A 133,574-nucleotide genomic window follows, 5' to 3' on the forward strand; every position below is an offset into this window, starting at 1 on the left:
GCAGCAGGCAGCCTGAAGCGATGCGGCGCCTCGCTGCAGCCGGAGGAGCTGACTTCCTCAGGCCAGATACAGAGCAGCGATGGCGGCAGGCGGAGCATCTCAATCTCCATCTTTATTTGTAAAAGCACGTCTCATATTCATAAAAGTGCTGAACAGTAAAAACAGTCATAAAAACAAAAAAAGAACAAAACCCGCACCATCGATCAGCATGCGCGCTCGCACACACACATACACACAGACAGCCGGGTGCACACAGGACTGTGGGACAGACATCAGAAGAATCCTGCCCACTGAGCAGGAGACGGTGTTGCATATTTGTTCCAGCGTGACGCGTCCCGCGAATGAATTCACACACCAGCGATAAAACTTGTGCATCTAGCGCCGCGCGGTGTCATTTGTCGCGCAAATGCAGTCGCGTCTCCAGTCCGCGGATGGACGCGCGCGCCAGCCGGAGACCCCTTGGCCCGCGATTGATGTGCCCTCCAAAAAAGTGGCCCGCCGCCAAATCTAATTGCCGACCCCTGCCCTAACCCTAACCCAGGCCACAACAGAGCCTAACCCGAAAGAAATGTTTTTGCACTTTTACTTTTTTCAGTAACAACAACATGGTCAAGAAAACACTGTTTCTCCTCATTAGGACCTAAAAAAGGTCCCACAAGGCACGTCGTGCCAGGTTTTTCTATCCTTGTGGGGACCAGAATAGAAATATGAGTACACACACCCACACACACACACACAGAGCGAGAGACAGAGAATCTAAACAAGCATACCCAGAGCAGCCTGGCGTTCCCAAAATTGAGACATTGACAAACTGACTGACAGTAAACCACTGTCATCTCTGTTACTGTGTTTGAAGGAGTGCTTTATACAAGTGACTGTGAAATCATTAAATGAACGTTCACCAACCTTTGAGGACATATATTGAATAAAAAGTTAAATCAACATTTTATGAAGTCATAAATGAGAAAAACAGCAAATATATATTCGCAATATCCTTTCTTTCTCTCTTTCTGATACAGTTCCACAATGTCCATATAGACCCAGCAGTTCACCCCTACACGGTCTGGATAATGGACTGCTCCGTGTGACGTCAGACAGGTTAAACCATAGACTAAACATGGCCACTCTGGCCCCGCCCCCGCCCTAAGGAGCAGACCGGAAGCAGGACGTGTGTGAGGTGAGTTGATCCAGTTGGGAATCAGGTTACTGTCGACTAGGCCTGGGCGATTATATGATTGTGATTGGTGATCACGATTAATTTCCCGTCGATCACGGTGATCAGCTGTGGGCACATTTACTCGATCAGACATGGCAGAAATGTGCGTGACCACAGCCAATCACAGTCGACTTTTTCCTGCTGAACATCCGCCTGTAAGTTGTCTGAGAAGTAAACAGAGATGGAGCTGAACGTGGAGCCGAGGGCAGCGAAGCAGATGAAGTCAGTAATGCGTCGGAGTTATCCTCTGAAGATGAGGCTGCTGGTGACAGGAAAGGCTGCTCCACCCGCACCGCTGCTAGCTCACCGCTGCTAGCACACCGCTGCTAACACAGCGATCCGCAAGGAATCTGGTCTTTTGAGTCCAGGAACTACTGGTGATACAGTTTAACTAACGATCGTTCAGTTCTTCTCTTTTACTGAAAAAACGATGCATCGCATCATTGAACAGATCACCACGTCTTGCCGCTAACACTCTTCTTCTAACAACATGCAGAGAGAGCCTGCAGCGCCTGCATCGAACTTCTTCTTCTGTGGTGTCTGTGTAAAATAAGGTTGAACATGCAAACAGCACACCTAGTGGCAGGAAGTGCAAATGCAGTCATGGCGTCGTCTGTGGCCGTGGTCTGAATGAGGATCTCCCTGAGTTTATTCCAAATGTTTCAGAAACCAGAATATTTATCTTAACACGAATATTGACTGCACGTAAATGTAGCCAGTGTCGTCTTTTCAGACCACTGCACCATACGAGCAACATTGTAAGAGGAGAAAAACGATTAATTTGGTCTATTTTTTTTTTATTATTGTAGTTTTGTACTGTTACATTTTAAATCTAATCTGTCAAGTCTAGATTATTTAAATGTTGTACATTTGACTCAAGCATTAATAATGGCAGCAGCATATTTAGCATCAGAACTTCAAAATAATGTTTACATTCTAAATCACCTTCGTTATCCCCAGAGGGTTTCTGTAGTTTTTTCATCTTTCATAGCAACAAAAATCCTCAGGGCTGTAAACTGTCACACTTTAACTAACGATCGTTCAGTTCTTCTCTTTTACTGAAAAAGCGGTGCATCGCAAGATTTTATTATCTTGGTCCTTGATTTTTTTTTTTCCATTTACTGCACTGTTAAGTGAGATTGTTCTTATATTTTTCTATGTTTATATTATTTAATTTGCATTGCTATTTACTTGGTTTGTTAATAAAATGTTAAACTGTTCTATAGTTCTAGTTTTCAGTGCAGATGCTTTAAAACTGGTTTAAAAACAATATAACATATCGTGATTATAATCGAGATTGAATGATATGAAACAAAAAATCCTGATCATTTTTTTTTGCCATATCGCCCAGCCCTAATATATATATATATATGTATATGTATATATATATATATATATATATATATATATATATATACATATATATATATTTGTTTATCACATTTTTGTGAAACACAGCAATTTCTGAGGAACTAAAAGAAATCTATTACAACAAGTGGTGTCCAGTCCTCTGAACATTTATTCAGCTTTCAAAACAATGAAATATTTTGTCTGGGTAAACACACAATGTAACAAGCAGTCGTAAACATTCACACTCTTCTTAAAGTGTCAAAAAAGAAATTTAAACTTTAATATAATTTTAACAAAAGTAGTCAGAAACAAGGCTGTAAAAAAAGTCATACATACAAATAAAAACATAACTCCAGTCATGCATTATGTGGAGGAATTTGCGGGTGGCTAATACATGTTTGAGAAAAAGCCCCATGATTGATTATTTACTGCTTTACTCTCGCCATTTCCTCCTATTTACTTTGTTCTGTCGTTAACTACAGTAGTGATGTGTTTTCACCAACACGGTTGAACACGCACAAGTAAAGTCAGCTTATACCACGCTAATCTCTTACTGATAAAACTTATCACAATGTAGCATTTGAAGTTAACAATATGCAGGGTTTCCGCCAGACCTTTTCAGTCTGGGCGCCCTGCCCGCGCTAAATGGTGCAGCACCAGAACAACGTAGAAGAAAAAAAACTCTCCGACGCTGGAACACGGCAGCATTAGCAGCGTTAGCAACGCGGCACCACGCGGCCAAACTTTTTTTCTGCAGTAAACACTGATATGCTGCAGACTGGAGAGCCATAGAGCCACAAAAACATTGAAACGTTCAACAAATCCATTATTCATTGCAGATGCAACAGGTGCAGGCTATTTCCACAGCCTGGATTACTCCGAGCACACCCCACTCTGACGGAAATGAATGCAGCAGCGTGCCACAGGGGTCCTTTCTTGAGCGGCAGCTTTAGCTGCCCGCACATGTGCCTGATCAAAAATTGCGTCATTTTATAGAACGGATCAAAAATCGGCTTTTTAAAAGAAAATACGGTCGATGGCCGATACATCCGGCCGATACATCGGTCGAACTCTCGAACAAGTGAATGAAAATATATCTCACAGAAACACACACACACGTACTGTCTTGTGGTTTATCATCTGGATTCCGTAGCTTTAGGTGAAATGGGACGGGCTGCTATGCTTCATGCAGGTTTTGCAGGTGATGCAGTTGAGGGATTTTACCAGTCACATGTGTATTTCCTCCAAAATGCCAATTTTTTTCACCAGATCTCATGAGTGTGCCATGTTTGGTAACATATCGAGTATGTTTGGGGCCTCAAAAACATGTTTGCTGTGCTCAGATTCTAATAGAGAGGTTTGAAAGGCAGGTGGGGTCATTCTGATTTTAGAATTCCATCAATCGAAACACTAAACAGGCCTGAACGGAGGAAAGAAGTGATCCAAATGAAAACTGGCTATGTAAATTAACACTGGCATTAAAGATGAATACATTTTTTTGTAAACATGTAAAATTTATCCACACTGCTGTGGGATAAAAAAAAAACACAGTATTTTGAATTTACGAGTATTTTGTATTTCGTATTCATTGCAACACGCATAAAGTATCCCAGATTAGTTTGAAAAAACAAACATTCTTGGTGTTCATGCTGCAACAGAGGATCTATGAGGTGTTTGAGGCCTCATTCAGGCCTTTGAACCCGTGTCTCATTTAGAACAGGGTGAAACACATTCCCAAGTTTAACAGTACATTGAGTCAAAGGATGAGTCCAAATGTTAGTTAATGTAGAAGTAATAAGTAATATCTGACTAGAATAAAAAATAAGACATATGAGAATAGATCAGCAAAACGTGTGTGTCTCATACAGCAAAAGAGAGAAAGATAAAAAACAATGTGCAGACTTGGTGTGGTTTATTAATCTTTTAAAGTTCACAACTGTTTGAGGGGGAGTCCCATTACAGGTGAATTTAATCATTTCTCACACAAGCACACCTAAAAAACAATGGAAACTCTGAGGACGTTTGGAGCACTCGTGTCACTAATTCCTGAGTAACCACGATCACTGGACCAGTTCTCGGTTCGAATTGAGTGGGGAAAAGTTAATAGCACACCAGGAATCACTGATGACAAAAGCCGGCAACTTTACTTAAACTTTTCACAAAAAAAACAAATGAACAATCATACAATCATGAAATAAACACCCCTTTTTTTCTTTTAAGAATGAGCAAAGTTTTAACTCAGTATTATTTGAAAAGATTCTTGAATTCTAATTTGGTTTCTAATAGAAATTATGTTCATTCCTATTTTTTTTCTATTTGGACCGGTCAAAATAAATTATTCTATTTTGTCTCAAGTGAAATGAGTAACATCTCCTTAATTCAGCTTCCTTTGAGTTAACTCTTATTTTCGATCTTTGTATTGCAAGTAAATGGAATCTTATAAATCACCTCCTTTTCAAGTTAATTTAGTTGTCCCCTTTTTCACTTCTGCTTCCTTTACAGAACACAAAATATGTCACCAATTGACATCACAATACAAAAAGAAAAATCAAATTGATCAGTGTCAAATTCACAGTTCAAGTTTATCCTGAGTCCAAATGCTGTCTCAGATCCTACCGCAGAAGTGATGCAGAAGCTCAGCTCAACCGAGCTTGAAAGAAATGGCGCTGCAGCATCTCTGCTCAGCACGTATGCATGCATCCACAATCATGAGGACTTTAACACAACAGAAAACATCATGAACTCACCAAAACCGGTGTTTCCAAAAGCATATGAAACGATCCCCGTTTCACAAAGTGTGTTTTTATCCCTTTCAACGCTTTTTTCTCCTTTTCTCGCTGCACAATCCTGCAGCTCTCCTCGCTCGTTAAGCAGCATGGAGTTTCACCGTCTTTTTTTCAGAGGGAAGTTGCATCATAACCCCAAAAAATATATTAAATCATTTAAATTCTTCAAATTGCAAAAATAAAAAATGAATTGTTTTTTAAGGTTCAAGCCAAATGAATTAAATAAAATATTTATTCAAATTAATAGCTGTTTCTTTTTTTCTTCAATTTTAAAACTTTATTTAAACCGGGGGTTACACGTTGTCATGGCAACAGTGGCTGAGGACGTTGTCATGAGAAAAGAGGCAGATGACATCACCAGAATCCATCTCACATCAAAGCACCTCAGACCACTTGAAAGCAGCCTCATTCACACACAGCAGCAGTCAGATGAACAGCAGCTTCTTACAGAGCAGAGATCTTCTTGTATCACTGAACATTACGGAACACGGGCTTATTGGTAGAACACAGTCAGAAAACACAATGGTATCGCAGACTGAAATGAACCGTCGGAGGCTGGAGGACTTAGAGAGACTGTACGTTCAGACAGAACGTGACAGGGAGAAGAAAGAAATGGAGGTTGAGCTTTACAACAATATCATTGTGAGCAACAAAGTCACAATGACGGAAGAAAGTATGTCAGCCATAATAACTGACGTACAAGAGAGACTGAGAAAGCAGATGGAGTTAAAGTCTGCGTACGAGATGGCCGAGAGAGACGTGAACACACTGAAAAGGAAGGTGGCTGAAGAGAGCAAGAAGCTGGACATGAAACTGAAAGAGCAGGCGGAGCAGATGAAACAGATAATGACACTCCTGAGTCCAGACATATGGACCCCTGAAGTCGACTCTTCTGATGTGCAAAGTCCTGCAGACAGTGGAAACAGCGAAGTCAGTCACGGGGAAGTTAAATACTTTGCGGAAAAACTGCAGCACGAATGCACAAAAATCAGCTTGCTTCAGAAACAGATAGACATGTTTCACAGCATGCTGAAGGCTTTTCCCAAATATTCAGTGTGGGCCATGGTCAATGAAGGTCTGACCAAACTATTGGCCACATTTGGTGAGAATTACGACCAGCACCAACAAATCACAATGCTGCGGAACAAGGTGGAGGAGGACTTGCACAAAAATTATGAAAAAGCAGCAGAGGTGGAGGAGAACCAGGCCACCTTGAGAAGCTTCATATGTGTATTGAAGCCAAAGGTCAAGGCGATCAAACCTAAATATTTAACAGACACACCTGCTGACACACCTTTAACGGACACACAGAGACTGTACGTCAAGACAGAACGTGACAGGGAGAAGAAAGAAATGGAGGTTGAGCTTTACAACAATATCATTGTGAGCAACAAAGTCACAATGATGGAAGAAAGTATGTCAGCCATAATAACTGACGTACAAGAGAGACTGAGAAAGCAGATGGAGTTAAAGCCTGCGTACGAGATGGCCGAGAGAGACGCGAACACACTGAAAAGGAAGGTGGCTGAAGAGAGCAAGAAGCTGGACATGAAACTGAAAGAGCAGGCGGAGCAGATGAAACAGATGATGAGAATCCTGAGTCCAGACACATGGACACCTGGAGTAGACTCTTCTGAGGTGCAAACTCCTGCAGACAATGGAAACAGCGAAGTCAGTCACGGGGAAGTTAAATACTTTGCGGAAAAACTGCAGCATGAATGCACAAAAATCAGCTTGCTTCAGAAACAGATAGACATGTTTCACAGCATGCTGAAGGCTTTTCCCAAATATTCAGTGTGGGCCATGGTCAATGAAGGTCTGACCAAACTATTGGCCACATTTGGTGAGAATTACGACCAGCACCAACAAATCACAATGCTGCGGAACAAGGTGGAGGAGGACTTGCACGAAAATTATGAAAAAGCAGCAGAGGTGGAGGAGAACCAGGCCATCTTTAGAAACTTCATATGTGTATTGAAGCCAATGGTCAAGGCGATCAAACCTCAATACGTAACAGACACACCTGCTGACACACCTTTAACACAGGCACCTGCTGACAAACCTTTAATGGACACACCTTCAGACACACCTGTACTGACTGGGGGGGAGGGGGTTGCGCGTACGGTCGGAGGCTCGACAGGGGTGCGTGTGTCCGGTCGTGGGCCTGGGGAGTGCGTGCGTGGGTGGTGCGTGGGTGCATGCGTGTGTGCGTTGCGATCCAGTCACGGGCCGGATTGGACGTTTTGGTGGGCCGAACCTGCTAACACACCTTTAAAAGACACACCTGCTGACACACCATTAACGGACACACCTTCTGACACACCTTTAACACAGGCACCTGCTGACAAACCTTTAATGGACACACCTTCAGACACACCTGTACTGACTGGGGGGGAGGGGGTTGCGCGTACGGTCGGAGGCTCGACAGGGGTGCAAGCGTCCGGTCGTGGGACTGGGGAATGTGTGCGTGGGTGGTGCGTGGGTGCATGCGTGTGTGCGTTGCGATCCAGTCACGGGCCGGATTGGACGTTTTGGTGGGCCGAACCTGCTAACACACCTTTAAAAGACGCACCTGTTGACACACCTTTAAGGGACACTCCTGCTAACACACCTTTAACAGACTCATCTGCTGACACACCTTTAAGGGACACACCTGCTGACACACCTGTACTGACTGGGGGGGAGGGGGTTGCGCATTCAGTCGCAGGCTCGACAGGGGTGCAAGCGTCCGGTCGTGGGCCTGGGGAGTGCGTGCGCGGGTGGTGCGTGGGTGCATGCGTGTGTGCGTTGCGATCCAGTCACGGGCCGGATTGGACGTTTTGGTGGGCCAAACCTGCTAACACACCTTTAAAAGACACACCTGCTGACACACCTTTAATGGACACACCTGCTGACACACCATTAACGGACACACCTGCTGACACACCATTAACGGACACACCTTCTGACACACCTTTAACACAGGCACCTGCTGACAAACCTTTAATGGACACACCTTCAGACACACCTGTACTGACTGGGGGGGAGGGGGTTGCGCGTACGGTCGGAGGCTCGACAGGGGTGCAAGCGTCCGGTCGTGGGACGGGGGAGTGCGTGCGTGGGTGGTGCGTGGGTGCATGCGTGTGTGCGTTGCGATCCAGTCACGGGCCGGATTGGACGTTTTGGTGGGCCGAACCTGTTAACACACCTTTAACGGACACACCTTCTGACACACCTTTAACGGACACACCTGCTGACACACCTTTAATGTACACACCTGCTGATACACCTTTGATGGACACACCTGCTGAAACACCTTCAACGGACACACCTGCTGACTCACCTTTAACGGACACACCTGCTGACAGACCTTTAATGGACACACCTGCTGACACACCTTTAATGGACACACCTGCTGACACACCTTTGATGGACACACCTGCTGAAACACCTTCAACGGACACACCTGCTGACACACCTTTAATGGACACACCTGCTGACACACCTTTGACAGACACACCTGCTGACACACCTTTAATGGACACACCTGCTGAAACACCTTCAACGGACACACCTGCTGACAGACCTTTAATGGACACACCTGCTGACACACCTTTAATGGACACACCTGCTGACACACCTTTGATGGACACACCTGCTGAAACACCTTCAACGGACACACCTGCTGACACACCTTTAATGGACACACCTGCTGACACACCTTTGACAGACACACCTGCTGACACACCTAAATCTGACACACCTGCCACAAGTGATCCTGTAACATACACAGATGCTGCATACACAGTTATAACAGACACACTTAGTGGACTCTCATGGTGGTGGTACTGATGGCTGTGGTGGTGAGGGGTGGGCTAGATGGTGGGGAGGCTTCCAGGGAATCTCTATTGCTTGAGGGTCTGGCATAGACCTTCAAACGGGGTCAAAGACAAGGAGCAGGAGTCCCCTCTAGTTTTGGAAGTAATTTTAATTTCTTAATGTTTGCCTATTGTCTTCAGGGGCCACTTTCTCAGTGAGACATATTCACACGTTGCCTGAATGCTGAAGAACACTTTGAAAATAGCTTCTCTAAAAATGTTACTGGCCTGGCCAGTCCACCTAAAAGAAAGAGAGTTTGGCAGAAATTTAAAAAAAGTCAGTTCACCATGGAGTTTGGACCACATGTGGCTTTTCCACAGGAGACGTGCATGTCAAAGCATGACAGTGCTCAATTCAAGAACTTCGGGTATTCAAGCTCCTTTTACAGCTCCCATAACAATAGTAGAAATAGGAAGGCAAAACGATTTTAAATAATATCATTAGTTCCAGATTGGACATAAGCAGAAGCAATAATATAACCAAAAAATAAAAAATATATATAAATAATAAAAATAAATAAATAACATAACATATAAATAATATAACCAAAAATAAAAAAAGTTACAATAACAAAAGAAACACAGGGTCTTTGTTGTCAATCCTGTACAGTGAAATAATTATGTATGATGTTAATGTTGTGTTGGGTCAAGACGAGGTCGACCGATATGGGTTTTTTGGGGGCTGACACCGATGCCAATGTTTTCCAAATTTGGGCAGCTGATGCCAAAAATGCATAGCCCGATTTTTCCAATTTGATATTTTGGCCAATTTATATATATATATATATATATATATATATATATATATATATATATATATATATATATATATATGTATATGTATATATATTAGGCCTGGGCGATTATATGATCGTGATTGGTGATCACGATTAATTTCCCGTCGATCACGGTGATCAGCTGTGGGCACATTTACTCGATCAGACATGGCAGAAATGTGCGTGACCACAGCCAATCACAGTCGACTTTTTCCTGCTGAACATCCGCCTGTAAGTTGTCTGAGAAGTAAACAGAGATGGAGCTGAACGTGGAGCCGAGGGCAGCGAAGCAGATGAAGTCAGTAATGCGTCGGAGTTATCCTCTGAAGATGAGGCTGCTGGTGACAGGAAAGGCTGCTCCACCCGCACCGCTGCTAGCTCACCGCTGCTAGCACACCGCTGCTAACACAGCGATCCGCAAGGAATCTGGTCTTTTGAGTCCAGGAACTACTGGTGATACATGTTGTGGAATTTTTGGTGAATCAGAGCCAAAGATGACGAGTCAAGGTGTTGACGCTGCACAAGGAGGATTTATTGAGGATTGCAGAGGAAGCACACACAAATCAGCTGATTGAGAGCAAGGCTGTTGCTCCGGGGAGAATCCAACCCGACTCTGGCATGACTTCCGGCCATGCCAACTCATATAGCTAGATCTCACGAGACTAGCAGACGCTGTTTCCAAGTGACTTCAGACAAAACAGAGCGGCCTTCACACTGTGTTCCCGAGAACTTTGAAAACAAAGCATTATTCCACATCAATCCCTCCTGTTGTTAAATTTCAATTTAAACAAAACCAGACACAAAATAAATTCGAATTTTAACAATAATCTAACTCACTATCGGAAACAGTAAAGCCAGACAAAGTAAAACCACTTTTCATTTGCATCACATGTCAATATTAATGTTCTCCATAAACATCAATAAGATCAGTTCCTCCAAGTGCATTGTCATTTTTATTTTATATGTCCTAAGTTACCTATGTTTCAACGACCATTTCCAACTGATCCACTGTCACAAAAACACCAAGCAGCTCTCAGTCACGGATGCACAATTTAAACAAACCAGCAACCCATGGGACAGTGACAGCTGCAAATACCTTCATGCCAAACAATCAATCCTGGTCCAGGCCGATCAACCAGGAAGGCAAAAGACAATCAGTGGCCGCGATGTGTCCAATCAAGCTAAACTAAGAAAAGAAAGAAAAACCCTTAAAATCAGCAAAAACATGGAACACAAAAATAAAACACTGAACAACTGGTCGTTCTCAAAGTCAGTCATCAATGTCAATGTTAGTTTGTTAGTAAGTTAGTTTGTCAGCCGTAACACAGTCATAGTCACATTCACCCATATTCAATTGAGCAGATATTTCAAAGGTAAAAGTAAAACCACAGAACATGGCTTCACACCCCGACCCCCCTGCTGACAGGCACTCTGTGCTTTATTCACCAGCAGCAGAATGTGACGCATGTACTACGCATCTGTCGCCCCGAACCAAAACCTGCTGCAGTGATAATCTCTGCTGGAGCATCAGCTGCTCACAGACTATTTAGGAGCCCAGGAACCCAGTCAGGAGTCTGCAAGAGAAATTAGCATCAGGGTGAAACCGTGATCCATGTGTCCAAACCAGAATACCTGTAGAGAACCGTCCCTTCTCTTGGAATAGAGATGACAGGGCGGTCCGTAGCCAGGTAATCCCAGACCAGAGGCTGATGTTTAGTCTTCTTCCAGATGTTGACCCTCCTGTGACCTGGTCTCTGTTCACTCCAGTCCTGCAGAAACTCTCCTTGTGTGGTTGTTTCGAACACAGAGTCTACAGCTGCAAACCAAAAATCCAGTGACGACAGCATTCTGCCAGACCCAGAAAAGACAACGTCTCTTCCTTTAGTCTGTAGCGGCAGATTAGACCACAGTGCAGGTCTTCCCGAAGACCAGGACCTGTTCTTCCCCTCCAGATCCTCTCCTCCGGAACGTGTCCAAGGAACGTCACTTTCAGCTGCAGCTGGGCTCAGGATGCTCGGCGGCCTCCCTCAGGAAGACGGTTCAGGAGTAGAACAGTGTCAGGCTCTTCAAGCTTCCTTCAACCTTTTGGTGCGAAAACATCAACCTCATACTGTATCAGAGTTCCACCTGACAGGTCCAGATCCAGATCCCCTCACAGATGCACAAACTCCCAGACCAGAGACAAAGTCCTGGGCCAAATGTGAAGCATTATTTACCTTTTTAGGTGAATGCAGGCAAATATTGCCTTTCAGGATCCAATCTGAGTGAAAATAATGCAGCAGACAGGTCAGACAGGTCAACGACTGGATAGCAGCATGAGTCAGAGGTCCAAAAGACAAAATGATTTTAAAATCAGTAGATTTTGAAGTAGCAGATAGTACAGTTCAGTTGATTTCTATAAAATCTTGGAAAAATGTCCACCCATCAGGTCCTCTTCATCTTGGTGTAAAAAGACTTGGTACTAAACATCACTGAATCATTCAATGACTTCATAAAACATTCAATACCTCCCATGACTTCTGGACAAACATTCTATTGTCTATCTGTAGCAGTTAGACATTTAGCTCCAGTGTGATTCTGTGAGGTTTAGTCGATGCTAAATCTGAGTAATCTCTTTATAGTTAGTCCACAAATTCTCCAACTAAATCAAATAAAGGTGCAAATGTAATTCATTTCAGTAGATTTCAAAGTTAGGAATGTAGATTCATAGACAGTAACAAATTCTTGTAGCACAGTCATGTAAAAACATTGTCATGCTAGTTTTGTTATGTCGAAGGGGAAGGTCGAGATAAACCTGTTGCTTCTGTCTCCCCCTTCCCTCAGTTTGAAAACCCGGAATGTGACCTCCAAGTTATTTCATTGAAACTGTATTGAAACAAATTCATTTAATTAATTCACTTTAATTCTTCACCCATCTGAGCAATTGGTCGATAATTAAAACCATTTCACTAAAGCCCCACACCCTGTGTTCAGGTTACAGTGATGTGGGGGAGAAGTGACCATCATGGAGGCTTCCTGCTGCCTCTGGTTCAGTCTGATCAGGACGGTTCAGCCCGTCGACCCACTGATATCTTCCTAGTGACTTATAAAACAAACAAAACACATAATTCATTCAAAGGCTAAAAAAGTAAGGAATTTAAAACTCTTTAAAGTCTAATCTCTCTTCCCCCCAGTGTGTGTGTTCATGGCCTGACCTTGTCGCGGTCATGCTGCCTCATATTTTCCATCACGTTGCAGTACGCCGTTATCACGTCCGATGTTTTCACATCGTAATCAAACCCACCGCCTCCACAGCCTCCTCCCACCCAGCCACCAGGAGCAGCCGTCTCCAAGAATGTGTCCACTGCTTTCGCAGTCACAACATCTCCCCTCCTGTATGGAAAGTCTCAGCAGAACAGAAGAACAGAGAATCACCACGCATGTCATCATCATAGAAAAACCAATTGTCTCGCTAAAATCTGAGTTTCATCACTCCTGTGTGTGTGCGTGTGTGTGTGTGTGTGTGTGTGTGTGTGTGTGTGTGTGTATGTCTGCACTTCCCGCTGCTGACCGAGCTTCTCCCTCCCGGTTGGCTGGTGCAGTGCAGCTGGCCGTGAGGATCGGGGCTGTGGATCGGAGCGGCGAGTGCCTGTACAGGACTTTATAACAAAACAAACACTCAAGAGAGAAAAACATATTAGTATATTATCATATTTGTCTATCAAACAGTGTGACTGGTGGACCTTCGTCTCCATTCTCTCACTAGTGCTGATATTTTCTCTGGATTGTTTTCTGTTCAGGGTCCTCGGCTCCTCAGCAGTCTGATAAGGAGGAACCACTGAAAGAACTGCTTCTTGTCAGTTCACTTTGGAGGGTTTAAAATAGTGTGGAAATTTTGTCAAAGAAAATAGACTGCCTCTCAAATTCAGCAAATTCAGGTTGTCTTTTCTCTTTAACACAATCATGAATAATCATCCTGAGAGTTTGTCCTCAGGGAACCATCCTCAAACCTGTCAATGGCTCAAGCAGTGACCTCTGACCCTGCATGCAGCTGGCAGTCTTGGAGAAATCAGTTTTCTCTCAAACAGGCCTGAATCACATGCTCTACAGCATTATCCAGGAAACGGTTCACAGGTGGCTCTCCTGGCCTCTGCCCACCTACTGAAGATGGAAAAGAAAAGAAACTTATTTTGACAAACTTCCAGAGGCAGAGGTTTCTGAAAATTTAGCACTGAAGTACAAATACTGCTACACTGATTAATGCTCAATGACCCATAAAAGTACCAGTGTCAGAAAATACTTATGAGTGCAAAGCATGTCTCTAGACAAACTGCTCAAAGTATTGTTACTTTTAACCAATGGATGTTTTGTGTTGTCAGTAGCAGACATTTTATTTGATTCTTCTGATAAAATACTGCATTCAAAGTTTGTTCCTCAGAGGAATAATGAAAAACTATGTCAAGACAGCTTGTCTTGTGACCAAATGTAGATATAAGCAGGAATCTATTTCTATTGTATTCCCTCTCTTTAGGAAAAGGTTACTGTTTTTCCTTTATTTTGGTTTAATCTGCAGTTGAATTCGATTTTTAGATAAATCAATTTTTAAGATTGCAGAGTGAATCTCTCTCAGAGAACCAATCATCAATCACATCATAGATTAATCAACCCCGTCGTGATCAGACAGGCTATTAGATTGAAAAATTTGAATATAAATTCAAATCTTGGGTGTCCACGGTAGACTTGAGGTTAAAAATAGTGGAGTAGATTACATGTTCAACAAGCAAATTTGTTGACTCATTGATGGATTCCTTGTTTTAAACATGTAAAAAACAGGAAACAAAACAAACAGGTTGAAAACCTTCCCTTTGGTTAAACCCTGCTTATTTTTCTTAACTTCCTGTTCTTCCTCCCTGTTCATCAAACCCTTCATCTCTTCACTTCACTCCGCCTCTCTCTCTCTCTCTCTCTCTCTCTCTGTCTCTCTCTCTCTCTCTCTTCTGTCTCTCTCTCTCTGTCTCTCTCTCTCTCTGTCTCCCTGCTCTCTCTATCTCTCTGTCTCTCTCTCACTCTCTCTCTTCTGTCTGTCTCTCTCTCTCTCTGTCTCTCTCTCTCTCTCTCTCTTCTGTCTCTCTCTGTCTCCCTGCTCTCTCTCTCTCTCTGTTCTGTCTCTCTCTTTCTCTCTCTCTTCTGCAACCGGTTTTGTGGCACAAGTGAGGAGTCGCAATCCGTGTTTTACACAGAACCAGCAAATCAAAACCACCATGCATTAAAGTAAACTTTAATTCTCTCGGTGTTCTCAGATCACTCGGTTGTCTGTGTAACCAGCCAGAAATCATCGCTCGGGCCGTAGATTGTGACTCTTCTAAACATTCCAATATCTTGATCCTGCCGACCACCCCGACCGGTGTGAACTTATCGAATAGTTGCTGAAAACTTTCAACGGGATCAGACCACGCCGTGCTGTTCTACTTCCTGTCTCTTCTGTTCCTATGTTTAACACTTTGGTGTTTACCAAACGTTTAGCACAAACAATAACTGCACACAAAACAGCAACACAAACAGCAACACATGTCCTCTACAAACCTAAACAACCTCCCAGCATCATGACCTTCTTCTTTATTTACCCCCTTTTCTTTTAACGTGAAAGAGAGAGTCAGAGTCGTGAGGTGTGACCTGCAGAATCACACTCACCCAGTTTTCAAAAAGTTTCACCAGTAGAAACTTCCACACGCGACGCCACCCACAGTTGCAACAGTGCAGGTCAGCCCGTTAGGGAAATCATCAACCCTTCTGTTACATGCACCAGGCCCGCCCTGGTGAAGAGGCTATATTAAGATACCCCCCAAGCTCTGCGGTGCGTCAATCTCGGATCGGATCCAATCCGAGTGAAAACAAAGTCGCTTCAGGGACTCAGCCCTTCCACGCCAGTGGCCCCCAGGGCCGTCCAGACTCCAAGTCTAGAAACTCTTCCTAAGCTCTCTCAGCCACAGTTCCAAGTTAGAATTAAATTATTATTACAACCCAATTGTTACTAATCATTAGCAATTGATTGATAAGAATCAATCAAAAATTTAGGGACATCTTTGGCTCTTTATGTTTAGAAATTTACTTTTACAATTCCAATCAACTATGAAATAGTTCTTTTATCTAGTCAAACATCCCCACAGGTAAGGCATTACTTCCTGAGTTAAATATTTAACAGAGGAAACATTTGCACTTACCTCGTTTATGTTGTATTTAGATCCCGGACGAGCCCCCAAACTGTTGTGGAATTTTTGGAGAATCAGAGCCAAAGATGACGAGTCAAGGTGTTGACGCTGCACAAGGAGGATTTATTGAGGATTGCAGAGGAAGCACACACAAATCAGCTGATTGAGAGCAAGGCTGTTGCTCCGGGGAGAATCCAACCCGACTCTGCAGGACTTCCGGCCATGCCAACTCATATAGCTAGATCTCACGAGACTAGCAGACGCTGTTTCCAAGTGACTTCAGACAAAACAGAGCGGCCTTCACACTGTGTTCCTGAGAACTTTGAAAACAAAGCATTATTCCACATCAATCCCTCCTGTTGTTAAATTTCAATTTAAACAAAACCAGACACAAAATAAATTCGAATTTTAACAATAATCTAACTCACTATCGGAAACAGTAAAGCCAGACAAAGTAAAACCACTTTTCATTTGCATCACATGTCAATATTAATGTTCTCCATAAACATCAATAAGATCAGTTCCTCCAAGTGCATTGTCATTTTTATTTTATATGTCCTAAGTTACCTATGTTTCAACGACCATTTCCAACTGATCCACTGTCACAAAAACACCAAGCAGCTCTCAGTCACGGATGCACGGACTTGCACGAAAATTATGAAAAAGCAGCAGAGGTGGAGGAGAACCAGGCCATCTTTAGAAACTTCATATGTGTATTGAAGCCAATGGTCAAGGCGATCAAACCTCAATACGTAACAGACACACCTGCTGACACACCTTTAACACAGGCACCTGCTGACAAACCTTTAATGGACACACCTTCAGACACACCTGTACTGACTGGGGGGGAGGGGGTTGCGCGTACGGTCGGAGGCTCGATAGGGGTGCGTGTGTCCGGTCGTGGGCCTGGGGAATGTGTGCGTGGGTGGTGCGTGGGTGCATGCGTGTGTGCGTTGCGATTCAGTCATGGGCCGGATTGGACGTTTTGGTGCGCCGAACCTGCTAACACACTTTTGACGGAAACACCTGCTGACACACCTTTAACACAGGCAACTGCTGACAAACCTTTAACGGACACACCTGCTGACACACCTTCAGACACACCTGTACTGACTGGGGGGGAGGGGGTTGCGCGTACGGTCGCAGGCTCGACAGGGGTGCAAGCGTCCGGTCGTGGTCCCGGGGAGTGCGTGCGTGGGTGGTGCGTGGGTGGTGCGTGGGTGCATGCGTGTGTGCGTTGCGATCCAGTCACGGGCCGGATTGGACGTTTTGGTGGGCCGAACCTGCTAACACACCTTTAAAAGACGCACCTGTTGACACACCTTTAAGGGACACTCCTGCTAACACACCTTTAACAGACTCATCTGCTGACACACCTTTAAGGGACACACCTGCTGACACACCTGTACTGACTGGGGGGGAGGGGGTTGCCCATTCAGTCGCAGGCTCGACAGGGGTGCAAGCGTCCGGTCGTGGGCCTGGGGAGTGCGTGCGTGGGTGGTGCGTGGGTGCATGCGTGTGTGCGTTGCGATCCAGTCACGGGCCGGATTGGACGTTTTGGTGGGCCAAACCTGCTAACACACCTTTAATGGACACACCTGCTGACACACCATTAATGGACACACCATTAACGGACACACCTTCTGACACACCTTTAACACAGGCACCTGCTGACAAACCTTTAATGGACACACCTTCAGACACACCTGTAGTGACTGGGGGGGAGGGGGTTGCGCGTACGGTCGGAGGCTCGACAGGGGTGCAAGCGTCCGGTCGTGGGCCTGGGGAGTGCGTGCGTGGGTGGTGCGTGGGTGCATGCGTGTGTGCGTTGCGATCCAGTCATGGGCCGGATTGGACGTTTTGGTGGGCCGAACCTGCTAACACACCTTTAAAAGACGCACCTGTTGACACACCTTTAACAGACACACCTGCTGACACACCTTTAAGGGACACACCTGCTGACACACCTTCAGACACACCTGTACTGACTGGGGGGGAGGGGGTTGCGCATTCAGTCGCAGGCTCGACAGGGGTGCAAGCGTCCGGTCGTGGGCCTGGGGAGTGCGTGCGTGGGTGGTGCGTGGGTGCATGCGTGTGTGCATTGCGATCCAGTCACGGGCCGGATTGGACGTTTTGGTGGGCCAAACCTGCTAACACACCTTTAACGGACACACCTTCTGACACACCTTTAATGGACACACCTGCTGACACACCTTTAAAAGACACACCTGCTGACACACCTTTAATGGACACACCTGCTGACACACCATTAACGGACACACCTTCTGACACACCTTTAACACAGGCACCTGCTGACAAACCTTTAATGGACACACCTTCAGACACACCTGTACTGACTGGGGGGGAGGGGGTTGCGCGTACGGTCGGAGGCTCGATAGGGGTGCGTGTGTCCGGTCGTGGGCCTGGGGAATGTGTGCGTGGGTGGTGCGTGGGTGCATGCGTGTGTGCGTTGCGATTCAGTCATGGGCCGGATTGGACGTTTTGGTGCGCCGAACCTGCTAACACACTTTTGACGGAAACACCTGCTGACACACCTTTAACACAGGCAACTGCTGACAAACCTTTAACGGACACACCTGCTGACACACCTTCAGACACACCTGTACTGACTGGGGGGGAGGGGGTTGCGCGTACGGTCGGAGGCTCGACAGGGGTGCAAGCGTCCGGTCGTGGGACTGGGGAGTGCGTGCGTGGGTGGTGCGTGGGTGCATGCGTGTGTGCGTTGCGATCCAGTCACGGGCCGGATTGGACGTTTTGGTGGGCCGAACCTGTTAACACACCTTTAACGGACACACCTTCTGACACACCTTTAACGGACACACCTGCTGACACACCTTTAACGGACACACCTGCTGACTCACCTTTAACGGACACACCTGCTGACACACCTTTGATGGACACACCTGCTGAAACACCTTCAACGGACACACCTGCTGACTCACCTTTAACGGACACACCTGCTGACACACCTTTAATGGACACACCTGCTGACACACCTTTGACAGACACACCTGCTGACACACCTAAATCTGACACACCTGCCACAAGTGATCCTGTAACATACACAGATGCTGCATACACAGTTATAACAGACACACTTAGTGGACTCTCATGGTGGTGGTACTGATGGCTGTGGTGGTGAGGGGTGGGCTAGATGGTGGGGAGGCTTCCAGGGAATCTCTATTGCTTGAGGGTCTGGCATAGACCTTCAAACGGGGTCAAAGACAAGGAGCAGGAGTCCCCTCTAGTTTTGGAAGTAATTTTAATTTCTTAATGTTTGCCTATTGTCTTCAGGGGCCACTTTCTCAGTGAGACATATTCACACGTTGCCTGAATGCTGAAGAACACTTTGAAAATAGCTTCTCTAAAAATGTTACTGGCCTGGCCAGTCCACCTAAAAGAAAGAGAGTTTGGCAGAAATTTAAAAAAAGTCAGTTCACCATGGAGTTTGGACCACATGTGGCTTTTCCACAGGAGACGTGCATGTCAAAGCATGACAGTGCTCAATTCAAGAACTTCGGGTATTCAAGCTCCTTTTACAGCTCCCATAACAATAGTAGAAATAGGAAGGCAAAACGATTTTAAATAATATCATTAGTTCCAGATTGGACATAAGCAGAAGCAATAATATAACCAAAAAATAAAAAATATATATAAATAATAAAAATAAATAAATAACATAACATATAAATAATATAACCAAAAAATAAAAAAAAGTTACAATAACAAAAGAAACACAGGGTCTTTGTTGTCAATCCTGTACAGTGAAATAATTATGTATGATGTTAATGTTGTGTTGGGTCAAGACGAGGTCGACCGATATGGGTTTTTTGGGGGCTGACACCGATGCCAATGTTTTCCAAATTTGGGCAGCTGATGCCAAAAATGCATAGCCCGATTTTTCCAATTTGATATTTTGGCCAATTTATATATATATATATATATATATATATATATATATATATATATATATATGTATATGTATATATATTAGGCCTGGGCGATTATATGATCGTGATTGGTGATCACGATTAATTTCCCGTCGATCACGGTGATCAGCTGTGGGCACATTTACTCGATCAGACATGGCAGAAATGTGCGTGACCACAGCCAATCACAGTCGACTTTTTCCTGCTGAACATCCGCCTGTAAGTTGTCTGAGAAGTAAACAGAGATGGAGCTGAACGTGGAGCCGAGGGCAGCGAAGCAGATGAAGTCAGTAATGCGTCGGAGTTATCCTCTGAAGATGAGGCTGCTGGTGACAGGAAAGGCTGCTCCACCCGCACCGCTGCTAGCTCACCGCTGCTAGCTCACCGCTGCTAGCACACCGCTGCTAACACAGCGATCCGCAAGGAATCTGGTCTTTTGAGTCCAGGAACTACTGGTGATACAGTTTAACTAACGATCGTTCAGTTCTTCTCTTTTACTGAAAAAACGATGCATCGCATCATTGAACAGATCACCACGTCTTGCCGCTAACACTCTTCTTCTAACAACATGCAGAGAGAGCCTGCAGCGCCTGCATCGAACTTCTTCTTCTGTGGTGTCTGTGTAAAATAAGGTTGAACATGCAAACAGCACACCTAGTGGCAGGAAGTGCAAATGCAGTCATGGCGTCGTCTGTGGCCGTGGTCTGAATGAGGATCTCCCTGAGTTTATTCCAAATGTTTCAGAAACCAGAATATTTATCTTAACACGAATATTGACTGCACGTAAATGTAGCCAGTGTCGTCTTTTCAGACCACTGCACCATACGAGCAACATTGTAAGAGGAGAAAAACGATTAATTTGGTCTATTTTTTTTTTATTATTGTAGTTTTGTACTGTTACATTTTAAATCTAATCTGTCAAGTCTAGATTATTTAAATGTTGTACATTTGACTCAAGCATTAATAATGGCAGCAGCATATTTAGCATCAGAACTTCAAAATAATGTTTACATTCTAAATCATCTTCGTTATCCCCAGAGGGTTTCTGTAGTTTTTTCATCTTTCATAGCAACAAAAATCCTCAGGGCTGTAAACTGTCACACTTTAACTAACGATCGTTCAGTTCTTCTCTTTTACTGAAAAAGCGGTGCATCGCAAGATTTTATTATCTTGGTCCTTGATTTTTTTTTTCCATTTACTGCACTGTTAAGTGAGATTGTTCTTATATTTTTCTATGTTTATATTATTTAATTTGCATTGCTATTTACTTGGTTTGTTAATAAAATGTTAAACTGTTCTATAGTTCTAGTTTTCAATGCAGATGCTTTAAAACTGGTTTAAAAACAATATAACATATCGTGATTATAATCGAGATTGAATGATATGAAACAAAAAATCGTGATCATTTTTTTTGCCATATCGCCCAGCCCTACTGTCGACACATTGGAGTTTGATTTCTGTAGTATCAAACACAGCAGAGTCATTTCTCCAGAGGAAAACCAACAGAACCATCAGGATGTTCTGATCAGTGGCGTCAGACGGGACAGTTTTCCCTCTTCAGTGTGAAAAACATCTCCTCGTACAGTTTGAGCCTTTTCTCTGCTCGACTCTTCAGTCTGTTGACTTTTCATCAACGGTGCAGCCAGAGTGGAAGCTGCTGGATGTGCTCCGGAGTTTTCAGCGTCAAGTTGATCAGAACTGTGGGAGCTGTTGGTGCAGTGTGTTGTGGCAGGCGGTGAACAGTAGGGGGAGCTGGTGGTGGAGGTGAAAGGTCAGCAGCCTCCAGCTCACTGATTGGTCAGACGGTCATGAAACACTGAGCAGAGGCTCCAGCAGGCGACGGAGCTGAAAACCTGGACGTCCAGCCGGAGTCTCTGACGGAGGTGGTGAGACCAGACCAGGTCCAGATGTCTCTCCGGAGGACTGAAGAAGCAGTGAGGAATGTTCTGGAAGATCAGAGTTCTCTGCTGGTCTGGTTTCCTCTGGTTGGTCTTGGAGGGTGTTCTGGGTCAGGACTGGGTTCAGGACTGGGTTCAGGACTGTGGTCCTTGGGTGGGACTCGGTGTGGTCGGAGACTGAAACGTGGAACTTGGAGTCAGTTGGATGTTTTGTGGATCTGCTGTTTCGGCCAGATGCTGGTCGTATTCTCTCTGTTCTCAGGGTTGAGGACAGACGGAGGCTGGCAGCTTGTCCAGGGAGCCGAGAGACGGCAGTGGACTCAGACATGGACAGTGAGGACGGACGGAGGACCCTGAAGGAGGACCCTGAACCACATGTTGAATGAGAGCAGCGTGGAGAGGACAGGACAGGAGAGACTCTGGTCTGTCAGGAAGCTTTCCCTCAGGTTTTAACAGGACTGAATGATGTTTTCCTGCAGTCTGGGATCTAAACAGTGTTTCTTCTTCTACACTCCTGTGTGGGAAATGAAAGGATGAGATGACACTGGTCAGTCCTGGAAACTGAACAGCTTGGTTTGTTCCTTCACCTCTCTGTAACGACATGAGTAAAATGAATCGTGGGAGGTTTTCCCAGGGTTCTTTGTTTGGATCCGTCGCTGTAGATCCACTGGGACCTTCTCTGTTGTCCAGCTTGTTCCTCGGTGCTTCCAGACTGTGTCCCTCAGGAGAAGGTCCACTGGAAGGTCTGATGCTCGGTGCTGGACCGGGTGCTTCCTGGTGTCTCTGGGTTTGTTGCAGCATGACGTGGTTGTCTCAGACGTTTCCTGTCCAGACCGCTTCATGGATATTACAGGAAGAATTGCTGTCTCTCTCTCTCTCTCTCTCTCTCTCTCTCTCTCTCTCTCTCTCTCTCTCTCTCTCTCTCTCTCTCTCTCTCTCTCTGTTTTTTCCTGCCAGCATTCTCCAAATGGACCATGTTGCTCAGGTGATGCTGTCCTGTGTGAGACATGTCAGTCTTTCAAAGGAGGAATGAGGTTTTATGTTGTGGCTCTGAAGGAAACGGTGGCGTCTGATTGGTCAGATCCAGGGCCTTGCTGTACCTGGACATGTATAAATAAAGCTGAGTTGAACTGAAGTTCATTGTAATCGTTTGAAAATAAAAGCACAGTGACTGGACTGAGGCTCAGTTCCTTCACTGAGGGGGTCCAGGGCAGCTGGGGGGTCTGCAGGGCCTGAAGGTCTCTGATCCTGGTTCACACCAGCCTTTAAATGATGTCGCTGCTAAACTTACAAGAAGTGGTTGTGACGAATGAAATAATTCACATCTTGACCTTCAGCTTTTTTTTAAGTTATTCTTAAAAAGAAAATCTGACTTGGTGTTTTCAACCCTGACTTTAACTTCCACTCTATGTTCTCTGTTCAGTGTTGTTGGAAACTTACCTTTCCAGCAGCGCCACAGTGACGTTTCCACTCAGACAGAAGGAACAGGCAGAACTCAGACTGAGAGGTTTTCTTCATGGAGTTCAGAGTTTTCAGGTCAGTCTGACTGACGGCCGTCAGAGAAACCTGCTTTCTTCAAACGGTTTCAATGAGTGGAGCTGATGTTTCCTGGTCTGGACCGGTGCTGGTTTTATATTTTCAGTGCAGCGGGCGTCAGCGCTCACCAGGAAGTAGAAGTCAGTTATTCAGTATAATTTACATTCTGTCACAATCGGTATATACTTGTATCCTGTTTGAGGCGTTGATGGAATGTAGTTTTTTTTTAACTCTGAGGTCTACAACCACAGAAAGCCGCAGCGGAACGCGTTTCCAGGGAACAGTATTTTCTGACGGACTCTTTAGAATGAGGGAGTTTAATGAAATAGAACTGAAACGTTGCTGATCGATGATTGTGTCAAATGTGTTTATCAGCAACGGTACAAATATTACAAATCAATAATACTGCTCTTCAGGCAGAAACAGTCAGAACGTTCTGTCTGCGCTCTGCTGTCAGTCGTTCAGGTCCGTCAGTAAATATCGTCCCCGCTCAGGAACCAAAGCCCAAAACCGAATTTAATGAATCCTGAGTAAATTGAATTGAATTCAATATAAAAACAAAATATTGTCGCTGCTCCAAACAGAATAAAAGGATATTATTTACTCTTTTTGTTTTTCTGACTGTTTTTACTGTTCAGCACTTTGCGTTTTTTTTATTAATATGAAAAGTGCTGTATAAATAAAATCTGATGATGATGATAAACTGTTACATTCAACAATGACAAATTAAAGAATTACTCAGGAGCAATGTTCCTTCACTTTACATGTGAACCATTCATGGTTTGTGTCCCTGTGGAAGCCTCGTCCTCTGGACAGAGTCAGCTTTAACTCAGGAGAAAGACTTCAGCAGGACGGCAACAAGACGAAAACCAGATAGTTTTTTTAAACTGAACTCAGACGTCTGGTGTTGATGTTCAGCACAGGCGGTGCTGGACGCTCCGTTCCTCAGTCTTTATTTCATGATCAACACTGAGTGTTCTGTCAGCTGAGGTCCTGAAACCAGGAGACGCAGCAGACATTAGTAAAATCAGCCGTCCTGCAGAAATATGAGGACGATCCGTCTGAGTGATGGAGACAAGCTGACAGCTCTGAAGTTCAGCCTCTTCCTCCTCTCAGATATCAGCTCCATAGAAACTCTCTCTGGTCTGTTCAGCTCATTGAGAGTCATGTGACCTCTGCTGCATCATGGGGGCAGCAGCCTCTGAGCTCCACCAGCCTCCTTTTCTCTTCACCTTTCATTGACTTCTGTTGACTGGAAAGTGTTTTTCTTTCTTTCAGAGCGCCGCCGGACCACACTCACCACTCTGGCTGCTGCCAGCGCCCCCCAGACCTGCAGGCCTTCCTCTACTTGCTCATGGAGAAGCAGTTCACCCCTACAGGGTCTGGATAATGGACTGCTCCGTGTGACGTCAGACAGGTGAAACATGGCCGCTGTGGCCCCGCCCCCGCCCTGAGGAGGAGACCGGAAGCAGGACGTGTGTGAGGTGAGTTGATCCAGTTTCACCAGAAGATGAAACATGGAGTGTGTGAATGAGACAGGGAGTAGTGGTGTAATCACTGCATGCCCCGGGTGTTCCAGTTAAATGAAGTGGTGACCTTTGACCTGTGGATGTTAACAGGTGGAGCAGCTCTTTCCAGCTCCACCCACGTTCACCTGGGAAACCAGCTGTCTACACTAACTCACGATATCACAGCTGGATTTTAGACTAAAGGTTTTATTTTGCACTCGCCCCAGTTTGGGTTCAGACTGCTGTCGTTTGTGATTTTAAACTGGTTTCAGATCAGTTTCATTGTCGCACAAGCTTGGTTTTGTCTTGTGGCAGCGCTCCAGACTGACCCAGGATCAGTTTAGTCTCCCAACCAGCTGCGAATCTTGTCCCTGAATCTTCAGGGGAGGTTTAGTCTTCCAGCGTCGCCAGACACGATCAGAAGGAATCTTGTTTTGGTGAAAGGAGCCTTTTGACCTTCCTTTGCTCGGTTTCTCCACTTTCCAGACAGAAGCTGGGTTTAACCCTCTCAGTGCTGGTGACATCCAACTTGTGTCTCAATCGTCTATAACCCAAACTGTCCACCTTTCGAAAGAGTTCGCACCAACGGTCAGCCTCAGCTTTTGGCCGTTGATTTGAAACGACCGTCCTCCCTTGGGCGTCTTTTTGTCGTGGCGGTCTTCTTAATCCTCCAGAGGATCAGGTCGCAGCACCGGCCAATCAGCAGCAGGCCGATCATCATGAATCTGAAAATGTAATCATCCACAATGACCTTGACGGACAGGGGTGCCAGGCATGCGACACTCCTCCACTTCTCCCGGCCGTCCATCACATACCCAGCATGCCGAGGCCCGTCCGGACAGGAAGGATCCCCGCTCCTGTGCTCTTCGTTGAAAAAAATGTATCAATTCTCAACCTCAACTGATACTTTTTTTTTTTTTTTTTTTAAATATAGGTTTATATATAGGTTGAGGATGGTATCAGGAAGTCAAGTGTTTATCACAAGGGGGTGGGGGTTCACACAGAGTACTTGTATATTCCATTTCATATCAGGATCACAGTGCACTTTGATTAGAGGTTACCAGGACGACTAACTATACTATACTGTCCCTCAGTGTTAGAGGGTTAAACTCACCATTCAAGAGAACAAAAGTCCTGGATCTCCTTAGAAGGAAACATGTTGACGTGGCTCTCCTATCTGAAACACATTTACAGCCGGCTGATGTTCGTCGTGTGCAGAACAAATATTACAAGGTGGTGGCATCTTCGGGGGATGGCTCTCAGACTAAAGGGGTCATGGTCTTAATGAAATGCAAGCTTCATTTGGTGACTGAGAAAATTCGCTCTAACAATTCCGGGAGGCCAGCTTGCTGTGGGGTCTCTATTCAGGGTTAAAAAAAATAGCCTTTGTAAGTATTTACGCCCCCACAATTTTTGATTCATCCTTCTTTCCCTGGTTGACCAAAGAGTTGCTGCGTCTCTCTAATTATTCACTTAATATAGGATCTGATATGAATACATTCTTTGACTGCAATCTGGAGAGGTCTCGTCCATCCATTACACGGACGCAAGCTTTATCCTCCGAGGCCTTAAGGAACTTTGCTAAGGATGGAAACATAGTTGATATTTGGAGGGTTCAGAGTGCTACAGCCAGGGATTACACTGACCTTTCCCCTCATCATGAAATGTTCTCCAGAATAGATTATATTTTCTCTACGACAGACTTGATTCCAACCCGAGATAAGATGGTGTTCTTACCGCGTAATATTTCCGACCACAACGCAAAGTGCAATTTTGCATACCAAAACAAAAATAATTATTATATTATTATATTATAATAATAATTATTATTATTATTACATTATTATTAATAATAATAATAATAATAATAATAATAATAATAATAATACAAATAAACTTAGTACATATGCACACAGTAGTGACACCTGAACCGTCTCTCAGCACTCACATACTTCTTCTTGCAGTTCTTGTTGCTGGTGGTACGAGTTTACCACTTCCCCTCAGATTGTAGCCATCGCCTTCCCTCTCCATAAATAAGGCTTGAATATTGGCTTCAATATTGATATTTTTCACGTTTGTTGTTTATTTTATGTTTTTGGACAGGGCAATGTTTATTATATAAGTTACAAAATGTGTCCAAGAATAAGTTATAAGCACTGTCCACATCCTTTTCTCTCATCACAGTGTTCCAGTCTTGGATTTCTAGGTCCTGTTTAAAGGCTTCAGTACTTCTCACTGATAATATTCTTCTGAAAATATGATTCAGTATTTCCCCTCTCTTCCTGTAGCCATCATCACAAACAGTAAAAACCGGTAGATGGTCCGTTAAGTCACAAATCATGAATCCACTTAATTTGATTATTTCAATGTCATTTGTGAAAATATTGTCGATAAGAGTTGCACTCTGCACTGTTATTCTGCTACGCGTAGTAATTGCAGGAAATAATCCCATACTGTACATGTGATTGATAAAATCGTCAGTTATTTTATGTCTATTGTGATTAATTAAATCTATACTGAAATCACCAGTGATATATAATATTTTTTGTGTGCTCGAAAACAGTTTTCCTGTCCAATCCATAAATAATTCAGTACTTGACCCTGGTTTTCTGTATAAGCAAGTAACTATAGTGTTTTTTTTCTTTTCACAGTTTATATCAATTGAAATGCATTCCAGTAGTCTCTCAATAGCATCCGTCATTTTGCCAACGATTTTACAATTTGTTTCCTTGTTTACATAAATCGCTTCTCCTCCTCCAATTTTATTATCTCTGTGTCTGTAGCTGAGCTCATATCCATCCAGTATAAAATCTAACCTTTGTCTTGATTAAACCATGTTTCTGAAATTGTAACAATACTAAAAGGGAACTTAAATTTTTGCAGGTATTCTTTAATGCTGTCAAAATTGTTGTACATGCTCCTACTATTGAAGTGTATAATTGAAAAATTACTTTCAGTATTCATAGAGTTATAACCGTCAACTGAACAATATTTACAGTTGATATTTATATTCGAGTAAAAAGTGTTGTCTGGATCAAAGTCATTTTCTGGATCGTGGTCTTTGTGCTCTGTAACCTCAAAAGGATTCAACTTAAAGAAGTTATTGTCCAATATTCGATCTCTCCAGTGTTGACAGTCAGTTGTTGAGTTCATATGAGCCATGGCTTGAGAAGAAGTTCTTTACCTTGCTGGGTCAGCCAGCTGCATCATACTTGTCCAGCTCCTCCAGACTCCTGATAATCAGAACTCTGGCATTCTCTGGTGACCCATTCAGTTTGACGTATATTTTGCAGTTACTCACCCATGTGTGTTGTATTTTGTTTTGTTTTTTCAAGAACCTTGCTTTGCGGGCTATTTCACCATTCCTTCTTGTCAGATGATCATTCATAAATACGTTGGATCCTTTTAGTTTTTTTCCTTGCTTTAACAGCTCTGTCTTTTTCTTTCTATTCACAAATCTCGTGATCACTGCTGGCATCACGTTGTCCTTCCTGCTGGGGAGAGGGTGGCAGGCCTCGATGTCATCTAAATCCAGGGAGACCCCCCCTGGACTCTAGAAAAGCAGCAACCTGCTTTTCCGCAGAGTCCGCCTCCAGCTCCTCAGACCCGACGCTGGCAGTCACAGCTCTTGCATATGATCTGTTTTTGATTTTGAGTCCCGAAATGACAACGTCATTCATTCTTGAATACTGTTCCAAGTCCTCAATTCTCCGTTCCAAGTCCAAGATTTTATTGTGTTTTTCAGTGTTTAAAATCCTTAGCTGTCTCACCTCCTCCATCAGCTGAAGAATTTTGTTTTGCCGTTCTTTAATCACTGTGGTGTCCTCCTTCAAAGTGACGAGCGTCTTTCTGATTTCTCCAGCGTCCACGTCAGCTTTTGATTGTTTTTGCCAGTCTGTTATTGTCGCCACTGCCTCCGTAAGTGAATCGATCGCTTTTCTCAGGTCTTCTATGTCCTCCGCAGCCGGGTTTTTTTCCGGCGGCATTGTGTTTGCGAGTCACTTCACAAGCACAGATCATAAAGTTCACAACAAAGTTAGCGTTTAGGCTAACCGGCACCGCTCCGCTCGTGCAGAAATGAGCCTTTCCCGATCCGGTATCCGTATTCCAATCCGCGTCCGTGAATATCCTCTGCTTAACTGTGAGGATGCTGTCGCAGGTTAGACGTTTATTTGCTTTGATTTCGAGTTAAATTCAAGTTTTTCCTCGAGTTGCAGCACAGTGAAAACAACAGCGCGCAACCACCACCGGAAACAGGAAGCAGACTTTGCTGAGAGATGAAAAATATCTTGCACAAGTTAAAAATAAATCAGGGGAATATTATCAATATTAATAAAGACTCAGTTTCAGACAAAGCAGTTGTATGGCTAGCGATCAAAGGCTTCCTGCGCCACAATGCAATCGGCTTCTCATCCTATCTTAATCGTAGCAGAACACAAAAGATTACCCAATTACAGGCTTGCTGGAAGTTAGAAAGGGAACTTAAGGACAACTATAGTGATGAGGCAGCAGCAAAGCTTAGGTCGGTGAAGACAGAACTAGACAACATACTGAGACAACGGGTTGAATTTCTGATGCATATCACCAAACACAGATATTACACTGACGGCAGTAAACCAAGTCGTCTCCTTGTGCTAACATTAAAGGAGTCATATTATGCAAAATTCACTTTAAAAAGGGGTCTTTACAGTCATATTGCCTCCCAGAGCCTCTGTATGATCCCCCAGAAGTGAAAAATTCAGTCAATTCCCTCAATTGTGCGCTCCACTTTTAAGAAAATATACACTCAAACACGCTGTTCTGAAATCTCCCTCTTTCTGACGTCATGAAGAGGAACGCCACTCCCCCCCCCGGAAAAGAATCCAGCCTTTGGCCGGCCCCCGGTCCCGGACAGGTCGCTCATTTCGGCTGTATTTTCTCCTCCATCGTCAGTGTTTTCATAAAGTCAGCTCCTCCACCGTCTTCAGGAGGGTCAGCTGACGAGCTGACAGCTTTTGCTAACTTAGCCACAGTTAGCTCGGATGGGAACGTAGCGGAGCTCCTCTCCCCAGCAGAGAGGCACTTTGAGTCGGCCGCGGCTGTGACGGCGCCCGGGCGTCTGACTTCCAGGGCCGAGTTGGGGCCGATTGGGTAAACGGCCCGGAGCTGCTCCACGGAAGCTGGTCCCGAAGCTGGCAGAAACGCACAGCTCGTGCGCGGCTGCTGGGCCGCTCCTCTCCTCGCCGGGACGCTGCGAAGCTCCGGAGCCCAGTGGAGGCGCACTGCGCCCGGGGCGCAAAGTCAACACACACCGGCAGCACCGTCCGGTGAAGAGGGCTGCTCCTCGGAGAGGCTCTCTGCTCTCGATATCACACGAACAACACATGATATAAACAGAAAATAAAATAAAAAAAACACACCTCATTTCGCTTCTGAAAGGTCGCTCTGCTCGTCCAGCCACATTGATCTGTGATTTATAGACTTCCAGCAAGGATGAGTACATGGTTTTTGTTTTGATCTCAAATGAGAGCTTTTCTTTATCCAATAGTTACTTTTGTATGGTTTATTCTATACAAAAACGGTAATTTCCGCGTTTGCTACTGTCTGGGACCCTGTTGAGCTGATTCTCGAGGCGGCATAATAACAACATATAGAAAAAATTTTACGTCCGTGAGGTCGTGCATTGTGTTTTATTTTGAAACTTCCGGTGTAACTTCCTGTAAGGTGCTTTCTCAACGACAGTGAATTTACGAGGTGGGCGTGGCCAGATGCGTTCAAGTTCATCACGGAAAATAGGCTGTCAAAAACAGGCTGTTCTGAAGAAGGCTCCTCAGAGCCACTTTTTAGAACGCTGAAACTCCGAAAATAGGACGAATTTGGGGCAAACAAACTTATATACTATGTTTTTAGGTGTCTGTGACCTATATGACGTGACTGAAAAATAGCATAATAGGTCCACTTTAAAACAACAAGAAAACCAATTTAGCATTCCTTCTATAAACTGCCCAGTGAAAGGCCTGGTGACCACAACAGTTGATATTAATAATGCGTTCAAGTCATTTTTTGAAAACCTTTACTCGTCAGAAGATCGATTCTCACAGGATTCATTTGATTCATTCTTCAGCAACCTAAACCTGCCTGTGTTATCAGACGATGAAACTAAGGACCTAGATAATCCCTTGACATTAGATGAATTACATACAGCAGTTAAATTAACCAACAGGGGGCGTTTGCCTGGAATTGATGGGATTCCAGCTGAGCTGTACCTAGAACTTTGGAATATTATTGGACCTATTTGGCTAGACACTATTAATTCAGCTATAGACAGGGGCTTTTTCCATCGGGATCTCAATACAGCACTTATCTCAGTACTCCATAAGCCAGGGAAGGACCCCCAAAACTGTTCAAGCTATCGCCCAATCTCCCTAATTAATGCTGATATAAAAATTTATTCCAAAGTTATTGCCATGCACCTGGATAACGTTAGCGAGACGTTAATCAATCCTGATCAGACTGGTTTCCTGAAAGGACAGTTGGCATCAGATAATGTCCGCCGGCTTTTGCATATTATCTCTGAAACCAAAAAGACAGATCTTCCCTGTGGACTCCTTTTTCTCAACGCGGAAAAGGCGTTTGATCACCTGGAATGGAGATATTTGTGGAATGTCCTGAAAAAATTTAAATTTGGCCCAAATTTGATCAAAATGATTCAAGTATTATACTTCAATCCCTCTGCAAGGATTGTTACAGCTGGGCACCTTTCCGATCTTTTCAGTATATGTCGCGGTTCCAGACAAGGATGCCCAGCATCCCCTTCTATTTTTAATCTGTCACTCGAACCGTTAGCCCAGTACATACGGCAAAGCACATTAATAGCTCCAATCAAAATAGGATCCACACTACATTCAGTTTCTCTATATGCTGACGATACACTTGTTTACCTCTTGGATTTACAACGATCTCTTCCAAATGTTCTAAAAATCATCGATCAATATGGTACACTGTCTGGCTATAAAATCAACCACTCTAAGGGCCAATCCCAATTCTACCCCTTACCCCTACCCCTCAGCCCTTGGCCCTACCCCTATCACTCTCCTACCCCTTTTAGAATAGGGCTGAGGGCTAGGGCTATCTTTGCAGCACTATGAATTGGGATACCCCTTGGCCCTTTAAGCCCCGCTGCGCTCCTATAACAACAAAAAATTATGGATATTAGAAATGATAGAAATTACATTAGAAATTACTTTTATTTTTTAATAATGGTATTATTATTTACCTTATTTCTTTTTGAGGTTCTCCCACTTTTTTGAAGCTTGCTGGGCTGTAACTTCCCCTTCCAAGCCATTTTCTTTTATGAATTTCCTAAAGTAATACAGATATATTTATATAAACACGTTTTATTACGGACATATTATAGCTTAGACGAATAATATAATTTACTCCCAATGTGTTTTGGTGCTGTATTTTGATTTCAAAAACTTTTCTTCCTTTTTAACCTCTAAACCCGGGGTCCTCAAATACAAATCTTGAAGGTCCACATTTGCTTTTTATATACAAGCATGGGTCCGGACTTCAGCGCCCTGTGGGAGCCGGGGGGTGTGGGTGGGTGGGGGGCAGCGATACCGAGGACTGCTGAGCAGTGCGGTGCGACGGAGCGCGCTGCAGAGCGGCGATTACACCACGCGCAGAGCGGCGCGGTGCAGAACGGTGCTCACACGGAACATGGATCGTTTAAAGAAAGATTTTTTTTTCTTTTTTTCCCCATACATTTGCCCTGGGTCCGCAGCGAGGTGTGCCGCGGTCCGGTTGTGGACCGCGGTCCGCTAATTGAGGAACCCGGCTCTAAACTGAATCAGCAGTCGGGTTTCATCGGGGGTCCCTGTGTCTAACATATTACGTTAAAAACATGATAAAAGATGACGTTAATACAGCAATTAGTGCTCTTCATAAGTTACAAATTTACAATCGGAAACGGTGCTGCGCAGCGCTAAAACATTAATCCATGACTGGGACACTGTCATGCTAGTATATCTACACATTTCAGTAAAGCAAATGCACTTTTTATAGCTTTTTAAATAGTATACAGAAAGCAATCTTACATTTGTGCGACTCCGTGGTGGGCGCCATGTTGTTTTTTTCTGGCCAATGTGAAACTCCGCCTACCCCTATAGAGAATAGGGAGCATCGATGCAGACTTCGCTGAAAGGGGTGAAATAGCCCTTCCCCTTTCCCCTACCCCTATTCAAAAAGGAGAATTGGGATAGCCCTTAAGCCTCGTGAACGTGCATATCATAGGGGTAGGGGTAAGGGGTAGAATTGGGATTGGCTCTTAATCTATATTAATGCTGTTGAATACGAAGTTGACAAAGTTAAACATCCAATCCTGCATACCGGTGGCGCAAAAGGCAACATATTTAGGCATTAAAATCAGTCCGTGTGTCCTGGCAATAGCTAAAAACAATTATGTCTGTTCTAAAGAAAACTGAGGACGACCTTGTGAGGTGGGCAGCACTCCCCTCATCCATGCCAGCCTGCATGGCTATAATAAAAATGAACATCCTCCCATGTATGAACTTTATTAGCTCTGTGCTCCCATTGTCACCCCCAACAAAATACTGGCAAAAACCTGAAACTAAACTTTTCTGGTCTCCATCATAAGAAGTGTCTCTCAAAATTTGGGCCAATAGTTTCATATACAGTACAAATTATGAGAAATATATAGAAGTATGTCGACTTCAGATGGATATGGCACAAACACTCTCCTATCTGGCACAATACTAATTTACTGACAGGCGGCAAGCCTTTAATTTCACGACTGTGGGCCCAGCATGGGCTTTGGACATTGGGAGATATATCAGGGCAAAACTCAATTTTAGAGTTTTTTGAGCTAATGTCCCACTTTGGTATCCCATAAAACTCATAATTTCTCTACTTTCGGGTAAGGTCAGCTCTTAATTCACTCAAGGTTCCCTGGGGGCCTGAATTAATGACTCATCCTATAGTGTCTGTCATGGAAAGATCGCCCTGAAAGAAAACTGTCTCTGTCATTTATAATAATCTTATGTCATACACCTCTAAAGAATTACCCAGGTGTCGTTCATGGGAGGTAGATATTCCTTTAGGAATAGAGACCATTACTTGGGAGTAATATGGAATAATGTATTTGGGTCCTCTAAAAACCCAAATCATCAATTAATCCATTACAAAGTTTGCCATAGGACTTATTTAACACCACGGAAAAGACATTTATTAGGTTTGGCACCCAACCCCTACTGTACATTCTGCAGTCAGAACATCATGGGTACATTAATACATGTCTTATGGGAGTGTCCAGATGTTCAACGATTTTGGGCTAAAGTTGTGGGTAAGATGTCTAATCTGGTGGGGAGGAAGCTCCCGTTGGAACCTGCTTTTCTTCTTGCTATGCAGATGACACACAGTTGTATTTATCTATGAAACCTGATCAAACTAATCAAATAGACAGATTCAGTGACTGTACCAGAGAAATTAAAACCTGGATGACTACGAATGATCTCCGTCCTAATCCTGGCAAAACAGAGGTCATTATACTAGGCCCCCATAAACAGAGAGAGTGTCTATCTGAACAGATTATCACCTTAGATAACGTCAGTGTATCCTCCTCCTCTACTGTGAGGAACCTCGGGGTCTTATTTGATCAGGATATCTCATTTAAAGCACACATCAACCTGGCTTGTAAAACAGCATATTTCCACTTGCGCAACATAGCTAAAATAAGAAACATTCTACCTAGAAGCGATGCAGGAAAAACTCATCCATGCATTTGTTTCTACTAGACTGGACTACTGCAACTCCCTTCTTGCAGCCTGCCCAAAAAGTGCATTAAAAAACTTTCAGTTGGTTCAAAATGCGGCCGCCAGATTATTAACCGGAACGAGAAGACGTGAATACATTACTCCCGTTCTAAAATCTCTTCACTGGCTTCCTGTCGAGTTTAGAGTTAGATTTAAAATCCTTCTCCTCACTTACAAAATCCTAAATGGGATGGCTCCAACCTATCTCCAAGATGCTTTAACGCCTTATCAACCAATCAGAGCACTTCGCTCTCAAAATGCAGGGTTACTGGTGACTCCTGGAGTCTCTAAATGGACACGAGGTGGAAGAGCCTTTAGCTATCAGGCACCGTTTTTATGGAAGTGGTGTCAAAGAGGCAGACACAGTCTCCACATTTAAAGCGATACTTCAACATTTTGGCAAATTGGCCCATCTAGGGTAATTCGGTAGTCATTTAGAACAGCATACTTACTTTTTTTGTGAGGGTGAGCTGTTGTTTATTCAGCGGTGGGTCTGAGGAGAGCTTCACGGCGGACATAATGGAAGTGGACGGTACAGTTGCTTCCCTCGTCAAACTCATCAATCCAACACAATCCAACAACCCCAAAACACACTTTGGTGGACACGTTATAATCCCCACATTCACTACGCTGTGAAACACCAACAAATAATATTGTAGCATTAAGACATTGAAGCAAATACTGGGAACTACTTTTTCTTTGAGATCACTACGCCCAGACGCCATGTTTAGTAAGTAGTTCCGTCTTAGCAATTTTCGCAAAAAAACGCTCAATCTCGTAATTTTGCATTAATATTTCACAGCGTAGTGAATGTGGGGATTATAACGTGTCCGCCAAAGTGTGTTTTGGGGTTGTTGGATTGTGTTGGATTGATGAGTTTGACGAGGGAAGCTACTGTACCATCCACTTCCATTATGTCCGCCGTGAAGCTCTCCTCAGACTCACCGCTGAATAAACAACAGCTTGCCCTCACAAAAAAAGTAAGTATGCTGTTCTAAATGACTACCAAATTGCCCTAGATGGGCCAATTTGCCAAAATGTTGAAGTATCGCTTTAAGGTTAGGCTCAAGACGTTTCTCTTTGATGCAGCCTATGATCAGGTCAGCTAGGGACTCTAAACTAAACTAAACTATCTAAACTATACTAACTAAATACTAGTTTAAATACTAAACTATTCACAAAGCTGCCCTAGGAGCCAGAATGCTGTGGGAAGTACGGTGCACTGAGCCCTGTCCTCTAATGTCTGAATGTTCTTCCCTTTAGTCCGTTCATTGCTTTTCACCTGCTGTCCCCCCCTTCGAGGGGGAGTCTTCTCCAGTTTCAGTTGCTGACTCCACTATCACGAGGGCCTACGAACAAGCTCCGTCTGGATCGGGAGGACACTCCTGTCGGTGCTGCCCGCGGACTGGCTTCGGTTCTACCTCTGGGATCCGTGGTTCTTGTCCTCAACATAGTCCTAGGCTTTACTTCTTATTGTCTCATGCTAGCTGTTGCCAAAGCTGTCCGTCCCTGGGAGAGGGATCCCTCCATACTGTGGTTCTCCCCAAGATTTCTTCTTTTCCCACTGGGTTTCTGGAGTTTTTTCTTCCCGGATGTGAGGGTCTAAGGCGGTGGTTGCTTTGTTTTGTCTCGTTACTGTGAATTTGACGTATTAACATTATGCTTATTCACTGTTTTTATTTTTACCAACCAATGTAACATCTTGAAGCCCTCTGAGGCAACTGTTGTTGTGATATTGGGCTATACAAAAATAAATTGATTGATTGATTGATTGATTGATGAAATGACGACTCCCGGTTCAAGATCTCTGAGATAGAGCGTAGACTCTGGCTGGCTGGCATGACTGCTGCAAAAAAAATCATTGCTCTGAGGTGGCTTCCGCCACATCAATTATCAATAAAACATTGACTACAACCTCTTCTTTAAGTGATCTACCTGGAGTGGTCATCAGCTCGTATTAATAATGCCAAGCCAAGAACATTGGTGATGTGGGAAAAGGCTGCTGAAGATGTAAGAAAACTATTGTTGTGACTTTTGTATCTTTCATCTGTGGTAATCCAATATGTCCATTTTGTAATCCTGATTATGACTGTGTCTTAATCTGTGTGCTCCATAAGGAAGATGGAGGGGGGAGGGAGGAAGGGAAGGGGTGGGGGGGGTCTTGGTTAAAAATGTATAGTGTTTGTGTTTAAATTTCTGGAATTAATGCATCCTTTGAAGTTGATGTTGTATTGTTACAAACTGAAATAATAAATAGTTGATTGCAAAAAAAAAAAAAAAATGTATCAATGGCGTAGAGAGACCAGCTGATCAGTTCCATGGTTGATATTTGGTTTGTTCGAAAAATCAAGTCAAGCGATTAGTCCAGTCAAACAGACGAGACAAGAGTGCAGCAAGCAGAGACAATAGCGAGGGAGAAGCAAGTAGGGAGCGATAGAAAAAGCGCCCGCCTCCTCCGACAGCCAGGAAAAGAAAGCGGTCGTTGTGTTGTGACTTTTTGATACCATAAAACTTTTACCTTGGAGCGGAAGTTGCTGATTTCTTTGATAGTATCCATGGTTCCTAATATGTGGCGTTGCTCAGCGTATTGTGAGTTGTGTGTGATGTACCCATCGTTCTACAGCATCGTTATTTCAGTCTATATAATACTGTTACTGATGCATCAGTTTGGGTGAAAGACAACTCAGCCTCATCATTTGTGTCCCTGTGGAAGCCTCGTCCTCTGAACAGAGTCAGCTTTGACTCAGTAGAAAGACTTCAGGACTTCAGGTCATTGAAAGTAAAGTGACTTCTGCTGCATCATTGGGGGGCAGCAGCCTTTGAGCGCCACCAGCCCTCCTTTTCTCTTCACCTTCATCGAGAGGCAGCTGGAGCTGCTTTGGGAGGAGATGAAGCACCACCACACAGGCCAGGTGGGGGGAGGACTCGCCCACCGCTCGCCATCTCACTGAGTCTGAACCCAGAAACATGAACCCTCCCATCTGTCTGTCTGCAGCCTTTCTTTAGAGACCACAGCTGCTGGACCTCCACCTCCACAGACCCCCGGCTGCTTCTCCAGAGCTGCTGGCCCTCCTCCATCACCTCACCCCCCCAGCGCCAAGACATTGAGCCAGCGGGTGAGAGTACACACACACGATTGTATTCCACATCTCCTAGTTTTATTATGGAGGCTGATGTCACACTTTGCTCATGGAAACAAAGTGATTTGATAAGAGTCAAACTCTCCCAGAGTCCCGGAGCCAGCAGTCAGCTGTGTCTCCTTTTTGCAGCAGTTTCTCTGTTGAGGAATCTCAGCTGGTTCTTCTTGGTGAACCTGTCCAGCTCCTCCAGACTTGATGCTCTTCAGTCCTCCCGACAGTGTCAGAAAAGTTCCCACAGGGAGAACTGGCTTGTGGCGGCCAAGCGTTCATAGCGACGTCGCTTTTTGATCCTTCGATGTCGGCTCTTCCTGTCACTGTGAATCAGAATTCAGCAAGCGTTGGATTGTTCACCCACTAATAGGGAACGTGAGCTGGGGTTAGACCGTCATGAGACAGGTTAGTTTTACCCTGCTGATGATGTGTTGTTGCAACAGTGCTGCAATTGTTGCAGTAAGATTCCAGCCAGAGCTCTGTGCAGCCATTTTTTGGACACTTTGAAATGGTCTTTCTTTCCAGTGATGATGAGAAATTTTCCTCAGATAGTTTTTGCATTTCCCTGTGCATTAAACTTTAAAGCATGAATCCAAACTGAGAGGAGTTTCATTTCAAACCAGTTTGATTTATGTTGGAGGTTCATCAAACCGGTGGAAATCTGGACTGTTGTTGTAATGCCTGCATCTGTCCACAAGAGGGCGACAAAAAAGGAGGAGCTCTCTCTCTCTCTCTCTCTCTCTCTCTCTCTCTCTCTCTCTCTCTCTCTTGACCCCGCCCACTCCTGCAGCACAGAGAGAGAAAACAAACGCCACATCATCAGTAATTGACATTGAGAAGGAGGGAATCAAACCTGAAACACTGACATATAAACTACACCATGAAAACTCCACATTTGACCTTTTTAAAGTTTTTCAATCAGTTTTTATTCCTCTCAGACTGAAAGACAGAGGACTCTGCATCTTGTGTCAGAATTATATCACAAAAAAACTGATCATTAAAAATAAGAAAACTAATCAATAAAGTGATTTCTCTGCTCCACGTGGTCGTTAATGATGAATTGGAAGTCATTCAGAGTCAAAATCAGAGACTTGGAGCTGAATCTTTACACACTGTTAGGAGTGGAAATCTAATGAGAAACCAAGTCTGAAACTAGTGTGGAATCCAACATGAAACTACTCTAAAATCTGCTTGAAACTAGTTTAAATTCCAGGTTAAAACCTGTCTAATATTTAGAATGATACGAGTTTAAAATCCAACCTGAATCCAGTGTCAAATCCAGTCTGAAACCAGTTTAATATCAAGTGTGAATCCAGTGGAAAATCTACCAGATAGCGTTGAGGCCGACCAGGAGAAGAAACTCCCCCCCACACCTGGCCTGACCCCCCTGACCTCAGCCTGGGCTCTCAACCCCTCCAGTGAGCTGAACCGCTGTGAAGAGGACTTGAACCTCTGCCGCTCTGCCAGCACCACAGTGTGTGTGACAGACTGAACCACTGCTCCACCGTGTCTTCGTCTCTCAGGCTTCAGGCTTCAACATTTCAGCCGCTGCTCTTTGGCTTTTTTCTTTTTCCAGTAGTTTCTACCAGATGTCAGTCTGAATGGACCCTGAGCAGATCCTCCAGTGTGGCTGCTTGGCTCAGTGTGGTAGAGCACTGCCTGCCAAGAGTGAGACCCGGGTTCAATTCCCAGGCAGGGTGTGTGTGAAACAGGAAGTGTTCTTCACAGAATCAACCACTGAAATAAAGACTTATATTCAAATTTTATGTCAAAAAAATGACATAAAATTTGAATATAAGTCTTTATTTCAGTGGTTGATTCTGTGAAGAACACTTCCTGTTTCACACACACCCTGCCTGGGAATTGAACCCGGGTCTCACTCTTGGCAGGCGGTGCTCTACCACACTGAGCCAAGCAGCCACACTGGAGGATCTGCTCAGGGTCCATTCAGACTGACATCTGGTAGAAACTACTGGAAAAAGAAAAAAGCCAAAGAGCAGCGGCTGAAATGTTGAAGCCTGAAGCCTGAGAGACGAAGACGCGGTGGAGCAGTGGTTCAGTCTGTCACACACACTGTGGTGCTGGCAGAGGGCACAGGTTCAAGTCCTCTTCACAGCGGTGAACGTTCATTTAATGATTTCACAGTCACTTGTATAAAGCACTCCTTCAAACAGTCACAGAGATGACAGTGGTTTACTGTCAGTCAGTTTGTCAATGTCTCAATTTTGGGAACGCCAGGCTGTGTGTGTGTGTGTCTTTCATGTAATGAAGCAACTGTAAGTTGCCTTCAGCACCATGGACAGCGACATGGCTACTCCATGTATTTTTTTGTGTCACGCAATGTGAAAAAAAGACCTAGTTGTTTTGTTGAAAAAAAGACTTCATTAGCATTTCCCCACAGTCGGCAGCACTGTGACTAGTCTATGTATTTGTGTTTGAGAGTGAATAGAGTCCCTGGACCGTCTTCTGTCTCCACTCCTCCTCCTCTTCCACCTGCTGCTCTGGAGGAAAGAAAAGAAACTATTAGAAGATTTTTGGTGAGCCGGGTCTGGTGCTGTGCCGGACTGCAGCTTCTCCTGGAGGCTTCCCTCTCAGGGGTCAAGAAACGTCTCTCAGACCTGATTCCAAGTTCCTTCTTTGGTCTCATTCAGAAAAATAATGCCACTCCACCGGAGATTGGAAATGTTCACCAGATTTTTATTCACTTAAAGGATTACAGGTTATAATTCATCCATCCATTTTCTACCGCTTATCCGGGGCCGGGTCGCGGGGGCAGCAGTCTCAGCAGGGATGCCCAGACTTCCCTGTCCCCAGACACTTCCTCCAGCTCCTCTGGGAGGATCCCAAGGCGTTCCCAGGCCAGCCGAGAGACATAGTCTCTCCAGCGTGTCCTGGGTCTTCCCCGGGGTCTCCTCCCAGTGGGACATGCCCGGAACACCTCCCCAGGGAGGCGTCCAGGAGGCATCCTAAACAGATGTCCGAGCCACCTCAGCTGGTTCCTCTCGATGTGGAGGAGTAGAGGCTCTACTCCGAGCTCCTCCCTGGTGACTGAGCTCCTCACCCTATCTCTAAGGGAGCGCCCAGCCACCCTACGGAGGAAGCTCATTTCGGCCGCTTGTATCCGGGATCTTGTCCTTTCGGTCATGACCCAAAGCTCATGACCATAAGTGAGGGTGGGAACGTAGATTGACCGGTAAATTGAGAGCTTCGCCTTTCGGCTCAGCTCCTTCTTCACCACGACGGACCGATACAACGACTGCATCACTGCAGCCGCTGCACCGATCCGCCTGTCAATCTCACGCTCCATCCGTCCCCCACTCGTGAACAAGACCCCAAGATACTTAAACTCCTCCACTTGGGCTAGGGTCTCTCCACCAACCTGGAGGGGGCAAGCCACCTTCCTCCGGTCGAGGACCATGGCCTCGGATTTGGAGGTGCTGATCCTCATCCCTGCCGCTTCACACTCGGCTGCGAACCGCCCCAGTGCATGCTGTTATAATGCGGTTATGATTCAAAATTAATTAAAAAAAAAAAAAAGTAGAACACCAAAAAATGAAGAGATCAAAGAGAACTGATTCTGCATCGGTTCTGTTCCGACTCAAATATTAGAAACGCATTATTTTAATATGGTCACTTTAGGCGAGCAGCTTTTAGATTTTGCCAATCATAAAAATTTGTTTTTTGTCTAAATTTGGTATCTGGCTGACATCAACCTCAGAGGTGAACTCTCTCCAGATTTCAGGTCAGGGTTCCATCTTTTCTCTGATAATTCAGAAAGGGAAAGCGAGAGCGCCACCCACTGGAAAACAGGGTCTACTTATACGCTCTGGTCCCATGGACATGTCCTCTGATGCCGTTTTGTTACCAAGGAAACCAACCACAGTCTCAGTTCTCAAAAAGAAAAAAAAAAAAGAAATTAGAAAGAAGAAAAACAAAATATGCAGGCAGTGAGATCCACACGAGTTCTTCAGGCCCAGATGGAACCACTCAGGATGAAATACAAACTGGTCCGGTTCCATACGGTTCAACACCTGCTGCAAACCACATCCTGCCTCACCTCGGTGCAGAACAAGCTAATAAGTTGGATTACAGTCACAAAAATATCCCCATTGTATGTATATATATATATATATATATATACATATATATATATATATATATATATATATATATATATATATATATATATATATAGTGTCATAGGAATCTCTACTGGAAGATGTGAACACAGCACTGCTAACAATCCCTACCAGCACCATCACTGAGACCAATCAGCTGATATATGCAACAGCGGCAGTCATCCTAGAGATGCTTGGCTACAAGATGAACAGCATGAGTAGCCGGAGTGACCAAGAACCTCCATGGAAAAGAAGGCTCGAGGCAAAAATCATGGCAACACGGAGAGAAGTCAGCTTCCTCGCAGAACTAAGCAGAGGGGTGAATCTCAAGAAAGAACTGCCCAAGAAATACAGAAAGCTGTCAATAACTGAGGCACTGGAGACTGCTAAGCAAAGACTCACAGCCCTAGCTACCTGCCTAAAGAGATACACGAGAGAAGTGGAGACCAGGAGAATAAACAGGGTGTTCTCCAACAATCCAGCTAAGGTCTACTCTCAGTGGCAGGGTAGTAAGACCACAGCAGACCCACCCAGGGCTCAAACTGAGCAATACTGGAAGAGTATCTGGGAGAAAGATGTGTCACACAACATCAATGCCCAATGGCTGGCAGGCTTGCAGGCAGAGCACAGCAACCTCCCAGAACAAGAGCCAGTAGTAATTACAACAGCAGATGTACAGGCAAGAGTGGCCAAAATGAAGAGCTGGACAGCTCCAGGGCCCGACAAGATTCACACCTACTGGCTTAAGAAGCTAACTGCACTCCATGAACGCCTTGCAGCACAAATGAACCAGCTGCTAATATCAGGGACCCACCCAGAGTGGCTAACCCAAGGTCGGACAGTCCTCATTATGAAGGACACCCAGAAGGGAACAATACCATCAAACTACCGGCCTATAACCTGCCTCAGCATCACATGGAAACTCCTATCAGGCATCATAGCGGCCAAGATAAGTAGGCACATGGATCAGTACATGAGTAAAGCACAAAAAGGGATTGGCAATAACACCAAGGGGGCCAAACACCAGCTACTGATTGACAGGGCAATCACCCAAGACTGCAAGTCCCGCAGCACCAACTTGTGCACTGCCTGGATTGATTACAAGAAAGCCTATGACCCAATGCCACACACGTGGATACTGGAGTGTTTAAAACTGTACAACATCAACAGGACTCTAAGGAGCTTCATTCATAACTCAGTGGGGCTGTGGAAGACAAGTCTAGAGGCCAACTCAAAGCCAGTGACCCAGGTGAGCATCAAATGCGGCATATACCAAGGTGAGGCCCTGTCCCCCCTGCTGATCTGCATAGGCCTGAACCCCCTCAGCCAGATCATTACCAAGAGCGGCTTTGGATACCGGTTCAAGAGCGGAACAACTGTCAGCCACCTCCTCTACATGGACGACATCAAACTGTATGCCAAGAATGAGCGTGACATGGACTCCCTGATTCACCTCACCAGGATATACAGCAATGACATCGGGATGTCATTCGGACCAGATAAGTGTGGACGAATGGTATCTAGAAGAGGGAAGGTGATCACAACTGAAGGGCTTGAATTGCCTGAAGGGAACAGAACAGATGTGCAGGACAGCTACAAGTACCTGGGGATCCCACAGGTAAATGGTAACCATGAGGAGGCAACTCGAAAGTCAGCCACAGTCAAATACCTACAGAGAGGAAGACTGGTCCTGAAGAGTCAGCTGAATGGCAAAAATAAGATCCAGGCCATGAACACCTACGCCCTACCAGTAATCAGATACCCTGCTGGCATAATATCCTGGCCACTGGAAGAAATGCAAGCCACTGATATCAAGACAAGAAAGCTCCTTACAATGCACGGAGGGTTCCACCCTAAGTCCAGCATACTGAGGCTGTACACCAAGAGAAAGGAGGGAGGCCAAGGACTAGTGAGTGTCAGAGCCACTATTCAGGAGGAAACCAAGAGCCTCCATGAGTATACCAAGAAGATGGCCCCCGGTGATGATCTGCTAAGTGAATGCCTCAGACATCAAAAGCCCAGTAAGGAGGAACAAGAGGAGCTATCATGGACAGACAAAGCCCTGCATGGCATGTACCACCGAAAAATTGAAGAAGTGGCTGACATTGGAAAAACATACCAGAGGCTGGAAAAGGCTGGACTGAAGGACAGCACAGAGGCACTAATCATGGCGGCACAAGAACAGGCCCTTAACACAAGATCAGCAGAGGCCAGGATATACCACCTCACCTCACACACGTCCTGCTTCCAATCTGCTCCTTAGGGCGGGGGCGGGGCCAGAGTGGCCATGTTTCACCTGTCTTACGTCACACGGAGCAGTCCATTATCCAGACCCTGGAGGGGTGAACTGCTTGTTCTACATGGATATTGTGGACCTGCATCAGCGAGAGAGAAAAAAGGACATAGCAAATATATTTGATGTTTTTCTCATTTCATTACATAAAATATTTATTTAACTTTTTATTCAATTATGTCCTCAATGGTTGGTGAAGGTTCATTTAATGACTTAACAGTCACTTGTATAAATACTGTCAGCACTCCGATAAACACAGTTATAGAGATGACTGGTTTATTATCAGTCAGGACGCTAATGTCCTAATTTTGGGAACGCCAGGCCGCTCTGGGTATTTGGTTTGTTTGGATTCTCTCCCTCTGTGTGTGTGTGTGTGTGTGTGTGTGTGTGTGTGTGTGTGTGTCTTTCATGCAATGCAGCAACTGTATAAAGTTGACTTCAGCACCACGGACAGCGACATGATTACTCTATATGTCATTGTTTGTGTGCGTGTGTTTGTTTCACGCAATGTGTAAAAAAGACCTAGTCGTTTTTTAAAAGACTTTTCATTAGCATTTCACCACAATCGGTAGCACTATGACTAATCTATGTATTTCTGTTTGAGAGTGAAAAGAGTCTCTGAACCGTCTCCTGTCTCCACTCCTCCTCCTCTTCCACCTGCTGCTCTGGAGGAAAGAAAAGAAACTATTAGAACATTTTGACCATCAGGATGTTTTTGTCTTCATTGATGAACCTCTATATTTGTTTGTTGCTTTATTTTCACTTCGATTGATCAATATGTCAAAGTAGTGGTACAGATTACTTGTGTTTTTCATCAAATAGTTTACCATTTACACATTTTTCTTACATTAAAACAAAAGTTAGATTTGAAACGTTAAAGGATAAGTTCGGTTTAAACAGTTTTGACATTGTTCATATAAAGATGTATAACAATATACTCACTCAGAAGGGTTTTCTGATCCGAAAAGTGGTCCGGGAGAAAGTTAGATCCATAGTCGAGCTGCAGACCTCCATATACAGTTAGCCAATTGGGCATGTGTGGCGCCGGCTCCCAAAATGGCTTTAATCATCCAAAAACTCATTAATTTCACCAATAGTTCCTCATGGTCCGCTCAGCCTCTCCTCCACCACAGCCTGGTGTCGCAAGATACATGCTGTTGCGGTTTTACAGATCTCTGAAATGAATACGGTGATCAGGATGTAAACTGAAGTACATTCACCAAGAGACACAGTAGGTGGCGCTGTGCACCAAAGTTGTTGGTCGCCACCCGCTCCAAAGAAGAGGAAGCACATCTCTGAACTGCAAACATCTGCTTCTTCTGTGTGTGTACACTCAGCTACTGGCACAGCATCTGGCAGCTGCGTGATGTGCCGGCATGCAGGTTCTCCTGGAGGCTTCCCTCTCAGGGGCCAAGAAACGTCTCTCAAACATGATTCCAAGAACCTTCTTTGGTCTCACTCAGAGAAATAACGCCACTCCACCAGAGATTTGAAATGTTCACCAGATTTTTATTCACTCACAGGATTACAGGTTACCATAAAAAATTGATAAAGTAAAATCCCAAAAAATGAAGAGATCAAAGAGAACTGATTTTGTGTTGCTTCTTACATCTCTCACATTTCAGGCATGTATTATTTTAATATGGTCAATTTAGGTGAGCAGCTCTTAGATTTTGCCAATCATAAAAATTTGTTTTTTGTCTAAATTTGGTATCTGGCTGACATCAGCCTCGGAGGTCACCTCTCTCCAGATTTCAGGTCAGGGTTCCATCTTTTCTCTGATAATTCAGAAAGGGAAAGCGAGAGCGCCACCCACTGGAAAACAGGGTCTACTTATATGCTCCGGTCCCATGGACATGTCCTCTGATGCTGTTTCGTTACCAAGGAAACCAACCACAGCCTCAGTTCTCAAAAAGAAAAAAAAAAAAAAAAAAAGTGAAAGACGAGAGAAAACAAAAAACAAAACATGCAGGCAGTGAGATCCACACGAGTTCTTCAGGCCCAGATCGAACCACTCAGGACGTAATACAAACTGGTCCGGTTCCATACAGTTCAACACCTGCTGCAAACCACATCCTGCCTCATCTTGGTGCAGAACAAGCTAATAAGTTGGATTACAATCACAAAAATATCTCCTCAGTTCAACACAGTCAGCCTGAGCGGAGCAGATGGTAGTATATGATGAAATGAGCATCCATGAAATGACTGAAAAACATCAATGAAAAAGGAGTAAAAAGGGTAAAAAGGAGATTAAAAAAGGACATCCACCGTGGTCCAATATACAGCAAAACAAGGCTCTTTTTCCACCAGGGTCCACAAAAGGAAAAGGAACCTTGTTCCACTGTCTGTGGGAACCTGTTGAGATTCATCATTGCTGTAAGAAGCTCATAAAAACCATCTGGTCTTCACAGCAGGAAGGTTCAGAGGACCGACTTCATCCCTCCACTGCACTCCGCTCAGCGTCCGCCCGGTCTGCCGGTCTGCCCCCTGCTGGCCTGCAGAGACATGATGACACACAAGAGTGAGGAGAGTCTGGCTCCACCCAGAGCTCCAGAGCATCAGCAGAGAGGTGAACAGTACCTTAAAGTACAGCCACAGCGCCCCCTGCACCAGCAGCAGAGACAGCGGCACCACCACCCATCTGACCACCACAGCTGTTGGATCTGAACACACAGAGAACAATCAGCGTCTGTCTGAGGACTGCTGGGAGTGAGACCATCAGAGTCCTCCATCTGGGCTCCATCTGGGCTCCCAAGGTCTGGATCAGGTCTGGGTGGCGCTACAGAGACCAAACCCCTCCAGACATGTCTGTCCCTTCCATCTTCCTCCAGCTCTGATGGCTGGACTCCAAGTCTCTCCCAGACCAAAGCAGAGAGTCCTGGACCCCCTCGGGGCCTCCTCCCAGTGGGACCTGCCTGCTGGACCTCTAAAGGGGGGAAAACCCACACATGTTCTCTGGAAGGGTGGAGTAAAGGAGGAGTCAGCTTCTTCTTACCGGACACAGACAGAGACAGCAGGCGGCTCTCTGACCAGAAGTTGTGTCCAAAAACATGGAGGTGATAAACACAGCTGTAGTTTCCCCGGTGGGCGGGCTCTGCGGCAGGAAACAGGAAGTGTGCAGAGTGATTGACGGCCGGCTGGGTGGAGTTGTAGGAGGTGTTGGAGGAGGTGAAGGTGAGCTGGAAAGAGCCTCCTGGGTACTGTGGCTGGATGGAGCAGCTGATGGTGAAGGTGGAGCCCCAGATCACCTGGAGCCCCTGCTGCTGGGCCTCAGAGACCCCGAGGATGGAGGAGGACACAGAGATGACTGGATGGAGCAGTAAGTCTGGAAAACACACACACACACACACACACACACACACACACACACACACACACACACACACACACACACACACACACACACACAAGTCATTCACAGAATTTTAACTCTGACTGTGCCGAGTGAGGAACACACCATTGATGAACTTACCTGAGCAGGTGAGATTATTGCTGGAGTCATCTTCATTGAGAAATTTACACTTCATGAAATCAGTTCCAGACTGAAAGCAGTCGTCCAAGATCACCACTGTAAGTGTCGAGTTGACTGAACGTGTCCAATCTGCAGACACAGCAGAGCCGCACTGAAGATGTGAACAAAAAACAGCTGCTTTCTCCAGAGACCACCGGGAGATGTCTGTTGGTCTCCAAACTCCAGAACTTCTGATCTGCAGAGAACCTGCACAGCGACTGTTTTCTCCCACCAGCCTGATTTCAGGAAACCCTGAACGAAGAGAAGAGTGAGAGGATGGAGTGAGAGTGAAGAGAAGAGGAGTGGAAGCTGCAGCTCCTCTTCTACCTGAGCAGGTGAGTCCAGCAGCTTTATCAGGTGAGCAGCTGCTTCTAGCTGAGCCTGAGCTTCTACAGTCCAGCAGAGCAGACTCATGGCCTCCACACTGGAACTCTGGGCTCCACCTGGGAGTCTGCACGTCTCCATAGAGCGCCCCCTGCAGGACTGAAGGAGGCCCACAGCCCAGCTCCCGACACACCACCTGTGCATCCTGCAGGTCCAGGTCTGCTTCACACACTGAGGACCAGGTCTGGTCAGACGGGTTAGTCTTCACCTGCAGTCTGCCTGAACAGCGACTGGATCCATTCAGCAGCCGCACCCCGTCTGAACACCAGGGTTGGGGAGGAACGGATCACATGTGACAGAGTTACATAAATAGGATACAAAAGAAGTGTAACTGTAATCCTTTACAGCACATAAAACATTTGTAATATCATTACAGGTATATCTGATAAAAACATGGATTACTCATGAGGATTACACTTGAAAATTAGATTGAATATTCCAGACATATGAGCTGTCCAGGCTTTACTGCAGAAACCATGACACTACCATAGAGCAGTGATGGCAGTCGCTGCATTAAAATAAACCTCATTACTATTTTTAGTCACAAGTAAGCCAGGGGCGTCACTAGGTGTTGAGTTCAGGGGGGTTCAGCCCCCAGGAGATGCACAGGATGTGAGCAAACAGAGCAAATCTCCACAAACAGCTGACAAAGACTGAGAAATTATTCATTATTTCAGTCTTTTTTTTTGATACAACAAAATATGTGTTCGCAGAGTCGATTTAGATTTAGATTTAGATACTCCTTTATTGATCCCCAAAGGGGAAATTCAGGTGTTACAGTCGCACCAGCAGATACGATAAAAATGAGAATAAAAAGACAATACAACAATAATACAATATGACTATATACAAATAAAGTGACCAGATGAGTGACCAGATAAAAAGACAATAAACATATAAAAAATAAAAATGAAGAATCGGTGTTAAGAATTCTTCAAGCTGCAATTGACTTTGTGTGTGCTCTTATTTTGAAGTGAGCGCTCTTATTGTTGAAACCGCCTGCACTTCCTTCCTCCTCCTCTGTTCAGCTACTGCAGCATTTATGATGATGTAGCAGTCATTGATGATGTGAGTTACTTTAAAAGTGATGAGAAATGAATGTGTATGTTTCATATGCATCGTCTGCTGGCGTTGTGGGACTTCTGAGCTGTGTTTATGCCGCCTAAAATGTTCGTTTTTATGCGTTAGCATAACCGCGAGTTAGCATCTTGAGCTAACTCTTTAGTGTGTATTGGCTGTTAGTCTGAGGTTGTATCTGATCTGTATGTTGATGATTTCAGGTTGGGTCCAGTTTGTTTTCATTCCTTGCTCTGTGTTTGTTTGCTCCATTGAATGCATAGTCGTGCATATGTTAATTCAATCTTTATTTCTGTTATTCCAGAAACTGCTTGCTTCCTTGATTTGCTTGCTCTGCTCTGCCATGCTTGGATTTGTTTCCTTCATCATCCAATAAATTCAGAACTGCAGTAAAAGCTCCATCTCGTTCTGATGACTCATGTGCTCTCTGACTGGAGCCCTACAGTGGTCAGTTACTCCTCAAAATCAGCATTCAGAGGTCAGCATCCTGAACAATCGGCATGAGGTGCAGTGTGAATAACAGACAAGAATGTGAATGTGTTCAGCATGATGACAGTCCATGGCTTCCACTGTTATTAAAGAGTCTGTTGGCAGTGGGCACAAAGGAGTGCCTGAACCGCTCTGTTCTGCACCTGGGTGCGACGAGGTGATGGCTGAATGAGCTGCCCATCTGTCACAGTTCTCCGTGAGAGGGATTATCTAAGATGGTATCAATTATATCCCTCATATCTCTCCATGCTCTATTAGTTCATCAGTCCATTGTATGTGTGTGTGTGGTTGGCCCGTCCTCTCCGCGCTCCAGCTGGTGACCGCCGTTGCCATGGGGATGTCCTCCAAAGAAGCAGTCCAGAAAGGGAGGAGGAGGAGTCATCACAGAATTTTTGGAGGTAGCAGGAACCAGAGTTTAAGCGGAAGTCACAGGTATAGAGAGCGAATAGGAAAGGGGCCAAAACAGTACCTTGGGGTACTCCGGTGCTGCATGTCACCACCTCAGAAGCACAGCCGTTCACTCTGACATACTGCGGCCGGACTGTGAGACCGTCAGTAATCCAGGCGGGATGTTAGGGTGCAGCTGCATCGCCAGCAGCTTGTCCCTCAGGAGGCAGGGCTGGATGGTATTAAACGCACTGGAGAAGTCAAAAAACATGATTCTCACAGTGCTACTCTGCTTTTCCAGATGTGAGAGGGACTTGTGGGTCAGGAAGATGATAGCATCCTCCACACCAATGCATGACTTGTATGCAAACTGCAATGGATCCAGGAAAGCAGTTAGCAGTGACCTCAGGTGCTGAAGAACTCGCCTCTCAAATGTCTTTATGACATGTGACGTGAAAGCCACAGGTCTGTAGTCATTGAGTTTGCTGGGACGTCCTTTCTTAGGTACTGGAACGATGCAGGTCTTGCACAGGTTGGGCACCAACATCAACCTCAAAGAGAGGTTGAAGAGGCACTGAAATACTCTTGCTAGCTGCCAAGCACACAGCCTGAGAACCCTGGGGCTGTTTTTGTCTGGCCCACTGGCTTTGCCAGGGCAGAGTCTGGAGAACTCCTTTCTCACCTTGCCGGGAGTAATCTCTGGACAGGGTGAGGAGGATGAGTACAGGGGAGCGTCCATTATCCTCAGGCTGTTCAGAAGAAGAGAGCTGGGAGGAGGGGGGATGGAGGTAGTCAAGGGCTGGATGGGCGTTAGGACAAAGTCTCCAGCAGACGTGAGAATAGGTGCAGAGATGGTGGGTGGCAGCCCAGGTACACTGACCAAGCTCACCTGGCGGGGGGGGGGGGGGGGGGGGGGGGGGGTTCGTCAAACCTATTGAAAAATAGGTTCAGCTCAGAAGCGAAGTGCGGGTCTCCTCCCACTCCAGGTACAGGCTTACAGCAGCCTATCACCAGTTTCATTCCATTCCACACTTCTTTTGTAGTTTTTCTCACCCATCTTGGCCTCAATTCTGTCCCTGTAGTTGTTTTTGGCCTCTCTCAGCTTCCTCTTTAGCTCCCACTGGGCAGCCCTGAGCTCCTCTCAATCCTTAGCCATGAAGGCCCTCTTTTTTCTGTTGAGGAGGGTGTTGATCTCTTTGTTAATCCAAGGTTTATTGTTTGGGAAGCAACAAACTTTTTTCAATGGGACAATGGTGTCCTCACAGAAGCGTATGTAGTCTTTAATGCAATGAGAGAGACCCTCTATGTTGTCACCGTGGTCCTCCTGAAACAACTCCCAGTCTGTCACATTAAAGCCCTCCTGGAGGGCCAACTCTGTGTCTTTAGACCAAACTTTGATAGTCCTTGAGCTGGCTGCCTGCTGTTTTACCAGTGGCCTGTAGGTGTTGTCAAGGTGTATCAGGTTGTGATCCGATTCTTCAAGAGGTGGGAGAGGAGAAGAGCTGTATGCCTCCTTCACGTTGGCATAGAGCAAGTCCAGGATTTTATTTCCTCTCGTTACACAGTCCACATACTGCTTAAAGGGCAACTCCGGTTTTTTGACACCTGGACCTTATTTCTAGGTGTGTGCATGCTCATATACTCACTCAGACAAACATCGTGCAGCTCGGAGTCCTCCAGAAGTTATTTAGATCCAACCGATTTAGGGGGGGCCACAGCAAGGGGGCTTCAGCGCGGGACATAATCTCTGCAAAATCACTCATTTCGGCTATATTTTTTCATCCATCGCCAGTGTTATCATAAAGTCAGCTCATTCACTGTCTTCAGGTGGGTCAGCTGACCCACCTGAAGATGGTAGATGAGCTGACAGTTTTCGGTAACTTAGCCACAATTAGCTCGGATGCGAACGTTGCGGAGCTCCTCTCCCCAGCAGAGAGGCACTTTGAGTCGGCCTCGAGTGTGACGGCGTCCGGGCGTCTGACTTCCAGGGGATCTAAATAACTTCTGAAGGACTCCGAGCTGCATGATGTTTGTCTGAGTATATGAGCATGCACACACCTAGAAATAAGGTTTAGGTGTGAAAAAAAAAAAAACGGAGTTTCCCTTTAAAGGTCGTCTGTTTACCTTCGAAAAAAAAAAAAAAAAAAAAAAAAAAAACTTATGTTACAACCAGGGCTCTTAAAGGAGGAAGGAAGTAACATAAAACCCAGATGTGGAAGGTAAACAGAGGTGTTTAATAAATAAAAAGGGTAACAGAAACTAAGGGACACCAAAAGCCGAACTCAACAAGATGAGGGGAAACAAAACTACTACAAAAGGTGATCCCTACTGATAAACAAAGCAAACGCTAACTAAACGGCCACACAACTGCACAGGCAGTTCAACAAAACTCAAGGCTGAACACAGAGATCAGTTTTCTACAGCCGAGCCAGACGAACAAGGAGAGACAGGTCACTGATCAGACACAGCCTCTCTCAGACTGATCCTCCCGCGAAGCTTTTGAGGATGAGGCTCCTCCCATGGCCATCCATGATTGGAGGCCACCGTATCCTCCCTGATGGTCTGGTGCCTCAGCCAATTATTCAATTATCACCTCCATTCCTGGAGGTGAAGCAGAGGCAGAGAAACAGCCACACCTGCACGTACACACAAAACACAATACGGCAGCAGCCGTAACACCCCTCCCCTTAAAAGAACAACCCCTGGTTGTTACACAAAACAAATGCACAAATCACAGCAGAGGTGTACTTTTTCAAAGTCTGGACCGGGCATACGCCAAGATGTTTTTACCTCTTGTGTCGTGTTACCAGGTTGACCCTACACAATCAGGGCTCGGCGCATCAGCCGTTGGTTATACATTCGAGCACGGGACCTGAGCAGGTCGTGGTTGGCGAACACGGCAACCGGCCAGGGATTTGCTCCAACCCACACCTCAGAAATGCTGGAGTGCACTGGTAGAGCAGGAGCGGGTGGTTAACATCAGATTTTAGAGCATGACATTGAGCGGGCCCGACGCTGAACAAAAACGGGAAACTGTCTATGAGGCCACCGACGTCACGCTGCTGGTCAGGTGACAGGTGATTTAGTGCCGAGGGAAACTTCTGCAGGGTTTCAGAATTTGGGAGGCGAGCGCCCTGAAAAGCAGAATGGCGCACAACTAAGTCCTCTAGAGGACATCGGGAGTCTGCCACCATCGGAACACACGCGCCCGGGGAAAAAGGTCCTGTACTAACGGAGCGCGTCGGGATGACAGCAGGAGTCTCATCCTCCAACTTGATGGAGGAGTCTGGCTTCTTCTCATTCTTGACCGAAACTGTAAATTCTGATTTCAGAAAAGTGTCAAACAGGGGCACAATGTCGTCTTCTTTGTCTTTCTTTGCCTGAGCTCTGGTGCTCACACAGGCCGGGGACAACTCGGAATCTGGTTTGTCAATGGTACTGGACTTGCGGTACATGGGCACAACCAGCATCTCTAAGGTGGGAGTCACCTTGCCCCCAGCAATGTCATTTCCCAGCAGAAACGCAACGCCTTTAATCGGGAGGGCAGGGCAGACAGCCACCGGGAACACTCCAGACACCAACTCGGACTCGACATGCACGTAATGCACTGGTCGAGGAACATAACCCAGCTCGATTCCATGCAGCACCACACCATAACCGCAGGCAGACTTTACAGAAAATGGCAGCACACTTGCGAGAATCACTGACTGTGAGCAGGCAGTGTCTCGCAGAATGGGCACCGGGCGCTGATCAGCAGGTTCACCTGGCAACGACACAGTCCCTTCGAAAATAAAGGGTTCGAAACATGAATCAGGCTTGTCACTATGACTGTCAGTGTCCAAAGGGTTAATTTCAGAATTAATCAAGCCGACACCTTTTGACTGTGGCACACTTTTGGACATCTGCTCCTTGCGTTTTAGGGCAAGGCAATCAGCGATGACATGTCCAGCTTTGTGACAATAGAAACACTCACGTTCTTCTTTGCGCAAGCCTTGGGATTTTAACACCCCACCAGCACTAATTGGGGAACCGAGAGGTTTTTCTACAGGAAAAGAACTCTTATGCGTGAGCACGTATTCATCTGCTACCACAGCAGCAGCAGTGAGCGAACTGGACTTTTGCTCATTCAGGTGCATAACAACACGATCCGGAATACAATTTTTAAAGTCCTCTAACAAAATGAGCTCTCGCAGGGATTCAAAATCAGATACTTTAGATGATGCAATCCACTTATCAAACAAAACCCCTTTATCTCTAGCAAACTCACAGAAGGTCTGGCTCGGTGATTTTTCGCTGTTCCTAAACTTCTGCCGGTAAGCTTCAGGAACTAGCTCATAAGCACGGAGGATGGTGGCTTTAACACTGTCATATTTCAGGCTTTCCTCTACAGGAAGTGCCGAAATTGCTTCCTGGGCTTTACCGTGAATTTTGCACTGCACCAGCAGAGACCAAAACTCTGGCGGCCAGTGAAGAGCGGAGGCGATGCGCTCAAATGCGCTGAAATAGCTATCAACTTCCGACTCTCGGAAGGTGGGAACTAAGATGACATTTTTACTCACATCAAACGGGCCGTGATCTGAGCTGGTGGGAGCAGGATACATACCAGCCGATGAGCGGAGCACGTGCGTCTCCCTCTGAGACTCGAGCTCCAGCTGGCGCATGCGTACCGCCGTCTCCGCCTCAATCTCAAGCCTCCGAATCTCCAGCTGTTGCTTGAGCCGTGCGTCTCTCCTCTCCACCTTTTCCTGGGCTTCCAGCTTCAGCCGGGCGAGCCTGACCTTGAGCCGGGCCTCGCTCGCTGACCCAGAGCTGGCTGAGGAAGATGAGGAGGAGCCGGAGCCTGCGCGGACATGCCTGTCCAGGCCTGTCGGCAGTGCAGCACTCTCAGCTTCACTCCTTGGAGACGTCTTTGTGTGAGGCTCAGCGTGCATGGTGGCACTGGCGGCGTCGCCTGAGGTACCATCCTGCGGTCCAGCAGGTGCCTGCATCAACTCCCGCTCCACCAGAGTGCCAATGATTAAAGATTTTAGATCTTTTTTCAGAATTTGTCGAGGGTAATCAATCTGAAAACTAGTGGCAATTTTAATCAAGTCATCTTTTCTACGTTTATCAATTAACTCGAGGGAAGGTCCAGCGAGAAACTTATCAATGTTAAAGTGCTCCATTCTCCGCGCTGTACAATGACACAAAAGAAGAGAATCCCCACACAACAAAACCCTAATTAATTACACCACACCTCCTCAGGAACTTTAAGGCATTCCCGGACGAGCCCCCACTTATGTTACTTCCTTCCTCCTTTAAGAGCCCTGGTCGTAACAACAGGAGCAAGAAAGACATGATTTAAATCCCCACTAATCAGTATAAGGGCGCTGGGATGCTGGGTTTGTAGTCCCACGATCACAGAATGTATGACGTCACTCGCGCTGGTCGCTGCAGACGATGGTAGAATGTAGACAGCAATAACAATGGCAATGTTGGTGGCGATTTCAACCAGTGCAACTTACGGACTGTACTCACTGGATACCACCGGCATGTGGATATCCCCACCCGTGGCAAGAACATTCTGGACCATGTCTACAGTAATATACGTAATGCATACAAGGCAGGACCCTGCCCCCCCCCCCCCCCCCCCCCCCCCCCCCCTTCGGAGATTCAGACCATATCTCTCTGTTCATGTACCCGGCCTACAGACAAAAACTCAAATGTACCCAGCCTACAGACAAAAACTCAAATGTACCCAGCCTACAGACAAAAACTCAAACAGTCAAATCCTGTTATCAGACAGGTTCAACTTTGGACGCCAGAGGCTGTGAGCACTTTGCAGGACTGTTTTGCCACCACAGACTGGGATGTGTTTCGAGCTGCAGCTACTCGGGAGGACTTTTCTGTCAGTATAGATGACTATGCTGACCATGTGAGTGGGTACATTAGCACTTGTATTTCGAACATTATACCAACTACACAAGTCAGGAAGTTCCCCAAACAGAAGCCCTGGATAAACACAGAAGTACTGCTCCTGCTGCGCGCTCGCTCTGCTGCATTTAGATCTGGCGAGGAGACGGAGTACAAGGCTGCGCAGTACCGACTGCAAAAGGCCATAAGAGCGGCCAAGAGGCAATACAGAGTGAAGACGGAGGGCTTCTACTCTACTAACGACTCCAGGAGGATGTGGCAATGTCTGGATCACATCACTGACTTCAGGACCAGCTCCAGCTCCACCGCCATCAGACAATCTTCCAGATGACCTCAATGCATTTTACACTTGCTTTGAGGACACCACTAACTTCACTTCTACAGAGCATATGCAGATCTCAAACACTCAACTCTCTTCTCCCCCGCCAATCATCTCTTCAGCCCAGGTGCTGAAAACCCTGAGGAGGATCAACCCCCGCAAAGCCCCAGGTCCAGAGAGTATTCCCGGGCGGGCCCTCAGAACATGCGCTGATCAGTTGGCAGATGTCTTCACTTCCATCTTCAACCTCTCCCTCAGCCAATGCACTGTCCCGACCTGCTACAAAACCACCACCATCGTTCCCCTCCCCAAGAAGAATCCTTCCTGCCTGAATGACTACAGGCCAGTAGCACTCACTTCAATCATTATGAAGTGTTTTGAGAGAGTGGTACTGCCTCACATTCAGAGCAGCATTCCAGACACCACAGATCCTCTTCAGTATGCCTACAGGCCCAACAGGTCCACCTCTGACACTATCGCCGCCGCACGCCATCTTTCCCTCTCCCACCTGGAAAATAAAGACTCCTACGTCAGGATACTCTTTATTGACTATAGCTCCGCCTTCAACACAGTTATGCCCCTCAAACTCACTCACAAACTGTTATCTCTCGGGCTACACCCAGCTCTCTGAAACTGGCTCCTGGATTTCCTGACTGGCAGGCCCCAGACTGTCAGGATAGGAAACAGAACTTCAGCCAGCATTAGCACCAACATCGGGACCCCGCAGGGCTGTGTTCTCAGCCCCATCCTCTACACTCTGTTCACCCACGACTGCGTCGCATCCCACCCAGAGAACATCATCCTGAAGTTCGCAGACGACTCTGTGATTGGTCGTATCACAGGCAGTGATGAGGCGGCCTACAGGAGGGAGGTGGACAATCTGGTGACATGCTGTGGAGACAACAACCTCACTCTCAACACAGACAAGACTAAGGAGATGATAGTGGACATGAGGAAGAAGAGGAGACCCCACCAGCCACTGTTGATCCGGGACCTTGAGGTGGAGAGAGTGAGCAGCTTTAAATACCTGGGGTTCACATCAGTGACGCCCTCACATGGACTCTTAACACAACACAGGTGGTTAAGGAGGCTCAACAGTGGCTGTATTTCTTGAGGAGACTGAGGAAATTTGGTATGTCAGCCAAAATCCTCAGCAACTTCTACAGCTGCATCATTGAGTCCATCCTGACTAACTGCATCACTGTGTGGTACGGAAGCACCGCTGTGAAGGACTGCAAATGCCTGCAGAGAGTGGTAAAGACTGCCACAAAGATTACCAAGACTCTTCAACCCTCTCTGCAGAGCATCTATCATTGCAGAGTCCACAGGAGAGCTGCCGTAAAAATGTGTTTACAGTGTGTTTACAGCTGCAGTTCTCAAACTGTGGCCCCCGGACCCCCAGGAGTGAAAAATTGTCAAATAAGCTGATAATAAATTAATAACCATGCTGAATCAGTTACAAAAAGAAAGTGTATATCTACATGTAGGCAGCAATGCACCAATTAAAGTAATTCCTCCCACAGCTATGGACCAATAAAAACTCTGACCTGATTGATCCAGATCACTAACCAGAATTCTGATTCTGATTCTGGAAAGACCAAGATGAAGCCATGAAGACACCGACATAAAGCAGAACCTGATCACCAAGAACCAGAGTTCAGAGACTGAACAGAGGAGAGAGTGGGGAGCACATCAGCCTGGAAACAGTAAGTAAATATTCATTTTTTAAAGTCAGCAGAACATACCTGAGCAGGTGAGTTTCAGGGTGAAAGAGAAGCTCCATGATACCACACAGTTCAACAGATCAGATCCAGATTGAAAACATTCTGAGTCGATTCTCCACATAGATTGATCTGACATATGACTTGCTTCAAAAGAAACAGCAGAGCCACAGTTCAGATGTTCACAGATGAGAGCTGCTGTCTTCAGGGTGTAGCCATCGTTCATCACAGGTCTCTGTTCACCAAGATATTTCAGCTCCAGACTTCCTGCACAGCGACTGGCTCCTCCCACCAACCTGAACTCATCGGCCCCTGAACCCAGAGCAGAGAGAGAGGATGGAGTGAGTGTGAAGAGAAGAGCAGTGGAAGCTGCAGCTCCTCTTCTACCTGAGCAGGTGAGTCCAGCAGCTTTACCAGGTGAGCAGCTGCTTCTAGCTGAGCCTGAGCTTCTACAGTCCAGCAGAGCAGACTCATGGCCTCCACACTGGAACTCTGGGCTCCACCTGGGAGTCTGCACGTCTCCATAGAGCGCCCCCTGCAGGACTGAAGGAGCCCCGCAGCTCAGCTCCCGACACACCACCTGTGCATCCTGCAGGTCCAGGTCTGCTTCACACACTGAGGACCAGGTCTGGTCAGACGGGTTAGTCTTCACCTGCAGTCTGCCTGAACAGCGACTGGATCCATTCAGCAGCCGCACCCCGTCTGGACACCAGGGTTGGGAAGGAATGGATTACACAGAACAGAGTTACGTAAATAGGATACAAAAGAAGTGTAACTGTAATCCTTTACCGTACATAAAACATTTGTAATCTTATAACTGGTATATCTGATAAAAACATGGATTACTGATCAGGATTACACTTGAAAATCTGATTTAATATTCCAGACATATGAGCTGTAAACAGATGCATGCAACGTGACACTGTGGTGCCGAAGAACATCAGTCGGAGGCGGAGTGAACTGATCCAACAGAACTTCTTTATTCTCCATGAGAATCAGGAAGGACCACACAGCACACTTGGTGCAGCGCGTTATATGTGCAGTTGAATGAAGTCTCCCAGCAGTATGAGTTTATTCCTCTGAGAGACTTGCGAGAGAAGAACATTGAGGTCTGAGTAAAATACTTCCTTGTCATGCTGGTCAACAGGGAGGGTAGGAGCATGTGCACAGATGAGAGTCGCTTTCCTGTTGTCACTTAAGTTTAGCTGCAAAGTCATGAAGCGCTCATTTACACCAACAGGCAGATGGTCTTGGTTCCTCATTATCTCGGTCTTGATGGCAGATTCCACACCATAGATCCTTTTCGATGCAGTAGGCAGACCTTTCCAGAAAAAGGTATATCCTCCTCCATCTTCTGTGAGTTGTCGTTCATCCAGGAATCATGTTTCTTGAAGCGCCACTATATCAAAGTCGAGTCTTCAGAGTTTGCGGGCTATGAAGACTGTGCGTCTCTCCGGTCCATCAGATTTATCATTATCCATCATCGTCCTTACATTCCAGGTTGTCATTTTTAATGGTGTTTTCCGCCCACTTGTTAGGTGAACCCGCTGGACACGGTCTTGCAGCCAGGTTGGATTGGAGACAGACTATGTTTGGAGCACCTTTTCTAGCCCCTTCCTCAATAGAGGTAAGCAGAGTGGATCCTAAATAGGCCTCTGCTTCGTCATGGAGGCAACTACTACTTTACTTTCTCCAGTCCTGAGTTGAATGACTGACAAATCCTCCACCGACTATGGTATGCATTTATTTGTCAGGGACAGTGCACAACAAAACATTAACCAAAAGAGGAGAGATGCTTGGTGCCCGGTTATAGCCGAATGCTAATTTCCACCAGTAGTCCCTGGGCAGGTTGATGTTTAAAGCAGTACTATGCAAGATTTGCTTTAGCGCTCCCCCTACAGGTCTCCTGTGAAAGCTCACTGTCGTAAACGTCCTCCGACCCCCCTCCCCCACCCCCACCCCCCCGCCCCCACATGCAGAGGGCGTCCCACTCCCGTTTCCTTTTTTTCCACTCGTTAGACAAAGTTTTTTTTCTGTCTTTTTGGTTCTGCCATATGTGAGCACCCAAGGGTGGCGTTGCTAACGCTAGCGATGGTTTCATGTTTGTTTTACACGCTTTTGTTAAATCTTCTGCAGCGGCAGTTCCTTGCACTGCCCGGGAACTTCCTCTGGTTGCTCCCTCTGTCATAGACATGCCTGCCTCGCACACTCAAACACAACAAAAAAACAAACGCACTTCGAACTCACTCGCACTCCAACAGCTTTTATACTTGTAATCCCGTTTGAGAGCCGTAAAGCAGGTTTGTTCTCGCGAGATGTAGTCGGTCTGCTCCTCTGAAATTGCAAGCGCTGTTTTCAGAACACAGACCCCAGGGGGAGTGAAGGGACAGGGGAATCACCATGACAAGTCTTTGTTTACCCCCACAGGGATTGTGAAACACATTTATTGAGGTAAAAAAGTTGCAAAGTTCTGCTTTAACAGAGAGACATTTAGAGTTAGATTACAATGACCAAAAGAAAAAAAAAATAAACTGTTAAATAAAAACATGTTTTTGAGCAGTCTTTCTGCACACCCATATACCCAATCACTCCCTCATTCACTCTCTTTCAGATCACCAGTCTCTGTCACTCACAACACTACAGCGCTAATGTAGACATATTTGTTTTGAGAGCAGCCATTTCTTTGTCAGACGTACGAAAGTGGGAAATTCTGTGCAAGTCAAGATCTCTATTGGTAGTTTATTCCAATGTTTTATGGCCACATATGAGAAGACTGTTCTGGCTAAATCCGTATTATTGTTAGAGACACGACATTCTCCTCTAGAAGAGGAGCGCGTCACTCTTTCTGATATTTCTGATGTTAAAGAGATGAAACTTCTCAGAGGTGGAGCCAAACCATAAAGTAACTTAAACAGTAAACAGAGATTTGTAAAGATAATTAAGTTTTCAAAACTTAAGATCTTGTATTTAGTAAGAATAGAGCAATGGTGGAATCGTCGAGGTTTCTTATCATGAATCTTGACCGCTTGTTTATATAATGATTCAAGGGGTTCCAACACTGTTTTGCATGCCTGAGACCAGGATGTCATACAATACATAAAACGTGACATAATCATAGAATTTAGATACATGAAAGAAGCCTCATTACTCAGTGACCCTCTGATGTACTTATAGTTTCAGAGAATAAATTTGAGGGAGTTGCAGAGCTTCTTTGTATGACTTTTAAATGTTAGTTTTGAGTCCAGAGTAATTCCTAAATATTTAAAATCATTAGCCATTTTTATTTTGCTTTCATTAATAAAAATATTTGGAGGATCTTTTAAATTACGCTCATTTGTAAAATACATGGCAACGGTCTTGTCAACGTTAAGCGTTAGACAAGAACTCTGAAGCCAAGTCGCAACTCTTTGCATCTCTGCAGTCAATCTCGTGGCAACCTCAGTTTCATTTTCCCTATGAGTGAACTACGTGCTGGTTTGTGACTAGGAACTTCCAGGCTTCACTTCCCTGTTCCCAAAATCATCTCCAGTCGTCACAAGGCTTTTCCTGAGTGATGCAAGCAGTAGCTGTGCGTGGTGAAGAGCAGAGTTGCACAAACAGAGCTCCATAGTCTTCATCAGGTGTGTCTTGGTCCGATGGCAAGGGAACCTCAAAGACCGGAGGCATTCCTTTTTTTTTTTTTTTATTCATTCATTTCAGGCGATTTATAACTATGCAAAAACAGAAAAATTCCAATATGATAACATAAACAAAGAATGCCTGAAAAAGGGAGTAGGAGGAAGAAAACTTATTTAATCTTACCCCCAAGCTCATCTATGGAAACACTACGAGCAGCATAGTTATATTACAAGACAAAATGTAATAAACAGTAGACAATAACAATTAAAGCCGCAAGTGGCATTGGTCGGGACCGAGCCGCCGCGCCGGCCCGCGACTGAGATGTCCACCCACTAACATGGGAGTTGTTAGCATCTCCCATCCACTAACATGTAGGTTTTAGCATCTGTAATCCACTAACATGGAGTTGTTAGCATGTCCCATCCACTGACATGGAGTTGTTAGCATGTCCAGTCCACTAACATGGAGCTCTTAGCCTCTGTCATCCACTAACATGGAGTTGTTAGCATGCCCCATTCACTAACATGTAGCTGTTAGCATCTGTCATCCACTAACATGGAGTTATTATCATTTCCCACCCACTAACATGGAGCTGCTAGCATCAGTCATCCACTAACATGGAGTTGTTAGCATGTCCAATCCACTAACATGTAGCTGTTAGCATCTCTCATCCACTAACATGGAGTTGTTAGCATAACCCATCCACTAACATGTAGCTCTGAGCATCTCCCATCCACTAACATGGAGTTTTTAGCATTTCCCTGTCCACTAACATGGAGTTGTTAGCATCTCCCATACTCTAACATGGAGCTGTTAGCATCTCCCATCCACTAACATGGAGTTGTTAGCATGTCCCATCCACTAACATGGAGCTGTTAGCATCTGTCACTCACTAACATGGAGTTGTTAGCATGTCCCATCCACTAACATGGAGTTGTTAGCATGTCCCATTCACTGACATGGAGCTGTTAGCATCTCCCATCCACTAACATGTAGCTTTTAGCATCTCTCATCCACTAACATGGAGTTGTTAGCAGCTCCCATCCACTAACATGGAGCTGTTAGCATCTCTCATCCACTAACATGGAGTTTTTAGCATGTCCCATCCACTAACATGGAGCTGTTAGCATCTGTCACTCACTAACATGGAGTTGTTAGCATGTCCCATCCACTAACATGGAGTTGTTAGCATGTCCCATTCACTGACATGGAGCTGTTAGCATCTCCCATCCACTAACATGTAGCTTTTAGCATCTCTCATCCACTAACATGGAAATGTTAGCATCTCCCATCCACTAACATGTAGCTGTTAGCATCTCTCCTCCACTAACATGGAGCTGTTAGCATCTGTCATCCACTATCATGGAGTTGTTAGCATCTTCCATCCGCTAACATGAAGCTGTTAGCATCTCTCATCAACTAACATGGAGATGTTAGCATGTCCCATCCACTAACATGTAGCTGTTAGCTTCTCCCATCCACTAACATGGAGTTGTTAGTAGCTCCCATCCACTAACATGGAGCTGTTAGCATCTCTCATCCACTAACATGGAGTTTTTAGCATGTCCCATCCACTAACATGGAGTAGTTAGCATCTCCCATCCACTAACATGGAGTAGTTAGCATCAAATCTGCCTTTTATTTCAAAAGTCCTGGAAAAAGTCGTGGTTAAACAGCTTTACCGCCACCTACAGGACAATAGTTTATTTGAGAAATTTCAGTCAGGATATAGAGCTTATCACAGCACTGAGACTGCGTTAGTTAAAGTCACTAATGACTTGCTATTGGCGGCTGACGCAGGTCTAGTCTCAATCCTGGTTCTCCTAGACCTCAGTGCAGCTTTTGATACAATTGACCACAATATTCTCCTGCAGAGGTTAGAATGTGAGGTTGGCATCAGAGGAAAAGCCCTCTGCTGGTTCAAATCCTATTTATCTAATAGGTACCAATTTGTTCACGTTAACCAACAGTCCTCACCGTGCTCCCAGGTCAGTTATGGGGTTCCTCAAGGGTCGGTGCTCGGGCCAATTTTATTTCTGTTATATATGCTTCCTTTAGGGAACATAATTAGAAGTCACGATATCAATTTTCATTGCTATGCAGATGACACACAACTGTATTTATCTATGAAACCTGATCAAACTAATCAAATAGACAGACTCAGTGACTGTATCAGAGAAATTAAAACCTGGATGACTACGAACTATCCCCATAAACTGAGAGTGTCTATCCAAACAGATTATCACCTTAGATAACGTCAGTATATCCTCCTCCTCTACTGTCAGAAACCTCGGGGTCTTATTTGATCAGGATATCTCATTTAAAGCACACATCAACCTGGCTTGTAAAACAGCATATTTCCACTTGCGCAACATAGCTAAAATAAGAAACATTCTACCTAGAAGCGATGCAGAAAAACTCATCCATGCATTTGTTTCCACTAGACTGGACTACTGCAACTCCCTTCTCGCAGCCTGCCCAAAAAGTGTATTAAAAAACTTTCAGTTGGTTCAAAATGCGGCCGCCAGATTATTAACTGGAACTAGAAGACGTGAACACATTACTCCCGTTCTAAAATCTCTTCACTGGCTTCCAGTCGAGTTTAGAGTTAGATTTAAAATCCTTCTCCTCACTTACAAAATCCTAAATGGGATGGCTCCGACCTATCTCCAAGATGCTTTAACGCCTTATCAACCAATCAGAGCACTTCACTCTCAAAATGCAGGGTTACTGGTGACTCCTAGAGTCTCTAAATGGACACTAGGTGGAAGAGCCTTTAGCTATCAGGCACCGTTTTTATGGAACCAGCTTCCAAGTGGTGTCAAAGAGGCAGACACAGTCTCCACATTTAAGGTTAGGCTCAAGACGTTTCTCTTCGATGCAGCCTATGATCAGGTCAGCTAGGGATTCTAAACTAAACTAAACTAAACTAAACTAAAACAAACCAAACCAAACTAAAGTAAACCAAACCAAACCAAATTACAGTAAACCAAACTAAACTAAACTAAACTAAACTGTCTCATGCTAGCTGTTGCCAAAGCTGTCCGTCCCTGGGAGAGGGATCCCTCCATACTGTGGTTCTCCCCAAGATTTCTTCTTTTCCCACTGGGTTTTTGGAGTTTTTTCTTGCCGGATGTGAGGGTCGAAGGCGGTGGTTGCTTCATTCTGTCTCGTTACTGTAAATATTGACATATTACCATTATGCTTATTCACTGTTTTTACTTTTACCGACCAATGTAACATCTTGAAGCCCTCTGAGGCAACTGTTGTTGTGATACTGGGCTATACAAAAATAAATTGAATTGAAATTGAATCTCCCATCCACTAACATGGAGTAGTTAGCATCTCCCATCCACTAACATGGAGCTGTTAGCATCTCCCATCCACTAACATGGAGTAGTAAGCATCTCCCATCCACTAAAATGGAGTTGTTATCATCTCCCATCCACTAACATGGAGATGTTAGCATCTTCCATCCCCTAACATGGAGTAGTTAGCATCTCCCATCCATTAACATGGAGTTGTTAGGATTTGTCATCCATTAACATGGAGTTGTTAGCATTCCTCATCTCGAAACATGTAGCTGTTAGCATCTGTCATCCACTAACATGGAGTAATTAGCATTTCCCATCCACTAACATGTAGGTGTTAGCATCTGTCATCCACTAACATGTAGCTGTTAGCATCTGTCACCCACTAATATGGAGTTGGTAGCATCTCACATCCACTAACATGGAGTTGTTAGCATCTCCCATCCACTAACATGTAGCTGTTAGCATCTCTCATCCACTAACATGGAGATGTTAGCATCTCCCATCCACTATCATGGAGTTGTTAGCATCTGTCATCCACTAACATGTAGCTGTTAGCATCTCTCCTCCACTAACATGGAGCTGTTAGCATCTGTGATCCACTATAATGGAGTTGTTAGCATCTTCCATCCACTAACATGAAGCTGTTAGCATCTCCCATCTGCTTTTGAGAGTCACTGAGTGTCAGAGTTTGATTGACAGCTGCTGTCAGCTGTGTAACTGCACCGTATGCCCATATATGGTCATGTCCGTGTGGAGAGAGGAGAAAATCAAAGCTTCTGTTTGGGAAACAACTGCTCCTTGTTCTATTCCTGTTTGGCAAAACTGAACAAAAAATATCACGTTTGACAGGAAAATTAGTTGTCTTTCAGTTGGTGAGGCTTTCAGAGCAGTCAGACTTTTGGTTTGGAACGTAGAGGCCTCAGTTTGTGAGAAACGCGAGATTTTTCCCCATCCGGCTCCATTATAACTGAGAGCAAAAAAAATGCAGAGTGCACACCATTTCATTAATTCCAAACAGTTCCAGATTTTCACCCCACACACAGACACACAAAAACTTTTACGAGTAGTTCGAATTCTGGGTAATGTAAAATTAGCATAACCTCTCAAATCATGTGTTTGCTCTCGAATTATAAAGAAGCGTTGAAGATTGGTTGGTAATAATTTATTGAAAGCTTTAAAAAGAATGATTGATGTTATGTTTTACGAGATCATTGAATTTAAACAACTTTGATTGAGTAAACAAATTATGTGTATGGTCTAAGAAACCCACCTCACGAATGATCCGCACAGGTCGTTTTTGTAGCAGAACTGGAGGATTAATTGTGCTCTGGTAGGTGTTTCCCCACACTTCAACACAGTATGTCAGGTAAGGGAGGATTAAAGAGCAGTAAAGTGTGCGAAGTGCATTCACATCCAGGTAAGGTTTTGCTTTGTTTATAATTGAGAGACTTTTGGAAACTTTAGTTTTAATGTGTTTGATGTGTGGTTTCCATGACAACTTGTTGACAATTACAACACCCAAAAATGTAGTTTCACGAACAAATTCAATAGGTACACTATCAACCAAAGGTTGCATCTCTGAGTTCATTTGTAGATTACCAAATGTCATTGCCTTGGTTTTTTTCAATATTTAAAGATAACTTATTTATATCCATCCATTTCTTTATCACTTTGAGTTCTTTATTTACTACAGTTATTAATTCATTATAATTGTCATTACTATAGAATATATTTGTATCATCGGCAAAAAGGATTAGTTTCAAAGTCTGGGATACATTAAAGATATCATTTATATAAATGTTGAACAGTTTGGGTCCCAAGACAGACCCATGGGGCACACCACAAGCAATCCCAAGCACATCTGATCCAAACTGTCCCATTTGGACATACTGAGCTCTTCCAGTCAGGTAACTTTTAATCCAGTCTCCTGCCACACCTCTGATTCCATATTTATATAATTTATGAAGTAATAGAGTATGGTTAATGGTGTCAAATGCTTTTTTTAGATCGATAAAAATGCCAATTGCATGCAGTTTCTGGTCGAGTGCAGATGTGATTTCTTCAAGTGCTTCAATTATTGCCATTGATGTTGTCCTTTTAGATCTAAATCCATACTGCCTTTCATTTAATATTTGATGTTTTCCAAGAAATGTTTGTAAGCAAGAATTGAAAAGTTTTTCCAGGATTTTTGAAAACTGTGGCAACAGTGGGATTGGTCTGTAGTTTGTGAAGTGGTGTTTCTTTCCCTGTTTATATAGCGGGATTACTTTTGCAATTTTCATTTTTTCTGGAAAACAATCAGTTTGAAATGACAAGTTAAAGATGTAGGTCAAGGGTTTGACAATATTCAAAATAACTTGTTTTATTATTATCATACTAATGTTGTGACAATCAACAGATGACTTACTTTTACACTTTTGAACAGTTTTCATAACTTCTTGCTCATTTGTAGCAGACAGAAAAAAGGGCATGGAATTATGTTTAATATATGCACAATAGTCATTGCTTCCTTGGTCGGGAATTTGTGCTGACAATTCAGGGCCAAAATTTACAAAGAACTGATTGAATTTATTGACAACATCCCTCATATTATAATTTTCACCATTTCCATTGTTAAAATATTCCGGATAAGATGACTTAAATGATCCTTGTTTAATTAAACGATTGAGTGTATCCCAGGTCCCTTTCATATTATTTTTGTTTTCATACAGTTTATTTCTATAATACAATTGTTTGCTACTTCTTATGTCGGTTAATTTATTTTTGTACTGTTTATACTGTTGCTCAGCTTCATTAGTTTTCAGTTGAATAAAATTTCTGTAAAGTTTATTCTTTTTCTGACATGCCTAGATTATACCTTATGTGAGCCAAGGACTTTTCAACTTTTTTTTTTCATGGAATAATTGATCAGCGGACAGTGTTTATCATACAAGGAGGTAAATAAATCCAGAAATGTATTATATGCAATGTCCACATTTGGTTCACTGAGGACTGTGGTCCAATCTTGACATGCAAGTCTATAATTAAAGGAGTGTATAGATTCTTGAGTTATCAGTCTTTTGGAGAAAGTTGTATCTTGGATTTCAGTTTTTTTTAAAATGGTATTCATATACAGTGAACACAGGTAGATGGTCAGTGATATCACACACAACCAGGCCACTAGTGATTGTTTTCTATAATGTTAGTAAAGATATTGTCAATAATTGTCGCACTGAGTGCGGTTATTCTACTCGGTTTTGTTATAGTTGGATAAAGGCTTAGAGCAGGGGTCGGCAATTAGCGGCCCGCGGGCCAAATGTGGCCCGCCGAACCGTCCAATCCTGCCCGCGAGAGGATTACAACACGCGCGCGCACAAACGCATTAACGCACGCATTACCTCGGGCCCTCGAGCGGACGCACGCACCCCTGTTAGAGTGCGATATCTCTCATTGTGTTGCAATAGACAATCTTCGAGAGATGTGTTGTTTAGTTGTGGTTGCCAGTTTGTCACTGAAAAATAAAGAGGAGTGGCACCTCGTCTGGTGAACAGAGAGCGCAAGTGAGTGCGCTGCACCGAGCTCACCGTGTGTTTATTCTCCAGTAAGGTTGAGTGTGTGTTTCACAAAGTCACTGTAATGACGCGATTGTCGCTCAGCCTTGAGCGGCGGACGGTGAGCGATGACTCGGCGAGCGTTTCCAGGGAAAAATCCGTGCGCCCGTCGACTTGCACTGCCACTCGCTGCCGCCCGCCACCCGCCGCTCCATCGCTCGTCGCTCGAGTTGAATTAATTGAACCTTTCAAGCGAATTGGCGCCAGGACAGCCTATCAGCGTGGAGGTCTTCACAGACGTGGTGACGGAGGGCAGCAGGGCTCTGGCCACGCAGACCAGTTGGCATGATGCCAAGGCGAGCGGCGTGCGCGATCTCACTTGTTCACCGCTTCTGGTGGAAACACAGCGTCAGCCTGAAGCAGCGTTGGAACCGGCCGTCCAGGCGCAGCTCCTGCAGAAGACAGTGGAAGTCACCGAGCTCAGACCGCCTCCGGAGGGCAGCAGGCAGCCAGAAGCGATGCTGACGCCTCGGCTGCAGCCGGAGCCGCGACGGTGGCAGACGGAACATCTCAATCTCAATCTTTATTTGTAAAAACACTTCTCATATTCATAAAAGTGCTGAACAGTAAAAACAGTCATAAAAACAAAAAAGAACAAAACCCGCACCATGATGAGTATGCGCACGCACGCGCGCACACACATACACACAGATAGCCGGGTGCACACCGGGGGACAAACATCAGAAGAATCCTGCCCACTGCTGCTGTGCAGGAGACGTGATGAGGAGGCTGTGATGTTTCTGCAGGATGTTCTGTGTTGCACATTTGTACCAACGTGACGCGTTCCGCGAATGAATTGCCATTTGTTGCAAAATTCAGTCGCGTTAAATACGTCCGGTGCCCCGGTGGCCCCCCCCCCCCCTCCAGTCCGCGGATGGAAGCCCGCGCGAGCCGGAGACCCCTTGGCCCGCGATTGAAGTGCCCCCCAAAAAAGTGGCCCGCCGCCAAATCTAATTGCCGACCCCTGGCTTAGAGTGTACATAGTATCAATGAAATCATCAATAGTTTTAAAGCGATACTTCAACATTTTGGCAAATTGGCCCATCTAGGGCAATTCGGTAGTCATTTAGAACAGCCTACTTACTTTTTTTGTGAGGGCGAGCTGTTGTTTGTTCAGTGGTGGGTCTGAGGAGAGCTTCACGGCGGACATAATGGAAGTGGATGGTACAGTTGCTTCCCTCGTCAAACTCATCAAATACACAATCTAACAGTGGCGGACCGTGCATTTCACATTAAGGCCTTCAGAACAGATCCGCCTGAACCAATCCACCTCTCAATAACTATTTTGTCTACAAAAAAAATCTTATTATGCAGATATGCACATAAAGAGTTGTTGCACAGCAGATAGATACTTGTGCAGCCAGAATAAATGCCTTCGCTGAAGAGCACAAGTCTCCTACTACATCTGTGCACATACAATGAGCATCAACAACTTAATAAAACAGCAATATTATTTAGGAAAAGAGGAACATTTTACTCACCATAATCCCGATTATTTGTAAACAAAATCCATCCTCCTTTCCTTTCTCAAAAAGTGTTCAACTGCTCTGTCATACAGATTATCCGTGCGTTTCAGTTCCATAAAGCCAGGGCTGAAAGTCCAGCTTGCCCTGTGGGATTTCTGGCGTAAGTTTTATTTCTCTTCAGGTCTTCTTCTTCTTTGGAATAATTGTGGGTGGCGACCAACAACTTAGGTGCATACCGCCCCCTACTGTATCTCTTGGTGAATGTAAATCAGAGGGCTTGGATATGCTGTTGTTAGAAGCCAGAAGGCGCTGAGTCGCCAACTCGAAATCTGATTGGTTGAAGCAACTGTCTGATTGGTTGAAGCAACTGTCTGATTGGTTGAAGCAGCTGTTTGTTTGACGCTTCACTTTACTTCACTGCGCCATCAGGAACGGATAGCGAAGGCCTCGGGCAGATTTCTTTGACCCTAGCAACAGATGATGCCTGAAATCTGATTGGTTAAATAATTTAATATGAAAAAAAAACATGTCTGGAAGCAGCGCAACGACGGGAAAACTATGAAAGGAACTGGAACATACCGTTTGGAATCATTTATTAATTATTTATGGACAAAATATAATTTACATCAGTCTGTAATTCAGATAATTTTTAGGCCAGCAGAGAAGGCTTTGCAGGCCCTGACGGCCTACCACTGCAATCTAACAACCCCAAAACACACTTTGGTGGACACGTTATAATCTGCACATTCACTACGCTGTGAAACACCAACACATAATATTGTAGCGTTACGACATTGAAGCAAATACTGGGAACTACATTTTCTTTTGAGATCACTACGCCCAGACGCCATGTTTAGTAAGTAGTTCTGTCTGAGCAATCTTTACAAAAAACGCTCAATCTCGTAATTTTGCATTAATATTTCACAGCGTAGTGAATGTGCGGATTATAACGTGTACACCAAAGTGTTTTGGGGTTGATAGATTGTGTATTTGTTGAGTTTGACGAGGGAAGCAACTGTACCATCCACTTCCATTATGTCCGCCATGAAGCTCTCCTCAGACCCACCGCTGAATAAACAACAGCTCACCCTCACAAAAAAGTAAGTAGGCTGTTCTAAATGACTACCGAATTGCCCTAGATGGGCCAATTTGCCAAAATGTTGAAGTATCGCTTTAAGTTTTGAGGGATTCAACAAATCAATGTTAAAATCCCCACAGACAAACAATGGTTTAGGGCTGACAGTAGAAAACAATTTTTCGATGCAATCATTAAATGTAACTATACATGATCCAGGCATCCGGTACATACAACTGATAATTATGTTTTTCCTTTTATCATTAAGTATTTCCCCTGTTAGACATTCCATTAAACCATCTATAACGAGTGTCATGCTTGGTACAACTTTGAATTTAATAGATTTATGAATGAACATAGCAACCCCCCCTCCAGCTTTATTTACTCTATCCATATGTGTTAATTCATATCCATCAAGACTAAAGAGTGCACCTTTTTCACTGTTAATCCAGGTTTCAGTTCGAGAAATAAATTTAAATGGTTCAGAAAGTGTTTCTAGGTACTGCTTGATCGGCTCAAAGTTTGCATACAAACTTCTGGAGTTGAAGTGTATGATTGACAGTTTGGTAACTGGTTTTACATTGTTCTCAAAGTGTTCATGTGTAAAATAGTTGCAATTATACGTAAGTGAAACAAGGAAATTATTGTCCGGGTCTCTTTCTCCATCATATATAGCGTTTTCATGATATTCGTCGGTATCCAGTTCCATTTGTTCGTCAACGTTAATAATGTGCACCATGTCCATTATAGGCCGTACTATAGAAGTAGTGTTGAGTATTGTGAATATCTGAGTTCAGTTACCTCAATATTTGTCCAGGTCCTCAATGTTTTTTGACCACCAAAACTTTGGCATCCTCTGGCGTCCCGTTCAGTTTGATGAAGATTTTGCAGTTGTTAATCCATGTATGCTGAATCTTGCCTTGTTTCTTTAGTTGTCGAGCTTTCCGTGCGATGTCCGAGTTCTGTCGTGTCAAGTGTTCATTGATGAAAACATCTGTTCCTTTCAGTTTGCGTCGTTGTTTGAGAAGAGCTGTTTTTTTCTTTCGATTTGTGAATCTCATTATTACGGCGGGCGGTCTCCCGGTCCTCGTGGGCAGGGGATGACAAGCCTCGATGTGCTCCAGGTCCAGCTGTAACAAATTCGCCCGTCGTTTCCAGGACGATCTTGCCACTACGCTTAAAGAGGACACGGGCGGTAAACACCAATCAGCCGGGGTGATTAACTAGGAGATGACGAACTTAAGATTGGTCGTAAAGCAACATTTATTCTAACAAAAACCCCTCCCAACAGAAAACAAGCCACCCGCCGCTCGGGCGCTCCTCCTTAAAAACTAAACAGAAAAACGCCGCACAACGCGGGAAGTCCAAAAATAAACAGAAAGGGCTCAAGAAAGTCCTGTCTTCTCCCTTCCCAATGTTCCCCAAAGTTTGAGGCACACGTCCCTGCACGGGGACCGACTGAGAGGCCGGCAGCCAATAATTACTCACACCCGGCCAAGTCCAAAGACCTCTCGTCCCCGCTGCTCCTCCTCTCCAGCCCGGTGGCTCCGTGGCAAGCAATTATAATTCCCAAGAGCACAAGGTTATAATCCTTTTGTGGCAGTTCCTCCGGGTAACGCTCCACGGCCTCGCTCCTCCGGCAGGTGAGTTTCCCTCCAGGACGGCGTGTGACGTCACTCCCCTCTCGCGGCAGGTGCGCTGCCTTCCTTAAATAAACAACCCCGCCCCCATACCGATGTCCAGGTAATTACGTCCTTGTCACGGTTTCCAATCACAAAACCGTGCCCCAGATTAAATAGCCACAGTGACCCAAGTCTAGCACATTAAGATGACAGCACAGGAAACACATTTTATCACCCCTGCTGGGTGAAACACGTAAGGACCTCCGTGGTCGTTACACAGCTCTATCCCCTTATTTTGGAGCAAGGCAGCCACCTGTTGCTCCACTGAGCTCGCCTCCAGGTCACTCGACTCCCCGCTCTGCTCGGCCACAGCCCGAGCGTACGAGCGTGGCCGGATCTTAATGCCAGTGACGACCACATCATTAACACGGGTATACTGCTCCAGCTCGTCCACACGCTGCTCCAGATCCACAATCCTCCGCTCCTTCTCGGCGTTTTGGAGGCATAGTTGTTTGACCTCCTCCAACAGCTCCAGGAGCTGTTCCTGTTGCGCTCTGACTGCACTCACGCTACCGCTAAGGGAGTTGAGGGAGTTTTTAATTTCCTCAAACTCCTCCGGTGCTGGGCCCTTTTTTGGTGGCATTGTCTGTGCATCCAGGCCAGGGGCAGTTTGCAATATTCTCGTGAGAGATCGTAAGTAGGATTAATCCAACAGCAAAAAATTAATCCAAACAGCAAAAAGTCCATCAGCAGCACAGCTCAACAGTGTTCCCTCCAGTGACACAGGAAGTGACTCTGACACAGGACATGTGCAGTGAACAGCTGTTGATCCTGTGGGATTTGCCCACCTTTCCAGTTTCTCGACAGGAGTCCACATCCCACTGCGTTTGGGTCAGGATCGCCTCCTTTAGCCTTTATGTCAAGACATTGTCCACAAGGCAGTGGATTGTGTTTGGTAGATGGATATAAGACCCAATTCGGGTGCAGGAACAGGTAGTACTGATTTACATGTGACCAGTAGCAGGCCTCGAGACAAACTTGACCTGACTGAAGAGAAGTCAATAGAACCTCACAGGAAAAAATCGAACCTCTGAAGAAACAACAGAACCTCAGAGGAACCATTAGAACCTCATACAAAACAGCAGAAGCCCAGAGGAAACAATAGGAACTGAGACGGACCAGTGAAACCTCACAACAATATAACCTCAAAGAAACAGTAGAAGCTCGAAGGAAACAGTCAACACACAGAGGAAAAAGTAGAGACAGAGTAAGAAGTAGAACCTCAGAGGAAACAGGAGAACTTCAGAGGAAAAAGTAGAATTCAATTCAACTCCAGTAGTTGTAGTAGTTTTCTTCTCAGATCTTTGTGGATTTGAGTTTTTTTTCTGACAACATGATTTTGTTGGAAACCAATCAGCTGATCTCTGGTTTGAGTAACAAACTGAAGCAGCAGAGAAGCAGCAGGAAATTAATCTGCTGTTAAACCAGGAAGGAAAGATTTTTTTTTTTTTTTTTTTTTTTTTTTACTTTTTATTGTTGTTTCAAGAAGAAAAAAAAAAAACCAACACAATTACAAAACAATAGTAGAACAAACAGCAGGGGGAAGTTTCATTACTTCAGCAACCTTTACACCAGTTGTTACTATACAAAATCAGGCCTTACTGTGCAAGCGTACGTGAGCCACTTTGACCAAATGTCATCAAAAATATCCATTTTACATCTCAGTTTAAATGTGATTCTCTCCATAATGTATATAGTGTAGACAACATCAATCCAATCATTTATAGTAGGTATGACTTTTTTCAACCATTTTCTTGTCAGGGCTTTTTTGCTTGCTACTAATAAAAGTCGTAATAAAGATTTGTCCCCCTTTCTACATACAAGATCTTCTAAGTCGTTAAGGTACATGATTTTGAAGGTGAAACTTATTTTAAACTTAAAAACTGCCTCCAGGACGCCATGGACATGTTTCCAAAATGGAGCCTCAGAGGGACAATCCCAAGAGATGTGAAAATGGTTTGCCATCGTATTTCCACAGGACCTCCAACAAGCAGTTTGATTACAGTACTTAATTTTCTGTGCTGGAGTACAAAAGAAACGAATCAGGTTCTTCCAACTGTATTCCCGCCAGGAAGGAGAGCTTGTTGTTAACCGCTGCTGTCTGCAGGTTCTGTCCCATTCCTCTACTGTTATGGTGATATTGCCCTCTACTTCCCATCTTGTTTTAATCTCAAGAGTATGATCTCCCTTTAAATTCTGGAGAGCACGGTATAGTCCAGAAATTATTTTTTTGTAGGTGCCATCATTGCAGGCTTTTTGAAAAATATCCAGAATTTCAATTCCATTTGTCATGTTAGTTTCAAATTTTTTCTTCTTAATAAAGTCCCTAATTTGTAAATACCTAAAATGGTCGTGATTTTGCAGATTATAATTATCCCTGAGGTCCTGGAAGCTTAATAAAATACCTTTTTTTTTAAGAAGTGAGTAGTAAGTTGTCAGCCCCTTTGCAGACCACTCTTTGAATCTTGTGTCATGTTTACTGGGTAAGAACTCTGGATCATAAGCAAACCATTTCAAGATTGTAGCCCTCCCTCCCAGTTGGTACTTTTTAATTATTCCCTTCCACGTCTTTAATGAGCTAGTTACATATGGATTATCAGAGTCTGACAAATGACTAATTAAAGAAGGGTCTCCTATTAATGTGTTGACTGGCAGTCCTCTCCCCATTGTGCTCTCTATCTCTTTCCATCTTGATCTGTAAGTGGGTTTGCACCAACCAATCAGTGGCCGCAATTGAGCAGATCTGTAATAGTCAAACAGACATGGCAGAGCCAATCCTCCTTTCTCCTTTGGCAGTTGCAAAAATTTGTATCTTACTCTTGGTTTTTTCCCAGCCCAAATAAATCGTGAGATGGTTTTATCCCACTCTGAGAAGTACCGCTCCGGTTTTTTGATAGGCACGGATTGAAATAAATATAAAAGTCTTGGTAAGACATTCATCCTAATTGATTCAATACGTGAACTTATGTTTAGATAAGGAATTAAATTCCATTAATGTCCGAAATAATTTGTTTTTTCAAAGGGCCATAATTCATTTCTTCTAATTTAGATAAATCGGTAGGTAAGACTATTCCCAGATATTTTATGTATTTCTTATCCCAGTCCAGTTGGTACTTTGAACGAAGATACTGAGGGGGGTTGTAGTGTATGTTAAGAACCTGGGTTTTTTGTTCGTTAAGGTTGTATCCTGAATATGACCCATATTCCTCCAGTGCTGACATCAGCTCAGGCAGTGAATCTGTTGGGCTCGAGAGATACACAAGGACATCATCCGCAAACAAGGCCAGGTTTTGCTCCCCTGCTGCCATTTTTATGCCTTTAATCGTATTGTTCTGCCTTATCCACTGTGCCAGTGGCTCAATAAAGATTGCAAATAAAAGCGGACTTAATGGGCAGCCCTGTCTTGAAGATCTCCCAAGCCCAAAAGTCAGTTAACTCACCATTGATTTTCAATTTTGCTGACAGTTTTTTATATAAAGCTTTTATTGTATTGATAAAAACCAAAACCAAAATTTTCCATTGCTTTAAATAAGAATTTCCATCGAACAGAGTCAAAGACTTTTTTAGCATCTAAGCTTAACATCATGGCCTGTATTTTATTTTGCTTTATGTGTCTAATGATATGTAGAGATCTTCGAATGTTATCATGTGTCTGACGGGATGAAATAAATCCTGTTTGTTCCAAATTGATTAAACCAGTTATAATTTTTCCAAATCTTTCAGCAATAAATGAAGTAAATAATTTGTAGTCAAGGTTCAGAACACTAATTGGTCAGTAATTTGAACAATCAAGTTTGTTTTTCTCCCCTTTAGGGATTACTGAGATAATTGCCTCATTCCATGAATCCGGAATTTCTCCTTTTAACAAAACCCAATTGAATGTTTTAAGTAAAATAGGTAACAGAGCTTCTTTTAGGTTTTTGTACCACTCTGATGTAAATCCATCTGCTCCAGGGGACTTATTTTTTAATTTGGCTATGGCTGAATAAATTTCCTCTTTTGTTATTTGTGAAGTTAGTCTTTTATTTTGGTCTTCAGTAAGACTTGGTAATTTCCATCCATCCATCCATCCATTTTCTACCACTTATCCGGGGCCGGGTCGCAGGGGCAGCAGTCTCAGCAGGGATGCCCAGACCTCCCTGTCCCCAGACACTTCCTCCAGCTCCTCTGGGAGGATCCCAAGGCGTTCCCAGGCCAGCCGAGAGACAGTCTCTCCAGCGTGTCCTGGGTCTTCCCCGGGGTCTCCTCCCAGTGGGACATGCCCGGAACACCTCCCCAGGGAGGCGTCCAGGAGGCATCCTAAACAGATGTCCGAGCCACCTCAGCTGGTTCCTCTCGATGTGGAGGAGTAGTGGCTCTACTCCGAGCTCCTCCCTGGTGACTGAGCTCCTCACCCTATCTCTAAGGGAGCGCCCAGCCACCCTACGGAGGAAGCTCATTTCGGCCGCTTGTATCCGGGATCTTGTCCTTACGGTCATGACCCAAAGCTCATGACCATAGGTGAGGGTGGGAACGTAGATTGACCGGTAAATCGAGAGCTTCGCCTTTCGGCTCAGCTCCTTCTTCACCACGACGGACCGATACAACGACTGCATCACTGCAGCCGCTGCACCGATCCGCCTGTCAATCTCACGCTCCATCCGTCCCCCACTCGTGAACAAAACCCCAAGATACTTGAACTCCTCCACTTGGGCTAGGGTCTCTCCACCAACCTGGAGGGGGCAAGCCACCTTCCTCCGGTTGAGGACCATGGCCTCGGATTTGGAGGTGCTGATCCTCATCCCTGCCGCTTCACACTCGGCTGCGAACCGCCCCAGTGCATGCTGTAGGTCCGGGTTCGATGAAGCCAACAGGACAACATCATCTGCAAAAAGCAGAGATGAAATCCTGTGGTTCCCGAACCGGACCCCCTCCGGCCCCTGGCTGCACCAAGAAATTCTGTCCATGAAGATTATGAACAGAACTGGTGACAAAGGGCAGCCCTGCCGGAGTCCAACATGCACCAGGAACAGGTCCGACTTACTGCCGGCAATGCGGACCAGACTCCTACTCCGGTCATACAAAGACCGGACGGCCCTTAACAAGGGGCCCCGGACTCCGTATTCCCGGAGCACCCCCCACAAGACACCACGAGGGACACGGTCGAATGCCTTCTCCAAATCCACAAAACACATGTGGACTGGTTGGGCAAACTCCCATGAACCCTCGAGCACCCTCTGGAGGGTATAGAGCTGGTCCACTGTTCCACGACCAGGACGAAAACCGCATTGTTCCTCCTGGATCCGAGGTTCGACTATCGGTCGGATCCTCCTCTCCAGTACCCTGGAATAGACTTTCCCGGGGAGGCTGAGGAGTGTAATCCCCCTATAGTTGGAGCACACCCTCCGGTCCCCCTTTTTAAACAGGGGGACCACCACCCCGGTCTGCCAATCCAGAGGCACCGTCCCCGACAGCCACGCGATGTTTGCAGAGACGTGTCAACCAAGACAGTCCCTGCACATCCAGAGACTTAAGGTACTCAGGCCGAATCTCGTCCACCCCCGGTGCCTTGCCACCGAGGAGCTTGCCAACCACCTCAGTGACTTCAGCTTGGGTGATGGACGAGTCCACCTCTGAGACCTCAGCCTCTGCTTCCTCCACGGAAGACGTGGCGACGGGATTGAGGAGGTCCTCAAAGTATTCCTTCCACCGTCCAACAATATCCCCAGTTGAGGTCAGCAGCTCCCCAGCTCCACTGTAAACAGTGTTGGCGGAGACCTGCTTTCCCCTCCTGAGGCGCCGGACGGTTTGCCAGAATTTCTTCGAGGCCGACCGATAGTCCTCCTCCATGGCCTCCCCGAACTCCTCCCAGACCCGAGTTTTTGCCTCCACAACTGCTCGGGCTGCAGTTCGCTTGGCCTGCCGGTACCCGTCAGCTGCTTCGGGAGTCCCATGAGCCAGCAAGGCTCGATAGGACTCCTCCTTCAGCTTGACGGCAGCCCTTACTTCCGGTGTCCACCACCGGGTTCGGGGGTTGCCGCCACGACAGGCACCGGAGACCTTACGACCACAGCTCCGAGCAGCTGCTTCGACAATGGAGGTGGAGAACATGGTCCACTCGGACTCAATGTCCCCAGCCTCCCTTGGGACATGAGAGAAGCTCTCCCGGAGGTGGGAGTTGAAAGCCATGCTGACAGATGGTTCCGCCAGACGTTCCCAGCAGACCCTCACAACACGTTTGGGTCTGCCAAGTCTGTCCGGTTTCCTCCTCCGTCAGCGAATCCAACTCACCACCAGGTGGTGATCGGTCGACAGCTCTGCCCCTCTCTTCACCCGAGTGTCCAAAACACGCGGCCGGAGGTCAGATGACACGACAACAAAGTCGATCATCGACCTCCGACCTAGGGTGTCCTGGTGCCAAGTGCTCTTATGGACACCCCTGTGCTCGAACATGGTGTTCGTTATGGACAAACTGTGACTAGCACAGAAGTCCAATAACAGAACACCACTCAGGTTCAGATCGGGGAGGCCGTGCGATCCAATCACCCCGTTCCAGGTCTCACTGTCGCTGCCCACGTGAGTGTTGAAGTACCCCAGTAGAACAATGGAGTCCCCAGTCGGAGCACTGTCCAGCACCCCTCCCAGGGACTCCAAGAAGGCCGGGTACTCTGCACTGCTGTTCGGCCCGTAAGCCGAGACAACAGTGAGGCACCTATCCCCGACCCGAAGGCGCAGGGATGCAACCCTCTCGTTCACTGGGGTGAACTCCAACACATGGCGGCTGAGCTGTGGGGCTACAAGCAAACCCACACCAGCCCGCCGCCTCTCACCGCGGGCAACGCCAGAGAAGTGGAGAGTCCAGCCCTTCTCGAGAGGTTGGGTTCCAGAGCCCAGGCTATGTGTGGAGGTGAGCCCGACTATATCTGGCCGGTACCTCTCAACTTCCCTCACAAGCTCGGGCTCCTTCCCCGCCAACGAGGTGACATTCCATGTCCCTTAAGCCAGTCTCTGTGTCCGAGGATTGGGTCGCCGGGCACCCTGCCATCGGCTGCCACCCAATCCACACTGCACCCGGCCCCTACGGTTCCCTCGGTGGGTGGTGAGCCCACCGGAGGTCAGGCCCATGTCGTCCCTTCGGGCTGAGCCCAGCCGGGCCCCGTGGGCAAAGACCCGGCCACCAGGCGCTCGCTTACGAGCCCCAACCCCAGGCCTGGCTCCAGGGTGGGGCCCCGGCTGCGCCATACCGGGCGACGTAACGACCTTTGTTCTTTTTCTGCTCATAGGGGGTTTTGAACTGCTCTCAGTCTGGCCCGTCACCCAGGACCTGTTTGCCATGGGAGACCCTACTAGGGGACATAAAGCCCCCCGGCAACATAGCTCCTGGGATCATGCGGGCTCTCAAACTCCCCCACCACATTAAGGTGGCAGTTCTAGGGGCAGTTCTAGTTTCTGGCTTGGTAATTTTAATGATTCAAATAGCATCCCCATTTTGTGGTCATTGTCAGTGTGAGGTTGTGAATATAATTTCTTATAATAGTTCCTAAAGCATTCTTTAATGTCCTCCATTTGATGGTAGATTTCTTTAGTTTCAGAGTTTCTTATCTTGTATATTGTATTATCTGACTGTTGTTTACGTAATTTATAAGACAGTAATTTTGCATGTTTGCGACTGGCTTCATAGTAATTTTGTTTGATAAAAATTTGATTCTTCTGAATTTCTTGCCTATTTATCTCCTCAATCTGGTTTCTTATTCCTGTCATTTCTATATTAATTTTAGGATCCCTGGAATCTTTATGTTTGGATTCCAGTCTTTCCAAATCATGTTGCAGGCGGATGAGTCTTTTCATTCTTTGATTCTTGAGAAAAGATGTTACAGCAATCACTTTACCCCTCATTACTGCTTTACAGGCATCCCAGACTACTGGTGGTGTCACCTCACCATTATCATTGTATTCTAAGTAATCTGATATGTCTTTTGCAAACTGTTCAATTCTACATTTATTCAATATACTACTGTTAAAACTCCAGTGAGTAAATTGCTGTCTATATGTAGCTGTTAGGGATAAATATAATGAACAGTGATCAGAAAAATCCCTTGTTCCAATACTACAGTGTTGTACTTTGCTGAAATCTGTGCCAAACAGTAGGAAGTAATCAATTCTCGAATATGTTGAATGTGGAGATGAGAACAATGTGTAGTCCCGAGTAGATGGATTCAGCTGTCTCCAGACATCAATTAGTCCTATTTCTGACATCATTGAGTTTATTTTCTTAGTTATTTTCTGGGCTTGGGATGTTCTTGTTCCTGAAGAATCGAGACGAGGGTTCAGAGTGACATTAAAATCTCCTCCACATATGAGAGTCCCTTGAGTTTCTGTTGCAGTCTTATCCAGTATTTGTATATAAAAATCAGATTCTGATCCTGGGGGAATATATACATTGTAGAAGGTAAATAAATTCCCATTAACTCTTCCCTTTATCAATATAAATCTGCCTTCTTTGTCACTAGTTGTACATATATGTTCGTATATTATTCTCGCAGAGATCAGTATAGCAACACCTCTTGTATGTTTTGATCCATTCGAAGAAGCAAACATATATTTAAATCCCTGTCTTAAGTTTTTCATGTTCTTTTCCCGTCATGAGTTTCTTGCAAGAATGCAATGTCTATATTTTCTCTCTTTAATTTTCTGAGAAGTTTGAATTGCTTGACTGGACTGAGAAGCCCATTAACATTTAACGAAATAAACTTGATCATTCAGTGTCAGTCACCAAACAGAGTTTAAGCACAGCATTGCATGCCTGTAATAGTGAACTTTTGAAGTACAGATCACTCACAATAAAAATAGAAAAACAAAACTCCCCTGCTTGCAACATAAAACAGTAACATAACTTCAACAACATCAGAACAAAAACGTGGACTTCCTGGTTTAGAGGGGGCGTTGTCCCTCTGAGGTCCCTGTTGGAAGGTGGAGGGTTATGACCCTCCGAATGGTTGGGGCCCTCCCTAGTGGTGAAATGACTGTCCAGCATGTACATTCCACACCCTCTAGATGAGTCCAACAAAATGTCACGGCATTTGCCTGCTCAATCGGCACCTTACATTACTTTAAATAAGAGGGAAGAGTAATACTCACAATGTCCTGATTGCAACCTGTGAATTCAGTTATTTTACCACATGGACACCAATTTTTTATTGTTTGTCAGCCCTCTTGAACTCCTGGAGCTTATCTCTCACTCGTGTCTCCATTCCTCTCGCTCCGCTTCCCGCGTCGGTCTGTTGCCATGGAAACGCTTCGAGTACACGCTTCTCCATACTGGAACCTGGCTCCCCTCCAGCGGTGTTTACAGGAATCCCCCGCGCCTTCAGCTCCAGCGCAGCTGTCTGTGCGTCCTCGTAGGTCCACGGGCCGGTGTTCCAGTGAATGCGGATCCTTGTGAACGGCGTTTGGAAGCGAATGCCTTGTTGTTCGAGTGCTTTTTTGATTCCTCCCTAAGCTCTGCGTTTCTCCATGACCTCGGAGGCGTAATCATGGTCGAAAAACACCTGCTTGTTGTTAACGAGGACCTTCTTTTTCCAAGCTAATTTTAGGACAGTTTCTTTAACATCGAACTAGAGGAAGTTTAAGACAACAAACCGTGGAGTAGCATCGGGTCCCGGCTTCTGGACCAAAGCCCTGTGAGCACGCTGTATCTTGAGTGGCGTCCCTTCAGGTAAGGGAAGCTCTGTGGTCAGGAGACCATCAATAAACTTTATCATGGAGTCTCCTTCAGCTTCCTCAGGCACACCATATATCCGGATATTGTTTCTTCTAGACCTGCTTTCCAAATCGGTCACCTTTTGCTGCAGTTTGCGTTGTTCTTTTAGCAGACAGAGCAGAGCCTCTTTGGTAACAGAGCCGCTAGCTTCGACTTCAGAAATGCGCTCCTCTGCCTCTGAGATAGCCTGAGCTTGGTCTTGAAGTGCCGTCCCCATTTCTGCTTGCTTGTGGCTAAGCTCTTCTTTTAGCGCAGTCATCTCATCTTTCAGGTCCTTCTTTATATCTCCCTTGAGTTCGGAGATAGCTGCGTGTATGTCGTTTTTGAACTCACGGAGATCTTTGGAGATGGAGTAGATTTCGCGAAGCATTTCGTCTCCTGGTTCCTTAGCTTCTTTGCTAGTTAGCTCGGTGCTAACCTCATTGATGGAGGCATCCATTTGGTCTTTCTTCGTTGTAGTTTGACTTGTCGCTATATTTTTAGAGCTCTTCTGACCTCTCTGTGGCTTGCTCCCACTCATTTTAATGCTGCGTGAATTAGCGAGTTAAAATTCTGAATTTGGGAATGATTTTAAGCCGATTGAGACAGAGCAAAAAATTACACGTCTGCCTCGCACATGGATTCACCGGAAGCCGAAAGATTCATTTTTTATAGTCAGCAAAACATACCTGAGCAGGTGAGATTCAGGGTGCCAGAGGATCTCCATGATAATGACACACAGTTCCACAGATCAGATCCAGATTGAAAACATCCTGAGTCGATTCTCCACATAGATTGAAGTGACACATCAGTTGCTTCAAAAGAAACAACAGAGCCACAGTTCAGATGTTCACAGATGACAGCTGCTGTCTTCAGGGTGAAGTCATCGTCCACCACAGGTCTCTGGTCACCAAGATATTTCAGCTCCACTCTTCCTGCACAGCGACTGGCTCCTCCCACCAACCTGAACTCATCGACCCCTGAACCCAGAGCAGAGAGAGAAGAGAGAGAGGATGGAGTGAGAGTGAAGAGAAGAGCAGTGGAAGCTGCAGCTCCTCTTCTACCTGAGCAGGTGAGTCCAGCAGCTATACCAGGTGAGCAGCTGCTTCTAGCTGAACCTGAGCTTCTACAGTCCAGCAGAGCAGACTCATGGCCTCCACACTGGAACTCTGGGCTCCACCTGGGAGTCTGCACGTCTCCATAGAGCTCCCCCTGTAGGACTGAAGGAGCCCCGCAGCCCAGCTCCCGACACACCACCTGTGCATCCTGCAGGTCCAGGTCTGCTTCACACACTGAGGACCAGGTCTGGTCAGACGGGTTAGTCTTCACCTGCAGTCTGCCTGAACAGCGACTGGATCCATTCAGCAGCCGCACCCCGTCTGAACACAGGACAGGAGGTCACTGCAGCTACAGCCTCAGAAAACACTGTTCCTACAACCAGAAACACATTACACATTGTGTGCATGAGTACACACACACACACACACACACACACACACTTTAATTCCTGCATCTGGTCCTCTTGTTGTCTTTTATTTATTCTTCATTTCTCTCCTGCTGAGTCTTTATTTAATTCTCCTTTTGATAAATGAATCTGTTTTTTTAACTTGACTCCACAGAAACATGAAAGCCTGTGTGTCTGAGCTGCTGGTTTATGTGAACAGATGGAAAATAAAAACCTTGAATCTTTACTGACTGATCCATCCTGATGTCATGTTAGAAGCTTTCTGTCTGAACTCACCATGTGGAAAACATGAAGTTAATGAAACCTCACTGGTCTTACCTGAGCAGCTGAGATTAATGGAAGAGAACGAACCAGAGGGCCTGAAGCAATTCTTCAAATCTGACAGAGGCTGGGAACATTGAGGGTTGACACTCCACACAGATCTTCTTGATGACTCAGACGTTGTATTGATGGAAACAGCAGAGCCACAGTCCAGACGTTCACAGATTGCAGTTGATAACTTCAGGTTCCAGCCATAGTCGTCCACTGGTCTCCATTCTCCGAGGTGTTTCAGCTCCAGTCCACCTGAACAGCCAGAGCTTCCTCCCACCAACCTGACCTCACCATCAGCCTCTGAGCAAAGAGCACAAAGTCAGCAAGAACAAAGATTCTCTTTCTGTCTTCGTCTCTGAGGACTGTCTTTACCAGCTGGACGGTTTCTGTCTTCCAGATGGACTCCTGAGGGGAAACAGAGACAGAGTTCAGGGTGTTGTTGTCATCCATCTCCTGAGCATGAGCAGAAGCCCTGTCGACCCGGCCGTGCTGTGCATGTGCAGCAGCAGAGTTTCCCCAGTCCACCAGGAGACGCTGTCTCCTTTCCTGTCCTCTACCAGGAGACAGAGCCCAGTGTTTTCAACAACTTCAACACTGGAAGCCATTTCCAAAAACTGCTGTTTTCAGAGACTCTGAGCATCGTTGTCATGGAAACAGAAACCCCAAAACACAACTAGACTAGTATTTTCTTCATGAATGCAAAACTTTTCCAAAACTAAAACTCCAGAACGATTTGTTTCCTCTTGAAACGTTGTGTAAACGGGACCAGAGAAACTAAATCTGAAAACCATGACGTGGTTCAGCTCTCAGGCAGGTTTTGGAGTCGCAGCAGGTTAGTTTAGTGCTGGTTTGGGGTTTTTCTCAGGACTGGGATGGTATCGACATGACGAGCAGCTGTCTGTCTCTGCTAACTGGTGAATTCCCAGAAGAGATGAAAACGGCTGGAGTCATTCCACTGGACAGAACTGGAGACACCAGATCAATAAAACAGGCCCGTTTCTTTACTCCCAGTTTTCCAGAATCACAGATACAGTTTTCACTGGATGAATCTACTGACAAACACAAGCTGCTGTGTGGAAGTCACCATGGATCCAGATCACAGAGATCCACATCACTGCATTAACAGAGTCCATGGAGAGAACCAGCAGCTCCACACACACAAAGAATGAGGCAGTTCCAGAGTTCACTGATCTGAAAAAAGCATTGGACTCAATAAATCATAAGATATTCATCAATAAAGTGGAGTTCTGCTGTCAGGGGCGTGGCTTCACACTGGAGGAAAAGTCATTGAAAACAGATTTTCTGTCTTAATGCTTTGACATAATGTCCACCAGGGGTCAGTATCGGGACCAGAACTCTTTAATTGAGACATGACAGTTGTTCTTTGGTTCATTCCTCACGTAACTTTTTACTTTTGTACAACAGTTAACGCATTTCTCAAAACAATAAATACAAAGAGTAATGAGTCTCCCTGAGTGTCTGATCAGCATCAACTGTCCCCAACATTTATCAACCACTAGGTGGAGCTCAGTGGCGGCTGCTGGTCTTCCAAAGAGGGGAAGCTCATTTTCAGCATACATTGTAATATGTGTAATCTGTTTTTTGTATGTAAATTCTATTAGCTTTCATGCCTTTTGTACGCCCTGACAAAGTTAGACAGATCCTCAAAGCCCACTTGTGACCAGACAACACCTCCCTGAGATAGTTTCATCCAGAGGCATGGCCAGCAGTACATTTTATTGGTGACAGCGCGTCCAGTCAGCAGCTCACCTGGTCAGACCAGGACAGCTGAAAGGACCTGTTGCTTTTCCCCACCTTTCGGCACCAGCTCAGTCTTAGGAGTTGATCTGTTATGCAGTTTAACACCAATTTTCTCTTCGTAAGGAAGACTATCAAATGGCTTCACCAAAATCCGGTCCACAACATTCACATTGTCTGCCGTTGTGTGCATCTGGCAAGCAGCTGGAGCTGCTGGAGGCTGGAGCTGTGTGAGAGAAGGGGAGAAGCTCCACAGCTGCTGGTCGAGGACAGAAACCACAGAGTGACCGAAACGAGTCTCCAAACACAACGCTAGTCGTTTTTCACAAACACAAAGTCTCCAGGGATCAGCAAAGCCTCCGAATCAACTCAGCACAACAGAATGAAAAACTTCAGAAGCACTTTGGTGCATTTTTTTTACTTCAAGATCGCTGATTTGCTCATTTCGCTGTCAATCAAGCTTCACACAGATCATCCAATCACCACGCAGAAGCTCAGCGTCCAGGCCAGCCCACTGCCCCATAGACCCCCAGAGACGCTGAGCCAGCCCAGTATTTTATCCAATGAGCGTCCAGTTTCACTGCAGCCGAACAACCCACTCTAGCTTTCGCTCAGCATCCGGCTGTTTAAAGTGCAGTGCTGCTGCGAGGAGGAGTGAGAAAAAAGCCGAGTCAATTACTTGAGATAAGGAGCCGATTCTGAACAAAAGATGAACGTGTTGTAGCGCATATTTAGTCAATGAAATGTTCACACAACAGTAAATATTGGACCACTTATTTTTTGACATTTCAGGGGAAGTTGAGCTTCCCTTGCAGTCTTAGAGCAATCGCCACTGGTGGAGCTGGAGGGGGAGCTTCCACAAATGCTGTCTGGATTCAAATGAAGAAGTTTCCATCCTGGTTTCCAGTCTAACATCAGCTCTCATATTGGTGGATTTACACATCTGAGGATTAACTTTACATGTCTTTTTTCACTTTTACATCTGCTGTTTGGCTTCCATCACTTTCTGGAGGCTTTACATCTATTTGTTATCATTTGCATCAGTTTATTTGACTTTTATGTTTGTTGGAGTTTTAACTCTGGACATTTGTTCAGGTTTAAAAACTTTCGTAACCATGTTGAGCAAGAAGTGATTTCCTGAGAAACGGACTTGTTTAATTACATCTGATAGGAGGCTGCTGTCACGTCAGGAGGTGGCCGTGTTTCCATGACAGAATCAGAGACCTCCTCTCAGATTAAAGCAGTCTGATTTATCTCTGTGTATCTTCTGAGAGGTGATTGATCCTGTGGAGTGATCAGAGTGATTGATCCTGTGGAGTGATCAGAGTGATTGATCCTGTGGAGTGATCAGAGTGATTGATCCTGTGGTGAAAACCGAGTCGAAAACCTGCGAAAACGTGTCACTTGTTCAAAATGGATAGTTCATTCCTCAAAAGCAAGGTTTCCTGTCAGGGTCGTTAAAATGAAGTCCTTTCACCACGACTTGTTGAAACTAATAAGATCAGATTTGGAAATTCTTCACACACTCCTCATCAGTGAAAGCTCAAGTTCAACTTAGAATAATTCTTCAATTTAGGAGACATTTTGAGGACAAACAGATTACGAATGTCTGAAATGAGCTTGACAGATGTTGACAGCCACTCGGTAGTTTCAGAGGTCCAGTACGCTCCGGTACGGAGTTCCAGGATTTTTTTTTTTTTACAACAAGAAAACAAGGTAACTGAGTCCACAGGTAGAATATAAAGAGTAATTAAATATCAGCGTGATCATGCAAATGTGGTAGTGATAGTGATCTTACATACATGACCTCTGACCCCTGAGAAGACCAGAAGCAGGCAAGAGAGGCCCTCAGGGCCCAGATAACCGGCAGCCATCCCAGAGCCCAGATCCTAGCCCCTCCCCCAGGCAGACGAGGTCCAGAAGAGGGCAGAGGAACACCCCGGCCAGGAGCCCCGACAACCACAGGGCCCAGGCCCCAGGGAGCCAAGCCCGACAGGAGCCCCAACCCCCCCGGGCACCAGACGCCCAGAGTGGGCAGAGCTGAGAACCCAGAGCCCAACAGCCCAAGAAGAACCAGACCCAGGACTCACCGCCCCCCCCTCCCCCCGCCCCACAGGGCACCACACTCTCTCCTCACATACATACCTCCAATCGCCCACACATACACACCCACACATACTCACACACCCACATACACCTCAGTCATGCTGCCCACAACCCCCTAGCCCCCACCCCCCCACAGTCCCCCTCCCGCGCCCCCCGCCACCCATCCACCTGACCCAAACGCCCCCCTCCCCCACCCCCATCCAAACCAAACACCAAGACAGTGAAGCAGCCCAGACCACGACCCCAAAACAGCACCAACCACCCGCACCCATCAGCCCCCCCACCAACAACCGCCCCCAAAGTGGCGAGTAGGCCTGTGCGGTATACCAGTTTGTACCGAATACCAGTTTTTATTTTCGTTATATGAATTTTTCATATACCACAATACCGGTGAACAGCCCAAACAACGTCTGGAACGTGCGCAGCGATGAAGTGTTTCAGCAGGGACCCATTTCACTGCTGCACACCAACAACACAGCATGCTGTTGGCTGCCGGTGTCGTGCCAAAAAGTGATTCCCCGCCATAAAGTGATTTCCGGTCCGCAGGCAGCTGAAAAGCGCAGCTTCTGTGGCTCTGCGGCAGTCTTAATCGGGCTCAAACAAGTTTGTTTCTGATCATCCAACGATGTTTATTTGTGTTTGCGTTTGATAGCCTCCTGTACGTCCAGTTGCCTTACAGGGTTGGGAGGGTTACTTTTAAATTGTAATCTGGTACAATTACAAGTTACTTGTCAAAAAATGTAATCAGTAACTTACTCTAATTACTTCAATTAAAAAGTAACGTACCAGATTACTTTTAGTTACTTTTAGATTACTTCACCAGCAAACATAAAAGATAAAGACAAATGCAATGTGTCATCCTCACAGTGTATTGACAACTCTACACAGAAAACACTAAATTCTCTGAGTGTTCTGAACTCTGCTGAACTCTGAAGATCAGCCCCAATTAATACCAACAACATGACCTTTAACCTCTAAACCTACTGAGAATCTCATTTCCTTCTTTCTGACTCAGGATCAGAATCATCCGTTCAGACTGTGATTCTCCAGTAGCTCTACAGTCCAGCAGCACCAGGAGCCACATTGACAGTGTTAACACACATTTATACTATATACTCAGTCTGCTGTGTAGCTGTACTGCTGTGGTGAGGAGCAGTGCTTTGTGTTCAGATAGGCCATGCAAAGTGTTTTTTCAAGAGTTGATTAATTCCTCAGTGACAGAAGGAAACATGCAATCTCCAATACATCCTCCATACAGGCTGAAGATATTATTGCCTCCATTAGATTCTCCTGGTGAGGCTGTGGTTCTCAGCAGCAGGTTACTGACAGGTTAGCAGGCTAACAACACTGTAGCTTCACTGTGAGTTCAGGTGTGTTTCATACCTGTAGATGTGTCTTCAGGTTTGACGAGTCCCTGGATGTTGAGACCGTTTTCACAGCTGGAGGCAGAATTTCCATTGTACAGAGAAGTTCTGGGCCTCATCTGACTTAAATAAAAAATGTCTCCGTTTCCAGCCAAAGAATGAGTTTCTCTCCCTGGGAGCAGCCATGACTCCAGCAGCAGGGGGTAAAATCCATGCCAACGCGATTTGTTTCCTTCATGGTTCAACATGTCAGTAGAGCGGGAGGCTGCTCCAAGACAGCGGTGGATGCGGCGTCTATCATTTATATATCTACGGTGTCTACTGTTTATAGATCTACAATATGGCGGTTTGTGCCGTAAAGTGCTGTAAGGTGCTGTAAAGTGTCGCAATGTCTGTATACGGCGCAGATGTCTGTTGTTACTGCTGTATTCCGTCTGATTTTCAAAAGTAATCCCGCTCAGTAATCCGTGTTTTTATCAGAAGTAACTGTAACGAGATTACATATTTTTTGTGCGTACTGTAACGGATTACAGTTACAATTTTTTGTATCCTGATTACGTAACACCGTTACATGTAATCCGTTACTCCCCAACCCTGTTGCCTTATATCGCTGTTAAATACCGGTAAGCTAGTTGGCGATTTTAACCTGGCTTGTTGTTATGCTAATAAAGATGTGTCACGGAGGTGGCACGTTTTCTTTTCTTTTTGCACCAAAATTGCTAGATTGCTCAACAGAGTAATTTCATCCCAAACAGTGCGTTGTACGGTTTGAAAATTGAGAAAAGGGACATTACAATGTCAAAATCTGCTTACCGTATTGGCCCGAATATAAGACGATGTTTTTTTCCAGAAATTCCATCCTCAAAAGTGGGGTGGTGTTATAATCGCGGACTTACGGTAGATGGTCAATACACATCCGCGCCGCTAGATGGAGCCAAAGTATCACTGAGCAGAGAGCGAGTGGAGCGATGAAATGAGATCAAATGATCTGATGAAAAATGGCGGATCATCTGGAACAAAGGGGCTGAACGCTGGACAACTGAGCAAACAACAGAGGAGAAGTTATGATACCAACTTTAAACTGATGGTGATCAACGCAGCAGAGTCATCAACCAACTGCCAAGCCGCCAGGAGGTCTGGTGGAGCAGAGCCTCGTTCTTATTGGAGAGCGCAGAAAAAACGCCTACAGATGCTAACGCTATGAGAAAAGCTTTCCGTGGTCCTGAGAGCGACGCTTCAGAGAGACTGATAGAAGGGAGAGTGAATACGTCTCTGAAAGACGGACAGACGGAATGTCCACCACCAGAGCCTGATTCAGCTGAAGGACCTGGACAGTTATTTACATCATTTATGCAGTTTGGACCCCTTGAGGCTTCTTGTTTGTTGCTTATTGTTTCTTATTTTGAGAAAGAGAATATATTTTGTCATTTTATATCTCGTGAAATGTTATCTCAGTTGTGAGTTTTTGAGTTTATAATAATTGTATAATAAAAAGTTGTTTTATGAGTGACCTTACTGTCTTCAGCATTTTTTTTTTTTTCACAAAATGATCTTTGAAAAATAGGGATCGTGTTATAATCGGAGTTGTCTTATATTCGGGCCAATACGGTATTTTGCTTGCCAAAGTTGACTCATGCCTCCATTATTGTATATGGATCGATATTTTGCCTCAAAATGATTTAATTTAACACAGCAGAGTCTGATTTACAACATTTGAGCAAAACCAATACTTTATACCACTTAAAAAATGAGTAAAGGGACATTACAATGTCAAAATCAGCTTTTTTTGCTTGCTAAAAGCTGATTCCGCGGACCGGAAATCAATTTCTGGCAGAAATCAAGTTTTGGCACAACACCGGCGAGAGCTCTCAAAGTGAAGCACACGTGGTTTACCCAGAGGAACTAATACCTAAAGGAGGAGCCACATCTGTGGTTTGGAAGTTTTTTGGCTTTGAAAGGTCGGATGTGGACCAAACAACTATCTTTTGCAAATGCTGTCGAGCAGAAGTGATAGCCGACGGTGCTAACACTTGCAATTAGCTTCACCACCTTAGCCGAAAACACGTTTAAGAGTAGCAGGAATGTCATAAACTAAGATCCACGCCCTCCACATCCACAGCTCAGTCTGCGAGTAGCAGTTAAGACGTCCATTCAAGATGCGTTCACTAAAGGGACTGACTATGAGAAAAAAAAACAAAAAAAACAAGCGGCAGGTCGAGATAACAATCGCAATCACGCAGTCTGGACATGAAAAAAAAAAAACATGATACAGTCCTCATGACAGTAAAATGGGCTATTTAAAGCCAATCAACTGCAGTAATTATTTTCTTATTAGAAGAAAATGTGTGTAACAACACCCTTGCATGAAAAAAAAAAATACCGTCAAATACCCTGAAACCGGTATGAATTTAAAATATTTTGATATAAAATAATTTGATATGAAATTTTTGCCATACCGCCCAGCCCTACTGGCGAGGCCCTCATCTTCCCCTTACATTAGGTGATGGAGTTGATCACAGGGGACCAGAGGGAACCAGATTCAGCTGATTAATCATTTGAACCTTTTAGGTTCCAGGACTTCTAAAAACGTCCACTGAGCGTCCTGGCACTTCTCCAAGCTCCAACAACGCAGCGCTGCGCTCAGCAGCGTCTCTTTGAATCCTTCAAACAGCTGCTTATCAGAGCACATCAGCCTTCACAGGGCCCAGCCACCTTCACTCCTTCACCCTGCAGACTCCATTACCCATACTGCCCTGGGCTTCATGCCTGCTTCAAGCTGCCTGCAGTAAACATGGCCGTCCAGCCACAGCGTGTGGAACCGGAGCTCTTCAGCTCAGAACATACCAGGAGAACTCTGCCACGCTCTCCTGGCTCCAAGCTCCAACAAGAAGAGAAGCAGAGTTCATCTGGACTGACGGGACACGAGCAAACCTTCATGTTATCAAGCAGCACAGAGCTGGAGGACAGCAGCTGAGGACGGTCCACAAGCAGTGGACACTTGTTAGAAGGAAGAGAAACTGCTGCTGTGATGAGAACAAATGACTGAATGTTGAGGAGGCTGAACTGACTGCTGAGCAGCAGGAAACAGTCCTGAGAGAAACGCTCCAAAGCCACTGAGAGAAACTGTCATGAAGGAGGCAAAACCTGGAAAATACTGCAGTTGATCTAGTTTTCTGAGGACACAGATGTTTTCTGTCCAGGGAGAATTTAGAGCAGCTCTCAGAGGAAACCAACTCAGAACTGAACACATTCAAGAAGAGCTTTGATTCAAACAAACTCTCAGTAAATTCTGTTGTTTGGAAGTCATGAGGGGAATATAGAGACTCTAAAGTTCTGACAGAAGGTGTAGAACACGGCTGCACGATTAACCGATACCTCATCAAAACTGAGGTTTTAACTGCTGCGGTAACCAAACCGCACAGGGCTGAGGTTTTTCCGCGGCATTTGAGTGACAGACCTATCCGCCAATCAAAACGTCCGAGTCTCGCATTCCGGTCCACCGACCAATCAGAAATGACAACAGGAAGCAAGTATGTCTGCACTGCACTGCTGCAGCTAACTAGCATCAGGTTGCTAACAACAAACCCTGCAGTGTGCTCTGCGGTGTCGTGAGGAGCAAAAAGTTTTCAGTGCGACTCGATCACGGTGTGAAAATGGTTGAGATGACAACAGAAGAGGGAGCGGAGCAGCTGGGATTAAAAAAGAATCGTAGTTCAGTCGTTTGGACTTTGGGTTTGAAGAAACCGACGTGGAGCCAGATGTAGATTGTGTCGCTGTGCAGCAGCCAGATCGGAGGAAACACGTCTAATTTGTACCAACACCTGACGACTCACCGCTACACATTACAGAAACGTCGACAAGTCGTAGGTTATTCTCGCTCTCCCCCGATCGCCCCACAGCTCAGCCTTCATCCAGCATGTGATGCTCTCATCTCGCTCCATGAAAACATGAAGCGCAGCCCAAGAATGAGAGGGAAGATGACCCAGAGTAGGATTACTAAACTGATCCTGACCTAAAAATATTACAGCAATAAGGATGAATTTTTTTTACCCTTCATCTGTAGAGGCTGGCGAGTTTTTTTTTTTTCTTTTTTGCGAGTTGAAGTTGGTTTCACAGTGGTGCCTATTTGCGGTTCTGGTTTTTAATTTCCATTTATTTCACGTTGAAAACTGTTGTCTAAGTAATTTTCTGTGAACCATGCAATCAAGACCAGTATTGAATTACAATTTTGACAGCATTGGGTTTTTATTATTTTGTTATTTCATTAAAACAACGTGATGCAGACAGGCATGGTCTCGCTGCCGCTGCCTGAAACTTTGTCAATTTAGTTTACATTAGGTCATTTTATGTGTCAACTTGAGCAAGACCATGTAAAAGTAACAAGAATTTTTTTCAACCATAATTTCAGCCGTTTTCTGCATTTGAAAGAATAAAATGTGAAAATCGCAAATCGAATCGCAATCGCATTATTGGTCAGAAAAATCGCAATTAGGTTTTTGTCAAAATCGTGCAGCCCCAGTGTAGAAGCAGACAGAGCTCCAGAAATCAACAAGAAGATCTGCTGGAAACCTCCCATCAAACATGCTGAATCCTAAACATCCACCAGTCTTCAGTCCTCAGCAGAGCAGAATCCTTCCTGAACAGCAAAGCTCTCCAGATGAGATCTGGTTCCCTGATACTGTCGTACTGGAACCACTGCCTGGAGGTTTGGAGCAGCAGCTCCACATCCTCACTGCAGAACAGAGCCGTCAGGAGGATCCATGAAGCAGCTTTCAGGACCACACTAATGTCTTCCTTCTGGCTGGTGGAGCACTGAAACTCCCCGATGGAGGAGAATTCCCAGCAGAGAGAGAAGCAGCAGTGAGCAGCAGAGTCCTACCTGAGCTCCACAGCAGCAGCAGCAGCAGCAGCTTCAGCTCCATGTCCAGCCAGACCACGTCTCTCTGAGTCTCTCTGAGTCTCTCTGAGTCTCTCTGAGTCTCTCTGAGTCTCTCCACCTCTGTCTCTGGATATGTCTCCGAGTTGCGCAACTTTTGTGACTGTGTTGAGCAAGAAGTGATTTCCTGAGAAACAGACTTGTATAATCAGATCAGATTAGAGGCTGCTGTCACGTCAGGAGGTGGTTGTGTTTCCATGACAGAATTAGAGATCTTCTCTCAGATTAAAGCAGTCTGATTTATCTCAATATATCATCTGCAGGCTGAAAACTGACATTCAAACACCTCAATAATATGTTTGCTTCTTCACTCTTTATGTCCTCAAACAGGATTTCAATCAGTAAATTCCAGTCAGGCTGGATCAATCAGTAGAACCTTTCTCCAGCTGGAAGATCCAGAAGCTCCCAGCTTCATGCAGAAACACTGCAGGATGGATTTAGTCCTGATCTCTGATGATCAGCGTCAGCAAAGGCCGACTGATGGATGAGAGAGAACCACATGGTGTCTGATGGTCCTGTGTTCCGAAAATACATTCAATGTACATGACAGTGAAATATATTCAGTGTTTTAAGTGGCTCAAAAAAGGTGCTGGGACTCTCTTTTGCATAAGTCAATCGTTAAATAAAATCTATTACGAAGTGCAGGTATGACTCGTCCTGAAACAAACTTGCCTCTTGATTCAATGATGATCCTTCAAATCACTGCTACAAACTCATTTTCCCCCACTGGGCTGCAACAACAACGTTTGTTTAACTTTACTGAACAGGTAAAGGAGCAGGAAGAGCTATTTGAAGGGTTAAAATTCGGCTGAGCAGATCTGAGACCAAGACTATGATTGTGTGGGACGATGTGGGACACCAACGCATTCTTGACGTATCGAGTCCAAAATAACATTAAATAAAACCCTCCATGCTCCCCCTGCCCCTCATCTTACAGCATTCCAGAGCCTTGCTGTGGGGGGTGTGCTGCCAGTGGCAGCTGGTGGTGAATGTATTTGGTGAGGCGCCTCATCGTCCTTCAGTTTCAGCCAATCCTGTGAGAGTTAACTTAAATACAGAACGTTCATTCCCCACATAGTGATGGAGACTCTGGCAGGAGCCTCAAGCTGCAGCAGCAAACCGCTGGTTGGTTCAGTTTGATTTATATTCATCAGCAGTCGCTGGAATCACTGCCAGAAACTGCCACACACTGTTTGGCAGATTATTGATAGAAAATGAAGCAAATGCACTGTTGGTTTATTATTTAGAGTTTTTGTCTGTTTCCTGGTGCCGGGGGAGGAGGCCCCCTTTGCCCCCGGCCCCCTCTCTTCTACAGCCTCCACTGCATGCTGCACCGTGTGCTGAACGCTGGCTCTTTCAGCTGCTGTTCCCTCCTCTGGGTTTGAATCTTCTTTGGGTTCCAGCAGGAACATGTCCAGAGAACAGGAAGCCTCCTTCTGAAACACGGTTCTTGTGAGTCTCACATTCTGTGTGTGAAACGGAAAAACGACTTCGGCAAACTTCAGTGAAACTGTCAGCCTGACCTTCCACTGAGTTGATCCAGAGAGAGAGTTCCAGGCTCTGTTGGAGCTGCATTTCCTTCTGTTCCCTCCATTCTCTCTGTTCTGCATTAGTTTGCTGCTGGTTCTCCTCTGAGGTTCCGTCCGTCCTCCGTCCCGGTTGATGGACTAGACCACACAGTGCGGCCCGAACCGCCGCCTGATCCCAGGACTCTCTGTATGATCAGATTATAAAACATGCATCTGACGCTTTATGAGCCTCAATCTTAATGTGGGACGTCATCTGGACTTGAGGGACGTGAAAAGTAACGGAAGAGCGAAACTGTCCCGCACAAAGCCCAGCGTCTGGTCCCCTGAATTAAACACTCTGGTGAGCGCACCGGGACGCTCTTGGTGTTTGGAGAAGTGCCAGGATGGTCAGTTGATGTTTTCAGAAGCCTCAGAACTCTGTACCGGCCCGCTTAAACCACTGGATATATTGACTATATATGTCAGTGAATAGTTGGGGGTCGGGGTCTGAATGGAGGAAACGGGTCCAGCCAATCAGGGAGAGAATACCAGGCTGCTGATGAGGGAGAGGACAGTCCGGCTCCTCCAGAGTTCTGGAGACAAAGAACAAAGAACTGAACATGTTCTTTAAGGAGCATCTCTCCTCCTGAGAGCAGCTGAGAGCATCCATCAGTCCATCTTTCTTTACAGAGAACTTCTCATGTTCAGAAAAACCAACGAAAAGTGCGAAACAGTAAAATCATTTATAAAAACAAAACCACACCTTTAGTTTCTCTCTCTCTCTCTCACACACACACACACACACACACACACACACTCCCGGTTTGTTTCATACAAAAGGGAGCCATGGCACTGAGCATCATGGGAAACTCCACCACTGGGGCCGCCCACGCCGGGAGACGTCAAAGGTCAGGACTGTTGGGGCTCCGACACCCGACCCCTAATCTCACCAGACCAAGGGAACCCCACACCAAGGTGTGGAGCCCCCCAGGCCAGCCGGGACCGGAGGACCAGCGTACAGCAACCCCATAGTGGACCAGATCCAACTCCCAGAGTGAAGGCGCCCCCCCCCCCCCAGGAAACACTGGAGTTAAAAACTTAAAAGGGTGAGAGACACAAAGTTGATGTAAAATAAGATTAACTAGTAAAACTATGAAATAAAACAGATTAAAATTACATAAATAATGATGAAAATAAGAGGAATGTAAAGGGTCAGCTAAAAGCCTGATTAAAAAGGTGTGTGTTCAACCTCCCTTTAAAAATATCAATAGTCTCTCTGATCACTCCTCACTCCACAGGATCAATCACTCTGACCACTCCACAGGATCAATCACTGATCACTCCACACTCCACAGGATCAATCACTGATCACTCCTCACTCCACAGGATCAATCACTCTGATCACTCCTCACTCCACAGGATCAATCACTCTGATCACTCCACAGGATCAATCACTCTGATCACTCCTCACTCCACAGGATCAATCGCTCTGATCACTCCACAGGATCAATCACTCTGATCACTCCTCACTCCACAGGATCAATCGCTCTGATCACTCCACAGGATCAATCACTCTGATCACTCCTCACTCCACAGGATCAATCACTCTGATCACTCCTCACTCCACAAAATCAATCACTCTGATCACTCCTCACTCTACAGGATCAATCACTGATCACTCCACAGGATCAATCACTCTGATCACTCCACAGGATCAGTCACTCTGATCACTCCACAGGATCAATCACTCTGATCACTCCTCACTCCCCAGGACCATCAGGCACCATGTCTTTTTCACACATCCATCAGTCGGGCCTTTGCTGACGTTGATCATCAGAGATCAGGAGTGAATCCATCCTGTAGTGTCGGGAGAGACCGATACCGAGTTTTTTAGTCCCGATGCTGATGCCGATTTTTTCCCATCACACTTAGCCGATGGCCGATTATGAACTGCCGATTTTCTTGAGCCAATATTTGGGCCCAATCCTGCTTTTGTTCCCTCAATTTACATCAAAAATGACACAATAATAACAAATATTACAGGTCTCAAGCTTAAAATAAGAAAGATTTATTGAACAGTAAAAATATAAAAACAGCTTTGTTGAACTTTAGCAACATACTTTTAACCCTGCATGTGCACTTCAGGGTCTTCTGGAAACACAGAGCTGCCCGTGGATGCCTGTCTGTAAATCTGTAAAGTCTGTAAATCAAACAAATCCACGAATCCATGCGTGTATCGGCCCATACCAATACACGTAAAAAAAAAAAAAGAAACTCAAATATCGGCCGGCCGATGTATCAGTCTGTCAGTGTTCCTGCATGAAGCTGGGAGCTTCTGGATCTTCCAGCTGGAGAAAGGTTCTACTGATTGATCCAGCCTGACTGGAATTTACTGATTGAAATCCTGTTTGAGAACATGAAGAATGAAGAAATACAAACATGATGAGGTGTTGTAAACATCAGTTTTCAGCCTGTAGATGATACAGAGACAAATCAGACTGCTTTAATCTGAGAGGAGATCTCCGATTCTGTCATGGAAACACGACCACCTCCTGACGTGACAGCAGCCTCCTATCAGATCTGATTATACAAGTCCGTTTCTCAGGAAATCTCTTCTTGCTCAACATGGTGAAAAAAAGTTTCTCAACCTGGACAAATATCCAGAGTTAAAACTCCAACAAACATATAAAAGTTAAACAAAATCCAAGATTGGAAAAAAATGAAGATATAAATCTGACAGTAAATAAAGTGTCAATAAATAAATAAAATGTCCGATGAAAATAAAATACAGACACTTATAATCAGGTGAAAATAAGTGTCAAAATTAATCAAAATTAATGAGGGAAGAAATATATTTTGAAAAAAATCACCAAATAAATAAATGGACTGAGGTGAAAATGACAAAATAAATATATGTTTTCAGTCACATTTTATAGGCTTTGTCATGAAAAAAAAAATTCATTTTGTATCACTTATCAGCACATAAATTTATATATTGACCCATTTTTATATTTCTGGATTGATTATTGTGGTAGTTTCGGTCCTCCATAGTTTGATAAACCTCCAACATAAATCAGACTGTTTTAAACTGAAACTCCACTAAGTTTGGATTGATTCTTTCAAATTTAATTTACAGAGAAATGTAAAAACTATCTGAAGAAAATTTCTCATCATTATTCGGAAAAATTGAACAAGACCATGAAAAATGGAGAATAACTCATTTGATATTGGGAGGTAAAATTCATGGTATTTCTGTGCTGCTCTTGGCTTTAAAGCCAGTTTCAGCGTTGATTTCGGGCCAGTTAAAGGCTGGACTTTAAACTAGTTCCAGTTGGATTCACAGTCCGATCAGTGTCGAGATCCTCAGAATTCATCTCATGAAGTGAAAATCAGAGAGAAAGTGGTTCAGTGACTGGAGTTCAAAAAGCACAAATATTTAGTGGCAGCCAGTTATTTTTAACAGTAGTTATTGTCAAGCACAACAAGTAAACACTGTCAAACACTTTTTCACAAGCGTTTCATGCTTGGTTTCTATTTGGATTCAAACTGAAAACTGTGTAGAGATCGACCTCACCTCAGGCCTCTGAATGGATTCAAGTCATCATCAATGAGTCGTGGAGCGGAAAAATCACTTTAATGGATCAGTTATTCTCAATGATCACTGCTCTGTCGGCTGTGGAATCTTTCTTTTGGGTTCAAAATCGCTTAACTGAGAACAACAAACATAATAACATTGAAGGAAAAGTAATTCAGATATTTTCATAGAGCATAAAAACAAGAGAAATCCCTAAATCTGTCTCAGCATGATCACCGCCTCCATAAATAAAACTAAAATGGTTATTTCTATATTATCAAGCCTGGGAGCAGGAACACATTCAATCGTGAAGCAAGTGGAAACATTTCAAAAAGGAAATAAATGGAGGACATTTATGGGAAAAAAAACAAACTTGTCAAAACATCTGCTGACAGCATGAAATATGAAGATTTAAAGAAAAACATTTTGTCTTCACAGTGAAACAATTCTGCCACAATGTGGAAACAGAGTCGACTGTCTTTAGTCTGAGAGGATTAAAACAAGAAAAACACTTTAAGAAGGTCAAATCAGGAGTATTGCTGTTGTAATATAATCAATAGTTCCTGATTCTCTTTATCATTAATCAATAAACTGATTCCCTCCTTCTCAGTGTGAATTGGCGTTTCAGGGGCGTTTGTTTTCCTCTCTGCTCCCGCAGGAGCGGGCGGGGTGGAGACTTCATGACACACACACACCTGCAGACATTCACACGTCTCCTTTAGAAATGGACTCAGTGTGACGCTGCCGGTGTGTAAAGGTGTTCAGAAAGGTTGGTGGATATTGGGAGGGCGGGGTCGGTTGGGTGGAGTCACCCCCAATTTCCACCGGAGGCGTAGCGGAGTGCCAGGTCTTGCTCCTAAACTCAATGCACACCAGCAGCGCAGTGCAGCGCCGTCCGGATGGGGAGGGCTCTCGTGCTCTCGATATCACATGAACAACATGATATAAACAGGAAAAAAAACACACCTCATTTCACTTCTGCAAGGTGGCTCTGCTCGTCCAGCCACATGAGAGTGAAACTGCTTGCAGCAGGTCCTGCAGCGTTCGGTTTCTGAGTCCACTCTGATAACTGAAATATGCATCTGGAAGACAAATTATGTCGTGATCAGTAAAACAAAATTTAATAAAAATATATGGTGACTCAGTTTTCTTGGCTTTCTAGCAGGAAGACTGCATGATTAAGTGAGCACTACCACGTACACAAGACAACTTCGACATGTTGTTAATATGCCCCGGACAGAATCATTTCTATCCAAGCGCTGTTTGCAAACGGCAGTGAAAGCCTTCTGATGTAAAGACAATCTCATAGACAAATATAAATAATACACACAGTGCTTTTGTGCTTTCAGAGGCTAATAAAATTACCGTGGTTAGCGCTAGCCACCGTTAGCCTAACTACCATTACGCTACAAATCACAGTAAAGTGGAAACTCTCTTCTTTTAACTATAAGTTCACGGGGCAATGTATAGTGTGCAACGTCACGTTCTACTGAATAAAGGCAATTTTTGTTTTTGTGTAACGAAAAGGTGTCGCTTGATATTTACTCACCTTTCCGTCTCCACACAATGAGAAATACATGCCTCCGGTGTTTTCTTTTCCATTTTTTTAATGCTTCGTATCAACTTCCGGTCCTGAGAGTGGAGGTCTGCAGCCAGATTGTCGTGGCTTTTAGGGGGCCCCGCCAGGTGCAAATTGTGTGCAAAAAAGCTTTTTTTTCGGTGTGCATGGATGGGGTGGGGGCCCGATGAAAGTCTTGCTTGGAGCCCCCAAGGACCCTTGCCCCACCACTGTACCTGACCCATGTTCATATTATTAGGGACCGAGCCCCGGAGGGCAAGGTCTCTATTGTTATTCGTTCGTTTATTGTCGTCGTTCTATATTATTAGGGACCGAGCCCCGGAGGGCAAGGTGGCCGCAGGCCACCTTGCCCGTAGGGCAAGGTCTCTATTGTTATTCGTGTGTTTCTCGTTCTCGTTCTCGTTCTCGTTCTTCTTCTTCATTAGGGACCGAGCCCCGGAGGGCAAGGTGGCCGCAGGCCACCTTGCCCGTAGGGCAAGGTCTCTATTGTTATTCGTTCGTTTCTTATTAGGGACCGAGCCCCGGAGGGCAAGGTCTCTATTGTTATTCGTTCGTTTGTCGTTCTCCTCTATTATTATTAGGGACCGAGCCCCGGAGGGCATGGTGGCCGCAGGCCACCATGCCCGTAGGGCAAGGTCTCTATTGTATTTCGTTCGTTTCTTCTTATTAGGGACCGAGCCCGAGGGCGAGGTGGCCTCAACTGAGGCCACCTTGCCTGAGGGCAAGGCCTCTATTGTTCTTCGTTCGTTTTTTCTTATTATTATTATTATTATTATTATTATTATTATTATACTCCTGGCGTCTTTAAATGCAATTTTGACCCCCTAAACATGCACGAAAACTCACCAAAGTTGGCAGGCACATCCAGACTCGAAAAAAATTTTATACAATAAAAAAATTAACCCCGTCTGCTCTCTAGCGCCACCTACAAACTAGCACCTTCAACTAGCACAACCGAGACACAAGAAATTCTGCACCCCTGTCAAGTAGGAATGTCGTAGAGAGATGAAACCAATTGCTGTCATGTTCACCTCATTAAGATCTAAAAATCATCCATTGACACCCTTGACCTAAATCCAACAGGAAGTCCGCCAATTACCTTTCAAAGTAAAAGCTTCACGCAGCTGTTTTACAACACCATTTATTGTAGAGATGTCAGAGTAGTGCGCTCTGATAGAGGAGAAGTGTCTCTACAAAGGATGTGATCAACTTTTTCAAAAGTCACACGGTTTGGATTTTATTAGCCCTTCAAAATAAAACTCACATTTTTGAAAAAAGGGTCGCCATGGCCAATAGGAATGTTGTAGAGAGATCAAACCAATTATTCACACATTCGTCTCGTCGAGGTCTACAAATCTCTCATTGACAAAAAAGACCTAAATCCAACAGGAAGTCCACTATTTCCCTTTCAAAGTAAAAAATCACTCCTCATTTAAAAATTATCTCCTCCGAGACCGTTTGTTGTAGAGACATCAGAGTGGCGCCAAATAATAGAGGACAAGTTTCTCTTTCGACGATGTTCAAAACTTTTTCAAAAGTCTCATGGTGTGGATGCTGTTAACCCTTAAAGCTAAAAGTCTTAAAATCCACATGAAACACTACAATGGTCACTACTGCCCAAAGAAAAGCTGGAGAGAGATAAAACCAATGGTCATGCGTTAGTCTCACAGAGATCTAAAAATGACCAATTGACACCGAAAACCAAAATCCAACAGGAAGTCCATTATTTCCCTTTCAAAATAAAAGTCACATTTTTAATAAAGCGGTCGCTACTGCCTGTAGGAATGTCGTAGAGAGATCAAACCAATTGCTCATATGTTTGTCTTATCAAGATCTAAAAATCATCCATTGACATGCATTACCTAAATCCTACAGGAAGTCCGCTATTTCCCTTTCAAAGTAAAAATCACTTCTCATTTAAAAATTATCTGGTCCGAGACCGTTTGTCGTAGAGACATCAAAGTAATGCGGCCTGATAGAGGAGAAGTTTCTCTACAAAAGATGTGAACAACTTTTTCAAAAGTCACACAATGTGGATTTTATCAGCCCTTCAAAATAAAAGTACCATTTTTCAAGAAATGGTCGCTACGGCCCACAGGAATGTCGTAGAGAGATAAAACCAATTGTTCACGCGTTCGTCTCGGTGAGATCTAAAAATCTCCCATTGACACCATTCACCTAAATCCAACAGGAAGTCCGCTATTTCGCCTTTCAAAGTAAAAATCACTCCTCATTTAAAAATTATCTCCTCCGAGACCGCTTGTCGTAGAGACATCAGAGTGGCGCCAAATAATAGAGGACAAGTTTCTCTTTCGACGATGTTCAAAACTTTTTCAAAAGTCTCACGGTGTGGATGCTGTTAACCCTTAAAGTTTGAAGTCTGAAAACGCACTTGCAACACTACAATGGACAGTGCGACCCGCACGAATGTCGCAGAGAAATAAAATCAACATGGATGAGTTCGTCTCATCGAGCTCTACAATTTACCAAGACACATACCTATACCTAAATCCAACAGGAAGTCCGTTATTTCCTGTCAAATCAAATGTGCCTCAAAACACTTTTCACTCAAAAACCACTAATATGGACTGTTTCACCCTTCACAGTGTCGTACAGAGAAAAGAAACATATGCACGCGTTCATCTCATCGAGATCTACAACTTACTCACTCGTACCCATGACCTAAATCAAACAGGAAGTCCGTCATTCACACTTTTATTGTACATTTTTGCTCAAAAACTCTCTCCTTCTTCACCAATTAAGGCTTCCATGGTCAAAATTATAAGTCTGACTGCTCTGAAAACTTGACAGATGTAAAGACAACTAAAATGCCTATCAAACTTGAGGGTGTTTTTTTCATTTTGGGCAACGGGAATGCCTATAACCAGCTGTTTTTACCAAAGAGAAACTGTGTGTCTGCCGAGTCACACTCTAACATCATGTGACCTACTTAAGCCATATATGGGCATAGCAGCTGCTCTGGGACCTGCTGTAAAACATTCTGCATGTTGTACCTGCTTTCCACAGTAGATGGCGCACCGTGACCACAAATCACACATGACTGAAGCAGCACTTCCCCTGCAGCAGCAAGCCACTGAGGAAGCAACACTTGAAACACATTGGAATGATCTAAACAGCTGTCACCCTGCAGAAATATCACCTGACACACACTATACACCTGAAATCAGTCTTTAAGTTGGTGGATAAATGATGGATGGATGGATACGTGGATGCACAGACAGACAATGGGATGTATGGAATAACGCTACTCTGACACTCAAATGGATATATTGGTGTTCGTGAAAGCAAAGAACACATGACTATCAAAATAAAAGCCTCACACCCCTTCAAGATAAGTCACGTTTGCAAAAAATGACATTTTTAACAAAGCATGTTCATAATTTCAGGTTCAACAGGTTTTTTTTCTTTTCTTTTTTACTTATCTTTGAATTTTCTTTTTGTTCTGATGGATTTATTTCTCAGTTTTATATCCCATTGTAGTTTTTATTCTGCTGTGCAGCACTTTGGAAGCATCTGTTGGTTAAATGTGCTATAGAAATACAGTGGATTTGTTAGTGGAATCACTTACTTCTCTGTCGGAGTGATGGCTGAGTGGTAGAGCATCACAACACAACCTCATTCAACTCAGATCACTTTGAAATTATCTTAAACACATTCAAAATGTTTTATTCCCCAGTTAGACTAAATGAACATCTTGAACATCAGAGAACATCAACATTCCGGTCCAGCTGTGAATAGAGGGAAACATCTGTCTTTGTCAGGAACAAGTACAGAAAGGAAGAGTATCTCTGGAGAATGGTTAACTCAAACTTTTCTCAGTGAAGTAGCAGAACTGTAAGCTGACCTGCGCTCCAGAGGAAACTCATTGATTTATAGACAGACAACATTTTACAATCAACACTAAACACTTTATTGATCATCACAGGTTAGCTCGTCAGTGACTCATCAAAAAACTAACACAAATTGTGACTTAGATTACATTAACTTCATTATAAATTGAAATTTCACTTGAAAATTATTAAGAGGTAATCAGTTATCAAATGTATTTACAGTCAGAAAATAATCACCCACACATCTAAAAAATCTTGTGCTGAAAATGTCAGTATATTAAAACTTTATACAATCCATGGCCAGGAAATAATGCTCTCTGGCAACATCAAAGTAGTGGTGTGTCCTCCACAGCGCCCATGTCCAGGAAATAACATCCACCAGGAACATCAAAGTGGTAGTGTGCCCTCCACAGTGTCATCAGCTGAACACAGCAGCATCTTCAACCAGAAGATTGACCTGGAGAGAACAAAGCAAACAGAATCCTGTAGTAAACACCTTCACTGATTCCCCATTCAGGAGATTCAATGACACAGATTAGAGACACGCAAGAGGAGAATAACAGAGGAGAGTGTCTGTTTGGCTGCTCAGATATGACCAATGTTTAAAATTTGATGAAAACACCTCAGATTCACATTTCCTTGTCACTCCACCATCGTTATCTCAGAGACTCCATCAACACAGAGCTCAGAGCACCAGTGATCATCATTGGCGTTTTCTTTTAAACTGGCATGACTGAGACTGTCGGGCAGACGGACGGGGGAGGGGGGGTGAAGGTAGTAGAGTTCTAGGATAACAGGTCTTGTCCAGACAATGTCACCTGTTCAGACTTTACTCTACTGGGGGGGGGGGGGGGGGGGGGGGGGGGGGGGGGGGGGGGCAGAGAGACAGAAAGAACACAGCAACATTTGTACAAACATCATAAACACTGATCTAGAGTCTAACTACCTACATTTCAGGCCAGTTAAAAGAACATTGTCTCCAATAACGTATTTACAGTTCAGCTGTTCTACTGACACTCTTCCTGATGTGTTCATTCAGAACATGTTGGAGATGAAAATAAATGTATCATCAGTGAATGACTGTAAAGCCCTTAAAAGAATGGAGTTCAATGACATTTTACATATTAAACCTCAGTGAAGACTGATGAACTTAATCAATACATCAGGAAGAAATGAAGACAAAGTGCATCACAGAGCACAGCTAGGACTGGTAAACAGAGATTGACATCTGGAACCAGGGAACCTGCAGCTGGAGACACATCTGGAACCACACAGCACAAAGTACAACACAGAGTCAAGTCCAGAACCACACTTGGAACCAAAGTTACACCTACAACCACAAAGACCAGGTCCAGGACCACAGAGCCACACCTGGAACAACACAAACAGAACCACAGAGAGACACCAAAAAACTCAGGCAGTACAGAGCCATGATTCCACTGACATTAATCAATACATGATTTCATTGATCAAACTACATTCTCCACAGGTTCAACCTGTAACTTGTCAATAAGTTAAATATCAAAATATCTACAAGACCATCTTGTAATTCATACACAATAACTCATTTCATATCATGCAATAACAAACTTGTGAAAAACCTTCAATAAATACACATGAGAAATAACAGGATTTGGAGTGGCAGATAAAGTGCTTTAACGGAAAACCCTCAACAGCAGCAGCGCCGCACTACGACTCAGTTCTCTCTATCAACCAGCTGATCAACAACAAACAGCAACACTTGCTTCGGCCCACTGCCACGTAGCTCAGTTTGACTCAATCAGTCCAAGTCGTCCTCAAACATCCCCTCAACGTCCTCAAACTCCACATCATCCAGCTCAAACCACCTGTCCAGCTCCTCCAGCTGCCCGTGGTCACCTCTAGCTCTGAAACTACACAGAATTCCTTCATGATCACTGAAGTACGTGGGCATCACTGCACATTCCACAGCAAACTGTCTGCTTCTCACATAAACGTGATCAATCAGAGTCCCCTTCTCTGTGCTCGCTTGTGTCACCAGCTGATCAAATCCTTTGCTTCCCATTAATTTGCAAATTGACGACCCCGTTAAAATGTTCTCATTGAAATCTCCCATGACTACAATGGTGTCACTGATTGGATTAAGCCAACGCAGCAACCGCTGCAGGTTCTGCTTGAAGAGGGAATTTGGGTAACGTGGTGGACGATAAATTACTGCCATCACTATGTTGAATTTGTTCCACAGGCACACCAAACACTCCAGATCCAAATCGGGTGCCTGCAGGATGTCACAGTCCGAATCTGCTGGCCTGTACAAACCAACTCCACCATGTTCTAAAGCCTGCAGCTCTAACAGTTTGGGGTGACTGCTGCTGTAACACAGAGCACGAGGGCGGCTGTGGAAGGAGTAGCCGTCAATCTGGACGCCGTCCAGTGAGGAATGTGCAGTGAGCCACGTCTCTGTGACAGCAATGCAGGTAGGCTGCAAATGCTGTGTGCAGGACACCAAATCCACCAGGTGGCGACTTAAATTTTGAACGTTCATTAGATACACTGACAGAGTGGGTGTGTCTAATGAAGGTCGTGGCTGCTCAATCAAAAATGGAGGCATCATGTCCAGGGCCTCCTTGATGGTGTCCTTGCAGTAAATGGACTTCTCTTTAAAGTTCATGATGGTCAGTCCAGACAAATCCTTCACACGACTCAGGGCTACGTAGGCCTGGCCAGGTGCAAACACCTTCTCTAAACACACCACGGCCCGGTCCACCGTCAGGCCCTGCACCTTGTGGACGGTACACGCCCAGGCCAACTTCAGAGGGAACTGACGACGCAAACCTCCACGCTTGGTGGCCTTCTCCTCCACCGGATCGATGGCAGTAGAGAGCCGGCAGGCCACTGCAGCATGTGAGCGCTTCTTCCTCCTCTGGGAGCCAATTTTCTCATCGTCAAATTTGACATAAACTGTCTGAGGAAAGCTGTCACCCTGTCTCAACTGGATATGAGTGACTGTGCCACATGCTCCGTTGACCAGACCGTCTTCCACGTCCACGTTCTTACACAGCATCACACGGGCATCCGGACCCACATTCAGAGTCTCCTCTAAGGATGTGTCCAACGCCGCACTGTGATGCCCCGCCATCAACTCCAGCTTCCCCGTGCTCCTGTTGTTCATGAAGTCCTGAGCTTCAATGGTCACAGGATCAGGACACGTCCGACACAGCTGCTTCAAGTTGTGCTCATTCACTTTACGGTTGGTGGGGAAAATGTGCAAGGCTGAGCTCTCCTCGCCCGTCTCACAGCTCTTCAGGATGTGGACGTCACTCTCTAACATGGGGGTGTCTCTGGAACGCACTCTCAACCTGTTGAGCAACTCGGCAAACACGCTGTCCTTCTGCCTCACCACCGTGGTCAGCTGCACCACACTGAAGTGGCACCACAGGTCCACACCCACCTGACTGCTGTAAAGAGGCTTCCCTTTAACGGGAGGCAACTGATAAAAGTCTCCCACAGCGATCACACTGACGTTACCAAACGGGGAAAAGTCTCCAGTCTGCTTGATCTGCCTCAAGCGGCCATGGACATATGCCAACAGAAGGTGATCCACCATACTGATCTCATCAATCACTAGAATTTGGAGGTGACGGAATTTAGCTCGCAGAGAGTTTAGTTTATCTTCACCCAGAGGGATGTAAGGTAAACTACACTGTTTGCCGATGCTCAATGTGTGGTGAATTGTTGCTGCGTTTAAATTGTACGCAGCTATTCCTGTTGGAGCTGTTAACAAAACACAGATCTCGTCTGGTTGATCACAAAGTGTTGACAGCAGCCTCCCTGCCTCGTACTGGATGGCCCTGATTAAATGCGTTTTCCCCGACCCCGCCCCGCCCGTCAGAAAGACATGCAGAGGCGGTGGGTTTTCACCCCTCACCTTCTGCAGACACCACTGTCTCACCTGGTAAAAAACAGCCTGCTGTGTCTCATTCAGAGACCGAACTAGAGCTAAGCCCTCAGCACGAGACAACACCAGCCTGTTTCTCTCTAACTGGGCCACCTGTCGGCCACGTTCCTGCAGATCTGGAACGTTCTCCAGACCCTCCACCAACTGCTCACCTGCTATCTCTGTTGCCTGTTGCTCTCTCAACTCTTCAGCACACTCGTCGCGTTCCAGCTCCTGTTCAGGACACAGGTCCCCCCAAGCGTCTTCCTCAAGGCCGTGGACATGGTGTGCGATCTCCTCAGCACGCTCCAGGTTCTCAGGATCGATCTCAAACTGGGCCCTGTTCTCATCCACCACCACCTTGACTCTATGAACGGAGCCGTCGCCAAACGTCACCTCACCGTCGTTATAGAACTGTTCAAAGAGCTGGAAGCCCTCGGGCTTCAGCTCTGAGTCACTTCTATAAGGAAGGAACAACTGCAGCACACCCTGAAAATAAGCCTCCCGTTGTTTGTCCAAATTGAAGCGCATGTAGCGGACAACTGCAAACTGAGATCGTGTTCTCCTCAAGATGAAGCCCAGTTTGTTCTTCAACTCGATTCTGTTTGGTGAAATTTCATTCCTGGTGAGAACACGATACTCCGAGGCAAACGTGGCAATACACATGTTGTCAAACACACCACCATCAGGCCTGTTCCTGTACCTGTCCACTATGCTCGTCATCCACATGTCATCTGAGCTCAGATCATGTGATGACGCCCTCTCCTTCAGGACATGGAGGGGTAAACTCATCCTCACGATGTTGTCCCCTGTTGGAACAAACACCACCTTCCTGGAACACTCCTTCAGGTGCATGTTGGTTAGCCTATACACCGCCTCCTGGGCACAAACGTCCCTGTTGTGTAAATATACACTGCCCAGCTTCTTCAGGGCTTCTCGAGCAGAGAGGTTTCCTTCTTTGGATGCTTCTTTTTGGGCGTTGTTCAATAGTAGGCCAATTTCTCTCTCTGCTTTCGTAATATATGAAATGATGTAAACAATTACGGCGTAGGCGTCGGTGACAAAGCTAAGGTCCATGTTAGCGTTCCAGCACTTCAACAACTTCTTGCTATACTGGTTTACCCACACCTCCTTCAAGCCTCTCCTATAAACAACCTTGGTCTTCTTCTCCAACCTCCTGTAGGCCGTTTCAAAGATATCCTGGTTGATGTGTCGACTGGCAAACAACTCCTCTACACTATCAAATGGCTCCTCCTCCCTGATAGCTTTGCTCACAGATGCCAAAATCTCCTTTGCGACCTCCTTCTTCATCGGGTTATCCTTCTCAAAGCACTTACAGACCAGCTTGTTCTCTGAATCAAGATTCTTCTGGGCCTCCTTCAGCTTCTGTTTGTCACAGCGACATTCCTTCATCTTACAAAGGAATGTACGCGTAGTAGCAGGTTTTGGAAAATGGAAACGACACGTCGTCTTGTTCTTCCGACAAGACTTTGAGTGTCGTTTGGAATGTGTTTGAACTGACGACACAATGTCCAATAATGTATCGTCGTCTGAGGGCAGCTCGCACGTCACAAACTGATCAATAAAGTCGACCACCTCCTCATCTGTGTTCTGGTCAATTTTAGGAGCGCCCTCGATCCAGAACAAGCAGTGAACATGAGGAGAACCGCGCTGCTGAAACTCAACACGGTAGAAGTGATCGATGATTCTGCCAATTGGCTCAGAAGGAGACATGAGAACCTCTTTCAGAAAACAATGCCACCTGTAATCAAACATCCTGGCCGCAGTCACTGGATTACGCCGCAACAACTCACACCTGTCTGCCCACTCCAAATCCTCCACCGTCTGCACTCTGCCTTCCTGTTTCAGGATGCTGGTCAGAAGGTTCTGCCAGCGCAGATCTGCAGACGAGAACGAACAGAACCACGTAGGGATGCCTAACTGACGGACACAGGCAAAGATGTCCTTCTGCACAGACTGCCAGAACGCAGGAGTCCCTCTAATAGGCTTCAGGAATCGGAAACCCTCGTCAAACTGTAGCAGCTGCTTCAGAGACTCCTCGTCCTGCAACATACTCTGGCTAATCTGTGCAGAGCCCTGATCACCTTTTCCCTTACGCAGTGCAACAGAAACACTAGACACCACCCTGTCCATCTCAGACATGAACTGAGCAAAAAAGATATATTCAACATTCTGCGAAAAACGGCCATCGGCGTGCATGATCCGGTTATTAAAATAACGTGACAATGTCAAAGCATGATTCCGCTCATGATGGAAGGTCTTCTGTCCTAAAGGAAACAACACGGGGAAACACTTAGCTTCGTTTGAATTATCAGAAAGCATCCGGACTGGACTGTTCCCCTCTGCAGGCGCTACATTGACTATGTCCTCAAAATACTGGTCTAGAGCCTCCTGACCAATATCAACAGGCATAAGACAAGTGTCCTGAAACATGCAGTGTTGCTGTCTGTCATGTAACATTTCATCTTGAATTATGTCTGCTGATTCCTCCTCAACAACATGAACAACTGCAGGCCTTTTCTGAACCTCACCATGTTCCTGATGAGCAGCCTCGCCCTCTACAACAACCTGATCATCAACCTTCTCCTTCACTGCCTCATCCTCACTGCCTGACTCATCCTCTTCCTGTTCCTCATCTTCCTGCCTGTTAAACTCATTGACCCAGTCCTCATTGAACTCAATGTCTTTATAATAAACATTAGTTCTCTTTAAATAGTCTAACGCCTGCCTGACACGTAGAGTATCCACAAACTGGTACTCATAGTGTCCCTTGTAGGTCAACTTCCTCTTCAGCTTGACCTGTAAGAGAGAGCCTTCCATACTTGACCGCGGCAACACATTGGTGGTCTGAACAATGTTGGCTGGAACACAGGTGACCGGTCCATGTACTCCATTCTGCCCTCCTTTAGGCAGTGCCAACATCTTCATGAACGGAATATGCAACGCGATCAGGTGCTGCTCTAAACTATGCAAGCATCCCAGTTCAGGTGGAATGGGATCAAGCTGCAGGTCATTGATCCAGCACTCAGCTGGAGTCTCACCTTTACTGATCTTAGAATGGCAGGTGTAGCAAATCCAAAGGTGTCCTCTGGAAGGAACCAGCTGACAGGGCTCAGCACACTCCTCACTACAACGATGCAAATAATTTTCACTGATGCACCTGTTCGCTACACGAGCCGATTCTGACCTGGAACTATAAGCTTCCCTCTGACAACTCAGCACCTGATGCCTGAACAGCAACCGATGGCAAACGCAACAAACAAAGTCTGGACCGTCTTTAACCTTCTCTACAAAATGATCCATAACAAAACCAAAATCAACAGACTTGTCCTTTATCTGCTTCCTACTCAACTCTACACGGGCAATGACTTGCTGTCTGTGTTCTACACTGTCATGATACTTCCTTCTAGTTATGGCTCTTTTGTTCTCCCTATGATGCATATCGTTCCTATATTTATTACAACTACTCTCTTTCACCCTCTCTCTGTGTTGGATGTCATCGCTATATTTCTGAATGCTCAGTTCTTTCACCCTCTCTCTGTGTTGGATGTCATCGCTATATTTCTGAATGCTCAGTTCTTTCACCCTCTCTCTGTGTTGGATGTCATCTCTATATTTCTGAATGCTCAGTTCTTTCACCCTCTCTCTGTGTTGGATGTCATCGCTATATTTCTGAATGCTCAGTTCTTTCACCCTCTCTCTGTGTTGGATGTCATCGCTATATTTCTGAATGCTCAGTTCTTTCACCCTCTCTCTGTGTTGGATGTCATCGCTATATTTCTGAATGCTCAGTTCTTTCACCCTCTCTCTGTGTTGGATGTCATCGCTATATTTCTGAATGCTCAGTTCTTTCACCCTCTCTCTGTGTTGGATGTCATCGCTATATTTCTGAATGCTCAGTTCTTTCACCCTCTCTCTGTGTTGGATGTCATCTCTATATTTCTGAATGCTCAGTTCTTTCACCCTCTCTCTGTGTTGGATGTCATCGCTATATTTCTGAATGCTCAGTTCTTTCACCCTCTCTCTGTGTTGGATGTCATCGCTATATTTCTGAATGCTCAGTTCTTTCACCCTCTCTCTGTGTTGGATGTCATCGCTATATTTCTGAATGCTCAGTGCTTTCACTCTCTCCCTGTGTGAAACATTGTGAAAATATTTTTTTACACTTCTACATATTTCCCTCTCCTTCAACACCTGATTTTTATATCTCTTCCTGTGACTTTCCCTATTTTTTACCCTTTGCAACACACTGGTTTTCTCCTGTCTCCATCTTTTCTGTCTAAGATACTTTGTATCCAATAGCCTACCACTGGTTCTAAAATCACCAACACTATTTACATTCTCATCAGAAACAACACTTGCATCACCTTCACATCCTGGTCTGTCTGTGTCCAAAACTACAGCCTTCACCATCCTCGACCTCATGCTGTAACCAGTCACCTCACTCACTTTACAGTACCCATAACAGCTGTCCAGTCCAGGCTCACAAACACAGACAACATTCTCAAAATGAGTCCCACCAATATTCTCTAAATAAATACACTGCGGCGACAACTGCTTCCTGCTACAACTGTACTTCAACCAGCGTCCACTGGTGAAAGTACACACACTAACTCCTAACCAGTCAGCTGTAACCTGAATTTCCACCTCTGTGGCCCAACTACCCACAAACCTCATCCTAGACTGCTGAATGTACTGGGAGACAGAGGAGAACTCGGATCTCAACAAGCCCTGGTACTGAGATGCCTCTTTCTCCAGCTGTTTACAGACAGCAAGTCTGATCTTACGATGGTGCTTCTGAGAGCCACTCACAGCCTGAGAGATGGCTCTGAAGAAGCAGTTCCCATCAGCCACTACCTTCTCCTTCCTGCAAGGAACACCCAGTGAACCACCCTGGCTGAACGCAGAAGCACTGACCCGCTCAAAGTCAACATCAAACCTGCTGCACAAAGTCTGACAAACATCAACATCAAGAGGACAGAAGACCAACTCCTCGGTCCTCACAGCAGCTACAAACTCCACATCAGTGTTGAGCTCAGGAGCATCATAGCGCTTTGATTTATTTGACAAACGAGTGTAACAAGAAGTCTTACACCTCCTGCCATCACTAACAGTTGCTTCTGCAGCTGAACCACTGCTCACCTCACTGGCAAAAGTCTGAACAAAAACTCCCGACAGTGCTGGACTGGCAGCAACATTACTCTCAAAGACACAAGTGTCTACAGGAGCCTGAATTACAGTCCTGCACTCAGTGACCTCAGGGGACTCTGGTGGTGGAGCAGAACTCATCTCAGTGACGTGACTCTCCACAGAAACTTCAGACAGTGCTGGACTGGCAGTAACACCACTCTCAAAGACACAAGTACCGACAGGAGCCTCAGCCACAGTCCTGGACTCAGTGACCTCAGGGGACTCTGGTGGTGGAGAAGAACTCATCACAGTGACGTGACTCTCCACAGAAACTTCAGACAGTGCTGGACTGGCAGCAACACCAACACCACTCTCAGACACACAAGAGCCTGCAGGAGCCTCAGCCGGTGTTCTGCTCTCAGTTGTCTCAGGGGACTTTGGTGCTGGAGCAGAACTTGTCTCAGCGACGTGACTCTCCAGAAGACCACCAGACAGGGCTGGACCTGCACCCCCACCAATATCAATACCACACAGCTCAAAGTACGGCTCGCCTGACTCTGAACTGAGGCTGTCAAACAACTGACAGATGTAGTGTTCCAGGTCCTGAAGATTTGCAAACTGCAGAAGCACGCTGCTGCCTCTGGAGTCAAACAAGCCAACACCACTCCGTGGATGGCTGTCCACCACAGCAAACCGTCCGTTTTCGCGGATGATGGCAGACGTGTTGGAACACATTGTAAGCAGACATGCACTGTGTCCACGTTCAACAAAGACCTTCTCCAGTCCGTCCGGCAGAGTGTACAAAACACTGTTATCAACGCGGGCACCTTTAGATGTGTAATCACCTTCAGACATGTGCATACAACCTGTTGCAGTGAAGCCAATAGTAAATTTCAGCACCTGACCATCCACCTTGATCTGATCTGGCAGGTCAGTTGCAGACAGATAAGATGACCAAGGCTTGAAGCCAGGGCGGCTCATGACCCACTTGTAGAAGGAATCACCCGAAACCAAAGCATCATCAAGCTCCTGCCTCTCCCACGAGAACACACTGTTCAAAGTGTGTCTGGCTAAGCTCAACCCCGCGATCGCCATGCACTGCTGCCCACCATCAATAAACCTCGAGCTGCCCTGATGGAAGGATCCCTGCACAGCCTTCAGAAGCCTGATCCCAGTCCTGACATCAACCACTGCTGCTGGCCTCGCTGTGCTCACACCAACACCTGACTGGCCTGACCCGGAACTCTCATAAACGGCACACTTAGCTTCAGGGATGAAGCGTCGCTCCGTCGGCACAGCAGGGCACACTGCAGGAACCTCCTCCCCGACCGCCGCTGGAACCGGGCCTGCAGTCGGGGGCAACACCTCCTCCACCACCTCCTGGGTTGGTGCTTCCACCTGACACAAAAAGGAAGCAGAAAGTTTTACAGCGTATTCAAACTGAGAACCAATAAAGCAGGTCATCTACAAATAAGCCATGCAGTCTATAAAGCGAAGAACCAACCTGGGGGACTGGTGGGCTGGGGCAAGAAGCAGACATGGGCTCACAAGCAGGTGAAGGAGTTGCCAACACCTGCAAAGTAAAGGACAACAGCTCTCAGTTAAGTTACTCATTCTTTTTTTAATTTCAAAATGTCCAGCTTAAATGTCACAACCAATTGTACATCAAACACACAAACATTCTACCAACCTTCTGCTTTCCCCCTCTGGGCCTCCTGCCAACACCTGCTGGCCGACGCACCACACGGGAGGTCTGAAGAAGAAGAAAAAAAAACTCCTTTTCAACAACTGTCTTCCTGCTTGGTTAACCAGTGTCATCATGGAATAAGTGTGAAAGTTACCTGGCCAGCTGGCGGGACAGCGGGGCCGCCGTCAGAGCCAGAAGAAGGGGACACCTTCTCCATGGCATCCAACATGGGCCCCCGGAACCACACCGGGTTGGGAGGGATCGCAGAGGATCCCTCCGCCGGGCGTGCAGCCTATGAAAAACAACACCAGACACAATTGATTAGAATTGCTTTGGGACTTGAGAAAACATGGCAAAAACTTTAAACAACACATGAACTCAGAAACACCTTACCTTGCCCCCCTGTCCAACCACACTCCACTCCCAGGGGTTCCTGTGACGGGGCACGGGGACGTGTCCCGTCACCACCAGCCTGGGAGCAACCCTGGCACGCTTTGGCGCAGGGGGACGCACCGGTGCCTGGGATGGAGGAGGCACCAGCTGCTGGAAAGCAGCCTCCCACAGCAGCTGGACCAAAACCTCCATCCCATGCGAGTCACTCAAGTGCACCTGACAATGGAGCAAAGGAGACATTTTACTCAACCAGTGTATCTCACAAAAAAGACCACAGAGTGGTCTGCATCACAGAACAACAAAACATGCTCTGCTTACCTGGTCAGGGCACCACAGCTCCAACCGGTGCAGGGGAAAGTGCTCTGCCACAGACACGTACGGGACACCTGAAGAGTGAGAACAGAACACACACCTTCAGTTATCAAATGTAGATTCAGAAAAACCATTTGTGATGACTGACAACCATTACAACCACACACACCAGCAAAACCTTAACATACCCATACGTGCTGCGACACGATGGTATTCCTGACGCAGCAGCTCCTGAAGGCCAGGCTCAATGTTCAGGCGTGGAGGGAAGTCCAGCACGAACACCTACAAACACACATTTAGCCATGAAGTCAAATGGAGTGATGGAGAACAAGCTGCAGAAAAAACAGTCTCCTCACAGCAGCTGTGCATTCACAACAACACCAACACAACCAGTGAGAGCCTCCGTTTCCTCCCTGAAACCACTAGACAACGCTCTTGGTGTGAAGACAGGCCTGGGCCAACTGCAGTTCGACCTCTTCAGTACAGCATCCGAGGTGTACTATGCTTTCACACACCTGGGATGCTGCACTAAAGAAGTCAAACTGCAGATTGCACTATTCTCCCACTTGCATTAGTGGGAAAATAGCGCCAAAACCTGTATAAGTCAGCTGACAAGACATGCCACAGCAACATCATGTGACCAACAGTCTGAGGAAGATGGCTGACAGCCTATGAAACCGTCAAGTAAACAAATACCACACTAGTCTGTATAAAAGAATTTCGTTTTGAATCCTCACGGCTGTAAACAGTCACACTTTAACAACCGTTCAGTTCTTCTTTTTAATGAAAAAAACGGTGCATCGCAAGATTTTATTATCTTGGTGCTAGATTTTTTTTCCCCATTTACTGCACTGTTAAGTTAAATTGTTCTTGTATTTTTCTAAGTTTACATTATTTAATTGCATTGCTATTTACTTGGTTTGTTCATAAAATATTAAACTATTCCATAGTTTTATTTTTCAGTGCAGATGCTTTAAAACTGGTTTAAAAACAATGTAACATATCGTGATTATAATTGACATAGAATGATATGAAAAAAAAAAATATTGGAATCACATTTATTGCTATTTCGCCCAGTCCTAGCTGAAAGAACATTCATCAGCCTCCATCTTTAAACCCAAACTTCCTCCCCGTGGCTTCACAACATAAAGAGCTAATTTCTGCATCACTACTGACAACCACAAGTAGAAAATCAACCCACCTTGGGCCAGAAGCTGCAGGCCGTGGTCAAGAGAGCACTGAAGTCGAGACCTGCACTGTCCACAGTCCGGGACACAAGGTCGTTGCTGGGGGCGCACACACACACAGCATCTGGGGTCCAGGGCAGGTCAGCATGCAGGAGCTCCGTCCTCAGCTGGGAGCCCACTGCACCTGGAACACACAGATAGGAGAAGCACAGAGGTCCCTCGGGCACAGCTACATACCCGTCCACCATGGCCCTCAGGTGCGAGTCTCCAACGACGAACACCATCTGCATTCACAGAGACATTGCTTTAGGTTAGAGACACCAGCAGTGAGTCCTTCCAGCAATTGCTGTCTGCATAAAAAAAATAACAACTCATACCTTCTTCTCCGGATCCCGGGCAGGAGTGACCAACTTGCGGGACTTCCCGGTCAGGACAGAAGTTGGCCATCTCCGCACACGGTGCCGAAAGCCTGTGCCACGCCCTGTTTAGGACAAAGGAAATAGACAGCGTTTGTCACTACATCACGTTTAAGAAGTTTCATGGTGAAAAACATCACTCTTCAACTCTTTCTCCTCAATCTGGCAACGTTGCCACACAACACAACAACAGAGTCAAAAGTCAACAGTTAAACATCTCAGAACATTCTGACACTCACGGGCCACAAACTCCGGAACAGCAGGTGCAGGACTCCAGTCCTGGGGCTGCGCCAGCCTGCGTCTCACGGCCTGAGCACGCCGATGACCCCGGGCTCTCGGCATCTGAAGAACAGAAAAAACCCAATGAGTTCAACAAAGACACCACAGTCAATGACCAGTGACGATTAATGATATTAAACCTGCGAAACCAGTGAATCCACTAATACTGATGATTCAACTTACCTTAGCAGCAGGACAACCACTGAGCAGCGGTGTGAGAGTCTGTGTGTGTGTGTGTGTGTGTGTGTGTGTGTGTGTGTGTGTGTGTGTGTGTGTGTGTGTGTGTTACCGTGTGTGTGCTGGAATATACACGCAAATGTGTTTAGATATGTTTGTGTAGTGTTCGATGTTGGGTGCAGCAGCAGATGATACTCAAATGCAAGAGAACCAGGAGAAGAACAAGCAGGAGAACCGTCTTCAGAACCAGCAAATCACACCAGACCGCAAAGTTGAGACCTGAAAAATAAGGACAGATTTCATTAAAATATTGTATATGCACTTTTTGTACATGTCAAACATTTTGCAAGTTTTACACAAACCCTTTACTGCACCATTTATTCTGTATTATTTACTTTATTTTCTCCTCTTTACATTTTTGTTTAGTTTGGTTACACTACTGATCATTTTGTTCTTGTTCATAAAATATATTCATAACTGCAACGCTGTATTTGTTACAAGACACTTTATTTCAACATACACCAAAAAATATAAATACATTGCAGTGTGTTTATTTAAAAAATAGTGGGCACGCTATTCCCCCTGACCCGTCCCGACCCGCGTCCACGCGCTCTGAAGCCGCTACGCCCCCACCCCCGGCCGATCTGCGGCGGGCTCCTCCAGCAGTCCAACCACCAGGCTGAGCAAGTTGTCTGGGGGTAACCCTGAACACGGTTAACCGATAAGCTAACACCGCGAGCGGTTAGGAAGCCAGCTGGCCAGACGAAATATAGTAACCGATTGGGTTGCAAACGCCGGTAGCCGCTACAAAACAAAAACAAACAAACACCGAAACCAGCCGGGAAGCTAACAACGCCATCCACCGAGAAGCTAATGCTAGCAAAACACGAGGAACGGACGGAGAGAAGCCGCAGCTCCCCGCGAGAGAACAACACGAATGGCCGGTACTGCTGGCTAGTAAGATATCCAAGATACGTCTGGGCACGCCGCACGCGCTAAATTGTACAGCGCCCGGACAACGGAGAGGAGAGAAAGAAAAAAAAAAACTCTCCGACAGTCCGAAAACACCAGCGGAGTTAGCCCCGTTAGCAGAGACACCACACGCCTCCCCCCCCCCAAACAGGAGCACGCCAGACTCCATTCATTTCATCAAGCTACACTGAAGACCTGATGAAATAAGTGGAGTTTGGTGTTCTCCTGCCTGTTTGGAACGAAAACCTGCAGCCACTCGGTCCTTTCTGACACGATTTCGACACCCTTGAGCTACATAAAGCTTAAATTAGGAATTACAATACGAAGGAACTCCTCTTACCTCCGGTGAAGTGCGAAATGGCGATTTCTTCTTCGTGGTTGGTGTTTGAAAAGTGATTCTTCTTCGTCGGACCTTAACGGCAGCTTACTTCGCAGGCTGTTGCACTACTGCCACCTGCTGGTCATTTTTTCAGACCCTTACCAAGTCAGTACAGGAACACGGACTTAAACACAATGCCGATAAAAATGACAAAACATGAACTAGTGTAAGTGCGTCCCATTTACAGTTTAGCAGTGACGTTTATTTTAATAAAATTTTGGTTTCTACCTCGCGTGAAAGCAGATCATTACGGGGGAAATAAAACTGACTGAAAAAAATGCAGGCAGGACCGTTTTAAGAGACAGACAAACGCGAACTGTGGAAAGAAAAAAATGCTTTAAAAGTCTATAAAAAAGAGCAGAAACACACGAATCACCTCTTTTGTAACATGAAGTGGTCAATAAAGTCCACATATTTCTGTTTTTCTTGTTCTTTGTGTGGATTATTATCGTGATACTCGTATTCTTTGCAGCTTAAGTGATAATGTGGCTTAAATCCCTTATAAAAACCTTTAGTAAATAGTTCCAATTAAGTAAACAGCGCAGATAATCCAGCAAAAACTGCCACAGTCCAAACGTATGCATCCAGGCAAAGCTAGAAACTACAGCATTTTGTCCAAAACATGTCTTGAAATAAGCAAATGATCCAAAATTAGACGCGCCACCGCGCGCACACGCGGGGCGTCTCTCCGCGTGCGCGTCCTATAATAATCCATTTTTTTATCAGATAAAAACATCCAGACCGCTCACACCTCGCTGAGGATATCCAATATGGCGACTGATCGGTTTCCGTTGCTTATTCGTCATATTTCAACCAATCAAGTGACTCATCCCTCCCTCCGATGGCTAACCAGCCAACCGCTGCCGAAACTGATGGACCCACGTCATCGGTCGTCATCACTCGTCATCAACGTATTCTGAACCAATCACGTCGGTAGAAACGTTTGACTGACAGGGCTGGTAGCCAATGAGCTTGCTGAATGGCTGGCTGGCCCGCTAGCGGGGTTTTGTGACTTCTCAGATATCTGCTGAGGGCTGCACCTGCTGTCTGTCCCTGCTCCTCTCAGTCTGAGGGCCTTATCCCACACTGAAGCCTATCTGAAGTGATTTTTTGAGTATTTTATGAGTTTTAGGAGTGAAAATAATGTAAAAACGGGCCAAAAACCAACATATACCATTGTACAGAGGGCATCCAGAGGGTATACAGAGGATGTCCAAAATTGACCCCGCCAGGGCATAATAGTACAAATACATGTGTGAAACACTCATTTCTTGTAGTACTGCTCTGACATTTTCACCTGAACTTCGTAAGATCACAGGCTTTAGCAAAATTGTGTTTTTCAGCTCTTTCAGTGCTTCCACACTTATTTCCAGGTGTTTTATCAGGGAAAAAATTCAGGCGAGAATGAAATTCATCCTAATTCAGTGTGCTGCAACATAAATAAATCTGTGGCACTCGCACCTAGAGTAATTCTGACTGCATTGGGTGAAAATACAGGTTGTCAGCTTTCAAATGAGACCCCAACCATGCATGTACTCCAAACAGTTCAAGAACAGCATTCAGTTTACTTTGGGTACGTCTTCAGTTGAACTTTTAGGCGAAAATGGCCCCGAGCTTAAAGAGTTAAACATTTCACCAAATACAATTCTATTGGTTACATTACATCAATTCAAAACACGAAAAACCGGGATAATTCATATTAAAGTGTAGTAACCAATTTTCACCACACGATGGAGTCGACTGCTTGCGAGCAGCATTATCTGCTGTGTAAACCCTTCCACAATGGTAAAGGACCACAGCGACAATGATGCTTGCCAAAGTGGAGCAGACATGACTATCAAAATAAGAGCCTCACACCCCTTGAAAATAAAAGTCACATTTTTGCTAAATATGACATTTTTAACAAAACACATAGATATTTTCAGGGTCAGCAGTGTTCATGGAAGCACATGTACAACTTTTCCAAAATAAAAGCCCAAAATTCCTTCGAGAGAAAAGCCCGTTTACAACAGAAAATGAGGTCAACTCATGAAAATGAATGTTTATGTACTAACAAGGTTCCCAATGACTGAGACTTCAGTGCTAACAGCTAAATGTTAGTGTATGACAGATGCTAACAGCTACATGTCAGCGTATGAGAGAAGCTAACACCTTCATGTTAGTGTATGACAGATGCTAATATCTACATGTTAATGGATTGGAGATGCTAATAACTCCATGTTAGTGGGTGACAGATGCTAACAGCTACATGTTAGTGGATGGGACATACTAACAACTCCATGTTCGGTGACAGGGTGCTGGAAGTCTATGGAGGAGCAAGGTTCCCAGTGACCTGGACTTCGGTCATCAATGTACAAGGACGACCGCAGTGGGGCCACCTTGCCAGAGGGCGAGGTCCCGTCCAATGCCGCTTGCGGCTTTAATTATTTATTATACTAACGTCCAAATAAACGCGAATTTGACCCCCTAAACATGCACGAAAACTCACCAAATTTGGCACGCACATCATGACCGGCGAAAAATTTTATAAAATGGAAAAATTGACCCCATCTGCTCTCTAGCGCCACCTAGAAACAGTAAAATAGGCGCCACGGCCCGCAGGAATGTCGCAGAGAGATCAAACCTACGTTGACGCGTTCGTCTCATCGAGATCTACATTTCACGCGCTGACAACCCTGACCTAAATCCAACAGGAAGTCCGCTATTTCCCTTTCAAAGTAAAATTTTGCTCAAAATCTCTCCTCACGAAAAAATTATCTCCTCCGAGACCGTTTGTTGTACAGACATAAGAGTCACGCGACGTGAAAGAGGACAAATTTCTCTACAAAAGTTGTGAACAACTTTGTCAAAAGTCTAACGGTGTGGATCTTATTAACGTTTAAAGTTGGAAGTCTGAAATCCTGCCTTGCTCCGGCCCTCATCCGTTATAATGGGGAAAAAAGAAAAAAAGACGCCTTTTTTCAGCACCTCGAACAAGTGGCGACTCCGACTAAACCGTGACTCCTATCAACAAACCGAGCACACGTAAAGTCTCACCAGATTCTCCTGAACAAGATGATGTAACATAAGTGGGGAAAATGTCATGATTTATGTACGTTTTCACAGGTATAAGTTGGTGTGCGCTCTGCATTTTTTTCCCTCTCAGTTATAATTGAGCCGGATGGGGAAAAATCTTGCGCTTCTCACAAACTGAGGCCTCTACGGTCCAAACTAAACGTCTGACTTCTCTGAAAGCCTCACCAACTGAAAGAAAACAAATTTTCCTATCAAACGTGATATTTTTTGTTCAGTTTTGCCAAACAGCAAAGGAACAAGGACCAGTTGTTTCCCCAAAAAAGACTTTTATTTTCTCCTCCCTCCACTCTAACTGAAATTACCATATATGGGCATACAGTGCAGTTACGTAGCTGACAGCAGCTGTCAATCAAACTCTGACACTCAGTGCCTTCATTCAGTGACTGTCAAAAGCAGATGGCAAAAGCTAACTACTCCTTGTTAGTGGATGGGAGATGCTAACTACTCCATGTTAGTGGATGGGAGATGCTAACTACTCCATGTTAGTGGATGGGAGATGCTAACTACTCCATGTTAGTGGATGGGAGATGCTAACTACTCCATGTTAGTGTATGGGACATGCTAACTACTCCATGTTAGTGGATGGGAGATGCTAACTACTCCATGTTAGTGGATGGGAGATGCTAACAACTCCATGTTAGTGGATGGGAGATGCTAATTACTCCATGTTAGTGAATGGGAGATGCTAACTACTCCATGTTAGTGGATGGGAGGTGCTCACTACTCCATGTTAGTGGATGGGAGATGATAACAGCTTGATGTTAGTGGATGGGAGATGCTAACTACTCCATGTTAGTGGATGGGAGATGCTAACTACTCCATGTTAGTGGATGGGAGATGCTAACTACTCCATGTTAGTGGATGGGAGATGCTAACTACTCCATGTTAGTGGATGGGAGATGCTAACTACTCCATGTTAGTGGATGGGACATGCTAACTACTCCATGTTAGTGGATGGGAGATGCTAACTACTCCATGTTAGCGGATGCAAGATGCTAACTACTCCATGTTAATTGATGGGAGATGCTAACAGCTTGATGTTAGTGGATGGGAGATGCTAACTACTCCATGTTAGTGGATGGGAGATGCTAGCTACTCCATGTTAGTGGATGGGAGATGCTAACTACTCCATGTTAGTGGATGGGAGATGCTAACAACTCAATGCTAGTGGATGGGAGATGCTAACAGCTCCATGTTAGTGGATGGGAGATGCTAACAGCTCCATGTTAGTGGGTGGTAGATGCTAACTACTCCATGTTAGTGGATGGGAGATGCTAACAGCTACATGTTAGTGGATGACAGACGCTAACAGGTACATCTTAGACGAAGGGAGATGCTAACAACTTGCATGTTCATGGGTGGACGTCTCAGTTGCGGGCCGGCCGGGAGGCTCGGTCCCGACCAATGCCGCTTGCGGCTTTAATTAGGGACCGAGCCCCGGAGGGCAAGGTGGCCGCAGGCCACCTTGCCTGTAGGGCAAGGTCTCTATTGTTATTCGTTCGTTTCTTCACTATTATTAGGGACCGAGCCCGGAGGGCATGGTGGCCGCAGGCCACCATGCCCGTAGGGCAAGGTCTCTATTGTTCTTCCGGTGTTTGTCGTTCTCGTTCTTCATTATTATTATACTGACCTACCAAGTAAACGCAAATTTGACCCCCTAAACATGCACGAAAACTCACCAAATTTGGCACACACATCGTGACCGGCGAAAAATTTTATAAAATACAAAAACGAAAACCATCGGCTCTCTAGCGCCACCTATATCCCGAAAAACGTCTAAAACAGACGCTACGGCCCGCAGGAATGTCGTAGAGAGATCAAACCAACACTCACGCGTTCGTCTCATCAAGATCTACATGTCACGCGCTCACACCCCTGACCTAAATCCAACAGGAAGTCCGCTATTTCCCTTTCAAAGTAAAATTTTGATCAAAATCACTCCTCACGAAAAAATTATCTCCTCCGAGACCGTTTGTCGCACAGACATAAGAGTCACACGACGTGAAAGAGGACAAATTTCTCTACAAAAGTTGTGAACAACTTTGTCAAAAGTCTGACGGTGTGGATTTTATTAGCGTACAAAGTTGGAAGTCTGAAATCCTGCCTTGCTCCGGCCCTCATCCGTTATAATGGGGAAAAAAGGAAAAAAGTCGCCTTTTTTCAGCACCTCGAACAAGTGGCGACTGCGGCTAAACCGTGACTCCTATCAACAAACCGAGCACATGGAAAGTTCCAGCAGGTTCTCCCGAACAAGATGATGTAACATAAGTGGGGAAAATATCATGTTATATGTATGTTTTCACAGGTAAGAAAAGGTGTGCGCTCTGCATTTTTTTTGTTCTCAGTTATAATGGAGCCAGATGGGGAAAAATCTCGCGCTTCTCACAAACTGAGGCCTCTGCGGTCCAAACTAAACATCTGACTGCTCTGAAAGCCTCACCAACTGAAAGAAAACAAATTTTCCTATGAAACGTGATATTTTTTGTTCAGTTTTGCCAAACAGCAAAGGAACAAGGAGCAGTTGTTTCCCCAAAAAAGGCTTTTATTTTCTCCTCTCTCCACTCTAACTGAAATGACCATATATGGGCATACATTGCAGTTACACAGCTGACAGCAGCTGTCAATCAAACTCTGACACTCAATGACTTCATTCAGTGACTGTCAAAAGCAGCTGGGAGAAGCTAACAACTCCATGTTAGTGGATGACTGATGCCACCAGCTCCATGTTAATGGATGGAACATGCTAAGAACTCCATGTTAGTGGATGGGAGATGCTAACTCCTCCATGTTAGTAGATGGGAGATGCTAATAACTCCATGTTACTGGATGGGACATGCTAACAACTCCATCTTAGTGGATACCAGATGCTAACAGGTACATGTTAGTGGATGGGGGATGCTAACTACTCAATGTTCGTGGATGGGAGATGCGAACTACCCCATGTTAGTGGATGGAAGATGCTAACTACTCCATGTCAGTGAATGTGAGATGCTAACAACTCCATGTGAGTGGATGGCAGACGCTAACTACTCCATGTTAGTGGATGGGAGACACTAACTACTCAATGTTCGTGGATGGGAGATGCCAACAACTCCATGTTAGTGGATGGGTGATGCTAACTACTCAATGTTCGTGGATGGGAGATGCTAACTACCCCATGTTAGTGGATGAAAGATGCTAACTACTCCATGTTAGTGAATGGGAGATGCTAACAACTCCATGTAAAGTGGATGGCAGATGCTAACTACTCCATGTTAGTGGATGGGAGATGCTAACTACTCAATGTTAGTGGATGGGAGATGCTAACTACTCCATGTTAGTGGATGGGAGATGGTAACTACTCCATGTTAGTGGATGGGAGATGGTAACTACTCCATGTTAGTGGATGGGAGATGCTAATAACTGAATGTTAGTGGATGGGAGATGCTAACAGCTCCATGTTAGTGGATGGGAGATGCTAACAGCTCCATGTCAGTGGGTGGTAGATGCTAAAAGCTACATGTTAGTGGATGGGACATGCTAACTACTCCATGTTAGTGGATGGGACATGCTAACTACTCCATGTTAGTGGATGGGACATGCTAACAACTGCATGTTAGTGGATGGGACATGCTAACAACTCTGTGTTAATGGAAGTCAGATTCTAACAGCTTCATGTTAGTCGGTGGACGTCTCAGTCGCTGTCCGGCGGGGAGGCTCGGTCCCGACCAATGCCGCTTGTGGCTTTAATTAGGGACCGAGCCCCGGAGGGCAAGGTGGCCGAAGGCCACCTTGCCCGTAGGGCAAGGTCTCTATTGTTATTCGTGTGTTTCTCGTTATTATACTGACCTACCAAGTAAACGCAAATTTGACCCCCTAAACATGCACGAAAACTCACCAAATTTGGCACGCACACCATGACCGGCGAAAAATTTTATAAAATGGAAAAATTAACTCCATCTGCTCTCTAGCGCCACCTAGAAACAGTAAAATTGTCGCTACAGCCCGCATGAATGTCGTAGAGAGATCAAACCAATGTTGACGCGTTCGTCTCATCACGATCTACATTTCACGCGCTGACACCCCTGACCTAAATCCAACAGGAAGTCCGCCATTTCCCTTTCAAAGTAAAATTTTGCTCAAAATCACTCCTCACGAAAAAATTATCTCCTCCGAGACCGTTTGTCGTGCAGACATAAAAGTCACGCGACATGAAAGAGGACAATTTTCTCTACAAAAGTTGTGAACAACTTTGTCAAAAGTCCCACGGTATGGATTTTATTAGCGTTCAAAGTTGGAAGTCTGAAATCCTGCCTTGCTCCGGCCCTCATCCGTTATAATGGGGAAAAAAGGAAAAAAGTCGCCTTTTTTCAGCACCTCGAACAAGTGGCGACTGCGGCTAAACCGTGACTCCTATCAACAAACCGAGCCCACGGAAAGTTCCAGCAGGTTCTCCCGAACAAGATGATGTAACATAAGTGGGGAAAATATCATATTATATGTATATTTTCACAGGTAAGAAAAGGTGTGCGCTCTGCATTTTTTTTGCTCTCAGTGATAATGGAGCCGGATGGGGAAAAATCTCGCGCTTCTCACAAACTGAGGCCTCTACGGTCCAAACTAAAAGTCTGACTGCTCTGAAAGCCTCACCAACTGAAAGACAACTAATTTTCCTATCAAACGTGATATTTTTTGTTCAGTTAGGCCAAACAGCAAAGGAACAAGGAGCAGTTGTTTCCCCAAAAAATACTTTTATTTTCTCCTCTCTCCACTCTAACTCACATTACCATATATGGGCATGTATTGCAGTTACACAGCTGACAGCAGCTGTCAATCAAACTCTGCCACTGATTGCCTTCATTCAGTGACTGTCAAAAGCAGATGGCAAAAGCTAACTACTCCTTGTTAGTGGATGGGACATGCTAACTACTCCATGTTAGTGGATGGGAGATGCTAACTACTCCATGTTAGTGGATGGAAGATGCGAACAACTCCATGTTAGTGGACGACTGATGCCACCAGCTCCATGTTAATGGATGGAACATGCTAAGAACTCCATGTTAGTGGATGGGAGATGCTAACTACTCCATGTTAGTGGATGGGAGATGCTAACTACTCCATGTTAGTGGATGGGACATGCTAACAGCTCCATGTTAGTGGATGGGAGATGCTAACTACTCCATGTTAGTGGATGGGAGATGCTAACTACTCCATGTTAATGGATGGGAGATGCTAACAATTCCATGTTAGTGGATGGGAGATGCTAGCTACTCCATGTTAGTGGATGGGAGATGCTAACTGCTCCATGTTAGTGGATGGGAGATGCTAACTACTCCATGTTAGTGGATGGGAGATGCTAACTACTTCATGTCAGTGGATGGGAGATGCTAGCTACTCCATGTTAGTGGATGGGAGATGCTAACTACTCCATGTTAGTGGATGGGAGATGCTAATAACTCGCATGATAGGGGTTGGACGTCTCAGTCGCTGGCCGGCGGGGAGGCTCGGTCCCGACCAATGCCGCTTGCGGCTTTAATTAGGGACCGAGCCCGGAGGGCATGGTGGCCGCAGGCCACCATGCCCGGAGGGCAAGGTCTCTATTGTTATTCGTTCGTTTCTTATTATTATTCTTACGCGTCCCTCCTGTTTGACCCCAAATTTGACCCCCTAAACATGCACGAAAACTCACCAAATTTGGCACACACATCCGGATCGGCGAAAAATTCTTATTCGTTCGTTTCTTATTATTATTCTTACGCGTCCCTCCTGTTTGACCCCAAATTTGACCCCCTAAACATGCACGAAAACTCACCAAATTTGGCACACACATCCGGATCGGCGAAAAATTCGATAAAATGGAAAAAAAAACAGCATCTGCTCTATAGCGCCACCTACATCCTGAAAAACGTCTAAAACAGTCGCTACGGCCCGCAGGAATGTCGTAGAGAGATCAAACCAACACTCACGCGTTCGTCTCATCGAGATCTAAAATTCACGCGCTCAGACCCCTGACCTAAACTAAACAGGAAGTCTGCTATTTCCCTTTCAAAGTAAAATTTTGCTCAAAATCACGCCTCACGGAAAAATTATCTCCTCCGAGACCGTTTGTCGTACAAACATAAGAGTCACGCGACGTGAAAGAGGACAATTTTCTCTACAAAAGTTGTGAACAACTTTGTCAAAAGTCTAACGGTGTGGATTTTATTAGCGTTCAAATTTGGAAGTCTGAAATCCTGCCTTGCTCCGGCCCTCATCCGTTATAATGGGGAAAAAAGGAAAAAAGTCGCCTTTTTTCAGCACCTCGAACAAGTGGCGACTGCGGCTAAACCGTGACTCCTATCCACAAACCAAGTACACGCAAAGTTCCAGCAGGTTCTCCCAAACAAGATGATGTAACATAAGTGGGGAAAATATCATGTTATATGTATGTTTTCACAGGTAAGAAAAGGTGTGCGCTCTGCATTTTTTTTGCTCTCAGTTATAATGGAGCCGGATGGGGAAAAATCTCGCGCTTCTCACAAACTGAGGCCTCTGCGGTCCAAACTAAATGTCTGACTGCTCTGAAAGCCTCACCAACTGAAAGACAACTAATTTTCCTATCAAAATTGATATTTTTTGTTCAGTTATGCCAAACAGCAAAGGAACAAGGAGCAGTTGTTTCCCCAAAAAACACTTTTATTTTCTCCTCTCTCCACTCTAACTGAAATGACCATATATGGGCATACAGTGCAGTTACACAGCTGACAGCAGCTGTCAATCAAACTCTGACACTGATTGCTTTCATTCAGTGACTCTCAAAAGCAGATGGGAGAAGCTAACAACTCCATGTTAGTGGATGGAACATGCTAACAACTCCATGTAAGTGGATGACTGATGCCACCAGCTCCATGTTAATGGATGGAACATGCTAAGAACTCCATGTTAGTGGAGGGAAGATGCTAGCTACTCCATGTTAGTGGATGGGAGATGCTAACTACTCCATGTTAGTGGATGGGAGATGCTAGCTACTCCATGTTAGTGGATGGGAGATGCTAACTACTCCATGTTAGTGGATGGGAGATGCTAGCAACTCCATGTTAGTGGATGGGAGATGCTAACTACTCCATGTTAGTGGATGGGAGATGCTAACTACTCCATGTTAGTGGATGGGACATGCTAACTACTCCATGTTAGTGGATGGGAGATGCTAACTACTCCATGTTAGTGGATGGAACATGCTAACTACTCCATGTTAGTGGATGGGAGATGCTAACAACTCAATGTTAGTGGATGGGAGATGCTAACAGCTCCATGTTAGTGGATGTGAGATGCTAACAACTCCAAATTAGTGGATGGCAGACGCTAACTACTCCATGTTAGTGGATGGGAGATGCTAACTACTCCATGTTAGTGGATGACAGATGCTAAGAGCTACATGTTAGTGGATGGGAGATGCTAACAACTCCATGTTAGTGGATGACAGATGCGAACAGCTACATGTTAGTGGATGGGAGATGCTACCAACTCCATGTTAGTTGATGGGACATGCTAACAACTCCATGTTAGTGGATGACATATGCTAACAGCTACATGTTAGTGAATGGGACATGCTAAAAACTCCATGTTAGTGGATGACAGATGGTAACAGCTCCATGTTAGTGGACTGGGCATGCTAACAACTCCATGTTAGTGGATGACAGATGCTAACAACTCCATGTTAGTGGATGGCAGACACTAACTACTCCATGTTAGTGGATGGAAGATGCTAACTACTCCATGTTAGTGGATGGAACATGCTAACAACTCCATGTTAGTGGATGACTGATGCCACCAACTCCATGTTAGTGGATGGGAGATGCTAACTACTCCATGTTAGTGGATGGGAGACGCTAGCTACTCCATGTTAGTGGATGGGAGACGCTAGCTACTCCATGTTAGTGGATGGGAGACGCTAGCTACTCCATGTTAGTGGATGGGAGATGCTAACTACTCCATGTTAGTGGATGGGAGATGCTAACAGCTCCATGTTAGTGGATGTGAGATGCTAACAACTCCATGTTAGTGGATGGCAGACGCTAACTACTCCATGTTAGTGGATGGGAGATGCTAACAATTCCATGTTAGTGGATGGAACATGCTAACAACTCTGTGTTAATGGAAGACAGATTCTAACAGCTTCATGTTAGTGGGTGGACGTCTCAGTCGCTGGCCGGCGGGGAGGCTCGGTCCCGACCAATGCCGCTTGCGGCTTTAATTAGGGACCGAGCCCGAGGGCGAGGTGGCCTCAACTGAGGCCACCTTGCCTGAGGGCAAGGCCTCTATTGTTCTTCGTCCGTTTGTTTCCCCTATTATTATTATTATTTTACTGACGCACTCGAGCACTAATTTGACCCCCTAAACATGCATGAAAACTCACCAAATTTGACACGCACATGTGGACCGGTGGACCACTCGATAAAATTAAAAAATTAACCCCATAACCCCATCCGCTCTCTAGCGCCACCTAGAAACAGTAAAATGGGCGCCACGGCCCACAGGAATGTCGCAGAGAGATCAAACCACCGCTCACGCGTTCGTCTCCTCGAGATCTATAAATAACGACCTAGATAATTTTCACGTAAATGCAACAGGAAGTCCGCTATTTCCCTTTCAGTGTAAAATTTGGCAAAAAATGACTCCTCCTTTAAAAATTATCTGCTCCGAAACCGCTTGTCGTGGAGACGTCAGGTTGGTGCCAAATAATAGAGGACAAGTTTCTCTCTAAAAGTTGTTAAAAACTTTTTCAAAAGTCTCAGGGTGTGGATTTTATTAACCCTTAAAGTTTGAAGTCTGAAAATGCACTTGCAACACTACAATGGACAGTGCGACCCGCACAAATGTCGCAGAGAAATAAAATCAACATGGATGCATTCGTCTCTTCGAGCTCTACAATTTACCAAGAGACATACCTATACCTAAATCCAACAGGAAGTCCGTTATTTCCTGTCAAATCAAATGTGCCTCAAAACACTTTTCACTCAAAAACCACTAATATGGACTGTTTCACCCTTCACAGTGTCGTACAGAGAAAAGAAACATATGCACGCGTTCGTCTCATCGAGATCTACAACTTTCTCACTCGTGCCTATGACCTAAATGCAACAGGAAGTCCGTCATTCACACTTTCTACTCAAAATTTTGCTCAAATTTTGCTCAAAAATCTGACCTTCTTCATCAATTAAGCCTCCCGTTTCAAAACTATAAGTCTGACTGCTCTGAAAAGCTCTACAGTGAAAGACAACTAAATTTCCTATCACTTTCTGACATTGTTTGCTCACTTTGGTCCACGGAAATGCATTTCCCCAGCTGTTTTGACCAAAGAGAAACTGTGTGTCTGCCGAGTCACACTCTAACATCATGTGACCTACTTAAGCCATATATGGGCATAGAGCCTCAGGGCTGATCTGAGAGCTGCTGTAAAACATTCTGCATGTTGTCCCTGCTTTCCACAGTAGATGGCGCACCGTGACCACAAATCACACATGAGTGATGGATTGCTGCTCAAACAGGCAAATGAATGTATGGAATCACACTCACATGGATATATTGGTGTTTGACATAGTGGAGCAGACATGACTATCAAAATAAGAGCCTCACACCCCATATTTTTGCAAAATATGACATTTTTAACAAAGCACAGGGATAATTTCAAATTCAACAGTGTTAAAGGGCAACTCCGGTTTTTTTGATACCTGGACCTTATTTATAGGTGTGTGCCTGCTCATATACTCACTCAGACAAACATGGTGCATCTTGGATTCCTTCAGAAGTTATTTAAATCCAACCGATTCAGCGGGGGCCACGGCAATGGAGCTTCCCGCACTGCAATCCATTGTCGTGGCCCCTGCTGAATCAGATGACAGATGCTAACAGCTACATGTTAGTGGATGGGAGATGCTAACAGCTACATGTTAGCGGATGGGAGATGCTAACAGCTACATGTTAGCGGATGGGAGATGCTAACAGCTACATGTTAGCGAATGACAGATGCTAACAGCTACATGCTAGCGGATGAGAGATGCTGACAGCTACATGTTAGCGGATGCAAGATGCTAACAGCTACATGCTAGCGGATGGGAGATGCTAACAGCTACATGTTAGCGGATGGGAGATGCTAACAGCTACATGTTAGCGGATGGAAGATGCTAACAGCTACATTCTAGCGGGTGAGAGATGCTAACAGCTACATGCTAGCGGGTGAGAGATGCTAACAGCTACATGCTAGCGGGTGAGAGATACGAGATGCTAACAGCTATATGCTAGCGGATGGAAGATGCTAACAGCTACATGTGAGCGGATGAGAGATGCTAGCAGCTACATGTTAGCGGATGGAAGATGCTAACAGCTACATGCTAGCAGATGGGAGATGCTAACAGCTACATGTTAGCGGATGGGAGATGCTAACAGCTACATGCTAGCGGATGGAAGATGCTAACAGCTACATGCTAGCGGATGGGAGATGCTAACAGCTACATGTTAGTGGATGGGAGATGCTAA

The 133,574-nt window shown here is 45.2% G+C and overlaps 3 protein-coding genes and 1 long non-coding RNA gene across 4 annotated transcripts; all 4 read right to left on the bottom strand.

Moving 5' to 3' along the window:
• Positions 1–46,423: 46,423 nt before the first annotated feature.
• Positions 46,424–47,499, bottom strand: LOC115385804 (uncharacterized). The gene is made up of 3 exons (XR_003931178.1): positions 47,415–47,499; positions 47,000–47,082; positions 46,424–46,914 (listed from the first exon to the last, which is right to left on the bottom strand). It is a non-coding gene; the product is annotated as an uncharacterized LOC115385804 (long non-coding RNA).
• A 5,934-nt stretch (positions 47,500–53,433) lies between these two features.
• On the bottom strand, positions 53,434–101,509 carry LOC115385806 (scavenger receptor cysteine-rich type 1 protein M130-like). Its single transcript, XM_030087882.1, has 11 exons — positions 101,506–101,509; positions 94,568–94,582; positions 84,833–84,865; positions 84,649–84,760; positions 84,508–84,518; positions 83,748–84,062; positions 83,373–83,663; positions 58,875–58,922; positions 54,871–55,080; positions 53,666–53,796; positions 53,434–53,451 (listed from the first exon to the last, which is right to left on the bottom strand). The coding sequence occupies exons 1-11, from the start codon at positions 101,507–101,509 to the stop codon at positions 53,434–53,436; spliced, it is 1,188 nt and encodes a 395-aa protein (XP_029943742.1).
• Positions 101,510–104,815: 3,306 nt separating this feature from the next.
• Positions 104,816–112,514, bottom strand: LOC115385797 (uncharacterized; the record flags this gene model as incomplete). Its single annotated transcript, XM_030087875.1, has 2 exons — positions 108,232–112,514; positions 104,816–104,819 (listed from the first exon to the last, which is right to left on the bottom strand). Coding segments are annotated over exons 1-2 (4,287 nt in total), but the record flags the coding sequence as incomplete, so codon positions are not given.
• A 2,023-nt stretch (positions 112,515–114,537) lies between these two features.
• Positions 114,538–118,540, bottom strand: LOC115385798 (uncharacterized; the record flags this gene model as incomplete). Its single annotated transcript, XM_030087876.1, has 11 exons — positions 114,538–114,552; positions 115,356–115,601; positions 115,708–115,776; positions 115,894–115,956; positions 116,045–116,182; positions 116,284–116,499; positions 116,602–116,669; positions 116,784–116,877; positions 117,797–118,066; positions 118,160–118,263; positions 118,438–118,540. Coding segments are annotated over 11 exons (1,386 nt in total), but the record flags the coding sequence as incomplete, so codon positions are not given.
• Positions 118,541–133,574: the final 15,034 nt, after the last annotated feature.

The sequence above is a fragment of the Salarias fasciatus genome, unplaced genomic scaffold, assembly GCF_902148845.1.
Source record: "Salarias fasciatus unplaced genomic scaffold, fSalaFa1.1, whole genome shotgun sequence".
Taxonomy (NCBI): Eukaryota; Metazoa; Chordata; class Actinopteri; order Blenniiformes; family Blenniidae; genus Salarias; species Salarias fasciatus.

Coding starts and splice junctions, on each gene's coding strand:
- LOC115385806 (XM_030087882.1), bottom strand. Junction 84,761..84,832: donor AGACAGAAACCGTCCAGCTG/GTAAAGACAGTC, acceptor CTCTTTGCTCAG/AGGCTGATGGTGAGGTCAGG. Junction 58,923..83,372: donor CCTGAATCTCACCTGCTCAG/GTATGTTTTGCT, acceptor CCTGGTGTCCAG/ACGGGGTGCGGCTGCTGAAT.